General features: G+C 47.6%; 1 protein-coding gene across 2 annotated transcripts; it reads left to right on the forward strand.

Moving 5' to 3' along the window:
* Positions 1-25,037: 25,037 nt before the first annotated feature.
* Positions 25,038-95,057, forward strand: Cplx2 (complexin 2). 2 transcript variants are annotated; one of them, XM_036188090.1, is made up of 5 exons: positions 25,038-25,375; positions 34,206-34,285; positions 91,644-91,762; positions 91,878-92,053; positions 92,895-95,057. In XM_036188090.1, exons 3-5 carry the CDS (start codon positions 91,732-91,734, stop codon positions 93,090-93,092), a joined length of 405 nt encoding a protein of 134 aa, XP_036043983.1. In that variant the 5' UTR covers positions 25,038-25,375; positions 34,206-34,285; positions 91,644-91,731; the 3' UTR covers positions 93,093-95,057. The 2 variants fall into 2 exon arrangements, with proteins under 2 accessions (XP_036043983.1, XP_036043984.1); XM_036188091.1 differs by lacking the exons at positions 25,038-25,375; positions 34,206-34,285 and adding an exon at positions 84,525-84,774.
* Positions 95,058-144,179: the final 49,122 nt, after the last annotated feature.

Consider the following 144,179-nt stretch of genomic DNA (forward strand, 5'->3'; position numbering starts at 1 on the left):
AGAACTTTGTAAATCTGAAGATTTCTGTTCAAAGAAAAACTGCCCGGCTTGTGAGGAACAGCCTCAGGCAACAGCTCTCCTTGGCTTTCCTCCCCTGGCTTTGGGGACAGGGAACATGACCATCCCAGCCCCACAATTGGCACTGGACAGTATTCCTTGAGCCACAGAGACTTAGGGAGGCTTAGGGCTTCCCTGCCACATGACAAGTGTCTATACACAGCTTACCTGGGCCCCCTCCCCGCTGACCTTCCATAGCTTCTGCTCTGCCACCTTTCTGCACTGCCTGATTTGACCTTGGCTGTGAAGACTGATGACCAGCTTTTCCTTCTGTTTGGCTACTAGAAAGCTAAAGTGTGCAAGTTTATGGGGCCTGTGAGAAGCCACGCCCCACCGCAGGACATGCAAAGCCAGGTTCTACTGCAAGGTGCAACTTTTGGGGCAGCTCAGCTCAGCCAGGCAGATTCCTCATGGAAGCTACAGGCGGCATTTATTTCCTTCATTATTTATGCGCAACACGTTGGAACAGGGCCCTTGGTGATTAAAGCGCCTCGGGACAGAAATGCCTGCTGAAACGTTAGTGAAAATACAAAACAACAGCATCAACAGGGACAGCTCAAGACCAAATGCTGAGGAGTGCAGTTGAGGACATGACCTCATTACTTTGCACTTGGGAGATGACCCTTCACCAGGGGCTCTGCCATCTTCTGGATTCCAGCCACTCTAGGACCGGGCTGATTACTATTATCATTCTTAACTAAGAGCATCATCCCTGACTCGTATCCAGCTCTGACAGTTCTGGCTAGTGACCTGGACAGGTAATTAACCTCTCTGAACCACAGTGTAGTAGGCCATATACTGCTTGGGGAGTATGTGGAATAATGCACATGAAACTGAGAGCTGAAGGTCTGGCATGTTACAGACTTCTGTTCTTTACATGTTAAAAAGCCTTTCACATACAGTTGTGGGTGGTGGCTCAAGCAGAAGCAGGCTTCTAAAGAAGTCTTGTTAGTAGTGCAGCCTGGCTTCAGCTCTGACTTTGCTTGGAGAGAAATGTCTGTGACTCTTAAGCCTTGTCTTATACACTTCTTGATGAGTCAACAATAGTCCATCCCACCCTGCCGTGTAGCAATCCCCTCATTGTGTCCTGGAAGAAGCTCCTTAAAACTCAGAAAACTCTAAAGGAAGGCTTATACAGACTCCAGAAGCAAACAACTCACAAGTCTCAGAAATCCCTGAAGTCAACCAGATTTGCATGGCCCCTCCTTCTTCATGATTATGTAAGTAATGATGACTGTTGAGGAGACTCAACCAAGCCAACCTGTTTAGAGAAGCTTCTCTCACCTGTTGATCTGCCTAAAAGTCATTCAGAGAGCTCCAGGGCTCCAACTTTTAAGAGTCCTCACCCACACTGGGTTGGACTTTCAGTTGTCCTTTGAGTTGTCCCTACTCCTGTAAGTGACCACTCACCCAAACTCCTGAAAGTAACTACAATAAACTCATTAATCAACCACATTGAACTTAAATGCTATGATTATTTTGGACTGTGATCAGTCCCTATCTGGGGTCAGTAGATGTGTGTGAGTATATTCCCAGGAAGAGTACCATACAGTACCCCTGCCTCATATAGTTGTGTAGGGCTTACTTGAAATAGTACAAGCACGGGTTTCATCCATGTATCTGTCCCAAAACAAGGGCTCCATCAGATGGATTGAAGGTATCTCTCCTAATGTTCAGGACTTGCCAATGGCTCAGAGGTGGGCATGTAAGGAGCAGATGCTTTCATCAAGAACAGGACCAGCTGCCCTGGAAGGGCCCTCAGAGGGAGAGTAGGCCTGACCTACTCTTCTACATTCTGCCACATGAGGACATGGCATTCTTGCCCTCTCAGGAGCACATAATTGAGGCACCAGGATGAGAGCAGAGCTCAGCCTCACCAAACAACCCAACCTGCCAACTCTTTAAGCCTCAACTTACCAGATTGTGAAAGCATCAGAAACACAAACCATATCCTGTTCTTTACATGTCATTCAGTCCTGGATGTTATGTTACAGCAGTGCAGGAAGTCTGACAGCTCTGGAGCCTCTTATTAGCGGACTCCCAAGGTGTCTATTCAACACTGTTTGTAGCCTTCCCAACAGAACAGACTTGGGGAAAGGTCAGGCCACAGCTTTAGACTGAGCAGGTTCAAAGTCTCCTCTTAGCTGTGTGGCATCAGTTGGAATACTCAACCTCTCCAGGCTTCAATTTCTCATCTGTGATTCATTGGTAGTAACTAGCCTTGTCCCTCCAGATCAACGTGAGTAAGAATTGGGACATGCATTAAAGTGCCCAGCACCCTGCCCCAAACAGCATCGCCTCTGTTCCCATCCGTACACCTGTTACCACTTCCCTTGAGGCTTCTGGAACCAGTTAAGTTACTACCCAAGGACTTGAGTGACCTACCCAGTTGACATCCAGTTGATAGAGCAGCTCTGCCTCCTCAGGGCCATACAGCCTGCCAGGCTCAGCCCAATGCTGCAGTCCTGTTTTGTTCTCTGGTCCTCTCTTTCTCTACCCCACTCCCCTCCCAACCATGATGCCTCCCCTCTTTCCTCCCATGCCTGTCAAGGAAGCATCTCCAAGGCTACAAATAGCAACCCAAACATTACTAACATGTCAAAAAGGAACAAGAGACTGACTTCTTCCACAGACTCAGAGATCCTGGTCAAGGTGCCCTACGAGGACATGAGAGGACAATAGAATATGACAGTCCTACCTTGGGAAACCTCCAATAGAACAACCAGGCAGCCATAGGAAAGTGTAAACAATAGGGGGCGCACATGAGTAATCCTCACAGCTGCCCACCCTGCAATGCTCTGTGTGTGCCCCTGTTTATAAACACAGTCAAGGTTCAGAGAGGTCATATGTCTTTCCCAAAGTCCCACAGACACTAAAGAACGGTGCTGAAATGCAGACCCAAATCCACTCATATCAAAATGTGTATTTCAAGCTGGCAAGATGGCTCATCAGTAAAAATGCTTGCCACCAAGTCTGACAACCTGAGTTTGATCCCCAGAACCCGCATGGTAAAAGGAGAAAACTGACTCTTGCTAGTAACCCTCTGACCTCTACGTGTGCACTGTAGCACACGGACATGCAGGAGCATGCACACACGCACATACACATGCACACATATACACACGCACACATACAATAAATAAATAAATTTTTAGAATTACCTTGGGTTCTTTTAATTTGCTAAGCTTCATCTCCATTGGGAATGCCCAAAAGAAAAGAAAAGAATCAATATTCAGCACGGAACATGAAGAGCTCAAATCCAGAGCAACTCACTTTGAAGGAGTCCTATGAAGATAGCGGTGTCTGGACATAGTTCCCCAGCACCTGCATTTCTATGTCTGCACCTGAGAGCATGTGTCTGTCCATACCTGCATTTATGTCTGTCTACAATGGATCCCCTACCAGCTAGACTCCCGGAACAGAACACTCTGTGCTCTGTGTGGTTCATTTACCCTCCCGTCACCCCAGGAACCACCACACACAGAGAATATATTAAACTCTGTAGATGGTCAAGTCCATTATATAAAGGGGCAGAGTGATTGCATAGAACCTGTGTATACCCTCCTCTCATCCTTTAGGTCATCTCCAGAGGACATGGTGGCTGGCAATGTGTGCTATACAGATAGTGGCTTACTGCATTTCAGGAAGTAATGAAAAGGGGTGGTCTGTAGCTTTCCTGGACCAGTGAGAATTTTAAAATTATATTTGAGCCATAGTTGGTTGAATCCATGGCTGCAGAGCCCAAGAACACAAAGGGCTAACTACAATTGTAATTGAGTTCACAGAGTTGGGCCTCAAGTCAATCAGAGATGAGCAAAGGAGAAAATGTTACAAATGATGAGCTGTACATAAAGATTCTATTCGAACATAAAGCAACTTTTGGCTGTCTTTTGAGTCAGGGTTTCTTGGGTACCCCAGGCTGTCCTAGATTAGCTATAGAGACCAGACTGTCCTCAAACTCAAAGATTTGTCTGCCTCTGCCTCCTGAGTACTGGGATTAGAGAAGTGTGCCACCACACCTGGCTCTCTAACCTAAAACATTTAAGTGAGCTTGCATCAAACAATTTTAAAAGAAGCTTTAGTAAGAGGTCTGGAGCTAGAGATATGGTTTAGCAGTTAATAGGACTGGCTGTTCATCCAGAGGATAAGAGTTCAATTCCCAGCACCCACATGGTGGCTCGCAACCATCTGTAACTCCAGTTCCAGATAATCTGATGTCCTCTTCTGATTTCCAAGGGCACTGTGCAAGAAAAACACTCATACACATAAAATAAAAAATAAATACGACTTTCCGAAAGCAGATCTGTACCTATTACAGGAATGTATGGAACTTATTCTGTATGATCAATATACGATAATGATCATAAAACATGTTGAAAGACTTAATGCTGATGTAATTTTGTTCCCCTTCTGCTCTGAGCCACAGCAAGGAAAATCTTCTGCATTGTTCTCCAGGCTGCCCACGGTGGACAAGAAGAAGCAACCTGCCTACACTCCTTTTAGAATTTTAACTTTTTTTTAGGGGGGGGGAGATAATTTGCATGTCTGTGCACCATGTGTACAGTGCCCCTAAGGACAGAGGAGGATGTTATAGACATTTTTGAACGCCATGTGGATGCTGGAAATTGAACCCAGGTCTTGTGGAAGCAATCTTGAGCAATCTCTCCAGCCTCATCTTTTAGAATAATTATGGTTTCTACCTAACACTTTCAAGTTCATTCTCTCTCCCTCCCTCTCTCTCTCTCTCTCTCTCTCTCTCTCTCACACACACACACACACACACACACACACACACACACACACTTTTGTGTGCCTTCCCAAAGTATTGGACTTGCTTCGCACAGAACTTCCTTCCATTCCTGTGTTTCATTTGTAAGGAACTCACCATTGTAACCATTGTGTAGCAGGAATCTTAAAGAGTCATGTTAATAAAATCAAACCTGAGGCCAGTTATTGGGGTGAATGCTGGAAGATCAGAGAAGCAGAACAAGCCACAGCTACCTCACCTTGCTAGTTCCTCAGCTGGTCTTGTTTCCTCAGACTGCAAGCTTCTGAGTCCTCATCCACATGAATCTCAGCTGAACTGCTGCTCAAAGCCTAAAAGCTTAACCAGCCAAATGCTTCTAGTTTCTGGTCTTCACGCCTTATATATTTTTCTCTTTCTGCTATCATTCCCAGGGATTAAAGGCTCACTTTTTGGGATTAAAGGCATGTGTCACCATGCCTTGCTGTTTCCAATGTGGCCTTGAACTCACAGAGATCCAGAGGGATTTCTGTCTCTGAAATGCTAGGATTAAAGGTGTGAGTGCCACCATTTTCTAGCCTCTGTATCTAGTGGCTGTCTGTTCGATGACCCCAGATAAATTTATTAGGGTGCACAATATTTTGGGGAACACAATACCACCACATTTCCCCTTCTTTGTCTAAAATTTTAAAAAGCTTATAACTAATGCAAGAGAAACTTATAATAATAAGTTTATACATATATATATACATATATGTATATATAAGTATATACAATATATACAGTCAAGAATTACATTAACAATGTCTAGTCCATTAACATTTGACAAATTCAGATAAAAATTCCATTACATATACTAACAATGTCCAGTCCAGTAACATTTGATAAACTCAGACAAAAATTTTCATTACATATCCTATGTTAAACAAGTAGTTCCTTTTTAAAAGTATTTTTTCTTTTCATAATAGATTCAGTAATCTACTTTTTGTCATTTTTATATTTTCCCCTTTTTCTTTTTAGAATAGATTCAGTGACCTACACATTTATCCTATTATTTCTTTATCTTTTTTCTCAGAGTAGATTCATATCTACCTCATATCTATATTCTCTTTTTTCTTTTTTTTAAACAAAAACTCTGAATCTAATCTCCTTGTTCATCTTTTTTCCTGACCATTAACAATTAACTACTTATAATCAACCATGTAAACAATGACAATATCCAAAATTCATTAAACGACCAAAAACCTCCCATACCACCTCTTGGGAATGTGGGTGTCATTTTCTTAAAATTACTTCCATCTTTAGGGGATCCTGAAAAGAAAATTTTGGGGTTAATTGTCAAGTCTTGTATCATTTGTCCAGCCGCTACATAATGAGAAAGTGCAGGACTTGTTTCAAGTCCTTGTTCAAGTAGTCCATTGGGCTGGATCATCTCAGCTAGCCATCTCAAAATTGTCCTAAGCAGTTTGTAGTACATAGTCGATCTCTCTGTGGCGTTAATCAGCTAATGGCTTTACCATAGTCCATGTGGAATCATCATTGTGGGATCCCGTCACCTTTTTGAAGACTTCAAAGTTGCTGTTAAGCATAGTCATGATTCCCTGAAGACTTTATTTTTTATTTTTATTTTTATTTTTATTTTTATTTTTTTGCCTCCTCTATGGTTTGGAGCAAACACAATATGGTAAATGTCTGTCTCTCTGAACCATGAATGTTCTTCCCTAGGAAAGAAAATCTTCACAGCAATTTCTCCCCACCATTTGTCTTGCCAAACTTTTCCAAGCTGACCTTTGCCGATGCTTTTTTGTAACACAATGGTCTGGGCAATTCTTCTCTGAACAAGCAGAGGTAAATCATTCTTCCCAGGTAGCAGCATCACCAAAGTCACCAACATGATGAGAAGGAGCCAGCAACTCAGAGCAGCAGTCACTGCCTCTATGGTCCCACTGACACCGTTTGTAGCTAGTCCCCAGCCGGCCTTAGCTTCTTCTTAGCAAGCCTCCCAGGCTGGCCTCAAACTCGGGATCCTCCTGCCTCTGCCTTCTTCAGTAAATCCAACCAGTGTGCCGCCACAACTGGTTGAGAGTAGGTTGGGTCTGAGCTGGGGCCCGAAAGGCCACAGGCAAGAGGCTTTTTTGTGAATTCATACCACGAATGTTGAGTGGCAGATCTCATTACACATGGTTGTGAGCCACCATGTAGTTGCTGGGAATTGAACTCAGGACCTCTGGAAGAGCAGCCAGTGCTCTTAACCTCTGAGCCATCTCTCCAGCCTCATCTTTTAGAATAATTATGGTTTCTACCTAACACTTTCAAGTTCTCTCTCTCCCTCCCTCTCTCTCTCTCTCTCCACACACACACACACACACACACACACACACACACACACACACACACACATACACATACACTTTTGTGTGTCTTCCCAAAGTATTAGACTTGGTTTGCACAGAACTTCCTTCCATTCCTGTGTTTCATTTGTAAGGAACTCACCATTGTAACCATTGTAACAAGGTAACCATGTTTTTTAGTTTAGTCTGATGTGAACCAATGAAATACCATACAGAAGGAGCTGCTGTCCTTACAAAATCAAAACTGAAGTCTCCACAGAAATGAGTAGCTGCACCATGACAGTGCTACAGACTCCTGCTGGGCTGCAGCTGGCTAGTGACATCGTGAGGCTGAGAGTCACCTACGGCTGTGGAGTGCAGCTTGCCATCAGCATCAGGCAATATCGCTGCAGAAGACAAGACTCTGATGCAGAGAGGCAGGTTCATACAAGCCACATGTCCAGCTGTCCTGCGCTCACTGTGGACTCCTTAGCTCCCCCAGCAGCATCATATGGAGTGAAGAGCAGTCCAAACTCTGGCTCACTCCTCATCCCTCTTCTTATTCTCCCAAGAGAAGGGAATGCAACTGTAACTAAGAGAGCCTCCTACAACTCTGTGCAGAAGACTTTACCAGAGGGTAAGGCCAGCTCACTGGTACAGTCACGTCTCTCTTCTGCTTTTCTGCAATCTTAGGTCTATCTTCTACCCCATACTGATGATTTCAAATTGTCAAGAGATTATATTTTGAGGAGATGACAAAAGAGGGGGTATGTTAGAGAAGAGGTCAAGGAGGCAGACAAGCATCCGTTATGAAGACTCTGGATGTCTCCTGAGGCATTTGGATCTAATCCTACAATGTAGTTTAATGGGTATTGAATCTCTGCTAAAGAAATGATACCAACAAAACAGATATGGGGAATAGATGGGAGGAGACTGGAGGCAGGGAGGCTGTGAAGGAACCTACTATAGTAACCGGAGCAAGAGGTGCTGAATATTAAAATAATACGGGGAGCTGAAGTGGTCCCACACAACATGACTGCCCTACTTCACTTTCCATTGCTGTGACAAAACATGGACCAGGAGCGACTTGGGAATGATAGGGCTCGTCAGCTTCCGTGTCTCAATCTAAGTCCATCATCAGGGGCAGCCAACGCAGGAATTAGCAGGAAGCAGGGAGACCAGGAAGGGTGCTGCTTTCAGGCTTGTTCAGCTTGATTCCCAAGGGTGGGATCATCCACAATGGGCTGGGCCCTCTGCATCTATCATTCATCAAGAAAATGCTCACAGACATGCCCGCAGGACAATCTGATACTCTCTCAATTGACATTATGTCTTCACAGATGACTCTACTTTATGTCACATTGACAAAATAACTCTCCAGCACAATGACCCACCAATAGATTAGGCATGAGAAATGTGAAGGAAAAGGCCTCTGCTAATGCCCACAATTCTGTCTTGTTTAAATGGGCCACACCCAGTGAAATGAAGAAGAAGAAACTAGAAGCTTTGGGATGGAGGAGATGAAGGCTTCTGTACTGGCCACATACCTTTGAAGCACCTAGCAGGGACAGTCCATGGACACAAATATGCTTATGCCTACTGGGAAGGGGATATCTTATTAACAGGACTGATGTAGCTCCTTTAATTGGGTAAGAACTCTTTCTCTGAGATTTCTGATTACTCCTCTTCCATAATGAGCGTCTGAACAAGCAGAGTGGAGAAACCGTGGCCTTGAGGCCATCTCATCTGACTGGAAACACCTGGCTATGCTGGCATGCATTCTGTGAAGCTTGGGTGTATGCCTTAATTAACTCTCCTGTACCCCTGCTCCTTCATCTACAAGGTAGAAATGGATAGTAACGCATTCTTCATGAACCAAATGAGCATCCATGAGCTCACACATAGAAAGCACCAAGCTACTGCCTGGCACATAGTAGGTATTCCATACATGGTGTCAACAAAATCTATAAATGCTATCCATTGTTTTACTAATGCAACATCAAAGATATAAATATTGAAATTCTAATGACTTGAAGAGATTTGAGAAGCAGGTGTTTGCCCATCCCAATTTAACAAACCTTTGCTCTTATCTCCTGGCTCTGCTAAGTTCTGGGAATGGAGGAAGTGCCCTCCTGTTTACCCATGCTCTTCTATCCCCCTACAACACACACATCCAAGCAACAATCATAATCACTAAAGTGGAGTGGTGTCCCTCTCAACTGTGTCCAAGCTCTCAAGCACTCCGTGCCAAACACCAGAACATAACGAGAAGTCACACCAAACCTGGACTCCAGGGGCTCAGAGCCCAGTGTCCCAGGGACTCAGCAAATCCTGAATGAGCCTCTTCACAGGAACCAGTGTCCACCCCCGCCTCAGGCTCCCTGCCCATGCCCAAGGCTGCCAACCCATCTGTGTCCTTGAGAGCATGCTGGGCTCCTGACCCAGGCAGCAGCTGGTCCTCTACCTGCTGCCCCTGATCTGGCATTTGTCCAGTGCTGAGACAGCAAGGAGAGGGAGAGAGGATCTGAGAGCTGGGAAACAATGGGAAGGCATCCAGAATGCAGGGGGTGCAACGCCTTGATCCTGGAGTGAAGGGGGCCTAGATTTAACAAGCTTGGGCCTAAGCCAGTCAAGGCAGCCATTCTTTAATCTGAGCCTCAGTTTCCTTATCTGTAAAACAGGAACAGTAAGTGTCTACAATAGAAATATTCCATGAATTGATATGCTACTGGGACTCCTGGTTGAGATGAGAGGCACCAACAAAAGTCAACAAGGAAGGTGATTAATGTTTCAAAGTGTTACTGAAAAGTCAAACAGAAGTTCTAACTTTAGACACAGCTGAAAGTAGGTATGTGAATGTCCCCCAAATCCCCTCTCTCCCTTCTGTTTTAATGCCCTCCACATAGCGATGTTTTCAAACACAGTTTCCCTTCTTGGTGACAATCTGGCCACCAGAGGCTCTCGGTTCACTTTCCCCAGCCGAGAGTGCTTCTTCCCAGCAGTCTTAAGGCTGGTCCTCATCACCTCTGATTAGACCACTTGAGGCTCCTTGTTTACTGCCTCAATCAACACTGCACCTGGGGAGATGCCATTTTCCACTGGCCAACACTGGGTCACGAGTCTTTGCCTGGATCCCTGGATTCCAGACTGGCTCAGCTCTAACCAGGTAGCAGTGGAGAAGGAAGCATGGCAAGGATATCAGGATGCTGTGCAGATGAAGGGAGAGCGGCCCCTGGAAGGCCAAAATAGGAGATGTTAATGGACATGTGTAGCAGCCATTTCAGAAGATACTGTCATCTTCTCCATCAGCATCCACACACATTACACTGTGTGTTCCTGTGCCCTAATGCTCTTCTCCATACCACCTTCCTGTTCATAGAAGACTTCGGATGCTCAGGTGGAGGTTTCTAAGCACCTACGTTCTCCTGCTTGCCTGCCCCCTAAAACTGACCAGCCTTCATGTCATTGTTCTTGTGTTCCAAGGAGACCTATTAGAGCATGGTCTCTCTCATTACAGCATGGTCTCTGCTCTCTCCAGCATCAGGCCTGTATCAGTTACTTTTCTATTGCTCTGATAAAACATTATGACCAAAAGCAACTTAAGAAAGAGAGAGTCTGTTTTAGTTTATGGTTTGGACAGGATAAGCAGCAGTCATGGCAGCAAAGCAAGAAGCTGAGAGTTCGAGTCTTCAACCATGAGCACAAAGAGAGAATGAGCAGGAAGTGGCTTGCCAGGCTTTTCATCTCAAAGCCCATCCCCAGTGAAGTACTTCCTCCACCAAGGCTGCACCCACTCACTCTGCCTCTCCAAACAGCACCTCTAACTGGAAACCATGTATTCAAATGACAGACCCTCTAGGGGACATGCTCATTCTAACCAGCACCGGCCAGTGTTTATTTAGCTTGTCTCTCACTAGTGGGGCCTCCTGCCCACTGCTCTTTACAGACCCAGCTCTGTGTCTCTTTTAGACAGACTCAGGAAGCCTTGTTCTCTAAGTCTCACTGCACATGGTACCACATTTCTGGCCTCTGCTCTGGGATCTTCTCCATCAGTGGACTTTATCCTTGACCCCAGGAAAACTACCATCATGGAGGAAGTATATTAGTAAACTTGTGTTTGCTCAAACTGACTTCCGAAAAACAAAAGGAATTTTTTGGTTAATGGACATAAAGTGTCCCAAAGTCATCTAGGCCTCAGAGCACTGAACCAGAAGCTCCCACAGAGAACCCTGTCTTCTTTAGTGTTGACTCCCCTCAAGGTGTGTCCCTGAGATTCCTAAAATAATATCAAGTAGATCCAAGAAGTGCATGCTTTTATTTGTCCATCAGGAATTGACAAATCATGTCACCAGAATTCCTAGCATATTTCAGACAAAATTCATGCTTGTTAAACCCACTTAGGTCCCATCTTGATGGGTTTAAGAGAACCATGGTATGGTCAGTCCCAAGCAACTCACCTGTCAAATGAGAGAGAGATGATTTCGCAGGGGAAAAGTGGGATCTTGTCACCATTAAGGGAGAAATCCGAAGTCCCTGACATGCAGGCAAAAGATATCCATTATCAGTAATTTTTAAATGTGCCTGGAGGCAAGCCTGAAGTTTGTCTGTTCTCTCTGGGGTACTCTGTTCTCTCTCTCTCTCTTTTTCACTTAAACTCTATTTTGGAAACAGGGGGCAATTTATCAAGACTATACTTCTTGGATGAGGAATACAGTAGAGTTTTTCCGAACTGGTCTTGTCTTTTTTTTTTTTTTCCTGTGAGCCCGAAATTATTTCCAAACAAGAATTTTAAGTAACCATAGCAAATGATGCCCATCCTTTGGTCCCATAGCAAGAGTCCTGTATCCCAATACTTTTCTTATTCTTGCACAGAGATAGTGCCGAGGATAAAAACTTGGCCTGGAAAGAAATTTTGAGATTTGGTTGGTTAGATGTACATAAAGAAACACATATACCAACCCTTCCAAATGCATTAAAGGGATGGAGCCTCTAAAATTAATACCCAAACATGTCAGGATCCATCTCAATGGCTCTACTGCTCAGTACAGGCTGTGAGTTTTCAAGGACTGACCCAGAAGTGCTTGTAGCATTTGCCTGAAACATGGAACTATTTAGAACATTGGTCTTCAGAGCCAAAGGAACAGCAAACAAAGAACTGTACCCACAGCAGTGCACCCAAGGATCCTTTTTGTTAGAAAACCTGGGTTAGAAGCCAAGATCCTAGATCATGAGCCCACTCCCCAGGTAACCGAGAAATGAGACGCAGTACAAGGAGTGTGCTTAGCACATGAGATAAACATAAATGACTCCTTGGGTTCCTCGGCCCAGAGGTTAGACAGTAGTGATTTTAGAAGATGGCCCTAAAACTCAGACATTCCTTCCACATCAAGGTAACTGTGATTATCTCCTGTGGTGGACAGTTTTGGCAACATGACCTGAACTAAAGTCATCTGGAAGACAGAGCCTCTATTAAGGAATTACCTCCATCAGATTGTCCTATAAGCAAGTCTGTAGACGTTTTCTTGATTAATGGTTGATATGTTATGGATGATACGTTATAGATATCCCACAGTGGGCTGGATTATCCTGGACCGGTGGTCCTGGGTGGTATAAAAAAATGGTAGCTGACAGAGTAAGCCAACAGGCAGCCCTCCTCCATGGTCTCTTTCAGTTTCTGCCTTGACTTCCCTTCACAATAGACTGTAAACTGAAAGAAACCACCTCCTCCCCAGGTGACTTCTGGTCATGATGTTTATCACAGCAATAGAGAGCAAACTGGAACATCTCTCTCTGAGTACAAATGTAGTGATTAGTCAACCCACATGGCAAGAGTTAGTTTGAAATCATAAGGCTAGACTATAAGTGGTCTATAGTGTCTGTCTGTCTCTGAAGATGCTCACTCTTGGGATGCAGACAAGAGAAGGAAGTGGTGGAAAGCTTTACAAGGAGAAGCCCATGTGGATGGGATGAAGGTGCCTTCAGTTCTCAGTCCCAAATGAACTCCCACTACCAGTCAGCAGCAGTGTGCCGCCATGTGAGTGAGCAACCTTGCAGTGGGTGCTCCAGTCAGCCTCATCATGTGCAGCAGAGACCAGCTTTCCGACTGGCCCCACCCAGACCACAGGTTTGGGAGCTAAGGAGTGATTTTCTCCAGGCACAGACTTTTTGGAGAGGCTGATTAGGAAATTGACTGACACACATGCTCTTGGGTGGAGAAGGCATTGCAGCAATGGTCTCTCTGATCTTACCACACTAAGATTGATTCCATCCGGGAAACCGTTCGAGTCCAAAAAGTCTTCTGGCCAAACATACTGCAAAAGTCCAATGAAAATTAATAGAGTCAATAATGGTCATCCAACAATTTTATTGGGAAAATATTACGTCTTCAAAAGAATTCTCTTTTAAAAAGATTTGTTTCTATTTTATGTATATGAGTGATTTCTCTGCATGTGTGTAAGTGTACCATATATGTGTCTGGTGTCCATTAAGACAAGAAGAGAGCATCCAAGCCATTGGAACTGGAATTACAAGCAGTTGTGAGCCACCATGTGGGGGCTGGAATTGAACCCAAGTCCTCTGCAAGAGCAGCAAGTGCTCTTAGCCACTGAGCCATCTCCCCAGCATCCCACCACCACCAATAATTCTCATTTGTCATTAAAATCAGACACTATTTCATTTTTTAACCTCTGTCCTGTTTTTGCTAAATGTAAGACATTTAATTTTATCATATTTTAGACTCTTGATAATCCAAGTCAAATCTTCTAACTTGCCTTTATGTCAAATTTCTAATTCCTATTTGCAGTAATTCACATTGAGTGGAATTTTTTCTAGTCCCCAGTTATTTATAGAAAATTCTATTAAGCTTCTGCAGAAAAACTTTGTGTGTGTTTATGTGTATGTGTATGCATGTTATGTATGTGCATGCCTGTGTGCATATTTCCATATGTATGTGTGTATTTGTATGCATATATGTGTTTGTATATGTACATGTATACATGTATATATGAAAGTGTGTATACATATATAGGCTCTGTTTCTTAGGAATTCATATATATATATATATATATCCATCTATGTATGAAAAGATTTATTATAAGGAATTGGCTCACACCATTCTGGAGGCTGAGAAACCCCACAGTCTGCTACTGTCTGCAAGCTGGAACCCTAGGAAAACCAATAGTGTAGTTTGAAGGCCTGAGAGCATGAGAGCTGATGATAAACACCCAGTCTGCATCTAACTGAGAACCAGAAGGCTAGTAAGAGATGCCAGGCCCTGGCCAGACATAGTGAGTGTGCCCTTCTCACACTTCCCTGCTCTGCTCAGGCCCTTGGTGAACTGTGTGATGTTCACACATACTGGGAGGGCCATGTACATTATGGGCTCCACAATTTGAATGCTAAGTAAGCCCTTTCAGAGACTTCTTCACAGACACACGCAAATGTTCCATCTGTCTAGGCATCCCAAGGCCCAATATAATGGACATAAACAAAGAAGCCAGCTACCTCTCCTGGGTGCCTGGACCATATTGCTGCATCCTTTGGCTCCAGGACTCTGTCTGAAATTTCTCTTTTTCCTGAGCATCAGGAGAAGAGGATTACCCATGTCCCAGCCTCTCAGGGTCATCTTCACCCCCAGTTTCCCCAAACATTGTAAATTCACATCCCTTCTTTGCACCTACTTAGAAAGATCCTAGAAGATTCCAAAGTCTCATCATGTTCTTCCCTACCACACTTTCCTACCTGTCTCTGTCTCCTTGGTGTGGCATCATTGTTCATCCTGGTTCCCTGTGCTGACGTTGGCATGCCTCTGCACTCCATGTGGATGCTTGCATATGCATCTCTGAATGCATCTAAGTATGGATTCTTGGTTATGCATGAGTATTCCAGACAGACAGATGCTTGGGTGTGAATCTTCATTGCCTATGCATGCTCAGTTCCATATGCACCAGTCTTCTTCTTAGAGGCACCCAAACCCAATCACAGATACCAGATAACGATGCAGACACTTATTTATATTGGTCTCCAGGAGTATTTATGCCATACTCATGAAAACCTTTGGAATGGGTCTTGGGGAAGGAAATCTATGGATAATATTTCACACAGATAATGCAAAATCTAACCTTTTTTTCTCCTGCCAAGCTTTGGGAGCTTGTAATCCACTACACATCAGCTAGAATTCTTCATGTTGAAAATATTAGGAAATGCAATTTAAATTGATTTGAACAATAGGAGGAATGTGTCACCTGATGGAACAGAAAGGGAAGGTAGCTTCCGGGCAGGCTTGATCCAGACACTCAGATGGTGTGTGGGAGAATTCTGTCTCCTTCCTTTGTTAGTCTTTTCCTTCTGTAAAAATAAACTTGTTGGGGCTGGAGAGATGGTTCAGAGATTAAAGGCACCGACTGTTCTTCCAGAGACCTGAGTTCAATTCCCAGCACCTACATGGTGGCTCACAACCATCTGTAATGAGATCTGGTGCCCTCTTCTGTGTACATAATAAATAAATAAATCTTTAAAAAAAAATAAAAAATAATAATAAACTTGTCTCCAGGCCTCATCCCAAACCTGGCCCTTTTCTTAACCAGAAGACATTGTTCAGTGTCTCCAAAGGTTACACATTCACACCCATCAGCCCAAAGTGAGGTTCAGCGCTGAAGCTATTTGGTTCCCGTTGGGTGACTTGGACTCTAACTCATCTTCCTACAACCTTTGTGGTCCAGAGGATGTGGAAAACTGGTTAGTCTAAACTAATGAATTCCACCCTCTGGAGATTCAACTCATCTAGATGAGAAATGCAAGATACATTTAGAAAAAGGGAAATGGGCATTTAAAAGCTAAAGATTCACTCTAGCTCACAAGTTCCACCTACTTCCTGGATGGAGGACATGTTAAACGCTTAACCATCCCAAAGATGGTTTACTGATATGTGTCTGTCACCTTTGTCAAAATAGACTTTCTTTCTGGAGGAATTTTATATTCACAGCAGAACTAAGCTGGAGGAACCGGGTTTTCATTTACCTCCCTTCCCCCACAGCACATGTACAGCCACCTGCAGGAGTGACATGTTTGTTACATACGGTGGACTGTATTGACACATAATAATCATATAAGGCCCACGGTTTACTTTGGGTTCCCTCTTGGAGTCAGACAATCTAGGGTGGCATTGGGAATAGACAGTGTCATCTACCCACCACTCAAGTACTGTTCAGAAAGTTTCACAGCAACCACTGAGCTTTTGACTACCTCTATAATTTTGACTCCTCTAGAATGCCGTAGAGTTGGAGTGATATGCTTTGTAGCCTTTGTGGACAGTCTTCTTTCACTAATCACAAGTGTTTAAACTCTCCGTGTCTATTCAAGACTTGATAGTGCTTTTCTTTTGAACACTAAAAATGCTCCATTATCTGCTGCTCGACACTTGTTTATCTATTCACCAAGTGAAGGACGTCTCCAGCTGCTTCCAGTTTTTGCAAAACTAATGTTTACAGCCACAATAAACATCTGTGTCTAAGATTTTCATGGATATAAGTTTTCACACCACGTGTGTGTATGTCTGTGTGTCAGTGTGTGTGTGTGTGTGTGTGTGTGTGTGTGTATTTGTATTTGTATTTGTATCTCTATGTGTCTGAGTGTACATGTGAGGGTACAGGTTTACATGTGCGTCCATGAGTAAGAAGAGCAGAAGACAACTGTGGGGTATCAATCCTTGGGCATCAGTCACCTTGCTTTTTTGAGACAGTATCTTTTACTGTGATCTGAAGATCTCCTTGTGACTGGCTGCCCACCCACCACCCCCAGCCCCCCAGCCCCGTCTCATCTCTCCAGTGCTGAGGTCACAAACACACCCTGCTTTGCTTCCTTTTTTGATATGTGTTCTTGGGACTGAATTCTGGTCTTTCGTATTTGCACAGCAGTTACTCTACTGACTGAGTCACCTTCCCAGCACTGTGTGCCAGACTTTCACAGTTGATCAAGTTCTTTATCATACACTCCTTTTCAGAGTCCCGATGTTTTCTGAAAGGCAGATGCCAGTGACTCTAACACTGGGCAAAACGAGGACTTTGCATCAAGAGCATCTTTTGCTGCCAGTCACTGAGAAACACTTGAACTCTGAAATTCTGCTTCTTACTGGCACTGGCTCTGGCTTCTTTGGAGATCGGCTTCTAGAAAGTCCGACTCAAAGAAGCTTCCTAAGGGCAGAGCATAGCCTGCACCCATCTCATGCACAGATCTGCCCAGCAGACTGGCCTGCCTCTGAATGATCTTTGTCTTGGGGACTACCAAGTTCAAGCATCCCATGAGTTTAGCTACAGTGTGGCACACCCTTGGGTCCTGACAGTACCTTCATGACCCATTCGATCTACCCAAACTATCTCCAACTAGCTCCCACTCTCCTCCTTCCCTCTCTTCCCTCATTTCTTCATCCAGTGTTTGCTGAGCACTTGCCAGACCCAGTGCTCATGTGCTGTTGAAGCCCTCATCACCAGTTCTCTGTTCTTCCCCTTAGGCACCTCCTCATTCACCCCAGCCAACTGTCTCTCCACAGCCCCTCAGACTGGCTGGCTGCCCCAAGACTTTTGCAGGCTCTGTTCCCTGCCAGCATAACTCACCCTCTTAAGTTTCCATATAAATATCACCCCATACATGAGCTCTTCTCCGACCCTGTAGGAAAGTAAGTGCACACCCTCAGTTCAGCTAGACCACGTCAGTTTCTGTTTTTCTGTAACAGTTACCATAAGAAACGCCTCCCACAGTGACGTATTTACTGTTGCCCCTCCATCCCAGGGGACAGTGAACACCATGAATGTGGAGCTCATTGTCCTGTTTTGTTTAATGATCAGTTTTTAAGTATCTGGAATTATACATTGCACATAGTAGGTATGGAACACAGCAGTGGTAGTTCATGCTTGCAGTCCAAGTGCTCAGGAAGCTGGGGTGTAAAGACTACTATGAGTTCAGGGCAAGGCTGGATCTAACCTCCCATTAGTGAAACCCTTTCTTAAAAGAAAAACGCATAATACATATGTACATACTACTGAAATAATGAGTGTGGCCAGCCAGCCCCTTCTTTCTGTTTAGTTTGATTTGATTTGGTTTTGGATTTGATTTCAGATAAGGTTTCACTTTGTGTGTAGTTCTTGCTGGCCTGAACTTGCTATGTAGACCAGGCTGGCCTTGAACTCACAGAGATCCACATGCTTCTTCCTCCCAGGTGCTGGAATTAAAGATGTGTACTACCACACCCAGCATCAGCCATCTCTATTTTATATCTATATTATATAGTATTATAATATATATTATTTCTAGAGTTTTCCAGACATAATGACACTAGTTTAAGTGTCCTCAATGCCAGCAAATTGGGATGAGCTCCTAAGAACCTTTCTAATCTCAGGAGGTGCTCTGCTCTCTCCCTTCTAACAGTAGTAGAAGGAGTATCGCCTGTAGAGAGACTCTTTTTTATTCTCTCTTTAACGTCAAGCTTTTATCCCTCCAGCCTGGGCACACTTGTCTCAAAATCCACTCGTGTGCCTTTCGTGAGAGAGCGGACTCCTCAGGTAGCCTGGGAGTGCTCAGTGTCTATACTTCATACTGGCCACTGTAAATCTGGCTGACACTGAGATAGAAACAGCCCACTAACACGTCTCTGCACACAGCATCACTTAGTATTGCAGGGGCTCTGCAGAACACAGGCCCTTATCTCTATTTTACAGATAGGGAAACTGAGGCACAGAGAACTCTTCCTCTCAGGGAAAAGGTTCACAGATCTTATGTCTCTGCTCCCCAGATGGCAATAAGGAATGTTGTTCCCAGCTCTGAAGATGCCATCCTGGACAATGAGCCAGGGTGGCTGGCTACTGTTTTCACTGTGGGGTCAGCCTCCCAAGTCATTAGAAATACCCTGTTTGCAGGCAGCCAGAGCCAGAGAAGCTGCAGACCCTGCCAGCCAGGCCTCCTGTCCACCTTAAACTAAGCGGCTTTATAGGGAGATAAATGGGTGTGATTATTGGCTCAAAGTGAGGGTTAGAGATTATCTGTGGATTTTTCTCTCCCCTAGCAGCAGACACAATGGACAGGGGATTAGCTGTAATTTCAGAGCCCAGGGGAGGGGACCAAGCACCTGGATAACTTACATGCTTTTAAAGCTTGAGAGTTGGATGAGTTGCGGCTTGAAGTCAAGCTCTTTGTCTTTGATCAAGCCCCTTCCTCGTGGGCCCATTATTTTCCTCTATACAAGGAACCAGAGACATACTGTACCAGTCAGGGTCTTCTAAAGGAACAGAACTAGGAGGAGGAACATATCTTAAAGGGCTCTTTCCTACACTGGCTTACAGAATGTGGTCCAGGTAGGCCAGCAATGACTATCTCGTGGCAGAAAGGCCAAGAAACTGGTGGTTTCTCAGTCCTTGAAACTGGATGTTATTGGCAGTCCTGATGCAGTGCTGGAGTCCCGGGGAGTCCTAGAGAGCCACTGGCCTTCTATGTACATTGGGAACCTAAGGAGGCTGGGTTTAATACTGGCTGCAGCAACAGGATGGGTGAACTATCAGCTGGAGTGAGGACAAGCAGGTCAAAAGCATGACTTCTGTCTTCCATGCCTTTTATGTGGGCTGCCAACAGAAGGTGTGGCCCAGATTTAGGGTAGATCTTCTTGCTTCTAATAATCAAATTAAGAAAATCCCTCCCAAGAGTGCCCCGCAGCTTAGATTTTAATTGATTCCAGATGTGGTCAACATGACAACCAAGATTAGCCATCATACATGCTTAGATGTGTTCATTCTTTCCCATCAGAAGAGAATCACTGTTCAAAGTCCTGCTCTGAAGAATTTTACACACAACCATAAAGTGCCACATTAACCCTGAGCATCTCACCTCTCAGCAACTCTTCTACAACATCTTGAGACAGCAAAGAAGATTACCGCGAACAACAGTACCAGTGCCAGCGGCGACGTTACTGATCTCTTTGCATAAGTGAGTACTTCACAGGCATATTACATTCATCCTTCTCGATAAACAATTCTAAGAAATGCATTCTATTTTATTCTTGCCGTGCATAGGAGGAAACTTAGCTTCACACGGCTTACCTAACATCAAAAGTCAGTGAGGGGTAAAACTAGCCTAGAACACATCATGGCTCCCCAGAGGCGATATTTTACCTTTCACTGACTGTCAGCATTGCATGTGGCATGGTCTCTGAAGTGTATTCTGATGTGGATTTGAACTGGGAGCATAGGACTATCTTTATACAAGCCAAATGAGCAGTCACTATATTGGTACCTGAATCCATTTCTTCATCTGTGAACTAAGGCTGAGAGTTTTGTCTTCAAATGCCCATTTTAAGATCCGAATGAGATATAACGTACATGTTAAAGAATTACATGTCTTTTATTCCCCTCTCAAAAAATGCATATAAGCTGACTCACTAAAACAATGACAATGGAGATTGGAGAACATCAGTAAAGACCGGGAGAGATGGCTCAGTGGTTAAAAACACTTGCTGCTCTTCCAAAGGACCTGAATTCAGTTGCCAGGACCCACGTGGGGCAGTTCATGACTGAATTTAACTCCAGCTCCAGGAAATCTGATGGCCACTTCTGGCCTCCATGGGCACCCATCTCATGTGGCACACACCCAAGCACATATACATAAATAAAATATGAAATACTTTTTATAAAAAACATGTCAGATGTGGAATGGATAATGATGAAAATTCTGTAGCTAAGTGCTAGTATGTCATGTGCTGGAATTTCCGAGGTGTGGTATATTGTTCTGATGGTGAGTGCCTAACAGAAAGGTGTAGAGGGCACATCCTTCCTGGCCCAGGATGTAGCAGTTGCTTTCTACAATAACCCAAAACCCCTAATGTAGTACTGTGGAAAGTGGTACCTTAAGGGTAGTATCCCAGATGAATTCGTGCTGAGTAGGAAAGGGCCCATGGGATACATTTTTCATCCTATGAGGACACAGTGTTTGTCTCCTCCATGTGTCAGCTCACTGATCTTGGAGTTCCCAGCCTCCAGGATTCAGAAAATCAATTTCTACACCTTTATGAATTCCCTGGTCTCAGATACCATAGCAACATAAAGCAGACCGAAAGAAGAGGTTCAGGGTAACACAGCAGCCTCGGTTCTCGTGGAGCTGGGGTTCGGTGAGAGAATGAGAAATAAGGAATAAGTGGACAGACGTTTCAAAGAGCAGAAAGTGTCATCAAAACCAAAATGAGAGGTAATCATACTGTGTGTCGGGGTGAAAAGAAAGCACACTGGAGAATGTAGGCAGGTCTGCCTTCTCCAGGAGACATCTATTCCAGTCTGAACACCGAGAATGAGAGATGCACAAGGACTCAAAGACACTGAATGGCAGGTGTGCTGCAAAGTGAACAGGACTGACCCCAGCCAGGCCTGCAAGCCAGCCAATCCCAGAGCGCACAGCGCTTCCAGGAGGGGTGGGGCAGTAGGAGGCAGATCTTTTGCACCTGAGGCACGAGTGTCATTAGCACATCAACCATCCTTTTAAACCATAAACTCAAACGATGGCATATAATGTGATTGTCACACAACAGAGAACACCAGGACTAAAATCTGGGAGCCAAAAGATATAACACAGCAGAGAAGCCCAGGCCTGGCTGGGTACTGGGAGCCTGGTGCCAACACGCCTTTCTGTGAATGGCAAGGGAGATGAGCTGTGATTGGTTTTTTTTGTTTTGTTTTTGTTTTGTTTTTGTTTTTGTTTTTTTGTTTTTCATTCAGTAGCCATTTTGGAAAGCTGAATCCCAACCTTCCCAAGGCGCTTGGAGGGGGGAAGCAGTAGCTTGGTGCTCTCCAGAGCAGGTAAGACCTGTTCACTCCTCATGCTCCCATCCCTTGAGACTCCCTGTTCACAGTCCTTCATTCTCCGCTGCTTACTGGGCACCTGCACAGGTGTTATCAACCAATGAGATCCACAGGCATGGTACCCTCATGGAGCTTCTGACCCCCATCGCCTCCCAGTGACACATGCAGCATGTCACAGAAGACAACGCTGATGCCGTGGGATGATGGAGGACATGACAGCAGCTGTCAAAGGGGGATCTTTGCCCATCAATGGGTCCCCACTGCCTCAGAGATGAAATGGTGATAACTGAGTCCAAGCCTGTTCCAGCCTGATTTCCCCTCCTTGTAGCTTTATGAGCACACAACAGTTATCTCCGTGCACATGTAACAATCCCTTCATATCCAAATTTCATATCCAAAGGCCCTTGGATATTCTGTCTCCATCTGAAACACTCTCCCCTTTTGTCTGCTTGTAAACACCCCTATTTAGGCCTTAAAAGTCGACATTTAGCCTCTGTAACCATCCCTTCCACTGCCTGGCAATGCTCCCTACACACGTTTTCTCTGTAGGAGTGAAGACATCCTATGCTTTTTATGGCCTAATCATCATATTCAAATTCCTGCTCACCAGAAATTCAAATTTGGTGGCTCATAATGGTTAAGCTCTCAGGCTTTGAGTCAAATAAACTCAGGTTAAGTCCCACCCTGCTGGTCACCAGCTTCGTGATTTCAATTTCCTTTGTAAAAATGGGGAAGGGTAAGCAGGATTGACTAGCTAAGACACAGTATGCAAAATTCTTACCATAGTATGTCGTATCTGGATAGTGCTCAACAAGTTGTAGCTGGTATTCAAGTTTCATTTTCTCCTGATCTGGGTGTCTGTCTGCTTATGCTGCCTCACCTCTCTCCTGGGTGAAAACCGTTCTTGAGCTACAGTCTACTGCTTAGCCTGTGTCTCCCAGTGATGTGAATTCTTAGATGCAAAAAGTTGTTCCTTACCTCTAGATCCCAGCATGCATCATGGTACCAGGAATAGTATCACCATTTACAAACTATTTGACTTTGGCCAAGTTAGTCTGCTTCTGATGCCCTCGGTGGCTTGGGGTATAAGATGGACAGAATACAGTTGTCATGTACATCAATGAGAGTGTTGGTGTGAATTGCCCTGGGTGGTAAGAAGGAAAGTAGTTTTTCTGATTTTGTTGCCCAGGGTGGGAAGGGGCCACTGCTCAGGCCTGTGACTCCACCCACAGCCACTTACCGATGATTTCCCTGTTGTGACTGACCGTGTCTCTCAAGGCTGATGTATTAGAAACAGAATTCTCTTTTGGGAGGCATCAGTGCACAGTGGCTCTGTCCTCATAAATGGATAAATGACAATTGTAGCAGAGGTTGAAGGTAAATTTCTCTTCCCTCTCTCTCCTTCCTCTTCTCCCCTCCCTGTTCCTACCTCGCTCCTTCTCTCACGGGATAACATAACGAAAAGACTCTTGCCAACTCCTCTGCTTTGGATTCACTTGAACAATGAGCCAGTACATTTCTGTTCATGATAAATTGTCCAGTCTGTGGCATATCCCATTAAAGCATGACAAAATGGCCTAAGGCCCCTCCCAGATGCTTCTTCCCTTTTAAGGTGTCTATGTACCCTCTTTTCAAGCCCTCTCTGATGACTTCTGGCCCAGAGGTGATTTCACAGTCACCCACACAGCAAGAAAAAGGGGGCTGTGATGTGGAGACAAAGATAAATTCGGCTCAGAATGTGGACAATGCAGTAAGCTTGTGTGTCATCCAAAGAGCTGGAGGAAAGGAGGAGACCAAGCACGGGGGCATGTGCCTGCAATCCCAGCACTTAGGAGGTGGAGGCAGGAGAGGCCAGCTGTGCTACATGAGACCCTATCCCCAACAAAGAGCACATGGGAAGATGATGTAGGCTGTATGCAAATTCAATGCCATTTTATGTAAGAAATCTAAGCATCTTCAGGGTTTTGTATCAAGTTCCTGGGACCGCACATAACATGGGATGGCTACAAAATTATTTCAGAGAAGTAACTACTAAATAATTGAAAGTTGACCCTTGATACAGCAAAGGAAAATTGTGCAGAATGCTACAGAGTAAATGGGGAAAGCATTAAATCAGGATGCACAACCTTTGGATATTGTGATATGATGCTGTTGTCTACAAATGTGTTGGACACACTTGTGTTACATACATGGTCAGAGATAGTGTCTTTGAGGGAGTGGCATTAGAGCATTGGAACTAAAATCCAAATGACTAGAAGGATTCAGCCCTGTGAGTCAAGATGGTGAGTGTGGCAAGCAAAGAGAATAGCAGCTCATATTTTTTAAGCAGCTCAAGGTGGAAATTGAGGTCATTGTAAGGGGAGTTGGTGACTCAGAGAAGTATTGGCGATAAGGCTGCCAAGTGGGGCCTTGCAGGCAGCGATGGAAATATAGAAATCAAATGAGCAGTCACACGAAGAAGGGGAGTTCCTTTGAGCTTTGCTTCACATTTGTCCCCTGATCTAGCAGTTATAATTGAACAACTATTGTGTGTTAGGTGGTGGAGATCCCAAGAAGAATATGGATCCAACTTTTATAAGACTGGTCGCTTGGGGTGGAGATAAATAATTACAATATGGTGTGATGAAGCATCCAGCAGAGTGACTTACAGGCGGACCCTACAACACAAGAGACTTCACTGACAATGACTTCACCCTGTGGATTAAACCTAAGTAAGGAGGCAGTCAAAGGGAAAAGACACAGGTGCAAAGGCCCTGGGGTGAGTCTGCTAAGAAGGAGTAGTCCTCTGTCACGGTGACAACCAGGGAGGAGATTCTTCCGCCTTTTGCTGATGAATGACCTTAAATATCCTATTTTCTGAAAGATCTCCCTGAGGGACGGTTAATGACATACCCGAATGAGATGTCAGAGACAGAGCTGAGTGGAGTCTGCAGCTGAACAGGTAAGTGTAAGCATATGTTGTAGTTGCTGGGTCATAGAAAGGGAGAGAGGTAGAAAGAAATTTCCATGACGGGATATCCTAGCAACAACACCCCCCCACCTCGTCCCCAAACTTCAAGACAGAGCTGTGAGTCTGCGGAACTCTCCTGTCTCCCTCTTGCTTCCCAGCCGTTTTCTTCTGCCACTCGCTGTTGTCCCAGCAGCCAGCCCCCGCCTCCCTTCTCAGGAAGCTCGGGTCTCCCAGGGAGCCCGGCTGCCCTTGGGGGAGGCCTCTGAGCTGTGTGCCCTGCAGCTCCTCCAGCTTTCGGGACGACGCAAGAGGGGCTTTGCGCCCCCCGCGTGGCGCGAGCTAAGCTCGGCAGGAGGGAGCGTCTCGGCGGAGGAGTGAGGAGGACCGGAGGGAGAGGCGCGCCAGAGCCTCGGTCCGGGGCGCCCTGGTCGGCCCACCGCGGAGGAACTGCTGCCTCCAACAGGTTCGTAGACCGCGCTCGCTCCGTGTCGCCAGCCGAGCGGTCTGGGAGACCCTGGTGGAGGTCCGGCGCTGCCGGGAGCTCTGAACGCCAGCGCTCCGGCCTCTCCCCGCAGCGCTCCCCCCTGCTCCCTTCAGCATCGCCCCGGGGACAGCTCCTGGCCTCGTCTGGGCTCAGCGAGCGCTGGGGACCTAGCCGCCCCGGGGCTCCGCGCGCGCTTGCAGCCGGACTCGCCCCGCCGCCCTCGCCAGCCGCTGCATCCCGGCGGCGACCCACAAAGCGCGGCGCCGGGGCCTGGGCGCTCCCAGGGCCGAAGGCTGCCCTGTCGGGGACTCCCGCTCCTCCCCCGAGCGGCGGCGGGGACGCGCTGGACCCGGGCCTAGTTACCGCCGCGGCCCCGGCCTGGGTCGGCAGTCACCGAGGCCTGGCGGGAGCAATGGCGGGGAAAGAGGGTGGAAGGGACCGGCAAACGGGGGTCCCCGGCTCCAGCGGGGCGTGCTGGGCCTAGTCTGCACTGGGAGGACGGAGTGCGCCGCCCCCCATTCCTGCAAACGCCCACCCCACCTCCGGGCGGCGGACTTGGGAGAGAGCAACCCAGAAGGCGGCGGCTGCCCGCCGCAACCGCTGGCTCCGGCTGTGCCCGGAACATCCCTAGAAAGTGTGAGGCTGAGTTTCCGTCGGGGGGAAGGGGGCGAAGGAAGGGAAGGGGCTGAGGAACAACAGGGAAGCGGCAGGAAGGAGCCGGGCAGCTGCAGCCTCCCCTCCTTCTTGCCCGGGGCTCCACCCCCACCTAAAGAGAAATCCCAGCTTGGCAGGGAGGGAGGGAGGCAGAGGCGACCCCGGCAGCAGGTTGCAAACGCCGGTTTGCTCCGAGAGACTACAATTAGCGAGAAAAGAGGTTGAGGATGAGAAGCTGGGAGGTTCCCAGACTGGAAAGCCGACTCCTGGGCAGAAAACCAACCGTAGAAGAAAAATCTCCTCTTGGCGAGTTGAAGCAGGATCACGTGATCCTCTAGTTCTCTCAAAGACTCTCCCAGGCAGACAGGGCCTAGGGGGCACCGTTGCCCCCCAAAGTCACTCCGCAATTTAGAAGCAGAATTGAGCCTAAAACCCGGGCTCTTCAACCCCTGGAACCTTAAGGAGCCAGAGGAGGAAAAACAGGTGGCTTTTATTCTGAACTCAGCCTCAGCTCTGTCACCATGTAGCACACAAGTGTGCTTACAGGTAAAATAACCTCCGGAAAGCATCTGACTATTCAAGAAAGGTGACAGCATTAACAGTACACACTATGTTAAGATTTAATGTCATAGCTAAGCAATGAGTTTAGTGAGATGCCAGGCACATTAATACTGAAAAAATAAATAAATAAACCTTGTACTAGTACCCTTTCTGAAAACATGTTCTAAGGATACATTTTGGGAGGATGGAGAAGCGCCCCAAGGATGCCACAGGCCAGCAGAGGAAGTGAAAAGTAAAATTAAAATACGGTGTGATAATTACTCGGGCTAGTAAACAAGGCTGTGGGACTTCAGAAGCAGGACTGTTGGATTGTGGGAGAAAGGGGATCTCAGACAGATGGAGCTATGTATAAAGGCCTGGAGGTGTGAAATCACAGCCACCAGGGTAATGTCACCATGCCAGAAAGTTCTCAGGATGGGGACTATGAAATGAGAATAGAAAGACTGAGCCTGGTCCCCAAAGTGTCTTTCAAGCTGGGATATTTCAAAAAATATTTTTTAATAGACGGGAGGGGGACCTAGGGATGTGACTGTCTTTGCAAACCAACCTGGCACGCACAGAGCCCTGGGTTCAATACCCAGTACCACATAGACCTGGCATAGTGGCACACAACTGTGATCCCAGATGGAGACAGGATGATCAGAAGTTCAGGGTTGTCCTTGACTACAAAGTGAGTTCAAGGCCAGTCTGCACTGCAGGAGACCCTGGAAAGGGAGGGAGCAGGGTAAGAGGATAACACCGTCCAGCTTCAGTGTCTAGCCATTTTAATTTTCTCTATACCCATACCCACTCTCATCACACACACACACACACACACACACACACACACACACACACACACACAGACTTGTTTTGATAAAATCCCAAGACATCATACAAGACTTGGTATCATTTTGTGCAGAGATATTTCAACATCAATAACAACTTCTGTCACTCAGATGCTGCACTGCCTCAGAAATCATTAAATCTCGACCTTCCAGCCTCCGCCAGCTCTGGACATCCTGTCCCCAGCAGGATTTTTTGAGGAGTAAGCCATACTGTGGTGACACTCACATTCGAAGGGGCTAATTAAGGAGGAGTGGGGAGGTGACAAGTTTGACCGAGCCACAATTGTATGATGATGGTACCTTAATGGCTACCAAGCCACAGTCCAGAAAGAAAACCAAAAGACAAACTGAGTCCTGTAAAGAAACAGTGAGTTTCCTTTCCAAGTGACCTTCATCATGAATTCATATGGATGGAAGGCATGGTGATCAGTAAGCCACATTCTACAGAAATACGGGTTCCCTGGTGCTGAGAGCAGGGCCAGGATCTCTGAATGGATCATCCAGAGAGCATTTCAATTCATGAGTTCGTCTAGGTTTGTCCTTGGGGTTCCCTGGTACATACAACAGTACACTATTTCCTTCCCTGGCTCCTAAAAGTAGGGCAGAGAATGTTTTCCTGGTTTCCAAGATGAAGGTCATGTGTGGTGAGTGGTCTTTGAGACCTAACGAGCTGCCTTTTCATGGGCTTTAGAAGTGATTTTAAGGTTAGTGGCACCAGTCCTCTGGCCCTCATGGTCATCTTCAGTTTTTATTAGCAAAGGGCTCTGAATTTAGATACATAGACTTCATCTCTGTGGAGTTCTGCACAGTTTCTTTTAGTCCTGGCAGGGTTACCCATATGAACAGGAAGCCTCTTTCTCCATTTGCCCTGAATTCAGCCACACAGCCCTCTAGGCCACAGACTACAGCTCCTTTGATGTACTCAATGAGTAGTGTTCAGCCCAGGCCCTGGTGGAACTCAGCACTCTTGTGTCTCTTTAAAGCAGAAAAATCTCTCCATGACTGATGAGACGTAACAGCTGTGTTGAGTGGGTGTGCCCTGTTTGGGTTCTGGTGTTCTGACTTAAAAGTTAGCATTTTCCTTTTTCAGGGAAGCCCCTGACCTGTGACATACTGTGAAAGATAATAGCTCATAAGTTACCCAAAGTTAAAGAAAGACAAAGAAACAGGCAAGGAGCTCTTAGCATCCTTAGTGAGGAAGTCAGCAGGAAACAGCCAATGAACTTGCCTCACACCTGAGTGTAAGATTGCAGGCAGGCAAAGCTAGTGACCTGACCAATAGAGAATGCACTTGTGAAGTCAGCCCAAGCTAACAGATCCAGGTCACTACCTTCTCAGGACAGTGCTGGATCACCTGTATGGAGTCTCAGAGGGACTCTACTCTTCCTTCAAGACACTTGTCACTGACTGGCTCTTCCACATCAGGCACCACAGCTGCCTGTGTCACAGCACAAACAGATCCATCTGATACCTGCTTTCCTGGGGCTCACACCCTCAGAGTAGACACTATCATTAATAACACTTCAAAGGTAAATATGGAAACACCTAAACAGATAGATGTGGAAATGTTGACATGGAACTGAGGTCCAAAACACACAGTCAGGTCCTATTGTGGGGAAGAACACTCTGAAAGAGCAAATGGCTAAGTGTGAGCCTGGGCTGTTTGGGGACAGGTAGGAGGCCAATGTGTCTGGAATAGAGTGAATGTTCAGAGAACTGGCCATAGATGAGGGCAGGGCTAGATAGTGGAGAATCTTCAAAGCCACGGTGGAGTTTTATTCAAAATACATAAAAATAATTTTTAAAATGATTTTGCTTTTTAAATAAGCCTTTGGTGGCTGTGTGGAGAGTGGATGGCCCAGGATGCCAGCCTAGGAGCAGAGGAGGCAGGGGAATAACATTGCTCAGCATCCAGCCAAACAGACAAGGACAGTATCAGCCGATGTCGAGGACCAGCACAAGCAACATCACTGAGCATAGACTAAGAAGGATTCACTCAAAGGGAGCCTCTGGGAGCACCACTGCATGCAGGCAGGAGAGGAGCAGAGCTGATACACAGGCAGGCAGAGGCAACAGAGGCAGAGAGGGGTGCATGGCCTGGGATCTAGGCTGCCTAACTCAGATACCAGCCCGCCACTGAGACGCTTTGTGAATTCAGAGACATTATCTCTCCCTGTGGCCTCCACTTCCTCATTCTTAAAGTAGAGATGATGAACCCAAGTCCCCCTTCAAGGGGATGCTGTAAGGATTACACTGTGAGGCATTCAGAGAGTAAACATGAGGGCTGGAGGATGGCTCAGTCCAAAGGTGTGCAAGGGCCAGGACCTGAGTTCAGATCCTCAGCACTCAGCTAAAACACTAGGTGTGGTTATGTGTGCCAGTCATCCTAGTGCTGGGGGTAGAGACAGGCAGCTTCCCGGCCAGCTAGTCTAACCGAACCAGTGAGATCCCCGTCTCCAAAAAATAGGGCAGAAAAGCAACTGAGGCAGGAACCTGACATTGACCTCTGGGGCACACACACACACACACACACACACACACACACACACACACACACACACTACACATGCAAAATTAATAAAAAATAAAAAAGAAAGAGCAGTGTGGGTACTTCTAAATAAAAAGGGGGCAAAAAAGAGTGGGTGAACAAGGTGCTCTGAGGGACCCACAATCACAGTCTAGAGAGGACTGTAATACTCTATAATCAGTGAGGGCCATCAGAACCTTAAGACCCAGAGAGGGAAGGGAATTAACCTATGTCACATATCAGGTTACCAGCAGAACTCTGCCATCTGTCTCCCCCATGTCTGTAGGATGGCAACACCCGGTTATATTTTGTTCCTCAGTGACATCCTTAGAGCCTATGAGAGTGCCTAGTATACTCTCAGTCAATATTGATATAATACATTGCTGAGTCAGTGACCAAATGGGACAGGATACACCAGAAACCTCGAATCCTTAAGGAGATTAATGCATTTAAGGCAACGAGGAAACCACTCTCCTTAAAATGGATCAAACAGATAGAGAGAGGTTTGTCTTGAGGGGGTCTCAAGCTTCTCAAACTCCAGGTTCTATTGTGACAAAAAACACCATTGTGTGCACTTTCCTAGCTGCCCCCCTCAAGTCCCAACAAGCAACCCTTCATAGGGTTCAGAAGTTAATCTTGGTAATGTGCCTGCAAAATGAAGACTCTTGCCTAGATATTCAGTGTAGCAATTGCTGATGCAAAGAAAATGCATTTCTCCATTTTCAAGAGGCAGACCTTTGTGTTCCACAAAAACCAGCCATTAGAATTCCTGTGGCTAACTGGTTGGGAAGTTGTGACAGCCAGGCAAGCAAGTGGGGTCTTTCAGTTCAAGCAGCAGATGGCTGGAGGAGCCCAGCGCCAGCTCTCTGCTGAACGCCTACTCAGAGCAGGGTACAGGGCCAGGCACTTCTCCAGCATCAGAGAAGCCCATCCCAGCACTTTGTAGCTGGGCCATGAGCTAGTCCCATCCTTCTCTGTGCTTCAGTTTCACAATCCGTAAAGTGGAGAAGGACTGGTAGGATCCCTGGGGTCATTCTGGCTTTGGCAGGCCATGTACAACTGTGTCTTCAATGCTGTCAATAACCCTTCACAGTAAGTATTATCCTCCTGTTTACCAAATGCGCAGTGTCTCCCTGAGCCATCCTTCCAAGAACAGGACAAGGACCCGGCCTTCCCAGAGCTCAAGTTTAATGGAGAGAAAGAAAACAAACACATAAAATCATTTCCCAGGTTCTATAAATTCTAAGAGGTAAATTAAAATTAAAGAGGGGGTGTGTAACAGAGAGTGGGCCTGTTTAGTAAAGCATCCAGGGAAGAATCCAGGAAGAGGTAATGAAGCTCACATCTTAGAAAGAAGAAGGAGAAGGAGAAGAGGAGGAGGGGGAGAAGGAGAAGGAGGAGGAAGCTGGCCACGGGAAACCTACAGGCTGAAGAAACAGAAAGGGCAGATGCACTGGGTCAGGGGAAAACCCAGCAAGGTTGCAGTATGGAAATGGAGTGACCAGAGTGGGAATGGAAGACAGTGGGGCAGAGGTGGTAAGAGCTGTCGGAGGCTGGTTACCAAGGTAAGCATGGGGTGATTGCTAGGATGTCATCTGGGAATAGTCAAGGAACTGCTAGGGCTCAGGCAGGAGCTGGGGCTGGGACAAGAGCCTGCCACAGAGAGTTTCTTAAGGTCTGTCAAAGAATCTCCCCAGGGTGGGTCTTCTGAAGCCTCTCCAAGTCACTATGCCAGCCAACCTGGGAGGCTGAGTCCTTTCTCACTCAACTGGACACCTCCTCAAGCATACATCCTGCTTCCTGCTTCTCCTCTCCCCATACTCTGAATCTCTGTTCCATGCTCCTTGCTGCCCATAGCCTGGCAAGAAGATCCCAAGCTCCCATCTTCCCCCACTCAAAACCGACCCTCCCACTACTCCAGAGGCACAAATCTGGGGCCCATCAAAGGTTCTCCCATCCCTGGCTGCTCTGAGGCCACATGCAAGTGTCCTCTGCTGACCCCGCCCCAAGCCAAGCCACATGCTTCTAAGTTTCCATATGGACCACATTGTCTCCATGATTTTGCAGGTGATGTTCCTTCTATCCGGCAAGCCCTTCCCATTCCACTGCCCTCTTGGTCTCTAAGTTTCAGGCTCTGGTCCATCTTCTCAGGGAAGCCCCTGCTATTCCTGGAGGGAGGCACCCTTGACAAGCCTGCAGTAGGACTCACTGAATTTCAGTTGACTGCTTTCTTGGCTGTCCTCATCTCACTTGTAAAGTAGGATAGGGGATCTGGGCTTCAACTATGGGCCAGATCCCTCCTGAGCCTCCCTGCCATCCACTGTGGAAGGGACCTGTGACACTGGATTGGCCAGAGAGTGAGATAACGTAGGGTGCTGAAACTGAGGCCCTCCCTGTGCAGTTAGAATAGCTAACTTGTGGAAGGGTCTGCAGCCAACCTGAGAGTTGATGCATTTGACTCCCACAAGCCCTGAGATGGAAGTTATCCTGACCCGCTCTTTTCCTACTCTCCCATTCACTCAGCAGTTGACTAAGCACCTACTATGTGGCAACACTTACTATGTGCCAACACCTCAAGTAGCTGTTTGGGACTCAGCAGGAGATTGACACCAAGCAGTTAACCATACCACCCATTCTTCTTTGTTGACTTCTTAGAAGTCAGGTACTTGACCCTGCACCCAGGTGGCCCAGCCAAATACACACAAGTTACCATTTACACTGGAGATGTTGTTCCTGGACAGAATGCAGTCCCTCCATCCCTTTGTTCCCCAAAACACACACACACACACACACACACACACACACACACACACACACACACACACACCCCTCCCACTCCCCAACCCAGCCAATCAGAAAAGGTAACTTGGCCATGGTTTCAATCCAGTTGCTGATCTTCCCTGAGAGTAGGAATCACATCTGCCCCTTTTACTGCTGTACCACAGCATTCGAACATGGCCTGGCCTTCTCACTCAGCCACACAGTTAACTCATTCACTCAGTCACCAGACACCTACCAAAGTCATGCTCAGTCCTGGGCTCTGGGGAGCAGCCCGAAGGAGCCCCTATCCCAACAATGAGCTTAAAGGCTGGAACTGTGTGTGGTGAAAGTTAAGAATGATCACACGGCAGGGGCGGGGGAGGGAAGGGGGGGTCAGATGGATGCATCGTCCAAAGTGGACCTGAAGGCTGATGGTGACAAACGACCCAGAGTCCTCTCTGTGGGATGCCCTGTGTCACCACATAGCGGCTCTGTGAGCCAGGCAGCCCTTCATCCTTCTGCACCTCGGTGCCCACACTGGTAAATGACAGATACACCTGCTCCTGGGGCACTGGAAGGACTGTTATTGGAAAGAAGACAGGGAGAGTCCAAGAGGAAGTAACAAGTTGTACTGGGAGGAAGTAGATAAGCAGGCATTGAAGACCTCGCCACAGCCCACATCTGGTGCTCAGTCAAGAAGAGCGCCCCACCCACCCACCCACCCCAGGCCCTGAGATCAGCAGCTGGGGTGGACAGTGTAAGGAGTATGGGTTGGGGTCCCAGCTCCATGGATGCTTCTGTGTACACTTGACCATCAGGTCAAATGCCCTCCTGCCTCTTTTCTCCATTAAATTGACCTCTAATCCTCAGTGTGTAAAGACAGCTCCACCAGACCATGGGAGCAGGCTCAGTCAACAAACACTGGCGGGGCACTGACATTGGCAGACCTTGTGCAAGGTCTGGAAACAGACACACATTTGCCTCTTAAGGGTGAGATTGGCACCCCCAAGACTAAAGTGAGGGAAGAAACTAGAATTTGAGGGGCTTGTGTTCTATGTGTCTTCACAGCCAAGATCCAGTTTACATGAAAGGAGTGAGTGCTGTTAAAACCCCACATTACAGGAGAGGAGGCAGAGGGTCAAGGAGATGCAGTGGACAATCCCAAGGCCAGAACTGGAAACCCGACAAGAAACAAATGTGTCTATTGACACCACTCAGCTGTCCTGGTGACACCATCCTAGTGTTTTGTGAGCCAGTAAACAAGATAGGCGACTGCCAGCAGATTAAGTGGAAAAGAAGCCAGGAGTTGGACTTGATGCCAGACAGAGCCCCATCCCACCCAGCCCTTTGCTAGAACCCAGAGAAGCAGTGGTGGCCTTGGCTGGAGACAGTAGTGGCCGAGGACATGGGGTCTCATGTTCGCTTAGGAAGCCCAACCCCTGGCTACACTCTCTCAGCTCCAAATCCTCTCTTTCTCTAGGAAGTTAAGCACCTCTGACATGCTGTCTACCCTGCTTGGTGCCTGAGGCTCCTGCATCCCAGCTCAACCAGGAAGCACAGGTAAGGGCGCCACCCAAGGTCATAGCCATGGGTGGCATTTGGGGAGCCTCTTGCCTGGGACAAAGATGAAAGGGGTCACTCTTCCATTTCCAAGTTGGCGCGAGATGGGTCGGCTAGGGGACAGTGTGACGGTTTAGGCTGCATCTTTGAAGCATTATCTTATGCAGTGCTATCTCTCAGGTGAGCATTCTCATCCCCACTTCCAGATGAGAAAACTGAAGCTCAGAGGCTAGCCTCAGTGTACAGGACAGGCAGCGGGGCTAAGGCTGAATTCCCATCCACTCTCCTTGTCTGTCATCCAGGAACCTATGCACACAAGGGGACTTGGTTAGTGTTTAACAAATGAGAGAATTGATGAATCATCTGTGATGAGATGACCTGGCTTTCCTGTCACAACCAACTCCTTGTCCTTTCTACTGAATCACAGCACCCTTCCCCTTCTCCTAGCCTGTCCCCATATCTCAGTAGTGGTGTCCATTGCCCCCTTCTGCAAAGACAGAAGGATCATGGAAGGAACAATCAACTTCACCTCTCTTGCAGGTTAGCAGCCCAAGCCTGGTCATCCCCAGCATCCTTCCATCCACATCGTCTCTTCCCCACCAAAATGTGCATAGTTGTAAACTTGTTTCTTTAAATAAACAGTCTTGAGTTTCATAGCAAATAGTCTTTTAAGAGGAGGAACGTCTCCAGGCCACCTCATATTTAGCATACAGTGATCCACATATTTGCACAGAGAGAGAGTGTGTGGATACAGAGATCGCTTGAACGCTATAGATACCATGGCTCATCCAGATGGGAGCTATTTACGATGCTGAGTCATTCACAGACAACGCCACTGAGGGATCCCAGGCTGGGCTCTAGTCCCAGCACCACAGACCTCATGGCTCTCTGCCTAAGTCACAGGGGGTCGGGGGGAGGGGAAGGAGAAATCCCATCACAGAACACGGACAGAGGGGGCGTTTTGGTTAGGAGAAATGGGAATTTTCTCATTAGTATATCCTGTTTCAAGCTAGTGTTCTCCACCCAGGTCATCAGAGCCAGCACCTCACTGTATAGGAAAGAAAACTAAGACCCAAGAAAGTAAGGGTCCTGCCCAGTATTCCATATCAGAGACAGAAGTGACGCCACCTCCAGCTTTCTGGCCACAGTGTGGAGGTCTTTCTGCTCCCTGGCCATCTTCTGCAGCTCACTGAGGAGCCATCCCTGCCTGCCGCATGAAGACTTCTCAGTCCTGCCTTCCTTCCTTGGGTGCTCTCAGAAATGAATCCTGGTTACTCAGGCTGCCCCGTGTTTGGATCGGGGCTCACACACACTGTGTGCTCAGTGCCTGGAGCCTGTGCTTAGTCAAAACTAACTCAATAGCAATTCCTGGAGAACCCTAGTTCTCCGTTTGAAAGAGAGCCCATTATCTCCACCCTCCTTCTTGTCTCTAAGCCAGTTCTCTATCCATATAAAAATAGGCTTCCTCCCACTTGCCACCCACTTCTGCCCAATTCTATAATGAATCAATTTTATTAATAGGCTTTGGGATAGAAACTTAACAAAGGCTTTTTGTGAAAGTCACCATTTATCTCCCCATATAGTTCACTTCTCAAAGAATTCTAATAAACTAGTCAGGTGGGATTCGGCCCTTCCATAAAATACCCATTAATCCTCTCTTTCCCTCCATGTAGAACGTGTTTCTTTAAGCATTGGTGATTACAGTCTGGTTGGTTGTTCTAACAGACAGCAGAGAGAGACAGGAAGAGCATGGCTTTGGTGTCAGGGCTGAGTTACATTCTAGCTGGCCACTTAAATGGCTCTAGACTTATATTGATTACGCAGAGACCTGGACAACTTAATTGTCACAGGGAATTAAATGAGCTAATGTCTGTATATTACCGAGCACATCTGTAATAAGCGTTTAATGAAGACTTGTGAGTAAATAAACAGCTGACTGAATGAGGAAGGAATGACTCCAGATCCCTACCCAACAGACCCTAAAAGGGGAGGGGCCAGCTAGCTCTGCCATCTGAGGTGCACTACTCAATACTCCAGGAGGGGGTTTAACCATGACAGAGCACCTGCCAGCTATTTCAGGGAAGACTGACTATTTTGGCTCATGGTTATAGAGATTTCAGTCCCCTGTGGTGGTGGGAGCTGTGCCATCTGCAGCAGCAAGTGTGTGAGGTAACAGCTGTTCACATAGTGAAGACAGGGGTTAGATGGGGACTGAGGGCACACATAGGCACCTTCTGCCAGGCAGGCTCCACCTTCTAAAGGCTCTACAGCTGGGGACCACCATTCAAACCACTACAGCAAACCTTAGAAAGAAGGCCAGAGGCAGAGGGTTCCCTCTCCAGCCTTTCATGCATGGGAAATGTTTTGCTCAGGGAAATTTTGAGACTGGAATCTTGATTCAAAGGGAAAAATTCCTAGAGAATCAGGAGTGCGTCTTGTTCACTACTAGTTCTCTTTCCTGATGACAGTCTGGCTTAGCACAGACAAGCAGAGGTACAGTAAGTAACTGGCTGGTTTTGACCCACTTGCTTTGACATGAGCAGAGTTATCTAATTGACTTGACATAATTTGACTTGTGAAGTTTTGAACTTAGTAATGTACGTGGGTCCACTGAGACAAACCTTTTCAGAACTTGGGCTTAGCCTGAGCTGAGACTTGCCTTATACCACAAGGGTATCCCCAAAGATGATGTTCTGAGGACGTTTCAGGGCATCTCAGAGAGGACCAGAGCCATAATGAAGACTAAGAGAAATGGGTAGTAGTAGTGTTGGTATGGTCCAAGGGTACAATGAGGTAGAGTATCATTTAGAAATATTTAAAATTTATTGGAATTCTGTCCAGACCTGCCCATATTTTTAAGGCAATAGGCTCCTCTCTTTCTGGGCAAAGAGGAGCCTTTAGGAGCTCCTGCTTCACAGGGATCAACCTCTCAGTTAGGGGGTCCTGCTTCACAGGGATCAACCTCTCAGTTAGGGGGTCCTGCTTCACAGGGATCAACCTCTCAGTTAGGAGCTCCTGCTTCACAGGGATCAACCTCTCAGTTAGGGGGTCCTGCTTCACAGGGATCAACCTCTCAGTTAGGGGGTCCTGTTTCACAGGGATCAACCTCTCAGTTAGGAGCTCCTGCTTCACAGGGATCAACCTCTCAGTTAGGGGGTCCTGCTTCACAGGGATCAACCTCTCAGTTAGGAGCTCCTGCTTCACAGGGATCAACCTCTCAGTTAGGGGGTCCTGCTTCACAGGGATCAACCTCTCAGTTAGGGGGTCCTGCTTCACAGGGATCAACCTCTCAGTTAGGGGGCAAACAAACTCTGCAGTGAGAAGAGGCTGAGAGCCAGGCAATTACTGGGATACTTACAAATGGCCCTCGTTGGGAAGAGGATGTAGGGACTGAATGAGGTGTGACTCTAACTCCAGACTAAGCCAGACACTGCTAAAAAGAACAGTGTCTTAGTATCAAGGCAGGGATGGGCACCAACCTCTGACATCACTGTGGAAGGTAGCCAGCATCACTGGGGCACATTGACTGGCACTATCTCAGTCACTACCCAGAATGCAACCAGGTCCTGAGGAAGACAGGAACCTGAGGAACAAATGAGCTTTGGGTGAGCAGGGGATGCTCATAGCTGCACTCTGAGCATGCCTGTGTCTGTCTCTGATACCAGTGAAACCCCGTAAAAGGAAAGATCTCCTAGTTTTCCCTGCCTGCTTTGTGCCCTCTAAAACATTGGGTGCAGGTACATCAGTGGGTGATGGATGAACAATGAGGTCAGAGCAAGGTTTAAAAAGCCAGTGGAATATTTCAAGATGGCAGGATGGAAAATTTCAAAATATCAAGGTGGCCAAAGTCTAAAAGCAGAGAGAGAGGCCCAGCCAGGAACGACAGGGTAGGCCCACAACTCACCCCCAGGAGTCTACAGAGAAAGTCGGACTGAATAGAGCCAAGGAACAGTAACAGACTGTGGGTTTGAAGCCATGTCCCTATGGGCCACAGGCTTCTGGGAAAGGCTTCTGAAAAAGGGTCTCACAAGGCATTAATAGGATGACTTTGGTGGAAGGGAAGCCACACACACACACACACACACACACACACACACACACACACACACACGCACAAATAATGTTGGAATCTTGAATTGTGATCTTTTCCTGGGCTATCGATATGCTGTATGCACCTGTCTCCAGCATTACCCGACAGCGGCAGGGAGCCCAGCTCCTAGTCAGCCCCCCAGTCACAAAGGGAAACACAACACTCCACCATGTACTGTGGTGCTAAGCTGGGGCATTCCATAAAGGTGTTTAATGGGTTTCTATTTATGATATTTTCTCTTTTTTTCCTATTTTATTTTTATTTTAAATCTTTTTTTCATTTTACATACCAACCACATTTTCCCCTCTGTCCCCTCCTTCCACTTCCTCATCTCCCCCCACTCTCCCATCCCCCCACCCCCATCCACTCCTCAGAGAGGGTAAGGCTACTTACTATATTTTCAACTTACAGTAAGTTTATCAGGAGAAGACCCCATTGTAAATCAAGAAGGGTCTATACTGGATTCTTGCTTATAATGGATCTCATGTCCCCTTTTTAAAAGCATCGCTGTTAAAAATGAGATGATGACAGCTGGAGAGATGGCTCAGAGGTTAAGAGCACTGCTTGTTCTTCCAGAGGTCCTGAGTTCGATTCCCAGCAACCACATGGTGCTCACAACCATCTGTAATGAGATCTGGTGCCCTCTTCTGGTCTGCGGGTGTACACAGAACACTGTATATATAATAAATAAATAAATCTTTTTTTAAAAATGAGATGATGAGACACTTCCTCTTGGACACACAAACTGTAGAGCACTACAAGCAAAATGTACAGGAGTCCAAAAGATCAGGCTAGCCCTTGACTGAGGAAGCACTACCAGAGCAGGAACACTTTGGGGTCCCTTAGCTCAGAGCCCACACTAGCCCATATGCAGGGATGTCTCTCACTACCACACCTCCAACCTTTAGGGGTCATCTGGAGGGAGTAACACAGGCATCTGAGAAGGGAGAAGAATGCTAAGGAATGGACTGAGGGTTTCTTGATTGAGACAAAGGCCTAAAGACCAGGACAGCAGCTTGGCCAAAAGTCAGTAAGACCTGGGCCATGGCTAGAAGTTCGGTCTGGCACAGATCTCAGGCCTCTGGTATCTAGCAAGGCTGATCTTAAAAAGAATGATTGGGTGACTCCACCAGGAGGGAGCTGAGGGTCCAGATGAGGTAGCTTGGGCCAGCTTAGCATTCTGAAGAACCAGGGCTGTTCGTACCAGCCCTGGAAGGGTCATGTGTAGGTTCAGCTATGTTGATAATAGCACCCAATGTAAGGTCTGCTATTCTCCATAAAGGGGGTTCCCAGGTGTCATCTGTTACCCAGGACTCGGGGAGGGGGGGGGTCTGGAAGAGGAGCTGAGATGGCTCCTCCTATGGGATGCATCAGTCACAGCAAGCTGGAGATTCACAGTCCCAGTGGGCCTGGCTCTGTGTACACTGGGCCAAGAGAAAGCAAGCATGGGAGCTAGAACACACAACATGCAGGACTGTAGCTGAGAAAGATCTGAGACAAAAAGAAGGAAGGAGGCACTCCAGGAAGCCCAAACCAGTCAGTAGTGGTCTCTTCTGAAGAGCCAAGGGATCCCCAGCACTGTGATCCCCTCAGCCTGACTCTTGAGGACAGTCCCTGGAGCCCTCTTTCTCTCACTATGGCTGGACAAGGGTCACCATCTCAATCAGGCCAGTGCATAAGCTCCTGACCACCCCCCAGGTTTCTAGAATCTTCTAGATTAGAGCTCTAGGGAAGATAAAGAGGCTAAACCAGTGAGTCGCCCTTGGCCTCATGGCTGAGGTCTAAGATGCATAAGACTGAAGAAATCTAAATGGTGTGTCAAACCTTTTACATTGCAATAATGGCATTGTCATATACAAAGTTGACACTTGAGAACCAGAACCAGGGAATAAAACTACAAAAAGAAAGGGGGGGAGAGACTCATAATGTTTTAAGTACATTTGCAATTTTGTATTGAGTACAGGCCACAGGTACTACACACCTGCAAGAATCTACTGACTGGGGTGTTGTGAAGCCTGCTGTCTGCAGGGCAGTCAGAGGACAAAATGCCCCCCAGGGAGCTGTAGCAACGTGGCTATGTGTGTCTGTCTATATGACAGTCACTGCCAGCTCAGGGCAATTAATTGTCACCACACAGGTCCTAGCACCATTTGTTTTGTTTTTAGTCATTTTGTAATATTTATTTTAAAGTGGAATGTCAAATCCAGACTCCTACAGGAAACTCATTCTTAAATATCCCCAATTAACAAAAGATATTAATATTGTGCTGACTGAACAATAAATGCCAGTTGGGCAATTCTGAACTCACTTCCATTTTCCCATCTAATTCAGCTGAAGTGTCACAACCTGTGATCTTCCGCTCCCTTTGCCTTGCCACCCTTCTTTGGTGACCTCCTTCCACCCCCCTCTTCCTCCTGTCATAGTACTGAACCTCTCTGTTCAAACGCTTAGTGGTTCTTGTCTGCCATTCTTGGGCTGCAAGCCCTGAGGAGTCACCATGCTTCTCACACAGTACTGTGGCAGTGACAGGGGGCCTACCTGTGGAAGACAGCTAGATCATACTGTGGTAACCGAGAAAGGCCGAGGTATGTGTGGCTCGACACAGTAGTGGGCATTTCCCTTACATGACATCACCTGCAGAACATGGAGACTCTGAGGGACAGACTGGCTTCATCACTGTGCAGCAGGGGAAGGAAGGCGTGGAGGACCCGCCTGTTCTTAAACACCTCAGCCTGGAGATCATAGTCACTGATTCTCTTCTCAGCCATTGGCCATAAATAGTCTCAGTAATTGCCTCACTATTAGAGATGGAGAAATTATTGAAAGTATATATTCCCTAAGCCCGTGTCCCCTACAACAGGATCATGGCCTGCAGCCAGTGTCCACGAACACTGGAGTCCAGAGGTGACCTCAGACTCCCAGAGTCTCAGGCATCAGGACCCAAGGTCCTCACAGAGGAATGGGCTCTTCACAGTGTGTGTGTAAGCATCTCTTCCTTTGCACAATCAATTCCAGGTGCCCTGAGAGGTAGGGAGGGCAGGGAGAACTGTGGAGTTCATGACAGTGTGCATCGTAAGGCCCTCACTGATGTCAATTCTCTTCATTTTCTCCAGAGTCTGGAGGCAGTGAGTCTAGTGTCCCTCCAGTGACTCCAGTGACTCCCAGCTGCTGCCAGCCAGTTCTCATTCGCATATCTCCGATGACAAGAATTTCATAACTTCCCACCCTCCCTCCAATATCCTGCTCTGTGTTGAACCACTCCCACACTGTTCATAATGAAAAGATCTGGTGTCCCTAGGGAATAAGGTTTAAGGAAAGAGGTCTGCCTCATCCCCTGACCAATCACCACTTTGGCATCCAGAAGTTGTTCTCTTGAAATAAGTGTGGTGAGGATGGAGGTGGTGGGGTCAGGAGAAGGGCTGTGTGCCCATTTGTGCTTCACTAACAAAAGAAAAAGAAAGAAAGAAATCCATCCTGTGGGATACAGAGTGTAAATATGTAAATTAGGGTCATTTATCCTAGAAAAAATAGAAATCTCAGAACAGCAGTTCTCAAAAACCCCTTTGGAGTTTGAATGATCCTTTCACAGGGGTTACCTAAGACCATCAGAAAATACAGATATCTACATTACAATTCATAACAGTGGCAAAATTACAGTTATGAAGTAGCAACAAAAATAATTTTATGGTTGGAGGTCACCACAACATGAGGCTCTGTATTAAATGGTTGCAGCATTAGGAAGGTTGAGAACCACTGCTGTAGAAGGTGTGTCACAAGACAACAAAGAAAGGTCTACCTACATCAAATAATGGGCTCCCTAGTAAGGCAAATAAGAGCCTAAAATAAAAAAGGTTTCCTAAGTGGAGTCTAGTGGCTCACATCCTTAATCCAACACTCAGGAGGCAGAGGCAGACAAATCTCTGTGAGTTCAAGGCTATCTTGGCCTACATAGTAAGTTCCAGGCTAGCCAGGGCTACATAGTAAATCCCCATCTCAAAAAATATTTTATAAAGAATAATTTCCTTCCATTATTCCCCAGCATGTTGTTGGACCACCATGCCCAGGCTCTATGCTCAGCATGGGAACATAGAAATGGATCAGTTACTGGTCCTAATGTTGGAGAACTGGCAGGATAGGATAACAATATTAAACCACATGAGAAGTGCAGAGATAAATGAGGGTATGTGATGGGGCCATGGGAGCTTGGAGGGAGCATATGGCCCACCATGGAGAAGTATTCAGGAAAAAGTAGGCAAAAGCTGGGGTGACAAGCAGCCTGATGTAAAGAAAACCTACCTACTGTCCCCTGCTATTTAAGATGTGACAGGTGGATGGCCACAAAGCTGAGACCCTATCCCAAGCTAAGACAGAACCATAGACGGAGCTGCTATTTAATCCTTGGTTTTAGATTATTTCTTCAGAAAATTTTTCTTGACATATAACTGTGTTAGTTAGCTTTCTATTGCTGTGACAAAACATGGAAGAAAATCAGCTCAAGAAGAGGGAAAGCTGCAGAGACAGCTCAGAGGTTAAAAGCACAATTGCTGCTCTTGCAGATGAGCCAGGTTCAATTCCCAGCATCCACATGGGGGTCACAGCTGCCTGTGACTCTAGTTACAGGGATCCCATGACCTCTTACAACCTCTGTGGGTACTGCACATATGTGCAGACAAAATACCCATACACATGAAATAAGAATAATTCTTTTTCAAAAAATAGGAAAGATTTACTTTGAATCAAGGTTTCATTCCGTGGGTGGTTGGCTCTGTTGCTTTTAGACTATGGCACAGAAGAAACGCCACAGCAAAAGAGTGGCAGAGAAAAAGCTGCTCACCACAGGGCAGCCAGGAAGCTGGGAAAGGGTGGAATGGATAGGCTCTTCCAGGACACACCTAGGGAGAGGACATCATCCAGCTCTGAACTCATCAGTGAGTTACCCCACTGGTGTAAACAGTGTTCTCACTAGCCCATTACCTCTTAAGACCCCATTTACAAGCCCTGCTTTGTTGGGAACCAAACCTTCTAATGAAATTTTCCTAAGGGCCTGCCCTGAGAAGACCAGAGTCCTAGGGAAGACGCTATGACCAGAGATGGGGTAATCTGAGGGAGAATAATCTATGCACACCAGTTTCTTACATCTGTTTACTTTATTTCTCTAAGAAAAACTTCTATCTACACAGCTTTAATTCCATTCTGACATTCAGTTCCTCTCTGTCCCTTCTTTTTCTGTCCTCTCATAACCCTAGTAATAACTACACTCTTATGCTCTTGATCTCATCTTCATCCTCTGTTCCATCTTTCCTTCCTCTCCTCCTCTCATGACCTGATTCAAATGTACCTGCATCCTGCAAAAACTTTTTGTTGCTCCTTACTCCTTGTCTTGAGCCAATCTCTACCAAAACTCTGCCTTCTTCCTCTCTCATCTGGCCATGCAACTCTGACTGGACCAGGAATTCTGCCCCAGCCTTTACTTGCACCTGGATATGGGGGAAAAAAAAAAAAACTTTGTTCTGCCAGATCAGCAGTAAGTCTGAGAAGCTTATACTGCTTGCCATGTGGCATAGTAGTATATGAATGTACAAGAAATTCATAGCAAGAAACAGCTGAATATTAAAGGCTGAATAACACCAAATATTCCCTGATATATGGATTACCTCTAGAAAGATTCCTTAACCTTTCTAGGTACAGCTTTATTATTTACAGCTGAATCTCTATAATATATTCTTGTGGCTTGCAGCAAGCAAGCAAGCAACACAGGAAGCTATTTAACCGTGTTCCTGCATTCACAAAGGTTTTCATATTGTTCCACAAGAGACAGCACCTACATTACCCACCCCAAACCAGGAATGGAAGTTGACAGCACCACAGATGGCCCTATTTTCTCTTCTTCATGGTTCCCACCTCTCCACCAAAGGAACTACTACTACAACTTTTAACCTCATGAGAATACTTGGTTTGGTCTTGAACTTGATATAAGTGAAATCACATCAAGATTAAACTCTTAAGTCTCTGTCTACATTCCCTCACTGTTATAGCTAAGATTCTTTAGTGCTTTTGTACTTGGTTATAATTCTTTCTCATCGCTAGATTATGTTCCACTGCCCGCTTTTGTGTGCTGTCTCTTCAAGCCCCTGGAGGGATTTGGACAAGACACATATTTTGTTTTGGGTGGAGTGACTTCAGTCGTGCAAAGGGCCTCAGGTCTATGGCTAATCCATGTAGCATCACTTAGGTTCTTAGGAGGCTTCACTCACTTCCTCTGCCTCCTTGAGTCCTTGCTGTGCCTTAAGGTTTCCTAATTGTTATCAGCATCTCACAGATAGAAGAGATTTGCCCAATGTCCCACAGTTGGAGATAGAAATGAAGCCTATGAGTTGGGGCCCTGTATCCATTTTCATACCAATCTCAGATAAGAACAGGCAGTACCAGGAAGGATTAGAACAGAAAAGAAAGAAACAATTTCAAAAACATCCATCTCACCCCTATTTTGCTGGACAGCAGTTCTACCTGTTTTGTCTTCCTGGTTGGCCCTCTCACACCAAGAATCCTGGCAGAGATGAACAGTCCACCCTGAGGTCATGTTGAACACCCATCCATTTAGACCAAACTGGTCAAGCCCTGGTTATGCCACAATTATAGGGTGAACCTGGCCTGATTCCTTTAGCTCCCTGAGCTTCAGGTTCTTTATGTGTTTTGATAGTCTTCTTCTGAGCCCATGTTGAGAAGGGGGTAGGGGAGGGGACACAATACACAAACTAGCAAAGAAAGTGTCCAGCATGCCCTTCTTGGTTTACTTGGGACACATTCATTCATGGCCCTCCCCATGTTCTAGGACTGGTGCCCCCTTCCTGCCCAGTCCAGTGCTGAGGCTCCCTCACCTCTAAGTAGTGATGTTAGCATCCTTTTGCCCTTACAGAGACAGCCAGCCCCTTGTGGGTTTCCTTGCTGCCTGAGAGCAGGTGTCCCGGGGGTTGGGTCTGCATCCCTCCCTCAGGACCTCCCTGTCTCCAGTCTCCCAGCAGCTGCTATGCTCCAGCTCACAGCACACAATTAGCCCTAGTCAAAAGGGCCTTTTGCTTCTCAAGGGCTCTCATCTCACAGCTTAGATGCCTTTATTTTCAGAGCTTTGCTTGGTTAAATGCTTCATCAACACCACATCCAAGCACATCCCATCCCCACCCCATCTATCCACCTGTCCTCCCATTCACTAATCTGCCCAGCATTCTGTGAGTGTCTCCAGGTGCTGGGCTAGACACTGGGAGACCCACAGAGTCCCTGCCTTAGAGTCTCCCACAGTGGGAGAGACAGACAATAAACAAGCAGATGGACAGAATAAATGAGATTACTCTAGTCAGTCCTCAGGACCACAGAGGATAAAGAGAAGAGCTGTGATGGACAGGGACTGCTGGTCAGCCATCTGGTTCCAGAGCAGAGGGGAAATATTCACAGACCAGCAACCTGTGAAGCTGGGTCCTTTCCTGGGTTAGAATCCAAAGGCAGCTACTGAAGGGAAGGTTCACACCACAGACTCTGGGAAAGACCCGTGATGCAGAGGCACTAAGGTACCTGGCTGCTTCCAGTGGCCCACTTTCCCACCTTTGGTGGCTGCTCCATCCTTTTACCATAGTCTTGCATGTCATGCCCCAGTGGCAGGGATAGGAACTATAACAACTTTGTGTACCCGCCCATTCTATAGGATTATTCCTCCCAATTCTATGCAACTCTGGGCATACTGAGTCCTTTCCAGATGACCCACACACACACAAAATATGATGGGGCACTTTCCAAAGACCAAGGCCAGATTAATCCAAGAAGTCCAATGGACTCTGAGCTTCAACCTAGGCTGGTCTCTCCTCAGATATCCATCTTCCCTATCTACATTCCTCACTGACTTGGTCTCTCTCTGTTTCACTTGCTTTTTCTGCCTCTATCCTCTGTCACACTCACATCCTGACTTTAAGCCTTATCTGGCATTCATTTCCTTCAAATAAACTCTTTTTTAAAATATGCATTCAGCCCCAACTGGGTGCCAGGCATGGGGTTAGGAGCTTGGGTCTAATCACAGCTGAGGAAGTCATAGACTTCGCCAGAGGAAGGTGAGTCATACTCGGTGAAACAGGGAGACCAATGTGACCAGTGACACAAAGGAGGCATGGGAGGACTCGGGAGTCTCCAGAAAGGAACCTGGGGGAGGACACTTCCTAAGGAGGTGGACCTTGAGAAACAAAACACGGGCTGACTGGGAGGAGCAAGGTCCTCTATGGTGGGCCAGTTGCCCAGATGTCAGCTGGTTTGGCCAGAATGTAGCAAACTTGGAGCTTGAATGAAGTTACCTCTCATCCACTTTTACAATTCTCCCATTCCAACTCACTGCCTTATAAGTCCATCTCCTCTCCTCTTTTTACTCACAATGGTCCTATCACAGACCAGTGCCTCTGAGCTGTCTCCAGGTCCTTGCCATCCATCTTTTTCTCTCAAATCTAAGTCCTTCTGTAGCATCCTTTCTGCATCATCTCTGCAGTCACAGAGTAAGGACTGACTGCCCTGTCTGACAGGCCAGGGTCAGAGTCTGCTCTCTGGACTGTCTAAGCCTTCATTTCAGTCACCTGTAAACAGCCTCCTGGGGCTGTTGTGAAATCAAGTAAGACAAAGGATGTGGAAATGTGTCCTGCTGTTCCTGGAGGATCTTGGCTGTTAATGAGGGCTCTTTTGACTGCATGTGACAGAACCCAACTCCAAAGGTTTAAAGGGAAAGGCTGGCATTGCTGCGAGCAGGCAGGTCTGGATGGGGGAGTTCTGGAGAAGTTTAGGACTGCCTTCCTGTCTCCATCTGGTCTCTACTTGTGGTCCTCACTCTTTGGCAAGCTCTTCCTTCAAATGGCAAGATGACAGAGTACCTCTCTACCAGCCAGGCAACTCTAATGGAAATAGGCACCCTGCTTCCCATGGTGCCAGCTGTGTTCTGGGACTGAAAATCAACCAACATAGCCCTACCCCCTTCCCACAGCCAGGCTCAGGTCACATTTCATCACCTGGAACTGGTGACAATGTGATCTTCCCACCCAGGCCAAAAAAGACAATGAGGAAGAAGGACAAGAAGGGGAACTACTCCCAAAGGGGTATTGTCACAGTGGGTAGAAACAAGGAACCGTGGGGAGAGGAGGAGGCACCCTCCTTATCTCAGGGGTCTGCTTAGGCATCATCACATTAAAAACGGTGTTCAGTATCCTCCAGGATTCCAGAGAGCCTCTCCCTCTGCTCCTGCGGCACCTCACCCTCTCCTATACGCACTATGTCTATTACAGTAGTATTCACCTGCATGTTGTCATCACAAGATTTTAAGCATGGAGAAGACAAACCCAGTCTGTGTTGCCTGTCACTATAGTCTCAATATTGACAAATGCTAGACTCTTAGTAAACAGTGAGTGGATAGATGGACAGATGGAAGAGTGGTTAGATGGATGGATGGATAAAGAGGTAGATGAATGGATGGTAGTAAAAATGATGGACAGGTGAAGGCGTAAGTAGTGAGTGAATGCATGGGTAATGGTTGGCTGAGTGAAGGGTGGGCAGACGGATGAAAAGACAGAGAACTAAGACAGATGGAAGGAGTGGATAGTTGGGAGAAAACTGGTAATGTCGACTTGGAGCTGGCTAGCTTGAACAGCCAACAGCTGCCCCACAAGCAGGTTGTAGATGGACCTGAAGATCAGGGCGCAGTTCTGTGCTGTAGATGGAGATGAGGAGCCCTTGACAAGGACACTAGGATAGGAGCCATGAAATAAGTCAAGATCACAGGAGAGGGGCAAAGCGGTGCACCCAAGGTCTCTTGGTGTATAAGCAACTCTGGAGCCTGGGGCTGTGTGGTGTCAAGCAAGGTCCGCTGTCACCCCTCACTACAGGACACCCTGGCTGAGACTTGAGGTGGCAGTATAGAGTTAATAACTCCTCCCTCCACTCCCTCCCCTCCTCAAACCACTCAGCCAGAAGGGAGCAGCTGCCTGGGAGGACAGAGAGACAGATTATGTAAACTGTGATTGCCACCCACAGGAGGAGGGGAGAGAATAGGTATTGAAATGTGCTTTCAATAATGCATGTCCTCCTCCGCACAGGCTTGGGGCTCTGGAGAGGGAGAGGAGCCTTAAAGGGACCAAGCCTCCTGTCCAAGCAGCAGTACCCAGGCTGTCTGCTGTTGCACGGGTCCTCTGTCCACAGCCAGACTCCTTGGCTATCCACACCAGGTCCCACCCTCTGACCCCAAAGGATACTGTGATTCCCTTCTTGGCCCTCGCGGGTTTGGTTTTTTAAAGAGTGTGTTTCCCAAACATGCTGAATTGAAGTCATGATTAATTCATTTCCCCCATTTTTTATTAATCAAAGGCACTTAACTGCCAGTCAGAGCTTTGATCAGCAAGAGGTAAGCCACAAGGTGAAATTACTCTAACTCAGAGTGAAGAAATAAGATGATATTGGTAGTCAGCTTGCCTGGCTGCCAGATACCCTCCTCCATCACTTTCCTACATAGGGAGAACTCTGGAAATAGTCAAGCCATAGCTTGGGGAAGAGGGACACTCCACAGCACTCTCCTTACCCAGACTATACAACTGAGACCCAGACTGGGCTTGCCTCCATGGCAGGATCAGGGGGATTTGAAGGCAAACCCTCCAGGTTTGACTGACCTAGAACTTGGCAATGAGACCAGCCACCCAGGAGACCCTGACAGCAGAGTGGAGAACAGGACGTGGCTTCAGGGCCAGCACTTGCACTGTGTCCTCACTACACACCAGATTCAGCAGAGTCCCCTGGAGGCAAGTTCACTCACTCCTGCACACAGAGGAAACTGAGCATTTAAGGGTTTACATAAGCCACTCAGCTGGGAAGTGAGGGGCTGGGATTCCCTCAAGCTCACCCAACTGCCTGTGAAATTCTCTCCTCCTGGGACAGCATCTGGTTCCCAAGCCAGGATCATTCATCCCAAAGACTAGAGAGGTGATTGTCTGGTGCTCACGCTCACCTCAGCACACTGTTTGGGACCAATGCCCCCTTCTTCCACCCTCCCCTCACCAAGCTGGCATAGCCAGAATGTGCCGTCTTGTTTGCTTCTGTCTTTGGTAGTCTCCTGGGCTGTGGAACAAGAGACTGTTGCTTGTCTCTGTTGTCAGTTAGCTGGGCTGTTTCCTCTGGCCTGATGATTCCAAGGCAAGGGTTGAAGGTGAGCCCCGCTGCTCTCTCAGCTATGGCTAGCTGCCTGTCTTGTTGATGTTGTGTTGGGGATGGCTTGAAAATGTCCACACTCCCCTGGAAAACCTGTATACTTCTGAAGGCTGCCTAACAAAGCTAGAATGAAATCTCAGCTCCTAAAAACTAAGGGAGGTGACCCTGTCCCCTTTCCTTCTGTTTCTTGGACACGGTAGAAGTTGAATGATTGACTGGTCTCTCCCTGGAAGTTTCTCTAAGTGAAAAAATTTAACACACATAAAAACATACATTCACACACACACACACACACACACACACACACACACACACACACACCACCCTTGGTAACTTAGTGACTGGGCTAGAGCAATGAGCAGTTTCTCAGATAGAAGTTCAATGTGCAGCCATCCCATGTATTTGTAGGGCTATGTCCCATTGCCCAAACTCACTCTATTTGGTACTGGATGACAGCGTACCTATAGGAAGGAAGTAAAGTGAATGTGGCCCTAGCTGCTGTGGTGACCAAAATGGTTGCTAAGTGACCCAAAAGTGGGCATCCTGTGTAGCATGGACACTCTGAACAAAAGACTGATTCACATCTATGGAGGGAAGACATGGGATAGTTTGAGATTTCACCCCATTACTCAGAAGGGCATACAATGTAAAACTTGTGAATTTTCTGGAATCTTCTGTTTAATGTTTTGAATGATGGGTGATGAAAGAAATTGAACTTCTAAAAGTGAAGGCTGAATAAAGGGAGCACTGCACCAGAGGGAGCACTGCTCCAGAGGGAGCACTGCACAAGAGGGAGCACTGCACAAGAGGGAGCACTGCACAAGAGGGAGCACTGCACAAGAGGGAGCACTGCACAAGAGGGAGCACTGCTCCAGAGGGAGCACTGCACCAGAGGCCTTGGAAGTACCTCCCTGCTCCAGAGGGAACACTGCACCAGAGGCTTTGGAAGTACCTCCCTGCTCCAGAGGGAACACTGCACAAGAGGCCTTGGAAGTACCTCCCTGCTCCAGAGGGAACACTGCACAAGAGGCCTTGGAAGTACCTCCCTGCTCCAGAGTGGACAGGACACCAGTGTGGACAGGGCTCCAGTGTGGACAGGGCTCCAGTGTGGACAGGACACCAGTGTGGACAGGGCTCCAGTGTGGACAGGGCTCCAGTGTGGACAGGGCTCCAGTGTGGACAGGGCTCCGAGGAGAAGGGAGGGGCCTGGCCCTGTCCTCATTGAACAACCAACCTTGAGAGAGAAACTGTATGGAGCCAGGTGAGAGCCACGGGCTTCAGTGTAGCTATGTGCAGAAGAATTAAGCTACTGGTCAATGTCCTTCTAGTGGAGCCCCAGACTGGCCTTGGTACCCTGGGAGAACAGTTCCCCAAGAAGAAATGGGGGTGCCCTTGCTGCACACACACACACACACACACACACACACACACACACACACACACACACACGATGACAGCGTGGACTGCAAGACAAGCAACTCACTCAGTGCCCCCACAGAAGCCTGGGCTGCCCAGGGTGGCCCAGAATTACAGTAGTTGACATCCACACCATGGTATTCTACCAGGTTCCCTCAAGACATATGTGAAGTCCAAAGGCTGAATGAACAGAGGACGCATCTGACCTTTTACACACTGGAATATCAACCAGCCAGAACTAGCCATATATCTGTGTCTTTGCTCCAGTGTGTGCCAGCCAGCTCTGGCAGGCATAGAGTTAGAGAGACCCTGGCTCTGACCTGTAGGAGTTCACAGTAAGGAGAGGCCATTTTTGGCTGTGACAGTTTGGCATGGACAGAGTCACCTTCCAAAACCTGCATTGTACTGCGTACTTCTCCCAGCCCACGGATGCTTTCATCTGCCTGCCAACTTAACTGACTTCTGCAAAAGTCAGGAATTGAAAATACCTTTAAAATCCTCCGTTTACTTCTGAGTCAATTTTGTTTTCACTGATAAAAATACCTAATTGTTATTACATTTATTGAACGATCTCACAAAGGCAGCCTCTGGGAGCTTCATAGTTTATCCTCTTTCAAGTCTGGCCCTGCATTCTGAGGAAGTGTGGTCTTCAGTGGCGGGTGGAGGAGGGTCTGGAAGCCTCTGGATTAAGAGGAACTATACAATTACAGTCCAGACAAAGACTCGGAGCATGCAAGCTCATTGTAGAGAGTGAGTGTGCAGAGCCGTACTTGTTGATCTCGTGGGTAGCACATCTAGTGACCGGGAGCAGGGTTTTAGCTCCATATAATACCTAGGGACTGTAGCTGTTGTAAAAGGCACAGATTGCCACAGGAGGTAGTGGACTCCTTGTCCCTAGAAGTGTGGAAGGTCTCCAGCTTTTTCTAGAGAGTAGCTCTCTGAACCATTGGTCATAGTTCTAGCTTAGTTACTGTTCTTGCTATGTGGCTTTGGATGAAATGTCACCCCCCTTTGAGCCTTAGTGACCTAGATAACCCCTATGGCCCCTTCCTCTTCAGAATGATTTGCCATCTCTTGGTATCACGCCTGCCTCTGCACATTTTAAAGCTCCCAGTGTCTGGTGTCTGCACAACCAGCCCAGCAAGCCTACAAATGTGAAGCGCTTGTCTCAGCCTTCTGTCTAGAGATGCTGGGATTCATCACTCCAGAGAGCACCTCCCCTGTGATAGGCAGAGAGTGAAGTCTGGGACAGGAGACTAGCCACCAGGCCAGCACTTCCCACCTCAACAAACATGCTGCCCTGGACCTGTCCCTCCGCACCCTGCCCAGGTCCCATGACAGTCTAGTCTGCAAAAGTCAGACATAGGTCAACTCTAGAGGTAGAGGCAAGATCTACCCTAGAGCTGGAAAGTGTTGGCCCTTCTATAAGCTGCCCAAGGCTCTTCTCATCGAGACCTTACTGTGACAGCCCTGCACAGGAGGCCTTGCCTTCTCCAACTTGTGGGGAGGAAACTGAGGCTTGGGTATGCTGGCAACTGTTTGTGACCAGTTTACAAGCAAGTGGTGGTGAGAGCGCTGGAGCCGCATCCCCCCAGGATAGGTGGGAGCTTGCTTGCCTTTGAGAAGTGGGGCCCACCCCTCCTAGGAGACACTGCTGAGATGGAGAGCTGGTAGGCCAGAGTCAGACCCGAGCTCCAAGTCTCTCTGTACTCCAAAGGATGGGGTGGGAATTAGGAGAGCTCTGCCTGCCCTCTGAGCCTCCATTTCCCTATCATTTCACGGGTCTTGGTCTTCCCAACTCTGTTCCTAGGAACTCATCCTAGGAATAGCCTTCTCACCCCAGATCCCCATCTGGCCACACTCATAGTGTCTTACACCACTAGTTTTCCCTGAGATAACCCTATAATATAGACAGTATGGAGCCTGGTGTACAGAGGAAGAAACAAGAGAGTGCCTCTCATTCCCAAGACCACAGGAGGCAAAAGTCAGGGCAGAGGACCAAATCCATAATGTCATATAGTGCTTACCCAGAACAGTCCCAGAAATAAGCCCAGACCCTCACCACCATGACAGTGTCTACCCAGGGCTCTCACAAAGATAGGGTCAGACCCTTACCACTGTGACATTGTCTTCTCAGGGTTCTTCAAGAGATTTAGTCTGTGGCCACAAGATTGACACTAATGTGAGGAAAAAGTGGTTGCTAGCTCCAGGCCCACCAGCTGCCAACTCCTGTTCCCCAGGGCCTCACCAAAGCCGTTTCTGTTCCATCAAAATGTCAGTGCTCTTTGCCTTTAATGGGATCTGGTCACTGCCTAGTGGGGTCTCTCTCTCTCTCTCTCTCTCTCTCTCTCTCTCTCTCTCTCTCTCTCTCTCTCTCTCTCTCTCTCTCACACACACACACACACACACACACACACACACACACACACCCTTGCCTGATGTCTCTCTGAGCTCTCTGAGATTCTGAAGATGAAAGGAGGCGATGCCTAGTTATTCAGTAGAAAGGCAAAGTGAGCTGGAAGGGCAAACAATGGCCATGCACACAAAAGGGCTAGGGAGGTCAATAGGCAGGAGAGCAAGTGCTGTAGCAGCCCAGGGCACGTGACTCTGCAGCTGAGTAAGGCCCATCTGAACAGAAGACACGGTAGGCTGTCTCCTGCTTCCACTCTCACAGACATGATGAGGGCAGACAGAACTTGCTGCACTTTCTTGCTAACACTGATACTCACAGACATGAAGCATAGCCAGTCAGGTACAAACCGCCATGGTGTGCTGTCTCCCTGGACGTGTATGAGGATATGTGTGAGGCAGCCTTCCTCCAGGAAGACAGGTTCTACGTGGAGTAGCTCAACCCTCACCCCTACCCCCAGCCACTCTTCCTCTCTTCTGCCCCAGGCTCCAGGGCAGCAACAGAGACTCTGGTGGTCTCTCAAGGGGCCCCTTGCATAGAGCTCTACCAGCGGGCATAGGACCAGGCAAATCCAGTCTTTGGAGCCTCATTCCCCAGAGCTTTCCTGAAAACAGCAGGAAGTTATTTTTAAAAAGCACATCCCTCAACAGTAACCTGGGAGACAAGCTTATCCCCATCTTCACCCCTGTGGGCCACCCGGCTCAGAGCTCAGCAGCTGTATCTCCCCCACCTGCCCAGAGGTTATGGGAGAGGCTGGAGCAATCACCTGCCAGAGGAGAGAATGTGGGTCTGCTTCAATGACCTCATCTCCACTAGTGGGAGGGGCCTTGGATTCCCAAGGGGAGTGCTCTGTGCATGTATGCCCAGTGTCCATATTTGTGGCCTCGATGGGACTATGTTGAGTTCAGCCTTCCAACTCCCAGCTGAGAATACAAGGTTTATGTGTTTCTGCAGCAGCCCAAGTGTCTCTACATCCTATGCAAATGTGGTATTTAGGCACGTATATGCATCTACGTGTCTGAAAGTCAGTATGTGGTGATCTGCTTCTGCATTTATGTATTATATACCCCTGCATGTGTTTGCTTCTGTGTGCATATGTGTAGGTGTGTGTATACGTGAGTATTTATGTGTGTCTGTCAGTCTCCAAGAATCCCAGGAAATAAACATATTGAATTCTAGAAGTAGGAGGAACATTGGCTTTCTCTGCAGCTCAATTCCTTCCCTCCCACTGCTCACTCACTCACTGCTCCAGTCAGAGACTTACTCCAAGGGTAGTTAGCTACAAAGAGAACTAGAACCCAGATGTTCCTCTTGGCTCCCAAAGCTTAGTCATGTGGTAGCCCATCCAAGTTCCATTTCCAGGGCCAACAGCTGCTCCCTCCATGGATGACACCAACCGGACCACCCACCCACTGAGCTCCAAGGGGGTGGAAGAGAAACAGGTACATCCGATGTATGTGTTATGGACTCTGAATAGAATCCTGGCTAGCTCAACAAGCCTCACTGTGAGGAAAGAGAATTAACTCAACCCGCTAGCCATCCAGCTCTGAAACCATGGAGATCCTGGGAGGTGGGACATGGCCTTGGCCTTCAAGAACTCACAGTGTAACAGGGGGATGTGTAGGTAAACTGAATACTATGGCATGACGCTAAAAGGGCCTAGTGATGATGTGGGCATGGAGGCCCAAAAAAGCACAGAAGGAGAAGCAACTGCCCAGAGGGCTAAGCAGAGCTCATCAGAGGATGACATTTGGGTCAGAATTTAACAAATATACAAGTTTGACACAAAAAGAGAAAGGACATTGCAAGCTGAGGGCACAGTTTATGCACCAGCCCCTCCCCACTGCTCTGCTCGGTCTGCTCTCCACGTCTCTTGTGCAAACTCTAGTTATACCCACCATGTGGAATTCATTCACTCATTCCCACCATCTGGAATTCATTCACTCATTCCCACCATCTGAAGTTCATTCACTCATTCCCACCATCTGGAATTCATTCACTCATTCCCACCATCTGGAATTCATTCACTCATTCCCACCATCTGAAGTTCATTCACTCATTCCCACCATCTGGAATTCATTCACTCATTCCCACCATCTGGAATTCATTCACTCATTCCCACCATCTGAAGTTCATTCACTCATTCCCACCATCTGGAATTCATTCACTCATTCCCACCATCTGGAATTCATTCACTCATTCCCACCATCTGAAGTTCATTCACTCATTCCCACCATCTGGAATTCATTCACTCATTCCCACCATCTGGAATTCATTCACTCATTCCTACCATCTGAAGTTCATTCACTCATTCCCACCATCTGGAATTCATTCACTCATTCAGCAAAAACCACCAGATTCTGTGTCCGAAGGCAGGGGCCACTGTAAGCTCCCATTTCTTCCATGCCTGGCTTAGGGCCTGAACAGTGAGGAGTAGAGAAGGCCTGGCCAGAGGCAGGAGCTCTCTGAGCACTGTAGTATGTCAGATGTGGGTTCTTGCAACAATACAGGAAATTAAGTGCTGAAAGCCCTGTTTCTGAAAGGAAACTAGGGGATGAGACAGAACTAACTGAGCCCATCTGTAGCCCGACCTGCCAGGACAGGTCCATGTGGTACCAAACCTAGGTTCCCTCTTGAAAGTCTCAGCTTTGCTAACACTGAAGGGCCTCTTCTTTTGCCTGTACTCATCTTGATGGACTCCTGAACTTCTGGAAAAGACAGTGGAGCTGGCAGATGCAAGGCAGGAGGGAGGCTGTCAGCCACCAGGCTTAACAAGACCTACCTCCCCTACAGAGGGACCAATGTGAGCCCAACAGGCTTGAGGCCAGAGTTAGGGTGATGAGGGGGTACATGGAAAACTAAGGGGATCTCAGGCTTCTGTCCGGCCAGGAAAGTTCCTCTGCCCAGAACCCTTCATGGCCCAAAGTAAAAGGGAGAAACACGCACTGAGAAGACCTGAGCAGGCCACAGGCAGGAAGTGATTGGCACCTGCTCTTCAACTTTAGCCCAGAAAACCTGCTTCCTCCACACTGGCATCAGCTATGGAGTTTGGGAGCCCTTTGGAACCTCGTGTATTGCTGAGTCTCCAGTGTGTGGCCTCTGACGAGGAACTGCCACCCTCACTTTGCAGAGGAAAACGACTGGCTGTCATGACGGAGAGACTGAAGAAGTCCATCCCTAGCCTCCAAGAACCTGTGCTCAATGATCACACCTGGTATGGGGGGGCACAACTTTAATCTCAGCGCTGAGGAGGCAGAGCCAGGTGGATCTCTGTAGTTCAAGGCCAGCCTGGGCTACAGAGCGAGTTCCAGGACAGCCAGGGCTATGCAAAGAGAGACCCTGTCTCAAAAAGAAAGAGGGAGGGAAGGATAAGAATAGGAATAGGAGGAGGGAGGAGGAGGAGAAGGGGAAGAGAAAGAGGAAGAAGAAGAAGAAGAAGAAGAAGAAGAAGAAGAAGAAGAAGAAGAAGAAGAAGAAGAAGAAGAAGAAGAAGAAGAAAGTGAGCCTCCAGGACAACACATCTGGATTAAAAGATGAGCAAGAGGGGAACACAAGGAACTCCCTTCCCAACATGGAGAATCTGAAAGGCTTCATACATGTCCAAACTGAGCCCTGAAGATGGTCTAGACATAAATGAGAAAGAACAGTCTGCAACAGATCAAAGGCTCGGGCAATTCCAGATACCAATCTGTGCGTCTTGTAAGAGCCCTATTTTGCTGTATACGTTAGTCAGTTGTGGTCTGGAAGTTTGGCAACAAGGATGGGGAGTGAACTTCAGAGACTGGACAGAGAGTAGCTGGTCCTAGCTCCAAAGTCAGCAAGTTCCCAGACTGGAGGGGGCTCTCCACCTACAATAGCCAGGCCCCTTGGAAATCAGGGCTGCTGCTGCCTGTCCATACTATCTCACATCTCCTTTCCTACTGAGCAGGGAGCCCATCTGACTTAGAAGTGAAGCTTCTATGGGTGCATGGCTTCAGCCCACGATGGAGAAATGGCAGTCCTTCCTCCCCGGAACACCCTCTCTGGCTGCATTCTGTAAGATTCCATTTAAAAGTGAACCGTAAGACATCCCTAGGCCACCATCATCTTGGCATGGAACTGAAACTTAGAGGAACCCCTGGATTTGGAGCCAAGGGGTGCAGCCTTTGACATTAGCACTGCCGTTTGTAGAGCTTGGCAAGTCACTGTGTCTCTCTGAATCTGTGTCCACAAATACAAAATGGGTGTTGTCAGCAAGTCCATGAGCCTCTCTGAGATGTGAATGCCGGTGTGATGACCACCATCATGAATAGCAACAAACATTCACTCTACCAGCGTCCCTGTGCCAAGCTCTGTGCCACTTCTGTGCCACCCGTTTCCTGTTTCCCTTGTCTTCAGGTTGCATGGAGGCCAGTCAAATGACTGACATGTCCCACCTAGGTTTCTGCAAGTGCTCTGTGACATTCACACTATGACTCATTTCTCAGGATGTGTCTCCATTGTTAAGTGATGCATCGATATAATATGGCTAGTGCCTGAGTAGATCAAGCATGGGGGACAGAGTTGCCAAGGGGGTCACCTAGCCCAGCCTGGGAGGTGCAGAAAAGTCTTACAGACGTGTCCTCCCAATGGAACAAACCAAGCCAGGCTCTAGGGAAGGTATCTGAGAGAAAGATGACAGTGCAGGCCAAGGCCAGGAGGCAGGAGCAGGGGCCAGTCTGGGACACCAGAGTGAAAAGGGAAGTGGAATCCATGGCAGTGTAGGACCAGAGTTAACTGCATTCCTTTCATTTATTTTAAACAGATTGCAAGCAATTTGTTGCATCTTTTGAAAAGTAAAAACTGAAAAATCACAACACATAAATTTAGATCATATTACAGTCATTGGAGCTGGTAGAACCCAAAACAAGAATCCAGGGGAAATGTTGGGAAACAAAATGTTGGGAAATAGTTCACTCAACACATAAGCCAGAAATAGTGGGTAAAACAGCTTTTTTTTTTCCCTAAAAGTAATTTATAGCATCAGAAATCCGAATCGTGATTCACCGGTAAATTCCATCAAACATTTAAGGAACAAATAATATGAATTCTATTCAAATCTTCTAGAAAACAGTGGAGAACCTTCCCAGCTCATTTTAGGAGGTCAGCATGATTGTGGTCTTCAAGCCAGACAAGGCACTGTAAGAAAGCTACAGCCCATGCCACGTAGGAACACAGATGCAGAAACTTTACAAAACACCAGCACATCTAGCACAACCATCCACACCATCTCCACAGCTGCTCACATCTGAGTTATCCCTATTGCTGAAACCTAAGGTCTTGTTAGCACCAAACATTTAACTCAGTTAGAAAAGCTTCACTTGCAAGTGAAAGTCAAGTGTTGTATCCTGTGGAAGCTCAGGTGTGCCCTGAACCCACTGTTAGTGTTCAGGGAGCCAGCTCTCTCCATCCTTACTCTTCCTCTTCCAGATTGTGCCAGTGTCTCGAGCAAACTCTGCCCCAGAGGTGGCAAGATGGTGCCCTTAACACCAGGTGTTTGTCCACCTGACTGCAAGGCATCCTGGGAGAGAGACTGGGTGGATTATCTGTGGAGTTTGTCCACACATCCACCTCCAACCACCTTCCCTGCACAGAGGCATTAGCTGAGAGTAGGAAGGAGACAGGAGTCATTGTCCCCACAGCATTGGCCTTTACGTGTAACACAGGGTCTCCTTCCCTGAGCAAGGCCAGGGAAGTACCACTGTCACAGCCGGTTTACACATGAGGAACACAAGGTCCAAAGTGAAAGCGTTCACACAGGCAGCAGGACCAAAGCTTGGGTTCAGATATGTCTACAAGATTCTATATCCCGAATGTTCTCTAATCTTAGGAAGCCTCTGCAGAGAAAACTTCACCCCTGGCGCACCCCCTCCCACTCTCCCACTCACCCCCCACCCCACTTGGGTCTCCTAAAGGAGAGAGGGAGAGCTAAGGTTCCCTGGGCTTCCTCACTACTTTTATGCTCCCTCAAGGCAATGCCACCAGGCTGAGCCTAGAGAGGCGAGGGCCCTGCTCAAGGTCATGTGTCTAGGAGGCCTGCAGCTTTCCTGCGAGCCTGGCAAGGCTGCTGGAGAGACCTCCCACCACCCACGGCTCAAGGGAGTTCATTGGAAACCCAAGCCTTGCTCACTTCCCACTTGGCCCCACCCTCCTTTTCCCCACCTGAAGCCAGGGCCATCTGTTCTCTCTTGTGAGGATACAGGGAAGATGAAACTAAATTTAAATACTGATAATACTTAACATTTGTCTGCAAAGGGTTCTGCACACTAATTGCTGATTAATCCTCTGGCCCCAGAGAGCCATCTCTGTCATTATGTCCCATTCTGTAGACAGGCTGGTGACTTTCAGACTGAAAGAAGCTGAACCCAACATCAGAAGAGGAGATTAGGGCTTAGCAAATGCATTTAGTCAGGCCATTGTTGCCCACTGCTAACAAAGTTGGGAGCTGGGTCCAAATGAGGCCTTGGCTCTGCAGCAGTGACTTGGCCATAGGCGCTCTCAACCCCTCCCCCAACCCTTGGCTCTCTTACCTGGAAAAGGAAGATAGTCCAAGCAGTGGTGGCACACGCCTTTAATCCTATCACTTGGAGGTGGGTCTTTGTGTGTTCGAGGCCAGCCTGAGCCTGGTCTACAGAGGGAGAGCCAGGACAGGCACCAAAACGACACAAAGAAACCCTGTTTCAAAAAACAAAAACAAAAACAAAAGGAAGATAATGTTCCTAAACCAGTGTTTAAATTTTATTTATTCACTTCTGAGACAGGGTTTCACTATGTTGCCTGAGCTGACCTTGAACTCTAGACCACCCTGCCTCAACCTCCCAAGTGCCTGGATTGTGTGTGTGTGTGTGTGTGTGTGTGTGTGTGTGTGTGTGTGTGTAGATAGATAGATAGATAGATAGATAGATAGATAGATAGATAGATAGATAGATAGACAGAGAGTCATACAAACTTCCTAAGTGCTCACCATGGGCTAGCCATTGGGCCAGCGCCTGAGATGCCGAACTGATCAGGCAAGGTCCTTCCCCAGTGCTATTTACAGTCTACTTGGAGAAGTGAATAAAAACAAGAAAATAAGTAAAAAAGCAAGATTACAACTCAGCATCATGGGGTTGTTAAGACAACAATCTTGTATATGTATTGTTAAAACATTATATACCTCAAAAATCCTTCCAGATGGTGGAGTCCTATTTTTCTTGCCACATTTATCAAGAAATCCCAGATGTTTTCCCTAAGAACACATGCTAAGAAATGGGAACAGTGGACACAATCAGTGTCCTGTGAGTCCACAAACAGTGGACCTGTGAGTTTTGTTGGGATAGTCAGGGAGCACCCTAGGGAGTCAATCCCCGGTGCTAAGGGCTGCTCGGAGCCAGCACATGTGTCCTTACATTCCTTAGCAAGGGTAGCCATCTCTAGCACTTTTATTTCCATATCTTTCCTCTTTTGTCACTTACCTGGACTGGAATTGGTCACTGTACCCACATGGGTTTCCAGCTGTGTTCTTTGAAGTCCCAAGATTCCACAGCAGGTCTCACTGGCCACCTCAGAGAACGAGAGCAGATTCAGGGGTCCCTAAGGCCACCACAGCCTCAGCCAGCATCAACCACCAGTTTGGTTTCCATACCAACTCACCTGAGCCATGGGTTCCCTTAAGGGCTTCAACTTGGAGTCAGAGGACCAAGAATTTAAACCCTGGCTCCAATTCCTAAAGGCACATAGGCCCAACCGAGCAAGCTGAGCCCACTACCTATGAAAATTGGATTGCTTCCTGGCAGCAGGAAAAACAAGGCACATGAGCAAGAAACTCAGTGCATTCCTAGCTTGGTGGGAGCACTTGGTAAACATTTCTAAATCTTCACCTTTTCCTTGGGTATTTAACAAGGCAAAATAAAACAAGGGTGAAATATCCAACTTGTCCACCAGGTGGACCCTGCTTGAAAAAGCCTTAAGTCTGTGAAGCCAATTCATACCTGAGTTTATAGAGCCTACAATAGCTTCAAAGATTCTGTATATCCCATTCATCTTAAATAGAAAATGTCTCTCTAGTCTGAAAACTGGATGGCTAACACTCCATGAAGGTGAAGTACCAGGGTAGAGGCAGAGTAAGGAAAGCCCACTTAAGCCACATTTTTCCATGCCAACACATGCAGTTATTCTGAGATCCACAGCAGGTTTATGAAGGCCTCACATGTTCTGTACAGGTTGGTGCCAGAGAAAGGGGGAGCATGGTTAGAATATAGTAAGATTGCCTTGTAAGAACGCCAAGGCACCATCCCTGCTTACACATACATAGAAAAGCAAGCATTCCTGCACACAGCTTGACAAGGTTTCTTTCTACAGAACACTTGACCCAGAGAGTCTCCTCAAGCACAATGGTGCCACCTCCCAGACACACACAGTCTGACTGTCCCAGTCTTACAGGACATCAGCACCTAGGAAAGTGGGTAACTCACTAGCCTCCAGCACAGCAGATGCTGATGGTGATATCCAAAGCAAGGACTCTCTGGGGGCCATGGCAGGACTGTTTGAAGGTGCACTCAGGGGGGCATGCCAGGACTATTTGAAGGTGCACTCAGGGGACTGGCTTTCTATGCTCCACTCATGAAGCAAAAACCTTGAGGTGAAGGAAAGCCCAAGACAATGGTTGCCCAAGGATCCAGTCTCCTTGTGCTCCCTTGGGTGGCTTGTCAGCCTGCACCATCCCAGCTCCCACACAGGTGCACAATGCCCCAAGTGTGCAGGCTCAGACATGGGTACAGACACTGCGGCATGTGATCTGAACTCTCAACTGCACAGAAGACACTCTGTGGTCTCGCGGCAGGCCCACACCTGGCCTACACCCATTCTCATAGGAAGGGGACAGCACTTAGCTGGGGACAAGGGCCCACCAAGGAAGCAGCACACCTAGGAGGGGACACAGGAGAGTCCACTCCAGGAAGCTGCTGATGCAGTTTCCAGAGGTGTCTGCAACTCTGAGCTGCTACGCACTGCAAATACCCAGCACCCACACTCTTGTTGCTACGAGAGCTCTGTCTCTGACCCATAGAGTCTAGAAACCCTCAGGCCTCCTCCACATGGCAGGCTTAGGAGGATCAACCCTCCTCCCCCCAGCAGCAAGTATACAAAGCATCTTACTATATACACGGTCTCAGGATCCCTCCGATACATGGGGGTCACAGGGCTCCAGGCATGGGCCTAGGACAGGAGGTGTCTTCTGTGTCTTAGACCAAACTGTCATGGCAGTTAAAAGCACAGACTGATGAGACCCCAAGCTCCCCTCCTGCCTGGCTGGGAGACACCTCAGACGTACCCCCTTTCTCTTGGAACCCCTCATTGCACCTCCTCCCCAGGTTCCATGCTGTTATAGCTTGGATATGGAGTCTTCTCCAAAATGCAAATTTGTGTGGTCACTAGGGTATTTCCCCAGCAGGATCTGGTGGAGCCCTTGGGGGAGGGTAGCCTACCCTAAGGGGGTCCAATCTTGCAAAGTTACATGTTCCTGGAGGTTGCCCCTCTGGAGTGACACCTCTCCCCTTTCCTTTCCCCTGGTGCCTTACTGTGGCTTATTCTCTTCAGAGCATCTGTGTCTGTCCAAACTGATACTGCCCTTTGTTTGCTTATGTGTTATCTGTCATTGGTGCTGGTCCCAGGGCTGGCACTCTGCCGGGCACAGAGTAAGAGAGGAGGGTTTGCAGGATAGCTGGGTGAACGCTGTGCCTGTGCTGACATTGCTGTCAGCTAACAGCAGCTGAGCCCACTCTCAGCCTCTACCTCCTTCAGCCCAGTCTCCTTCCAGGGCTTCAAAGGGCACCCGCTACTTCCAGCCCCCCCCCACCTCCACTCCCACCCCAACCCCGCTCCACCTCCAGCAGCCTAAGTAAAAGGAGTGGCCATCTAGTCACCTACCCTTGCCAACTCTGTCCTTCCTGGAATCAGTGGAGGCCAGATCGTAGGGAGTGACCAGGCCCTGGCCACACAGCTCCCACAGACTTTCCCTCATTTTAAGGCTTGTTTTAAAACTGTTCACTTCTGGGTAGACACACAACCCTCACCCCAACACCTGACCACATCCTCTCCAGAGAAGGCAAGGACCAGGCATTAGCCGTTTTGTATGCAGTCTGCAGCCCCACAGGACAAGGATGGCGCACCAGCCCTGTACTCATTATGCTTCTGGGATAAACATGATCAGCTCTGCAGTGGAAATGATACAAGAGGGCTGGGTGTAAAGCCGGGAGGAAGGGCCTCAAGTGAGCTGCTTCCCGCCAGAGGTTTGAGTTCCTTGTCTGCAAAATGAAATGAAAACAGGAGAATTAATGTTCTCAAGGCAAGTTTTTGTTCCAGTGAAGAAGGGAGTTTTTCTTAAGAGATGGTGCATTTATTAAACTCCCATTGTATACTCTTGTCTCATTATAGTCTCACAACAAACCACACTCCCAGACACAGAGAACAGGGACCTGCCCAAGTCTTCACAGCTAGTGGTGTCAGAGCTGAGACTCGGCTCAGGCCTGCTTCACTCCTTTACACCAGCTGCTGGGCGAACCATCACTGCTCAGGCCTCCCTCGGTGCCCACTTCCCAGGCCTGCAGGGTGGCCCTTCTTCACTAGCTACGTGTGTGGATTTGTCTCCGCATCTGGTATCTGGAGGCCCTCATAGCAGCAGGCCTGGGAACTCAGAGGCCTCCACAGGTTAGCAGAAGCAACTAGAGTCCAGCTGGACAGCCGTGGGTATCAAGCAACCTCTTCTTCCTCACACATAACATAACCCGGCTGCTTCTTAGACTTGAGGATACTTCTAAGACCTTAGGATGTAAGGAAAAGTGAGGGACTGCAGTGGGCTCCCGGTGATGTGAGGTCTCAGGTAACTCGAGGCCACTGCAGAAAGTCTTAACAGGGAGGTGACAGCGCAGTGTGATATGCTCGGTATTTCAGGATCTTTTGGCAACAGAATGCAGGTTGAGTTGAGGAGCTGTGTGGGGGAGTATGAGCGGTATTCATGCCTGGAAAATACTTGCAAACGGTCCCCCCTCTAAGCCCTCTGTTGTCTAAGGCAATGTGAGAAATGGGCCCCCATCCCAGATTGCACCCAAAACTCCAGGGCTGTCAGCATCCCCCAGGGAATGAACCAGGCCCTCTTCTGAGCTGCACCAACTCCTTTACCATAAAGCACGTTTGCTATAGCCATCATGCTCAGAGCAGCCACCAGAGCAGAAGGGCTTAGAGGGGGGCACTGGAACCCAGGTGTGCAAGACTGCTCTGTGCTAGCAGGACAGACATACACAGGAACAAAGCCTTCCATGTGGAGGACCACATGGAACCCCAGAATGCTTCTGATGGGCTTCCACAGACAGGAAGCCCTATGCAGCCCATAGCTCCACCACCGAGGAAGGGCTGTGAGCCCACAAACAACAAGGACCCCATTTCTTAGAAGTAATACTTTAATGCTTCCCCCAGACCCCACTAGTGGACCCCAGAAGGGAAGGCCTCAGATGTGCTGCCTGGACCCCAGCTTCTATCGCTGCTTAAGGAGACACGACCTCCTGGCCACTGACTCCACTGGTCCATATACATAGCTTATACACAGCAAGCGGTTGCCGTTCATTCAGTAGTGCTTGCTCTGTGCTAGGCCCTGAGCCTGGTCCTGGGGCCAGCTGAGCATTCAGACAGTCCTGTCCTCAAACAACCCTGAGGCTGGCAGTGGTAAAGGTGATGGGAAAAACAGATGGCCCCAGGAGACAGGGATGTTACCTCATCCAGGTTCCAGGAAGATTCCCTAAGGTGGGACAGGGGACCTAAGGTCAGGGAAGAAGAAGGATGAAAGAAGACAGGGTAAGGAAGGAGGGATCCATGATGGGACACAATAAGGGACCTGGATGGCGACTGGTAGGGCCAGTGTGACAAAACAGGGTTGAGAGGTGCCCTGAACCAAGTGGTGTTGGCTGAGCTGTGTGGACACACACGTGCAAACCAAGTGACAGGAAGGGACAGAAGGCAAAGCAGGAACAGCATGGAGGCCAGAGTTCAGGTGTCAGCAGGAGCAGCAAGTAGACCACCGTGACTGAAGCTCACGATGACTGAAGGAGTGGCCGGGTGTGGGTGAAGGTAAGCCACCACAGGGCAGTGTGAGCAGTGTGCTTCAGGGGGCAGCGGAATGTGTAGGGTCTGAGCCTCCTCTCCTTGTGGAGATGCGCTTGTAACAACATGAATGCAAGCAAACACATCCAAACAAAGACAACCAGTTTTAGACAGCGGAGGTGCTACAGAAACAGAGCATTGTGATAGGAAGTGACGCCATGCTTTCAAATGCAGCACACAGTGGAGGAAGCACATTGATAAAAGATCATTGAAGCCAGAAGGCAGAAACCAAGGTGCCAGTCAAGTGAGGGCGTAAGGGAGAAGTGCTTCGTGCAGAGGAATAGCAAAGGCCGTGCGCGGTCCTGGGGCACGGACAAGCCTGGCGATTCAAAGACCAGGGGCCCAAGTGGAGCACATGAGAGCAGAGAGTAGGAGACTCGATCGTGTGGGGACTCGGGACACGGGGCTTCACATAGGCATGGCGATTTTATGATGACGGAGGCCTTCAACAGAGTCTACTGCTAAGAGAAGACTGTCAGTGCCTGTGACAAGTACACCCACATTTCAGCAGCTATAAGCAGAAGTTCGGTATTTGCTTATTGGGTGCTGCTGACTGCCCACTGCCATCAACTATCTCCTGTGTTTGGACTCAAATTGTGCCCTCCATGCGGTGAACAGCAAGCTAGCCACCCTCCAGCCACAAGAGAAAAGTGTGCTCATCAGGCAGGATGGTGAGTTTCACGACAGGACCTCCAGGTGTGTCTTTCTAGGACTGTCTCCCAAAGGCTCAGAATCTCCTTTAGACCAAGAAATATTGGTCCCTTGTTTCATGCATACAAATGGTGGTGAAGCGGCACCCTGTAGAACCGGCAGGGCATCCCTCTGGAGAAGCATGGGTCAGATGTCCTTCCTGACCCTGGGGTGCTGCTCAGTGGCCTGAAGGAGCCTCGAGGGAAGAGATGGTGGAGGTACTGGGTATACTAACATGGGTTCTGCCTGAGTCCTTACAGGAAAAGAGCTAGGGAGCTGTTTCCACCCAGGGGAATTCTTGGCGTGGTTACTTCCCAGTGTGGCACCTTGACGGGCTCTGTCACCTTTGGAACTCTCATTTGGCAATAACCAATGCAGTGGGCTCTCTCCGTCATCAGCGCCCCCCCCCCCCCCCCCCAGGCTCTCTGTGGAACCATCTCTGCAGGGGTGATCACATGACTGAAAGTACAGGAAGCATGTGGTTTCTCATTTCATCTTTCTCCAGGCCATCTGTTTCCTACTGAATGGACTGGGGTGGGCAGTGCACCGAATGGGCCACATGCAAACGTGCAGCCCAGCACAGGGTCCTGCCACTCATCAGGGCACAGCAGTGGTGTGATGTGGCAGGTGCCTGCTGGCAGTGCTCATTAAAACACTGAAGTTCACGAATGGATTGTTTTTCCAAATTAGAGTATATCCAAAAGGTTCATCAGACTTGGTGTGACCTAACCAGCCAAATTCAGGGCCCTAGGGTAAGAAGAGCGCAGAGGCCTCCCTCCTCATTTACCTGCCTCCTTTCTCTCTGCCACTGCTAGAGGAATCAGCAGCAGGGCCAGGCATGCTGGTATTTGCATTGTGCAGGTTAGGACATGGGAGGTGAGTGGGCCTGGCAGGAGGTGAGTGGGCAGCAGGCAGGTAGGGATGCCGCAGGAGGCCCCAAGAGCATCCGGAACTGTGTTGCTTTGGTTTGTTTCAGATTTGTCTTTCTTTTTCCTTTTTTATTTCATTCATCTTTTTTTCCTCCCCTGAATTTTTTTGGATATCAGAGGATTGGCCAGAGCAGCTGTTGGATAGGTAGATGAGAGTCACTCCCAGAAGGGCCTTAGCCATCAAAGCCAGGAGTTTCAGCTCTAATCAGCATACCAGCATTTCCTAAGAGCGCTGCCCCTGCTCTCCACCCTCTGCATCAGAAAAACTATGAGCAAGCAAGCTCTGGAAATATCACATTGTGTACCCTCTCTGAAAATCACAGCCCACAGTGGCATATCCATGGCCCTGGGAGGTCCCGCAACCCCAGCCATCTGCATTCCCTTGACCACAGCCCTTAGCTGCACACACACCCCCGTCCCCACCTAATGCCCTGCACAGGCCACTTTGGAAAATGCCATCTAGAAAGAGGGAGTTGGGGACTGACTTTTTCAAACAGGGTCAGAGCTGAGCTGGCAGAGGCGGCTTGAGAGGCAGACAGAAATGAGACAGGGATGTAAGAAAGCAGGGGAGCTGGGCAGAGGCTGGAGGACACTCCTAGGAGGCTCCAAGGAAGCACATGGAGCATGAAGAATGTAGAAGGCAGGGTGGGTGAGAAACGGGTGTGCAACGGATGATGCCACACACATCTGGGAATCTGACGTTCCTAGGAGCTGGCTGAGTCCACTTCTGAGCACCTTCCTGTGGGGAGCCTGTGGCAGGTGGCTGCCCCACTCTTCTCTCTCTCTCCCTGGAAAGAGAAGCTTCCTCCATGGGCTTGAGTGGCAGTACCTCACTGAAATACACCAGGGCCACTCATCACTTCTTATCAACATCTATCCGTGCCCACTTCTCAGAGCTGGAGGACAAGAGGAGCCATCAGGCAGGAAAATAAGGGGCCTGTGAATTTGCACAAGGGAGCAGTGCTGTCCAGGGTGAGTGCATGGGCCCTGGGCTGTGAACAGTCCCAATAGAGACAGCTTGTAGGGAGAGGGTTAATGTGGCTTCAGGATGCATAGGGGCTTGACTGGAAGGAAGCACCGGGCTCGGGGGAGGCTCCACTACAGCTAATCAGTCCTTCCGGGCCCTGCTTACCTGCCCGTGGAACAGGTGTCTACTGCTCCACTACAGCCCCTCTGTAGGGCCACAGAGGAGCGGCTTGGACACCCCAGTCTTGGGGCCACACAAGTGAATACACCTTGATACCAAGATGCTTCTTCATGCCCCCCAGAGCTCGGGAGGTGGTTGCCACCGGAACCAAAGCTGGTTGTCCTCAGCTCCCAGGAGTCAATTTCCAGATGTAAGCGTCTGGCATCTGCACTGTAGTCCTGGCTACATCTCAGGATCTGTGGGCAGCATAAGAAGAGGCAGATGTATTTTGACAAGGCTGCCACAGCTTCAGCAGCATCCTGAGTCAAAATAAGCTCTTGTCTGGGCAGCCCCTGGGACGGGCTATTTCTGCACCGTGTTCTTTCCACGGGGCTGAGCGTTGACTCCAGCTAAAATCAGAAGCTGCTGTGACTAGAAACCGCAATCCCCCGATGCCGGCCACTTCCACTGTCAGGAGCCAGGCCCTTCCTTGTGGGCTTATATTTCCTAGGAGGCAGGCTGGCTGATCCAGGAGCACACTGGACCTGTCACTGCCAGGGAGTTGCAAAGTTGTAAAGAGTAGAGATGGGACTTCACATGTGCATAAATTTTCACTGGGAGACAAAGTTGGCTCTACAGAAACCTTGCGGAAGTAGCTGCTACCGATCCATTTTAGAACATGAGCAAGCTGAGGCACAGAAAGGAGAGCTGACCCCGGAGGGTTGTGAGGGAAAGGACTTGTACCCATGGCTGCCAGTTCTCTGGGCAGTTTCTCAACTTACTCAGGATCCAGTGTTTCCATCTTGGTGCCAGGCAACTGGCCATCATGTACACACACACACACACACACACACACACACACACACACACACACAGTGCCTGATTGTAATCCTTTCGAAATGAGAACCATACCTGCAATTTCCCAATTGCTAGGACTTGGGGAAACTGAGGGTCAGAGCAGCAAGTCTACCCTTCTCTTTGGGCTACAGGATAATCCACCAAGGAAGCCTGTCTGACTTTTTAGCTCTTTTGGTGTACATCCTTCATTTGTATTGAGGACCCAACATGCCCTTAGCACCGCTCTCTCATTTACCCCCACATTTCACTGAGCATAGGGCGAGCCTCAGACTCAAGGCCCATCCTGAGACCCAGTGCCTCAACAGCCTGAAGCTCACTGCTCCCACAACATCTTTCTCATTGCTTTTATAGAGATTGTTCATCCTGTGCACGGAAGAAACACAGGCTTCCTGGTGTAAAGTGGCCCTCTGAGGGTTCTTGGTAAATAAATGCGATGAAGGGTTTTTTTCTGTAAGTGAGTGCATTAGAGAGGAATGTTAAGTCAACAGCACAGGTGCCGTGTAGACATGGCAAAACTCATGGAGGTGCTACTCCAGGGAGTAATGCCAGAGGCACAGTGCTCCTTGGGCCAGGCCCTGGTACCTGGCACCATTCCCTGGGGTTGTCATGACGGCCACATGAGTGAAGACAGGTGGGAAATCTCCAGCATCCTTAGCTGCAGTCTGCACTCACACACAGTGCCTGAGACGTGGTGTAGACAATCTCTGGTGTTATTCCAGTCCTGGCGTCAGTTCTGCAAAGTGTACTCAGAGAGGTAAAGCGCCTCACCCCAGGGCACACAGCTAAGATGTGCTGGGACCCCAACAGGAACACTTTAAGGCTGTTTCCTTTCTCTAGCCTTCCTGAGCTCTTGTCCACCCCCCACCTTTTGACCTAAGGCTCTCCCTGCTTCTCACAGGTCCTCATTCCTTTGATTGGCCTCTTTCTAAGAGAGGACAGCCAGGCCTCCACCAAGCAAGTCAATCTCACATGTCCACCATAGACTCACCAGAAAACAAGGACTCTTGATCCCATGAAAGAGTCCAGCTCAAGCTGACAAGACAAAAGCAGGCAGAGAGCCCTCTGAGCCTCAGCTCTCCACGGAGTGCAGCAGGTCACAGAAGTGCATAGGGCAGCTGCTGTGGGACTGAATGAGGGGATGGTGGGAAGCCCCGCAGCTGAGCCTGCCACACAGTGTGGACATTACTGGTTATTGGTTTGTGCTGCTGCAATTATCAGTACCACCAAGGGAAGAGCCAGCAATATTTGGCCACTCTCTACAGTATCCATCCCACACATACAGAGGCAAAGAAGAGAGAGGTTACGGCTAAGGAGCCACAGTATATTTATGTATACACATAACTAGATGTTATTTATTTATTTACTGTGTGTGTGTGTGTGTGTGTGTGTGTGTGTGTGTGTGTGTGTGGTGTGATGGGAGGGCACCTGTGTGTAGAGCTGAGAGGATAACTTGCTGGAACTGGTTCTGCCTTCCACTTCACATGTGCTCTGGGGATTGTACTCGGGCTGCCAGGTTTTTGTGGCAAGTACCTTTACCTGTTGTACCAACTTCAACTGAGCGGGAAGGAATTCTGCAGAGTCAAAATAATTCAGCACTTTCCAACAGATGTATGATTCATTGCTGGGGGTGAACCACAGGCCAGGTCCTGGACCAGCGCCTCAAGGCTGCCACAAAGGCCAGACCAAGGTCATCGCTGCCGCATTGCACTCCCACGTAGTATAAGAGCTAAACCTGGACCAGATAAGGTATTGAGGTTCAGTCAAGCTAAGAAAACCATCAGGCTGTAATAACACCTTCCAGGAGACAGTTTAGTCTGAAGGTGTGGCCAGCAAAGGCTTCTTCCCTAAGGAGGCAAGGATAGGAGAGGAGAGAGGGGCTGGATGGGAGCTGAAGAGTAGGCAGCACATAGCCAAACTACAGTTTCATCCCCAGTGCCAAGCAGGGCAAGTAAGCCAGCCTGCTGCCATAGTGCCAAGCAGGGGTGAGTAAGCCAGCCTGCTGCCATAGTATTAAATAGGAGGTCACTCTTAGTACTGAACGGGAGCTTAGCAGGCCTGCTACCATTAGATAGAGTTGCAGAAGTACAGTCCAGATCAGAATGCCTGGGATCTAATCCCAGCCCTCCCGTGTATCCTTAGCTAATGTGACTCATGTCTCTTAGCCCTGTTCCCTTTTCTGCATAGCAGACGCATTAGCTGCCTCACTGGCTTACGTGAAATAACAAACAACGGCACACTAAGCACAGTGTCACCAATCCTGTTTCAGATGCAGTTGGCAAAGGAGCGAAAACGGCTTCTCAGGAGTGACACTGGTTCAAGCATTGGGTACATGTAAGGTGTGAACTAGACTTCAGAACAGGCTTGGTACAGCTCTTGCCCTTGTCCCTGGTCCCTAGACTCGCTCCTGCTTACCTCTGCTTACCTCTAGCCTGACCCCTGGTGAGCAAACATTTCCCCCACACCATGACTCTGCAGTTCTACACTTTACTCACTCCTGACTCAGCAATTCCAAGAATATTTTCAAATATTCCTGAGCAAGTCCCAGGATTGTGTCTCACTGGCCCCTCAGGCGCATGCCCAATCCCAAATCAAACTGAAATCAAATGCCTGGGTTCCACAGCAATATCTAGAACTTAAGGGGAGAGGGATTCAATCCTGTCTAGACAGCATGGCAGGGGGCAGGCCAGCTTCCCAAAGGAGTGTTGAGGCGTTCAAAGGAAGAAACTCCCAGGGCCAAGGAGCCAGCCCGTGCCCACCACAGCAATCTGCCTTAGCCCATTTTTTTCTGTTGCTATAACTAAGTACCTTCAAGTGGGTGGCTTGTAAATAGCAGAGGTTTTGTTGTGGTGGTGAGCCACCCTAGGGTATGGTATAGATCTGCTCTTCTGGTAGTGACAGCCTTGTGCCGCTTCTGCTTGAACCTGAAAGTGGAAGGGCAAGTGAGCCCATGAGAAAGACACAAACATTCTGGAACAATGTTCTCTGGCAGTGACTAATCAGGCCTGACAGAGAGGACTCACATTCAGGAAGAAGGCATTCACCCAGTGTGAGGGCTCCACCCACGTCTTGAGCACCTCCCAAACAGGGCTGCAATGAGAGATTTAATTTCCTTTTCAGGAACGTTGGCAAAACACTCCCAAAGCATAGCTCAGCCACGGAGACTAGGCCGTATAGGCAGTCTCCTGAGACATCTTGTACACAAGCGTGGAGTGAACCCATCTCCATTCAGAAGGACAAAAGGCCCAGATGCAAACCCTTCTGGCACCTTCCGGCAGTTTGACCTTGGCCTGTTTCCTGCATTCTCTTTACCCTTTTCTTCATCTGAGAAACAGGCCTGGCAGTGGAATTTATCTCACAAGGTTTTTGCACGGCTCAATGACATAATGTATATGAGACTTGTTTTCAGTGATCCCTCCATGGGCCTCACACTTGGCCAAGCACTGAGTGTGACAGTCTTCACTCATCTTAGACATTAGCTATCAGACCCCTGCATTTTAACCTGGGAAACTGAGGTTCAGAGAGGTACAGTGATGTGCCAAAGGTCAGTCAGCCGGTAGATGCCTGGGCTAGCCCCAGCTCTAAGCCTGGCACTGCTGCCCGAGCTCCTGCCTCCTGCCATGCTTTACACAGAACTGAGCAGGGAAATCTGACAGCCCAAGTCCAAAGACAGAGCAGGTTTCCAAGGAGAAGAGGGAGAGGTGTTGGGAACATGCAGTTATTTACAGGATGCTGTGTGGGCTGCTGCATGCAGGAGAGAGATGTCCTGAGGTGAGCAGTGACAGGGAGATGCTGGGTCCTCAGCTTCCTTACTTATACAAGGAAATGACAAAGAAAGGACATGGTGAGTGTAACACCTGCTCTGCCCAGACTCCAGTGAGGTGAGAGAAGGGCAGTTGGGTGGTAGTCTTCATCAGTGAGGCCAGGATATGACCCCAACCACTGTGGGCCTTGGCTTCCCCAGAAGTAACAGAGGACTCTATATAGAATCCTTAGAGCCTTTGGGTCTCCAAAAACAGCCATTTGCTAAAGAAACTGACCAGATCAAAGAAATTAGTGAATTTGAAGCTGAGGACACCCCAATCCTGCCATGGATTCATGGTGGACTTGTTTGTACAAAGAACAACCTCTCAATAGGAATTGTGATTTTTTTCAGCTGAGGGACACCCCAGCCATACTCTCTTCTTTGCTCCTCATCCCTGCTGACACTTTTTTGATAAAACCCAACTGGAACCCACAGACAAGGGAGCCTGTTGACTGGGCCATGTGGGCCAGGCTCCTTGGCACAAAGCAGGGTAAGAAAGAGAAGAACCAGGAGAACACATGGGAAGTGCCCTGTGAGGTCATTGCTTGGCCTGGAAAAACTGACATCCTGACTCCCTCCCCTGACTGCTATGCTCCTGAAAGCCACATACTAAGACCATGGCTTCATGAGCTGCTGGAGCTACCATGAGTACACACACACACACACACACACACACACACACACACACAGCTTCCTTCTTCCCACTTATTTATTGCCTTGCACACCTGACCATGATGGTGGGAATGAAACAAACAGAACAAGCTGAGGAGAGCTGGCAGAAAGGCCACTGGAAAACAAGCGGCACCTTTGGGAAAAGTTTTTTAAACCAGATGCCTTGGAACCAGGAGATCCACTCGGGGCAGAGAGGCCGAAAAATTACACAGTCCAAAAATACTCCAAAAGTCACCTTGAAAAAGACTATGCAGCCAGGAATAAGAGACCTTTCAAATACACCAAACACAAAAGAGGTCAAAGTCCTGGGAAGGTGCTGGAAAGACAGCTCTCTGGGATAGAGCTGGGAGCTGAAGTGGTCCAGAAGCCCCGTCCCACTGGGGAGGACCTTGGGGAAATTCCTGCCCCAAAACTGTCTTTTGTAAGCAGGGTCCCCCCCAAAACACTGTTAACATGTGGGGGAACTCTAGCTGCAATTGACAAATTAAACTCAGACACTTCTTCAGGAGCAGTGGTACCCACTCAACAAAGCTGACGCACTCGGGTTGAGGGGAGGTGGGTGGACTGCAGGAGAAACTCTGTGACCGTTTTCATTGATGCGGCCCTGGGTACGGAGCTGGGACCCAGACACAGCTCTAACCTGAGATTCACATTACAAGCTCCTTCTTGACCTTGAGTTCTGTGAGTGTAGGGCCATGCCATGGCGGGCCACATAGTAAGTAGCTTGGAGGCCAGCAGTGCCTGGCTCCTCCTTTAAATGCAAAAGTACTACATAGCAGCCCTTTCTGAAAGAGTGAATGCACACCAGAAGGTCTCCAGTGGGCAGAAACTGCCACAATGCTGCAGCACAGTAGAAAAGTAGTGTTTAGTGGCCGTCACCCCTGACCACATGAGCAGAGGAGGCAGAAAGGAGTCTGGTCCTCACAGCATCAACAGGGATTCACCTTTTGCCCTTCTCAAAGCTCTGGGCTTCTCTGTGCTGGTATTGCCTTCAAATGGGCTCTCCTGGAAGGTGGAAGACACACCCAGAGCCTCAGCCCTACAAACCCCACAGCTAACACCCAAAGCTACTTCTTACTGGCTTAATGTCACCTGCCATGCAGGGACAGTCCCCAAGGCCAGGTAGGCACCTAGTGCTCTAATTAAGCTGGCTCTGAGTTGGATGTCCACCCACAGAAGTAGGACATGAAATCAGCTCCACCCAAATCATAATGACTGAGGTACTCCAAATAGGCTCCAGAAGGACAGGTCAAAACAGTGTTGTCCCCACAGAAAATGACTTCTAAAACATTCCAAGGACAGACCACCCTTGTGGGCTCAAGCATGGAAGAAATCCAAAGAGGTTATACGCATGACCTCCAGCTAGGTGAGTAGAGGATTACAATAACAGAACTATCTATTCGCTCAGGGCCTGGGTCTACAAGTCCCATCCCTGAGATAGAAATGTCAAGTGCCACAGGCCACCTCAAGCCATTGCAAATGGCATGATACCACACATGCGCTCCATGCATTCTGGAAACAGTCACTGACCATCAATCAAAAGAGAGGCTTGGGTTTGACCCTGAAGACTTACAGATGAAGAAGACACATTCTGTGTCCTCCAGCTTCTTGTATCCAATGGGAGCAAACAAGACGAAAGAAACATCATAGGGAGTGGTGTTTGGGAGCAGAGCCACAGTGCACAGGCTGGGGAGGGGGAAGAAGGCTAGCCAGGGCTCATGGATCCGGACTCCCTGCTGCAGGCAATTGTGAGTCAGAGGAGGAGCCCGAACATGGGAGTGACAGGATCCAGAGGAAGCTTTACTGTCCTAATGGAGCCAGATGAGGCACAGTGGAAAGTCACAGAGCTGATCAAAGGGGCGACAACTGTGGAGGGAGCCGCGGAGTGCAGACTGGAAAACCGAGACAGGGGAGCCCTGATCAAAGTCAAGGGGCAGCAGGCTGTCCTGCGGCTGGGCTGAGGCAGGAATGAGCAGCACTGGAGAGCTTCGTTCAGCTCCTATCAGAAGAGGTGAGTACTGCACACACAAAAGATGTTACTTATATAACCACGACCCCACCCACCCCGAGAGATTCAGTCTGAAAATGGGAGAATAAATCACCAACAAAGAGTTCTGGGAGAGTCCTGGTGGCATCACAGAGGAAGGCTGAGGGTCATTGCTGGGTGTCTGGGGATGGTCCCTATTCATTTACTAAGCAAATTCTTCCTGGACCTCTGCTCTGGTGTGAAGACTCTGGACCCAATGACAAGAAACAGCCAGCTACCCCTTGTCTTACTCTGCCCTAGCCCTGTCAGGAATCTCCCTAACTCTGTGCCAAATCCCACAACTAAAGAGGCAGAAGTTGTGTATGTTTTCTCAGGAGTTCCCCATACCAAGAAAAGACTCCGGTGTCTAGCTCATGCTCAGAGAGTCACCCCCTGGTATCCACAGGGGACTAGTTCCAAGATGCCATAAAGACATGGAGGCCCACAGATATGGATTAACTATAAGCCAGGTATGGGGGTACACAGGGATAACCCCAGCACTCCAGATGTGCAGCCAAGACTAAAAGGAATTCAAGGTCATCTTTGGCTACATAGTGAGTTCCAGGCCATCCTGGGTTATATGAGACCCTGTCTTTAAAACAAACAAACAAAAACCAGAAAACATCTCTAGATTATTTACAATGCCTAACATGGTGTAAATGCTGTGTAAAATCCACTGTCCTGTATCACTTGAGGTGTAATGTAAAAGAAAACTCCGTACATCTCCAATACAGAGGCAATAATAGTTTTCCAAAGATTTTTGGATTGTAGCTCAGTTGAGCCCAAGTAGATATGGAGAGCCACTGTGTTTCATCTGTATCACACAGCCTAAGCCAAGAAAAATCAACACACACAGTCATCCTGGCTGCAAAGCACACATCCAGGTTATATAAATAGTGCTGTTTTAGACAAGAGACTTGAGCATCCGAGAATGTTGGTATCCACGGGGGTCCTAGGACTGACTCACCCATGGATACTGAGGGGCCGCCACACAGATGGTTCTTCCAAGGCTGTCGGCACATGATGGGGGAGTGGGTGCTGGGTGGGAAAAGGAACATGGCCACCGTGTGCCTTCAGGAAAGGGATGCAGTCAGATGTATGTTCTATAGATCTGAAAGCAGTTAGGAAGAAAATCAGCCGCCAAGGACAGAGGCAGGAGGTTGAGGCTGAGTGGAAGTGAGCAGAAGCCTGCTAGAGAAGGGTGGTTCTCACGGAAGTCCTCAGGGAAGCGTTCTGGAGCCTTGACCTACAGCTCCCATCCCTTGACCAACTTCAGACCTGAAACATCCAGCCCTGTTAAGGAACAATCAATGACAAGGTCACCAGGATGTCCCATCAGAATCACCCAAACTCTAGGACCAGTTGTCCTGCAGCTACACATCCATCCTGGCCTTCCTGAAAACTACCCAGCTCTTCCCTGGCGCTATGGCCAACTGTGAACACATACCAACTTCAAATGCTGATGCTGATATTTCTTAGCTCTGTTACCCTGGACAAGGAGTTTAGCCTCTCTGCACCCGAATATCACAAACTGAAAATTAAGTGGAGGCAATAATGTGCAGCATACGGACCAAGTCAGTTAGGGACTGTGAATCTACCCCTCTGAGAGGCCTGGTAACAATCCCCTCTGCTGTCATCCTCTAAGCTTTTTTCTGGCTGTCTTTGTAAGACCTTTTGCTTGCCAAATAAAAGGGATTTTTTGTTCTCTTTTCTTTTCTTACCAGAAAGAAACAGCTAGAGGTTGAGAAAAAACAGAAACAGCCATTTCTAAATGTGTGTGTGAAGAATTCCTTCTGTTCTTGAGCCTGACTGGCCTTCCTTCAGGTGGCTCCCAGTGGAAAGTGCCACATCTCAGTCTCCTGTGTTTGGAGAGGAAGCCAGTGAAGGGGAAGAAGGAGGAAAGGGTGGCACGACTTAGCTGAGCATTCCCTCCTTTTCTTTCTCATCTCAACTTAAACTCGGGGGGATTTGAAGGCAGAATTCTTGGCCAAGAAGGTCATAAAAGTAGGCTGTGTCTAATAGTCACACTGTCCTGGGCTCCAGAACAGAGCCCCATGTGTGGCCAGAGAGCTGGAGAGGGGCTGATGCTCCAGGGGGTGAGCTGTCCTTTTTAAAAGCAGAGCTCCATCCAAGCCTTACGACTGCCCTGGGAGGTAGAGACGGCTCTCCCATTGTACTGATGAGGAAACTGAGTCTCAGTACTCATCACACAGACTGGAAGGCCAGAGGGCAATTGAGACTCCACCCTCCCCTCTCCATGGCAGAACCATGGCCATCTCCTCTGGGGAGCATCTGAGACGATTCAGATGCCCTAAAGCCTTTTAAATCAGGAGCATGTAACCTGTGTCTCTTCACTGCTTGGAGCTTTCTGCTCCATCTGGCTGGCAAGCTGTGTGTTTTCTTCTCCCTCCAGCTCCCTCTCCACTAGGACAGCACTTCGCATGTTGTAATAGTGTGGACTGTTTGTGAGTATCTCTCCCCCACTCACGTCAAAGAGTCTGGGAGCCAAAAGGACCTTGAAAGTGTGAATAAGAGCATGTGTGTATCTCATGGTGTGAAGCAGAGGAGGAGAGCAGTTAGAAAGCACTTGGTATGCCATAGGCACTCCATCCATGCTTGACAAATAAACACACACATGAAAAAGAGCTACCACAAAGGGTAGTTGTATGGCTATAGACCTGGCATCTATAATGTCCCTAAAATAGCACCTAGTGTGAAGGACATTGTTAAGAAAGGTGTGGCTGGGTACTCACTTACAGCTACAAAGGAATTAGAAAGTTCATGAACTTGCTGTGTGACTTTAAGAAAGGTTCTTCCCTTTTCTGACTCCATTTTCCCAAGCGTACAAGTACAGAAAATTATTGGTTTTATCATTGACTGTTTCCCCTTTTGATGTGGTTCTCCAGATTGAATTTAGGGCCATGTGTATGCCAGGCAAGCATTCCACCACTGAGCATTATTAACTTTTGATGCATGTTTAACTGCTTTCTGTCATCTCTGTCTCCTAAACACATGTACTCCTCCTCACCATCAGTCTCAAAAAACAGCATTCTGGGGCCCTTCAGCACATTCTTTCATTTCCTGACCAGAGGCCCAGGAGCCTATTATCATCTGTCCACGATCTTCAATACCTCTTGCTTTAATAAAACAGCAATAACGTCCTCGCCAATTCATTTTATCAGTAAGCAAGATATGCCTGTGGGCCAGCACATGCTGGTCCTAACTGGACACAGACATCATTTTCTGCTCACCCACCCTGAGCACATGGGGAGATTATCAGATCTCACAAAGGCAAGTGTCATGTGACAACAGTCCTTGAAGGGGAGGGGGAGCTTTCCACAGCAAAGGGAGCAAGTAGCCTGGGAAGTAAAAGTCCTTCCCAGACAGAGAACTTCCCAACTCCAAGCTCTCGAGACACGGATTTGCAGAACTGAAAGTTGTGCTGCCAAGCGAGTGGAACCTCTGCTAATCCTAAAACAGTCTGTGACTCCGTGATTCATTTTTGCATAGGATTGGGCCCTGAATCACAGCATTCTCAGGTTCTACAGGCTCAAGACTAGAGCTTTCCAGCTAGCACATGGGTCAGAAACTCCTGGGGACTCCAAGGCCCAGGTAGCAGAATTTAATACTGCACCCACCATACAAGAGCAAGAGCTTGGAAATTAGGAACTGATAGAACATGCTCAGGAGGCCATCAGAGGACAGGAACATCTGACCATGTCCAGAAGGGTTGGACGGGCTAGGGGTAGAAATTAGGGGGTGGAAGTCCCACAGGGAGCTTGAAAAAGAACGTGAGACAAGAGAAGGGAAAATCAGCACCCAAACACCCTCCTTTCGGTGGCTGGTGGAGTACTGCAGACTGGTACACAGACATGAAAATGCAAGGCTTCAGAAAAGCTCCAGATGAGAGGACGCTACTATGTAGGGATGCCCCAGGGTACACTGTGTGGGCTGGAACAAGGCTGCTTTGACATGATAATGGGTGCCTGGATGGGGAGATGGGCATGGATAAGGGCATGCAGGACCCACGAGGAACTGGTAGGCGGATGCAGGGGGTGGGCTGAACTGGAGACAAGGCTCTCGGGACAAGAAAGGATCCGAAGAGAATTTCCAGACACACCCATATGTCACCAGTGAGTCAGGGTGCAGATGTGGAATCAGAAATTTCTGAAAAACTGAAGTGAAAAATGTGGGGTTCCAGGATTTTTGCTCCTTTCCAAGTGGGCAGGAGCTGCATGTTGGCTTGCTTGTGGCCTTTATGGCATGGAGGAAGTGAAAAGCAGAGCTCATCACCTCCAGTAACATGTTTGCACAATGGTCAGCACAAGTTTCCGGCTGCACTTGTACACATCTACACACTCTGCTGACCACACAGTGACAGTACCCTGTGTGCCCACCCCTTGTGGGCATCCACAGCTGCTGATAGCGACACAAGACCGCCATCCTAATACCTAGGTCAGCTCTCATTGATAGCAACATTAGTAACCAGAAATAATGGCACACTATTAGAACCTTGAATCTGGCAGTCTATGGAAACTGGGTACACAGACTACACAATTGTGTGGATACCCTTGCCTTACACCAGAACCCTCCATACTACCATTGACATATTACGCTGTAAAAATGAAGTTAGCTGGGTTGGGGATTTAGATCAGTGGTAGAGTGCTTGCCTAGCAAGCACAAGGCCCTGAGTTCGATCCTCAGCTAAAAAAAAAAGAAAAAAAGAAAAAGGAAAAAAAAAGAAAGAAGAAAAGAAAAAAAAGGAGTTAGCTATGAACCATCATATTGGTTCTTAACAGGACAGGAGGGACTCACCACAAATAATGACAGTCACATAGAAGCAGACCCACACATGTCATACAATGCAACAATATTGGCACCTGCATCCTCCATGGCTGCTGTATGGTCCCACACTGGCCACATGCACAGGTACACCATTGAACAATGATGAGTTTGCCTTTACACTGTGTCATTCCATGTTGACAGAGGTAGACTGGGAGACTCACATCATGACCTAGCCATTGTTGGTGACAAGAAGGCAGGTACTTGCCAGAGGAGCAAAGTGACTTAGATCCTTTCTCTGTGCTCCAACCCCCACAGTTCTCTTTCTTCTTCTGGCCCCAGGCCACTCTTTCAAACCAAGGCCAGTGCTGCACCCCCCAGGCTCAAGCTAGAACCACAGAATGTGGGGCAGCTCAGGGCTTTGGCACCCAACCCATAGGAGCTGAGGTTCAGAGCAGATCTGTCATGGAGTGCTCCCTGGGGTGAGGTGACTGCAGGGGAGAGATGAGCTGACCTTTGGACAGACACCCTCTGGAAGCCGTTCTCACTGATGGGCACATCAGCAGTCTATGACAGCTGTCGTTCCTCACACACTGTTCCTCGGTCCGTCCTTGTGAAAGTCCTAGCATTGGCATTCCTAATTGGCTTCCTAGTGAACATCCAAGGCGTCTCTGCACCATTTCGTGAATCTTCCCAAACCTGGCTCCCTCTCCCTGCTCTCAGCGCTCTGTGAGGACCAGAGGCTGCCTGCTTGTACCTTCCAAGCTCGTGCTCACTCACAGTAAGCTGGATTTAGAGAGGCAGGCAGGGGAAGGAAATACTGCAGTCTGCATGACATGAGAGCCCTGATCTGACTGTAAATATATGATGTGTGTGTGTGTGTGTGTGTGTGTGTGTGTGTGTGTGTGTGTGTTAGAAACTAAACAACAGAAATGACTATAAATGCTAGGGCTATATAGCTATATACACACACACACACATATATATATATATGTGTGTGTGTGTGTGTGTATATGTATGTATGTATGTATGTTTATGTGCTGCAAAAGTTCCACTTGCATAGGCTGTGGAATGTTGCAATGTGTCAGGAGAAAAGCAGCCCATGGGGAATAAGGCCCACGCAGCCCAGTACTGTATCCACTGGAACCCTGGCTTTCCTGAAGACTCACTTTCTGCCTTGGGGCATCAGTGTCTGCATCTTGAAAATAAGGGTTTGTAGAAATTAAATGAGAAAGTGTGGTATATTAAAAGCCCCAAAGTCAGCACCCCAGACCCTTTGGGTGCTTAGATCATTGCTGAGGGTAGTGGCATTATTGTCATTAGGAGACGTTTGCAACAGTCGGCCACTTTTCTTAGTAATAACTGAGAATTTGGGAACCATGTCAGGGCTGCTCACAATGAACAGGAAGAAAGGACTCCTTTCTCTACCTCTTTTTGTCCCTGAGAGAGACCCATGGTTCTGCTGTGTGTTACCCCTAATGGATCAACAGGACAAAGCCACCAAAACTTGACCGAGCTGAACTTCTGTTCATCAGAAGATTTCTATGACTAGGCTCAGCTCCTGTCAAATAATGAGGATTTTTTTTTTAATAGATTCACAAAAGGCTTGGATTCAACTGTAACTCCCGCCTGGATGGTCCTCTAATCCAGCTGTGCTAATGGCCTTGAGCCAGGAAGCACAGGCATGGATGGACAGCATTAACTGAGAACTGGGTCTTCCTCTGAGAGCTTCATTCTACCTTTCTTTACCTTCCCCATTGCCCTGAGGTCATCCCCAGCAATGGCAAAAATAATCATTTTTATTATTAATTAATTAATTAATTTTTTAATGGTAGTTCTGGTCTTCCCTTGCAATCATTATTTATCCACTCAGTAAGCATACCCTTAGCATCCACTTTGTCAACTGTTAAACTGAGTCAATTTCAATTAAGAAAGACTCATCTGTCCTTCCAGAACTAGTGCCCCATCAGTTCTGTCCTGACAGTAAGCCATCCTCAAATCCTTAAACCTCTCCATCTCCAGACTAGTCTCTTCTCAAGAGCAATATCTTGGAGCTCCCCAAAGACAATCTTAAGTGCAGTGCCCAGGACCAAAATCCATCTTAAGTGCAGTGCCCAGGACCCAAGTCCATCTTAAGTGCAGTGCCCAGGACCCAAGTCCATCTTAAGTGCAGTGCCCAGGACCCAAGTCCATCTTAAGTGCAGTGCCCAGGACCCAAGTCCATCTTAAGTGCAGTGCCCAGGACCCAAGTCCATCTTAAGTGCAGTGCCCAGGACCCAAGTCCATCTTAAGTGCAGTGCCCAGGACCCAAGTCCATCTTAAGTGCAGTGCCCAGGACCCAAGTCCATCTTAAGTGCAGTGCCCAGGACTGAGCTCGGTCTTTTTCTGAAGCCTAAGTTGGGTTTTAATCCTAGTTTGACCAATGTCCATGTCAAAGCTGTAGGCAGATTGCCACTGGCACAAGCCCCATTCACAGGGCTTGTTGCTGAAGATCGTTGTAGGGAGGGAGAAGGGGGCAGGGGAGACTGCCACTCTCAGAATGACAGAATGTCAGATCTCTTGACTTAGAACTCCCTTCAGGCATTAGTGGCAAGTCTAAGTCACTCCAATCAAACAGGAGTGCACACGTGCACACACACACACACACACATACACACACACACACACACACACACACACACACACACACACTTAAATGACCTTAGGAAATGAGAGGGAAATAATGAGCATGCTATGCTGATGCCCCAACAGTGCTAAAGAGGGGGTCTGCCTTTATACAGTCGCCAGTCTGAAAGGGAAAAACAGAGGTGAACTCCACAAAGGCGACTCTTCAGAAAAGCAGGGTGTGTACACCAATGTCTTCTGACTTATGAGGCTCCCCATTTTGCAGTGTCTGCTGCAACCCCCCCTTCCTCTCCTGGATCCTGTCCTCCCACAGCTCTCCCTCCTGGGAGAGAAGCCATCCCTTTCAGAAGCAGAAGCCACCTCCACTTAGACCCCTGATGGATGCATAGACTCCTGTACAGCTTTCAAAGGCCAGGTTCAAGGCCCTCCTCCATGGAGCCATTTTCCTGTACCTTGGGCTGGATTAAAGGAAGAAGTTGAGAGCCAATAGATGGCAGGCAGAATGGAAAGACTCAGGAGAGAATAAGAGATCAAAAATGAGTGGGGGGGGGGGGGGGGGGGGAGAGATGAGGCTGAGGATGGAGCTGATGCTGCCCCCATCATTGGGGCCCCTTCTATTCCCTGGGCTTAGGAGGGAAAGGAAGGCCTTCTAGAAGACACTACCAGAGGTCTGTCTCCTTCTGAGGATAGCAGATCTACAGAGGACTTGGGAGCAGCTGACCTCAGGTTCCCCCTGCAATTTTGCAGCAGCATGTTGCTTCTGGGTCCAGAGCAGAGAGTCCCTCACCCCTAGGAAGGCCTTCCTTATCCTGTGCACGACAGTTTTGGAGTGAGTGTGTAGCTGGACACTGTGGTCACAAACTGCAGAAATGATCTGACAATGGACTGCCCAGTCCAGAAGCTGCTCACAGGCAGCACACAAGGAAGCAGGGGGTGGTGGCTGAAACTGGGGTTCCTTTAGGAAAGTGGGCACCCCAAGGGGACTCTGCCTATCCTAGTGTGCCTAGAAGAGTGGAAGAGCGTTTCCCGGAGGAGACAAGGTTTCTGCCTTAGAAACCTGTTTCCAACCCTGCTGCCAGCATCACCCTCCACAGCTGCAAGCGTGTGGTTCTTCGACTGTGGACACAGGGGCTGGGAAAGAGGCCTGGCTGAAGGCAGATCAGGAGGGCTATCTGCGACAAGAATCACAGTAGACAGGGAAGGTGACAGACAAGAATCACAGTAGACAGGGAAGGTGACGGAGAAAGGGAAAAGCAGGGAGAATAAAGGAGGGAAAGGAGAAAAGGAAGAAGGGAGGAGGGAGGAGGCAGCAAGAAGAAAGGGAGGAGGGAAAGGGGGAGAGGGAAGGGGAGGAAAAGAGGGAGAGGGGGAGGGAGGACGTGAGGGAGGAGAGGGGGAGGGAGAGAGGGAGGGAGAGAGAGAGAGAGAGAGAGAGAGAGAGAGAGAGAGAGAGAGAGAGAGAGAGAGAGAGAGAGATTTTGAATTTCCCTTCTGGAAGAGGAGCTGTAAGGCGTCAGGGCCTGGCTGAGGGGTGTGATTGGAGGGCGCCTTCGGCATCCGCCCGCTGCAGCCGCGGCCCCAGCTCGCCTGGCGGAGTTACACCAGGCGGCAGCAGGAGCTGGCTGAGCACACGGCACCGCCTGCTGGAGTCGGCCGGCCGGAGCCCTGCAGTGGCTTAGACGGTTGCTGGGACCACCAGGTCGGTGCTGGCCTCGGGCCGGGGAGGCGGAACCGGGCTGGGGGCAGTCGGGGACCGTTCTGGCCTCAGAACTGTGGGGAAGCGGGACAGTGCGGATTTGGGGGGCTCGCTAAGCCCGCGGGGCGCCGGCGTGCTGGGAACTGCGCCCCTACCCACTGGCATGGTGCTGAAGGGACAGCTCCCCGCGGAAGCCAAGCTGAGGGCTGGTGTGGAGGACACAGAGCAGGCAGATGTGGGAGGGCAGATGTGGACACCTAGAGCAGAGACAGTGCGGCTCCGGGAGCCCGGACCGCCCTGAGTGCGGAGACTCCACAGCGAACCTGAAGAACAACTTCAAGCCCACACGACCAGGTGGGGGACGTGGTCCTCAGCTACTTCGGGGTGTGGCTACCCCCAAGCCCTCCGGGGCCCTGTGCTCCCTCCCTCAGCAGAGAGCCGCCCTCAGGGGTAGTGTTCGGTTCCCCAAGGGAGAGTGTGAGGGTGGCAGAGGCCAGTCGGAGAGGGAAGGGCCCACGTCGATGGGGGGAGGGGAACTATTTGTCCTCTTACCGCAGGAGTGCGGCTGGGGCAGCTCGAGCCCGCGGAGTCACAGGATGCTCCCCACTCTCAGACTGCCCCTTCTACAGCAAAGTTTAAGATCGGTCTGGGGCTCAGGGGTTAGAGGTGTGGGCTCGGGGAAGGGGACACGCAGTGGCCACCTGAAAGCCCCAGGGCAGAGCTGTCGCGAGGGCTGGTCTCCATGAAGGCCGGGGGAGCAGTGCCTGGGAAGCCTGCCCTCTCTTCCGTAGGGGGAAGCCCCCGCCACTTTCGTGACCCAGACGAGGCATCCTTTACTCTCACCCATCCTTGGCCGCCCCTTCTCCTCCCCCCAGGACGTCTTGCCTCAAGGGGCGTGGGATGGGGAAGTAAGGGAAATGTCCTCTGTCTTGGCCACCACCATTAGTGTGGGGTCCCTTGCAAAAAGGAACTGAGTGTTGAATTGAGTTGTGATTGTAGCCCGTACTCGAATCAGAAAAATCAGAAAAACAGCCATAAAGACAAATACTGCAGGTGCTCGAGTGTGCTTGTCAGAAGGAGGGGGCCGGGTTCCTGGGACTCGACGGAGCTGGAGCAGGTGCCTTGGCTGCCTTTGGGCTGGGACTGACTGTAGGAGTGTTGGCCGGGAGGGCGGTCTGGAGGGAAGGTGAGGGCCTGCCCTGGGTCTTCCGTGACTGACAGCATAGAAGCCTTTGCATCAGCCTACCTCCCCCTCTCCTTCCCCAGTCCAACACCCCAGCAGCAGCCTCCACCCCCACCAGCACCCTTCCCGCGCGGAGACAGACGGCAGCTTTCCGCAGCCGCTGAGGAGCGCCTCCTGGCGGTGAGGCCATAATCCTCAACTACACACAATCCGCAGGACCTCTTCCTCCCAGCAGGACCTCTTCCTCCCAGGCCCACCCATATGTGGTAGCTACAGGCACATGGACAGACAGACAGACAGACAGACACACACACACACACACACACACACACACACACACACACACACACACACACAACCCAGTGTCTGGGAAGCTCAGAATCAAACATGCAAGCTCACCCTTTGAGCACACGCACACATTAAATTCCATCGAGCAAACATGCTGAGGATGTCCTGTGGGGATACTCCTGATAGGTGGAATGGATAAGACACAGGCAACAGAAAAGCTTCTGTGATAACAAAGGAAAGATACCCAGGAAGCTAGAACCTGAGTTAGAGGCAGAAAACTGTCCTAGAAAGTGTCATAGACCTTTAAAAGGCAAAACTCTGTCTCCTCTTGTCAAGGAGAACTGGGAAATTGCATGGAGGGAGAGAGTTGAGAAAGGATCTCAGAAAGTTAAAGCTGCCACTGTTGAGGATGGTTCTGGTGACAATAAGGATGCTTACTACATGCCAGACACTGACTTAGACACTTGATTTGCATAATCTCGGTGCTCACAGCAGGCCTCGCACACAGCATCAACTGTCTACATTCTACACATGAGAAAACATTAAGTCAAGTATGCAAGATCATTTCCTAAGTGGTAGTGCCAAGATCTGAACCAGTGAGGTTAAGGGGTTCTAAGGCTGTAGGAATAGTACGCCCAGATCGCCCTGCCTTGGGTGGAGGTGGGCATACTGTGTCAGGGGTCTGGTTAAGACACAGCCATGTACAAGAACAAGAGGCAGAGGAGGATGGTGGGTGCTCCACCACAGGGTTTGAAGGTTAGAGCACAGACTGTGCTAGGTTTAACAAGGCCATGGGAAGCCAGTGCAAGATGATGGGTACCTGAGGGTCGTGTGGAGGACAGTTAAGAGTAGAGGACAGACAGAGCCATGAGCCAAGACACTGAAGCAGTAGGAGAGAGAAGGTGGGGTGAACAGTGTCCAGAATCTTCCTGTGCCTATCGCATTCACCACATCAACTGAAGGCTATGACAGCCCGTGTGTGAGGATACCCTGGTCCTCTTCCATGGTGCCTGGTAGACAGCAGATACTCACAGAGTACAGGATGACTAAGTGAGTGTGTACTGATGAGAAATACTGACTGGAGTTCTGGGTTGAAGCAATTTAAAGAAGACATGCTGGAGGACAAGATGGGAGCCTGGCAGAATGACATTGATCTTCCAGAGATTGAATGAGAAATGGCATGTGTGATGCTATACAGCAGAGGGTTAAAAATCTGCAGGCTTCAGAGAGAAAGACGTGCGTATATGTGGCTAACTAAGGATCTTAAATCAGTAGGCACAGATGGGAGGTTTCCATGGGAGGGGCAGAGGAAAGGAAAAGGGCGAGTTTGCTGGAGAAGAAAGAGAACCAGCCAAACAGAACAAGGACCTGTTTGGAAAAAATGAAAACCACAAGAGTGCTGTGTCATGGAATCCAGATCTGAGAGGCTGGAATTGGGGGGAGGGGAGTAATGATCAACATCAAATGCTACAAAAAGCCAGAGGGGGCAGAGGGCCATGAGCACTCCTGATCAAGCATAGATCTCCTAGGCACGCTGATTGGGGTGGCTTCTGGGCTGTGTGCTAAGACAGAGATCTCGGGAGCAGCAGACCTTCACCAGGAGATGAGGGGGAAGCAGCGGCTGGCGGTACAGAGTGCAGACTCTCTGGCACACTAGAGGGCAGAGAGTCAAAGAAGTGCATTACTCAAGGAGAGCCTTAGAAAAGGGAAGCCCAAGAGACTAGGAAAAGGCACCAAAGATTTAGGAAGGTGTGGTGACTCGTGGATAAAAGAAGAGATACAAAGAGAAAAATCTAGATTGGCTTCATCTAGGAGGAGGGAGTTCCCTGGAGCCAGGAGAGGGAATGTTGCAGGTGTGTGCAATCACCACCATTAATCACTTTAATAATAGCTTTCATCTACTGAGCACCTGTCACGTGACAAACACATCCCACAGATGATTTCTAACCTTCCAACTAGCCATGAAGCCCTCCTTTTATAGAGAAGACTCAGTTTCAAAGAGCTGTCTCACTGGAAGAAAAGGCCCCTCCAACAGTATGCCTGACCTGTAGGGGAGGTCTCCTGTAAGAGGCAGGGGAAAGGAGCAGGTTGGGCCTCTGAAGTCACTTAGGATTATCTTACCATATGAGCAAAGAGACTGCCTAACAGCTGAGAGGGCCACACTAAAATCAGACAACAGGACTTTGGAGTACACCTAAGAAGCCCAGCTAAATAATGCCTCAGAATTACTTAGGACCCACCCAGAACAACAGAGATATAAGCACTGAGAAGATTCAGTCCTTGAACAGATGTACTTTGAAGACGGGGGCCATGAGGGGTAGCAGTGATGACCATTGCTGAATGAATGCATGAATGCAAAAGTATCCAAATAAGGAGGTAATTGTTGATGGATAGCGTATTGTATTTGAGTAGTATCCACAGAACACCCAAGAGAACACAAATGCATCTCTTGACCTTTTTTTTTTTTTTTTTTTTTTTTTTTTGCACATTTTCCCAAATGCATACACCCATACACAGACACCTCAGAATGTAATCTGCTTGCGGGCACAGCTTTGTCTCTCTAATTCACTGTTACGTCTTTGGTGTCTAAGAGACTAACACATAATAGGTTCTTAATTAATACTTGCTACATGAATAAATACAGGACTCTAAAAACCAGATAAGAGGTCTAGGTGTCATTTATGTCAGTGATCAATAAAGCCTCTAGTCTGAATGAACCCCACCATAAGGAAGTTTACAGAAGAAACAGAAGCAGGGGTTAAGGCCAGAGTCTGAGAAGCAAGCAGAACATGAGCCAGTGAGGAAAGGGGAGTGATGAGGAAATAGAAGTGGGAGACAGAAAGGAGGGAGGAGAGAGGAAAGAAATGAGTTGCGGGACCAAGAAGAGAAGGAGTTGAGGGTAAGGTGCATAGGCCAGCAGTTAAACCGCAAGGAATTGCTTCTAGGGAATGGCGTGGGAGAGCATCTGGTCCCAACAGAGACTTGCCCGAGTCATGCAGCAAGTCAGGGACAGAGCCACGCTACAGCCCAGGTGTCCTGCCTTCCAATTTGAATCATCTCAAATTAGAGTCCTCCGTCTTCCACTACCACCTGGTAATTCTTTGAGCTCTATGTAAACACTGTGTAGAAACTCAAGAGTTCCTGAAATCACTCAGTTTGCTCACTGTTCATTTTATGTTCTTAGAAATTACGTCTTCTCCCGAGGTCTAAAATCAATGGGAAGCAACTCAACAGAGCTGGGCAACCTTCAGACTCATTTCTGGGTCCGGGTGGGTTCTCTGGCCCTTACTGGAAAGCCTGTATTCCTTTTAGACTTACTGTAGTCCCATAGATACATAGTCGGCAATAGCTGCCATTTGTATAATAAGCGCTGGCTCCGTCTCCAGGTACTTGACCCGATTTTTTTCTCCTTTAAATATCAGTGCAAAGATCATCTTAACACTGCCCCATCTGGAACCAGCTGGCGTGTTTCCAGAAACTCAGCCCTGTCTAGAACCTTTAACCAGTTATTGTCTGATGCCAAAACCCTTGGGAACTTTTTCATCTAGTACATTATGATTTTTCTCCACCAAAAACAACCCATTAAGTGGTCTAATCCTATAGATACATTCTTGGATCCCTTATTATGAAAAACTCACAGTCTGCTAACTCATTTTGAAAGAAACGAGGAGAATCCGTCAATAAATAGCCTGTGACCTTGAATTCAACTCAGTTACAAGAACCAGCCTGGTAAAATTCTCTGCCATCATTTCCCCAAACTTTTTTTTTTTAATCCTAGAAAGTAATAGAGACTTGAAGTCTAGAGGAGGTTAAAGGCCCTGGGGGTTAGGGGGGGCCTAACCCAGGTAACCTCCACCCACATCGCATTTAGGACAGTTCATGGGTGCAGACACACAGAACAGAGGAATTGGCAGCTGCCTTGTCTGTGAAAGAATCAGTATAACTCAGGGACTGGAAAGATAACTCAGGGGTTAAGAGCACTTGCTGTTCTTGCAAGTTCAATTCCCAGTACCCACATGATGGCTCACAGCCGTCTCTAACTCCAGTGCCAGCAGCTTTGACACCTTCTTCTGAAAGGCACATACGTGGGATGCAGACAAAAACCCATACAGATGAGTTAAAATAAACATTAAAAAAATATTTTTAAAGAAGCATTACAAGTCAACAATTAAAACAGGAGACCTCTAAGTTGGAGCACTGGGGTCAATTCTCAGAGGTGTGGGGGCTCCGGAAGGAGGATCCCCATGCTCTAATCTACGGACCCCTCTACCGCCAATGGGTTAGCCCACTTTCTCCTATTCTGCATATTGCATTGCAATTACGACTTTATTTGGAGAAAATCTTCTGAGCAAAATAAAAGCGATAATAAAAACTGGAAGTCAGTAATCTAGGGATAAGGACAGAAGAACTAAGGTCAGCAGAGAGCTCACAAGGACCTCACACTGCAAAGGCCAGAAGCACACAGTGATATCATCCCCAATGCTCTCATGTACAAGTCAAAATAAAAATCAACGTTGACTATAAAACACAAAACTTATACATATGCTGCAATAACAAATAACTTGCTTCTCTATTTATCTAATTTCCAGAGTCTGGGTAGGTTCCCACTCATGCTGGCTATACCTTTTTTTTTTTTCCATGCACCTCTAATTTTCTGGGGCCACTTAGCATATGTTCATTTGCTTGGTGAGTTGAACCAATGGCCCAGCCTGTCTCCTCTCTGCTCTCTGCAGTAGCCCAGGCCCTGCCACTTCCGGTTCAGGAAAGGAAACTGAAAGTGTAAGGAAAGGGCGTCACTCATTGAAGGTCACATGACAAATGACAAATGAGGATGTCGTTAAAACACAGCTCTTCCAAGCCCAAATTCCAGTCTCATTCCAACACTCCTGACTTCAGTCAAATTAGGAAAAACATGTTCAAATGAAGGCTTTAAAGTAGGAACTAAGACTGGAGTGAGAGCTCAGAGGTTAAGAGTGCATAGTGCTTTGGCAGAGGACCCGGGTTCTATTCCCCGCACCCACTTGGTGGCTCACAACCATCTGTAACTCCAGTTCCAGGAGATATGATGCCCTCTTCTGGCCTCCACAGGCGCTGCACTTACACAGTGCACAGATCCTCATGCAGGAAAATATTCATCTACACAAAATAAATGAATCTTCTTTTAAAATAATATAAAATAGAAACAGAAGCTGTCTAATTGCACATCCATGCCTGGCCCATGATACATGCTCAGTAAATACATCCCTTCTGTCTCCTGTTTCTTCCTAACAGGGCATTGAGTCTTGCCCTCAACTGGTGATGCCCTGGGAGAATAAGAGTAAGGCCACCGTGTCAGTCTCTACTGCCCTGCCTGGGAAGGGAGTTTTACCATCTGACCCCGACTCCCCATCCTCTTTTGCAGGTGGACTCATTTCCCAGAGGCAGATCAGCCAGGAGCGCTGAATGCAAATTCAGTCACAGGCTAGGGAGCACTAACCAAAGCCTGCAGGATGGACTTTGTCATGAAGCAAGCCCTTGGAGGTGAGTCCCATCACTTTCCCCATGTACCCCTGACCACGAGAAAGGGAACCTCGACCACCCGCCTCCTCTCCCCAACTGACCACACCCTCCTCCCCTGACCACTCCACATCCGTAGGGGCCACCAAGGACATGGGGAAGATGCTGGGAGGGGAGGAGGAGAAGGACCCTGACGCCCAGAAGAAGGAGGAAGAGCGACAGGAGGCCCTGAGGCAACAGGAGGAAGAACGCAAGGCCAAGCATGCCCGCATGGAAGCCGAGCGCGAGAAGGTCCGGCAGCAGATCCGAGACAAGGTCAGCACCCCCGAAAGCCCCACCGCTCACTCCCTGAATCCCAGCTCTCCTCTTAGACCCAGTTCTCTCTGAGCCTCACTCTCATCAGGAAAATGAGTGTCTTTGGAACATGTCCTCAAGGATTGTACAGTAACTATATAAGCACACAGGAAACGCAACAAAGTAACAGGCCCAACATCACTGCCAGAGCCCCTGAGACTAAATATAAGTGGAATTCAGAATGTGTAGCTATTAGAGGAAAAGTCCATGGTACCCTGACCACCAGGTATGGAGTGCTACCTACCCTATGCCATTCATTTAGTGCATGTCTAATAGCACTATGCTGCAAAGTAACACCACAAGTAGCCTTCTGTCAGCCAGCTGTATTGCAAAAATGTGCCTCAGAACATAGGAAGACATTCAGTATTCAGAACTCAGAACTTAGGGAATTTCAAAAGGACAAAGGGGTATTATCAGTAAGTGTTAATTTTAAAAGAAACTAAGATATGGCCCTTTTTATGTTTTGTTTTGGTTTTTGGAGGCAAGGTTTCTCTGTGTAATAGTCCTGGCTGTCCTGGAACCTGCTTTGTCAACCAGGCTGGCCTTGAACTCACAGACAGCCACCTGTCTCTGCCCCCTGAGTGCTGGGATTACGCCACCACTACCATCGCCCAGCTCGAGGCATGGTCTTTTATGTTAGTCCTCTACTAAGGATTGGGCTCAGTGCCCCAGGGAAGGCAGCTTTTCTGGAGAGTTTAAAAGTGTGATAAGGCACATCCCCCAGGTCTGAGTGAGTGAAAAAGCCAGCCCTCTCTTCTTCCCCTGACTCAACTTCATGACTTCCTGTCCCTCTCTTCCCTAGTATGGGCTGAAGAAGAAAGAAGAGAAGGAGGCAGAGGAGAAGGCAGCCCTGGAGCAGCCCTGTGAGGGAAGCCTGACCCGACCCAAGAAGGCCATCCCTGCAGGATGTGGGGATGAGGAGGAGGAGGAAGAGGAGAGCATCCTGGACACGGTGCTCAAATATCTGCCCGGGCCGCTGCAGGACATGTTTAAGAAGTAACCCACCCTCCCGCCCCATCCACGTTATGACTTTTTTTTGTTGGTGGTGGTCTTTCTTTTCTTCTCTCTTTATTCAGTTAAGTATCAGTTCCAAAGGGGAAGACCTCAGTTGGCCTCTGCCCCCTTCCCCAGCCAGGGGCACCTCTCCCCACTGCACTCCTTAACACTTCATCCCAGGGTTTCTAGTCTTGTTTCACTCCCAAATAGCTTGAAAAAGGAAGACAGCTTTACTCCAGCAGGGGGCATTGAACCCAGAGCCAAAGGCAGTGGGTGCCCCTCCAGAAGCCTAAGGTCTATGTTAGTGTGGTGACCTCCCCCCATACATTCCTTCATGCTCCCCACTGCCAGGAGGACCACTGTCCCCAGCCAGCCAAAGTAATGACACATTCCAGCCCTGCCCAGCATGCTGACCATTGGCCTCTGAATTCCCAGTGGGAGTCCAGGTCAGGGCAGAGGCACTGAGTAGCCTGGCTCTGAGAAAGGCTGTTCACAGTGAGCCTGCCCTGAGAGAGCCTGGCCCTGAGAGGCTCTAACTGGATCTGGCCAGGTTAGAGTCTGGGCAAGAGGCTTGGGCTGTCCCCTTCCCTCTTCCTGGTGACACCTACCCAGGATCACACCTCTCCCCAACCCTACCTTGTAAAGCACGGCCCCTGCCAAGCTGCTCCCTCCAAATGGATCCTCTTTGGACTTTAGCACATCTGTGGAGGAGCCTAGGGCAGGACAACCCCTTATTCTCCCTCATCTGACTTAGGCCCTGGGACCCCACTGCCAGGCTAGGCCCTAGTTTGCCCAGCCAAGGGGCTGCCCAGGCCCCCAGAAAATACTTGGAGCCATCGGGCAGTGATGGCCTGTGCCATGGGAACTGTCATTGGTACAGCCAAACTGCCCCCATTCCTATCCACTCTTCTTCCCTTCCATGTCCTGTTCATGTGCTTCCAAATCCCCGTTGTCCCCAGGAGGACCCTTCTTGGTCAAAGCCCAAGCAGCTGGGGAAAAGCCAATTCCCACCTGACAAAAGACTGTCCATTCATCCCACTGGCCAAGAATCAGCTCTCCTTTGGGATGTATAGGGCTGCCATCTGTCCTCACACCCGGCATTGTTGAGGCTGCCTGCTCTGTGACTTGTGTAAAATTGGAAGAGGGACAGAGGGGAGGCACAGAAGAGGGATAAACGTGTGAGTCCACATACACACATCAGATAACATATGGCAGACCCCATCATGCATCTATGTATGGTTAGAGTGTGATGTCTTAGGACCGCATGTGTGTGTGTTAGTCATCACACCTCTGTGCTAGAGGTTGTTTATATGATGTACCTTGTGTCTATGTGTTTGTGGGATGTGGTGTGCCTGAGTTTCAATTATATTCTCAGTGTGTGCCAGCCATCTCATGTGTTTAAAGATTGCATGTGTTAGCTTGTATATGCATGTATTTTCAAAACGGCATGTGTGTCAAGAGTGCCAGTTACCTGTGAGATGCAGAAATGAGTGTTTGAGAGAACTGTCAGATGGGCCGAGACTGGTGTTCATGTGTGGGGGTCTGAAACAGGCAGTTGAATGCATAAGTATGTGCTTGGACAGCAAGAACCAGAGTAAGATGCCCCCTCCCAACTCTGAGACCATTAGTCACAGGTGGCCACATCTGACAGGAGATCTTACCCTTGGCCTAGAGTCCTCCCACCCTTGGGGGTTTCCTACCTGAGGTCCTCAGGATTCTACTGGGACAGACCCAGGCAGTGCCCCAGGAAGCCATGCTGGGCCCCCACCAGGGCCTATCCCAAAAGCAGGGGCCCAGGAGGGGCGACTTGCCCACTCGCAAAGCCTCTGTCCCGCTGGCCCCATTGTGTTCTGCAGGTTTTCCATTTTAGTGGACTTACGCTTTTATTTCCGAGAAGACATGTGTCTTCCTGTTCGTTTCCAATAGTTAAAGCCATATCAGTTAGACCGCAATACTTTAAAGAGGAGACTAAACAATTCATATGTTTAGGGAACCAGAAAAGTCCCCTGGTCTGTCCCTTCTCTAAGGAGCAGGGCTTTGGCAGCTCCAGCTCCTGGGACTTACCCTTCTCCCACACCCCCTTGTGCCCCTGTGTCATCCCACAGGGGGCCAGTGTTTGTGTCTGTGTCTGTGGTGGGGAGCCATCTTGCACCCCTCTTGTCTGCTTGTTTCTGTCTTCTATCCTGGGCAGGATGGTCATTCTCAAGAGCCTTGGGGTCCTGGGCCAGAGACAGGCAGGGACCAGTCCAGGGGCCCTAGGCCTCCCTAAACCCTGAGTAAGACTCCCTCCTGAACACAGGGATGGATACCAATGTTAAGAAAGGCCTTCCCCTTGACAGGGACCCTTAGACCTTGGCAGGGTACAGAGCACCAGATGGGTAGTAGAGACCAAGACCCAGGGACCTGCACAATAACAAGAGAACCCACATGGGCCTGAAGGAATTAGCCCTTCAACTGATGTCCTTAGTGGTTTCCATGGCCCCTCTGGGTACCCAGAGTGGGCTCAGGGCTTTTTGTCTCCACTCACAGCCCTTCAGGCTGGACTAGCTTAGTCTAGGTCTCAGTCTCCTCTTTTCCATGCCCAGGCAGCAGATTTTGAGGTTCTTTTGGAGGTGTGGGTAAGAGAGAGAATTTCTACTTGGTATATATCTGGTTCCACCCACACAAAGCCCAGGGGGATATAATGATTGACATTTCTGACACAGACCTCACTGTGGGGAGAAAACAATGGGTAATCCTTAAAGGATGCTATATACAACATTTATGGGAGGACAAAACTTGGACACCTGAGCAGGGGAAAGGATGTTAGTTCACCTGATGTGCCTAGAGCAGGAGATGTGTGTGTGTGGTCCACAGAATGAGCAGATGAGTATATCACGCAGAAATGTAATATGCAAGTGACACACTGAAAAGAGGCTCCAGAATTCACACACACACACACACACACACACACACACACACACACGCACGCATGCACGCACGCACACACAAATGCACACGCACACGCACACACACACACGCACGCACATGCACACACACACACACACACACACACACACACACACACACACACACAGCATGGTAGGTGGCTGCACCACTGATGTGGGGCCTGTGCACTCTTGGGGAAAGCCCCCAGGTTCCTGCACCCAGGACTCACCATCAGAGAGAAGAAGGAAAGGGATTCTCTGGGTCTCTATGGAGATGACACGGGGGTTCCAGAGTGCATCTCCTCCATTTCAGCTCCAAAGCTCCAGAAAGTGAGTCCTTGTCAATGAAGCTTCATGAATGCCTCCTTCAGTAGAACTGAGAGGTCTGCAGGCCATCCCAGGCATGTGAAAAAGAGAAAATGAGAGAGCAGAGAAGAGGCAGAAGTGGTGCGGCCCAGAGCCCCTTACACATGGGGCAGCTGGTGGGCAAGCCAGCCATCCTAAAGACCTGTGGTTGGAGTAAGGATGGCATGGGCGCCAGCCCTGGGCTGGCACCCAGCTAGCAAAGTTGCCCACCCGTAGCATCCTGTTCCATCTGCTAAGGTTTAGCCATCCCTTGACTGTATTGGGAGGCCTGGGGATCAGACTGGCTCCCATGGGGAATGCCTCCCAGCAAATATCCCCTGCTCTCGTCCCCAGTCCTGTTGCCCCACCCTCTTCACCAGGGAGAGAACAGAGGTGCTCCTCCTGGCCCCAGGATGGGGGTGGGGAGCCCCACTGAGACCCAGCTGAGATGACCATCCTGCTGATGTGGGGAACCCCTTTCCCACAGTTGTGCTCTGTCCTTGTTGCTCTGCTTCCTTTAAATGTGTCAGTATCTGGGGGAGGGGAGGGCCACCCCCTGCACTCCCTTGAACCTGACCAAAAGCCATGGCTGTGCTCCCCACTTTGTATGATGCAAATGCTAACATGTACAAAACCAACCATGACAACAAAGAAAAAGACCTTGTACAGCAGCTTCTGTCTGTCTGCCTCCTTCTGTCCATTAGCACCTCCAATGACAGGAGACAACCAACACAGACAGCTCAAGGTAGCCCAACACGCTCTTTGTCTCACCCCCAGCTTCCAGCCAGGACACTGTAGAAATGGCCTCAGAAATCAATGGAAGCTAAAGTTAGGGCAGGCCCAAGTTCCAGGATCACTCTGCCTCTGAAGGCCAACTCTACAATCCCAGAGGAAGGCTTATACAGGCTGACCCCCGCATCCCATCCCAGGCTGCCCTTCTCTACCAGTTCTTTGGGGTGTGCCATCCTGAAAACACTATGAACACAATAAATGGGCAAATGACTATCAGTAGTTCATTCCACAACATGGATGGGGCCTTCCTTCTGGGCCTGGGAGGCTTGCAGGAGGCTTGAGGACACACCGAGAGGACAGCACTCAGCATTCCTCTCGGACACACACACAGCTTGTTGAGGGCTCAGTATAAGACCCCTTTCGCTTCCATGCCCCCACTTCAGACCAGTCCAAAGTGAGGCACATTTCTCTCTGGCTTCTCAGCACTTCCCATTGTCATACGTGGGAAGTAATGTCTGTCCCCACATACTGGTCTACCTCTTCCTTTCTCTCCATCCTTCTCCCTGACACCCCAGCCCCAGCTAGAGGGTCTATTTAAAATGCAAACATCAACATGTCACTCCCTGCCCAGTACTTCCGCCTGCCTATAGAATGGTATCTATCTGGCAGACAGCATCCAGATGATCAAAATGGTCCTGTGTAATATGACTCCAATGATTCCAACCTGCTAAGTCAGAGCCACAGGAACCTCAGTGTTCCATGAGCACTCAGTCCCCCCATTCAATGCTATATCACATTGGCATAAATTACCCCTTGCCCCTCCTGTAACCTCGGCATAATCCTCAAGCTCCTCAAGATCTAGCTCATGTCACTCCCCTCTGCACAGCCCACTGATGCAGCTTCCTGTCTCTTGAGCAGAGCAGGATCTGTTACCATGCACACAGAGCACAAAGCATCACGGCTTTGTGTTGCAATAAAAGCCCCAAGCATACAGACGGGCACTTCCACCCAGCAGAGTGATCTTGAGCAAGACACTTAACCCCTGTGAGCATCTTCTCACAAGAGAAATGGAATGATAATAATTATCCTAACCTCCACTGTTGTGGGAGTAAGTAGAGTTTTTCACAAATGCCCTTATCATTGAGTACTAAGCATTCATCAACCAGCATTGTAAAGTCTATTTTTAAGATACATGAATTCACAAATCTTCCCAATGACTGCAGTCTCCATAAGGACAACACACTTGTTACCTCCCAGTGTCTGTGGGTCAGGAGTCTGGGCACAGGGTTAGCTGGATTCTCTGCCTTCAGGTCTTCAAGAGGATGCTATCAAAGTGCAAGCTAGGGCTGGGGTCCTCATCAGAAAGCTCAGCTGAGCAAGGATCACCCCCAAGCTCACACAGTTGCTGGAAGGGTGCGATTGATGGATGTTGGCTGGAGAATATCCCTTATTCCTTGTCATGTGGGCCCCTCCATGGAGGCAACTCACAACATGAAGCTTGTTTCACCCCAGTGTGAAAACCAAGATAACTCTAGATGAGTCTGCTAGCAAAATGGAAGCCACAATTTTCTATCACCTAATTGCAGAAGGATGTGCCGCGTGCTAACGGCTAGAAGCGATTACAAGTTCTTCCTACACTGACAGGGAGAGAACAGCACCAAAGTGAGGGTAGCAGGACTGAGCCCAAAGCTCCCTCCCTCAGGAAGGGTCAGAGCACCAGACCTTGGCAGGCAGAGTCTTGGGAGGTGAAGATGTCTCACAGAGGTGCAGTGGCCATTGGTGAGTTCCTTGTGGAGTTCTGCAAGACAAAGTTCAGGCCCAGACCATGGGAAAGAAAGAGAATGAGGACTTCAGAATTCCCTGGGAGTCCACCATGAGGTGGACTCCGCCAGTCACACAAGACACTGCCCCCCTCAAACCTGGCTTTGTGACAGCTTAGTCATGAACAGACAGTCAATTCTTCTCTCCTCTCCTCTCTTTTCCTTACAGAGCACCTGTGTCCTGGTGGGTAAACACTACCACCCTCTTGGTTTTAATCGTGAAGGGTTTTTTTCCCCTAAGTGTCTTAATCACCTTAGTTAAGTCAAACATCTGCTATGTGCTTGGCACTGTACTAGGCACCAAGAATACCAGCCATACAACCTGATCTAGCTGACCGACTACTTGCAAAGGGAAAGATAGACCATTGCTCACCTTAGTGTATCTAGTCACTCACGTGTGTTTTGGCCATTGGTGAAGGCTCCCTTGAGGAGGCAACAACTAAAATGAGTCTAAAATGAGGAGGAGACAATTAGTGGGGAAGAAGAGCACTCTGGGTACCAAGAACAAAGGCAAAGGAAGAGGTGGAGACAATAGTAGTTCCATACAGGAGGCAAGAAAGGGGGAGATGTCTGCCAGAGCCGGCTGAGCTGTTGGTGAAAGCTGAGTCTGGGCATAGCAAATGCAGTGCCAAGCAATAAAATTTGGGCTCTAACTGCAGGCCACCAGGAGCCGCTGAAGGGCACTAAGTTGAGAAACCACAGGAAGCACAAATGGCATTTTGTATGGTCTAGTACCCCAGATGGAAAGGGCATTGACCACTGACTTCACCACAGAACCAAAAGATCTTGAAGTCAAGAAGCCTAGAGAGGGCAGGAGATTAAAGTCAAACCCACTCTCCTGTGCATTCAGGAATCCCTCTGTGCCACCCTTGGATGGGGGTACTCTTGTGTTTGTACTCCTCACAGTGTCCTAGAGCTCACTCTAGTTTGAAATCTCCCTTTTCTCTAAACTAAAAACTGCCAGGAGGCACAGCGTTAATGAAACCTCCTTCGATATCTCACTAATTGACTGCACAGCCCAGCTTCTAGACCATTCACTTATCACTTGTAATTAATTGGGGTTTCTTGCCTGATCTGAGAGATGATTTGATACTGCCTGAAGACAATCTTTTCTCAGTTAGGCTCCTCCAGCTGGAGACGTCCCTCACACCAGGCCTCTGCATGCATGCTGACCCGGGCATAAATTCAGACTCCAGTCCTTCCTCTTTGTGGGAGCTCAGGCAGGGCATCCCCAGCTCCAAGCATAGAGCTGACAAAAGTTTTAGACTCAAAAGGTTGCATGAGAGCTGGCATCACCATATCAGTCTTCAGACCCAAAGCAATATATCCATCTATCCATCCATCCATCCATCCATCCATCCATCCATCCATCCATCCATCCACACATTCTATCTAGAGGCAGGCCCAGGGCTCTTCATCTCTTGGTTACATCAGTTCCCTGTGTGTTCACTGTGAGACAAACTTGGAATGGCCCTGTCTGTACAATGGTCATGTTACTATAATAAGCTAGGGAGGAAAAAGGAGCCCCCTCCCCTACTCAGAAAACACTTGCTCTATGCTGTCCATAAGAACTGATTGCTTTAAATACATGATCTATCTCAAAAGCAATCTGTAAGTTCAGCATTATCCCCACCTTATACAACAGAATGAGAAGCTTCCTTTTCCTGGGGACACAAAACAAGCCAAGAAGATAATGGGGAATAACTTTCTCTTTCAAGAATTCCTCTTGTATCTTAAAATGATAACAATATGTTACAGTTATTTATCTGCAGGCACATAACAAATGCCCCCCCCCCCAACTTAGTGGCTTCAAGCAGTAAACATTCATGTTTCTTTGGGGCCATGAATCTGGAGTGGGTGCCCTGGTGATTCACATGGAGATCTATCATTAAATAGCCATCAAGACAGCAGCCTGAATTACTGTGAGTGGTGCTGCATGTCTTTAATCCCAACACTCAGGAGGCAGAGGCAAAAGGAGCTCTGGGTTTGAGTCCAGCCTGGGCTACATATTGAGTTCAAGACCAGCCAGGAATACATAGACCTTGTCTCAAAACACACACACACACACACACACACACACACACACACACACACAACAACAACAACAACAACAACAACAACAACAAAGATGGCAGCCTGGGCTACAATCTTATCTGAAGACTCAACTGTCCAGATGTGTCCAGATGACACTCCTCTGAAACAGCTAAATCACAGCTATGACAGTTCTGGCTGTTGGCAGGTCTCCTTGCCAGGGAAGCCTCTTTGCAGAAACTTTTGAATGTCCTCCCATCATGGCCTCCCCAGGAAAGAATCATCCAAGAGAAGCAGGTGGAAGCTGCAGTCTTTAGGACTTAGCTTCAGAACCTCACACCTCACACCACCGCTTCTGTTGTATTCTGTCGGTCCCCAACACCAGCTCTGACTCAATGTGGGAGACTCGGCACAGTATGAATCGCAGAAAGGAAGATGGCTAGAGACTGGGACATGTTGGGGACCACCTACTTCACAATATGTACCTTGACCTGCCTTACAGATCTTTCTTCAAGGCTTAGTCAGTAAACATTCCTTCATCGATCCATTCATACAGTAGAAGTTTCCTCATTCCCTTCTCTGTTCAGCAAACAGAGGCCTTCCCGTGCTCATGATCTAAGTTAGGCCTACCTTTAGACTTGCATCTGCCAAAGTCATGGGATCTTGGAGTCTGTGTGTGCAAAACAAGACACAGCCAAGCACCAGGAGAAAACATTTGGATTTTTTCCCAGGAAGCCTTGTTTGTAACTTGGGAGTCATTCAACACTGGATATTGCATTTCACCTCTTAGGACTTGCATGGCAAAAGGATAAGGCCTGTGACAACTAATTAGCCACAAAATGTATTAAAATGCATCTCCCAGGCATCAGATTCTCAGTACATGATACCTAAGACTATTAATTCTATAGATCTTCTTCAGGCATGGTGGCTCATGCTTATAATCCCAGCATTCAGGAACCTGGAGCAGGAAAATTGTAAGTTCAAGGCCAGCTAAGGCTACATAGTGAGTTCCCAAGCCAGCATGGGCTACATAGTAAAACCCCAAACAATAAACAAGCATAAAGACTATTAATATTGCAAGTATAAATAAATTGAGATTATAACCACCCCCACCCCAAGCCTTGGAAGAGAACACTGGGTTCTTGGACCCAACACTGGCCTTCAGCTCATGCCTGCTACCTCCTCCCATAGACTAGCTGAGCCCGGACTTGGCTCAGACAGCCCCAGGCTCCCTGGCTGCCAGCCCTAATCAGCAGCTCCAGCCAAGACCTCAAATTGATTTGCCATCGTTTAGCTGGGAAACAAGAGCTCTTCTTGACTCGCAGCCAAAATCCATTCTGTGATAGCAAAGTAATCACCTCCATAGTGAGTGTCCAGAGGAAGTGATAGAGATCTGGAACAAAAAGTCTCCATCCAACCACCCAGAAGCTGAGACCAACTGCAGCTCCATCTCCAGCCCCCTCCTTCCTTCTGCGTAGGTGTGGGCAGCCTGCTGTGTGTGTGTCCTCCTGTGGGAGTGTATGCCCACCTGCACTTCACATGGCCAGATACGGTGGCTCTTGGACTTAATAGTACAGTGGAATAAACCTGGGGAAAATCTCCTAAAAAATATAATAATGCCTAGCTTCAGACCTGCCCCTTCTGGTTCAGTTGGTGTGGTGTGCGGCCTGGGCGCTGGGAGTGTTTAAGAGCCCCGCAGATGGTTGTACTAGCAGCGGGGCTGCAGAATTACTATTCCTACGCACACAGTACTTGCTACCCCTGGCTGCACGCACCTTTGCATTGTTTATTCAGTCACTCCAACATGACCATAGAGAACAAGGTCATTGAATAACATGGAATTGATATTCTAGTCAACAAGCCTAACAGGGAACAGTAAAATGCAGAGCATGTCAAATAGTAGTACATGTCTGAGATGTCCCACAAGGCCGGAGCCCTTTTCACAGGACATACGAATTGCTCATGGACCTGACCTATGTACTGCTGACCAATGTATGAGCCGTGCCCACCCCAAATTCAGACTGAGCCATCAGCTCAGCCATACCATGATCACCCCCTCACCAATTCAGATGCACCCCCAGCCCTGACTATACTAAGCCTTGACATCAAGCACAGGGGAGGGCTGAAGTCCCATGGTAGACCAGAGCCCTGGTTCATGTTTGTTCCTGACTGTTCATATGCTCAGCCTGCAAATTCTCCAGGAACCCAATGCTTACTTCCTCACAACAGTCCTGCTGGACTTTTTCAAACATTATTTTATTTCATGTATATGAGTATTTTGCCTGTATGAATGTCTATACACCCCATGTGTGCAGTGCCCACAAAGGCCAAAAAATGCCATCAAGTTTCCTGGAACTGGAGTCACAGACAGTTGTTAGCCATGATGTGGGTGCTGGGAACTGAGCCCAAGTCCTCTGCCAGAGCAGCAGGTGCTCTTAACCACTGAACCATCTCTCCAGCCCCTCTCTCTCTAACTTCTTATGGAACATAAGCCCTCTCGGGAGCCTATGCAGCCCTGCTTCAAATTCTAAACATCACTCTTCCCCACAACTTTCTCTACAGAAAACACACTATGTTTTCTAAGGACAGTTACTACTAACGTCGGCAAGCATGAGAAAGCAGATGGGCCAGACAGATGGGGAAAGCCTCCACATGAAAAGGTTGTAGGAGCTGGAAGGTCCCTTACAGAGCATCACTCCAACCCTTCCTTCTACAGAAAGGCCTAGAGACATCAATAAGTTTCAATATCACACAGCAAAGGGCAGCAGATCCAGGAACACTGTCCATGCTCCCGAGGACAGAGTGGGGACTGTCACTCATCTGGTGCATAGCAACCAGCGTTTCCTTTAGGAATCCACCTTCCTCTGTGTCTGCTAATGATTTGGATTAAACACACCCTAATCAGCCTGGTTTGGGTGGGGTGAAGTAGGGTGGGGGCTTGGGAGCAGATGAGGGAGCAAGACACAGTGAGGTTTGCAAGCAGGTGAGGCTGCTGTGATGTGGGAACTTCAGGTGGCCTGAAGATGAAGCCGGTCTGAGACAAAGACACCTGTGAGCCAGAAAGAAGTAGAGTTACAGGAACATCACCTGCACCACAGCCAAGCCACGCCTGGAAAAATGCCTATTCACAGCTTCTCCCACCCCCCCCCCCATGCATCAATCAATTCTTGTTGAACAAGATCTGCCTTTGTCTCCAGGGAATACATTCCAAGACCCCAGGGGAATTGGAAACCTTAGATAATGACAGCTCTGTATAGAATGTCTTTCCTATACATAGACACCTATGATAAAGTTCTACATATAAATTAAGCACAGTAGGGGATTAACAACACTAATTAATAATAAAATGGAATGATTATAATACTATATTGTATTACAATTGCCAGCATTAATATTCCTGTGCTTTGGGGCCATTGCTAAGTAAACTAAGGCTTACTTGAACACAAGCCCTGTGATACTGCCATGGTAAGTCTGATGAGAAGCCTACCAGGCACCAGATAGGTGGATGGATGATAACCACAGTTTGGGCACAGAACAAAGAGATGTTGACACCTGAAGGGCAGTGCCAGACAGACCTGGAAGAGTGTATAACTTAGAACTGCCACATTGTTTCTTTCTGTTCAGTGTTCTCAGACTTTAGTTAACATGAGTAACTGAGACCCCAGAATGTGAAATGGCAGACAATTGGGAGGGAATTCTCTACCTCAAGCCAGACTGTGTTGTCTTCCCATCAATGTCAAGCTTATCACCTCAATGGGAAGTCCCTTCTGGCTCTCCCTATGCCAAACACTCCTTCCTACATTAAACTTTCAGCTTTCTAGGGCTGGAAAGGCAGCTCAGCAGATAAGAGCACTTGTTGCTCTTGAGGAGGACTGGGGTTCGATTCCCAGCACCTACTTAGTGGGTCACAACCAACTATAACATCTATAACTCCAGTTCCAGGGGATCCATGGTCCCAGGTACACACATAGTGCACCTACATACATGCAGGGAAAACATTCATACACATAAAATAAAATAAACAAATCCAAAAACAAAACAAAAAAAACCAAAAATCTGCTTTCTCATCTCCACTGTCCTGATTGCCCTAATGTTTGGAATTTCAGGGAACGTCATCCTCTCCCACATGGTCACTAGCTTCTGTACTGACACTGTGGTGGGTAAAACATTGTCTCCTTCCTCAAAGAGAGATACATCTTAATCCTGAGGCTATGTGAATTTGGTGTTGCCATACACACCAAGAAGAAATTAAGGCTGCAGATAAAATGAAAGTCACTAAGGGTCCGACCCTAAAATAGGGAGCTTACCCTGGAGTGTCCAACTGGGTTCGGTGTATACACCAGTGATGTTGAAAGTAGAAGAGAGAGGAAGAGGAGGGAGGAGAGACAGTGTGAGTATTCAGACCAACACCTCTGAGGTTAAAAGACAGAAAAGGGGGCTGGAGAGATGGCTCAGAGGTTAAGAGTGCTGTTTGCTCTTCCAAAGGTCCTGAGTTCAATTCCCAGCAACCACATGGTGGCTCACAGCCATCTGTAATGAGATCTGGTGCCCTCTTCTGGCCTGTGGGGATAATAAATAAATAAATATTTAAGAGAGAGAGAGAGAGAGAGAGAGAGAGAGAGAGAGAGAGAGAGAAGGCCAAGGGCCAAGGAAAGTGAGTTCTAGGAGCTGGAAAACACCAGCAAGAAGGTCCTTCCATCAGTGTCCAGAAGGGAGAGACAGCCTGTCCACACTTGGATTTCCACCTGGTGAGATTGAACCTGCCTGATTGCTAACCAGAACTGGTAGAAAATGGATTTATGTCATTTTAACCACTAAGTTTGCAGCCACTTGTTACAAAACCAACATTGCATCAAAAAGCCCTCCCTGATGTGGGCCTTGGAGAGATTGATTGACAGGCATCCTGTTCCTTCCTGTAGTCGTGGCTAAGCAACAGGCACGTGCCTGGCTCCAAGCTGGGTGTTGGAACCTTATGATGAAACCACACCCAACCTGGGCCCTCCATGCTCTCATAGCCGGAGGACAGAGCTAAATCTATAATTCTGGAGGTATAAAGGATGATACCAGAGCCCTTGACATGGGCATGAAGGGAACACATTCAGGGGATGTTTCATAGAGGAGTTTGAAGATTCACTCACTCTCCGGTGAAGCTGAGATTTAAAACCAAAGGCAGGAGCTGGTGCTGTACCTCAGTGCTGGAGCACATCTCTAGCATGCAGAGGCCCTGGCTTCAGTACCTAGTACTGAAAAGGGATGAAGGAGAGGAAGAGGAAGGCATCCCAGGCAGACAGTACTGCATAGGCAATGGATCTGAAGTGCGTGGGAATCTGACACATTGTAGGCATCGCACCTTGTAGGCACTGGAGTGTGCAAAAGGTTGAAGGTGGGTACAAAAGCAGCAGTGGCAAGCCACAGTCCTGGGTGCCAGCGAAAAGGAGCTCCTGCCAAAGATGCCAAGCAGCACTAGAAAATTTAGGCAGGAGAGAGGGGGACAGGCAGTGTGACCAGGGCTGAAGTTATGGAAAGGACAAGAAGAAAGGGAAGGTGTGTGAACTAGAGCCTGGCTTCCTAAGCGCCCATCTCATAAATGAATGTCAAGGTTGAGAAAGTCTGGCAACACACAAAACCAAAGGGTAATTCGGAATCAAACATGCAATGAAATTGGGGGTGGGGTGGCTTGCACAGTGTTCACCCATGATGCATTGTATTGTGTTGCATGTCTTCACGGCAGCCTTCATTCTGAACACACATAACTGTGAACAACATGGCTCCAAGAAACACCAACAAACATGGCCTGAAGTATCAGCTCTGACCCTAGGCTACTGTATGTTATGGACTACAGTGCTTTTACTCTCTAAAGAAAGTTTTCTACTCACATAGAAACATGTTGAACTATGGAAACAAAGTTTTTAGCATTTTCCATCACCATCCCTCAGCATAGAAGTATCATATTGATCTATATTTGGATTGGGTTGTATTAGAATGTTTGGTTTTTAAATGCTGCTATTTGAGCTGCTGACTTGAGGTTCAAAAAAAGATCATTAAATGAGTTTTGGCTTGGGATTAGGACAGAATTTCCAACAACTTCTGAAATGGTCCTAAACAAACTTGTGTCATTTTGTACTATGTATTTATGATTTATTATCAGTACATGTTTGATTTGTATCCCCATTTTATATATCTATATACTATATATAGAGAAACATGCAAAGTTTCTCTAGTGTAAATGGGTCGTAAATGGAAAGGTTTAGAGAGCCTCTAATTAGAGCATAGTAATGGGGAAGAGAACGAAAGACAATGGATGGCCGAGAAGAAAGCTCAAGGGCTGAGTGGGGCTTGCCTGGGGTGGGTCAAGAAAGGAACAGAATGGGGTTGGCTTACATGAGCCAGCAGAGCCCCTCATGGAGATGAGGTATCACAGAGGATGAGCAGGTTGGAAGGGATATCCAGATGCCTGAAAGCAGCCAGTCTCCACCCTGGGAGACATCCAGGAGACAAGAGCTTCTGGTTAGAAACAGGAAGTTCAGTGCACTGATGACCCATGGAACAGGTAGTGAGGGAGAAGAGAAGAGGTCTGGGAACCAGGTCTTTTTATAGGGAAATAACATGGTCCTCTAATAGGGAGCAAGAAGATGCCCCAAGACTGCACCCTCATTTGGAGGGTTCCCAAAGATAGACAAGACAGGGATACAAGGAATACCACAACCCTCAGCCCAGCTACCATGGAAACCAAGGACACACACCTCCAGCCACCAGATGTGGTAAAGCTTGGAAACACCATAGGAAACAGTTTGAGGCTACTTCAGCTCCCTAGCTGCCTCCAAAGATGACCATGAGGACTCCTGCTCACAAGGAATGGCTCCCACCTAGTGACACCAAGAGGTCCTGAAGAACCTCTTCAGCCTCGCCCCATTAAATGACAGTAAGGTCTTTCCCAGTCCAGGCACAGCCAACCTTCAACCCCTGTACACCCCACATTTTCTTCCCTCAACCACCAAGGTCACCATGTTAGGGAAGATTTACCAGCAGGCTGCCAAGCCCCTGGGAACAGGATGGTGAAGCTGTCTCACTGCTCTGCTCTCCTGAGGCCTTGCTTCTGGGCCCCATGCCCCATATGCCTACTCCAGCTCTCCTGAACCCCTCACTGTCCTCACTGAGGCAACTGGAACTTGGGGAATCCCCACCTGGTCCCCAAATGAGAAAGAAGGCCCAAGCCTGGGAGGGCAGCTTGGGAAAGAGCCTCTGTCTGGCCTCATCTTCAAGTATCACCAGAACACATCAAAGGCTGTGGACACAAGCAGCGCGCACACGCGCGCGCGCACACACACACACACACACACACACACACACATGCCACTTTTGGGGGACACACGGGGCTTTCACTGAGTCTGTGACCTTTCAGTATTAAAAGGGCCCTAGCTTGGAAAAATTCCTTCTTGGACCTCAAGCAAATTTAGAAGTCTTGCCTTCTCTACTTCCCAGTGTGCTGGTGCTGGTCGGCATTCCCAGCTTCCAACAAAAATGGGGACCATACTCTTCTGTCCCTCTGTGATGGATAATTCATTCTCTCTCTCTCTCTCTCTCTCTCTCTCTCTCTCTCTCTCTCTCTCTCTCTCTCTCTCTCCCTCCCTCCCTCCCTCCCTCCCTCCCTCCCCCTCTCTCCCCTCTCTCCCCCTCCCCCTCCCCCTCTTTCCCCCTCTGCTTCTCTCCTCTCTCCTCTCCTCTGCTCTCTCCTCTTCTCTTCTCCTTCTTCTTCTTCTTCTTCTTCTTCTTCTTCTTCTTCTTCTTCTTCTTCTTCTTCTTTCTTCTTCTTCCTTCTTCTTCTCTCTCTCTCTCTCTCTCTCTCTCTCCCTCCCTCCCTCCCTCCCTCCCTCCACTTAGGAAATATTTCTGTCTGTGTTGACTTTTCAAGAGGTTTAACTGAGGAGGGCAGGTCTACCCTGAGTGTGAGCAGCACCATCCTGTGAGCTGAGGTCCTGGGCTGAAGGAAAAGGAGACAGCAAGTGGAACTGCAACTTTCCTCTCTTTCTGGTTCATGACCTTAGACATGTGAGGACTGGCGGATGACCCTCCAACTGCGAGCCACAAGGTACCCTCCCGCCCTTCACTTGTTTCTGCCAGCTCTTCTGTTGCAGCAGTGAGGGACTTGTCGGACATACCCCTCGTGCAGAAAGGATCAAAGGAGAGCCTATCTGAAGGGCACCGACATAGCGCTTCATGCACAGAACGTTCAAAATAAATTATACACCAGGTTTCCAGTCGCACTCCCCGGCAAGGTGAGGTGTCCAATCAGGATGCAGCAGTTGCCCTGGAAACACAGGATTCTCTGCACAAAGGGGCAGTGGATGCCATGGGGACTGGGCTCACCTCTCTGCCTTCCCTTAGGCTAGTCTTGTCCCTTCGGGGGCTGAAACTAATTCATAAAATCCTCTTCCTGCGGGTTACTGCTAATCCCTGAGGACCTCATTGGAGGGAGTCCGTGACTTGGGCCGGTGAATCAGGGGAGCTTGACTCTTCTGTTCACATCCTCACTCCAAATTGCAGTCCTGATAGTGTGGGAGAAGATGGGAATGTGCTCCCCCACAAGCAAGGCGCTTGCCACAGCCAAACCTGCACAACTCCACTCTCCCACTGTCAAGGCTATTACATCCCATGTGAGCTGGTCCCTCGGGCCAGGGGTCCTCTTGTATCTCCTCTACAAGGATTTTCCTAACCACTGAGTTCAGTTGCCTGTGCCTCCCTGATCCCAGGGTCAAAGCAAACTGTTGATCACAATCCAGGCTATGGGATCCTCTGGACTTTTATGAGGAACAGCCACGGACTTACTAGCTAGTTACTTTCCCTCCTAGGTCCAGGACTCCAACATTGCAGGGGGGGGTACCTCTCCTGTACACCTAGCCCATGTAGTTTTGACTCCCTCTGACTCCAGGATGATCATGTGAGCCAAGTCCAACCCAAAGAGGACCGTATTTCCTTAGCCCTGGTGACCTGTTCAGGTGTGGTCGTGTGATCCTGATGTGGCATGAAAACTCTCCCTGAGACTTTAGAGGAAACTGCAGGGGGAAAGAGGTACTTCCTTCCTGCTGGCTGAGGTGGCCAAGTGCATGTCTGGCGATGCTGGTGGTCGTGGTGAGAACCTTTGGGGAGTGACACACACACAGAACGCAGAGCTGAGCAACTGTGCAAGGGGCCTGTCTGGGTCTTGGGCATCACAAAACTTGCCTGCATCAGAGGACACTGCCCTCATGATTTACAGCTTCTCAGAAACACCAAACCACAAAACAGGAGTGACTCCTGAGAGCAACGGCACTCGCTTAGAGCAATGACCTTTGGACTCACCAGCAGGCAGAGTGGGGTATAGAACAGCCCTGCACTCCAAAGCTTGACGCTGAGCAGACCACACCTGAGTGGGATTCCCCTCCTTTAAAACAGGGTGAAGGGCTGGGAGATGGCTCAGCAGCTTAAGGCACTTGCTGCCAAGCCTGACAACCTGAGTTCAATCCCCAGCACTCACAGCACAAAGGGAGAGAACTAACTCCTACAAGTTAGCCGCTGTGCCCCACACATGTTCCATGGTGTACACGCACATGCAAACACGCATGCACACAAATAAATAAAGCAACAAAATAGGATCACTACCCTCGCAGGATGGGGAGACCCTGCACTTTGCTTGTTGGACTGTGATGTTCCCTCTTCTTCACACTGTGAGCTTCAAACCCACATTGGTATACCTCCAAGCAATCTTCCTCTCCCCTCTGTCCCCTGTCCCCACAGTGATAAAAATTTCTTCTCCACCTATAGCAGAGTGATAGCCCAAAAAATACATCATATGCTGAAAATATCAAAGGTTTGGGGCCAGCAAGATAGCTCAGCAAATAAAGGCACTTGCCACCACACCTGATGACCTGAGTTTGATCCTAAATCCCACAGGCTGTTCTCTAACTTCCACACACAGAGACACACACTAAACAAACAAATGAATTCTTTATATATATATATATATATATATATATATATATATATATATATATATATATATATAAGATTTTAAAGGAAATACCAAAGGTCAAGAGTGTGTTAATGCACTCTGTTTCCAATGTGAGTGAAAATGTAAAAAATAGCCGGGCAGTGGTGCACACACACCTTTAATCCCAGCACCCGGGAGGCAGAGCCAGGCGGATCTCTGTGAGTTCGAGGCCAGCCTGGGCTACAGAGCAAGATCCAGGAAAGGTGCAAAGCTACACAGAGAAACCCTGTCTCAAAAAAAAAAAAAGAAAAAGAAAAGAAAAGAAAATGTAAAAAATAAAAATAAAAAAATGTATTAATGTACTTAGCCTAGCAGGTATCAGAACTCAGCATCATTTTAGTTGCAGAGTGCAAGGCTTTACCATGACCATCCAGAGACTGGCTGGAGCTGCAGGTCACTGCTGCTGCCTAGCGTCATAAGGGAGCTTGATACTACATAGCATCAGCCTGGGAAGATCACCCAGGTGTCATTCCTACTCAACAGGTGATGCCCTTATGCTTTCAAAAAGTTCAAAAAGCAAAAGAGTGTTCACTGTATGTTAGGCTTGGTGGTGCTGAGTTGACTCTGCACGATAACTCTGAAAGGTAAAGGCCAGCTTATTGCTGCTCTTGTAAACAAAGCATAGGAATTTCCCCCCACTGTCAACCTCTGCCCTTGCAATTGTCCATCTTGCTTCATTTTTCTCTCTTACCTTGTATCAGTTGCTTTCCTTACTGCTGTGACCAAATATTTGACCTAAAGTAACTTAAGGAAAGGATAGTCCCTTTTGGCTGATGATTTAAGGGTGAGGTCCATCATGGCAGGGAGTCATGTGACAAAATGGGAAGCAGCTGATGACACTGCATTGGCTTTCAGGAAGCAGCTAGAGATGAATCCTGGCACTCTGCTGGCTTGCCCTTTTTCCTTTTAAAAACTGACTATTCATTTTATATATAAACAAACAAACAAGTCCTTCCGTTAGCTTCTTGTGTGTCTTCCAGTAACTTTTATGCAGATGCAAACAAGTATGACTGGCTTCCTTTCATCTCTCTTCCATTTATAATAGGTTTTGTCTTTGCTTTGATCATTTAATGATGTGTCTGGCAGTTGTTTCTAGAGCTGCAGATGGAAGCTGGCCCTTCACAGGGATCACATTCTCCCTATGGGAGTCCTGATGCCACAGTACTTTCTCTTTCACATGCTACTGGGCGCTGGTGATATTAGAATTCAGCTCATCAGGCTCTGCCAGGGTCCACAGGCACACAGAAGCATCTTCACAGAGGGGGTGGGAACAACAGAAGGATGTATTTTGGGGCTTCTCTTGGGTTCAGAATGTACATGGACACTTCAGTGTTTTTAAAGATTGTTTACTGAATGGATCAGGATGCCAAAATGTTGAAAATACAAAGACTTCATGTGGTAGTTTGAATTTAATTGGCCCCCATAATCTCATAAGGAGTGCCATCTTTAGGAGGTGTGGCTTTGTTGGATGGGTATGTCCTTGTTGGAGGAAGTATGTCACTGTGGGATTGGGCTTTGAGGTTTCCTATGCTCAGGATACCATTCAGTGAGTCAGTTGACTTCCTGTTGCCTGCAAGATGTAGGACTCTCAGCCTTTCTTCTGTCACCATGTCTGCCTGCATGCTGCCATGAGCCCTGCCGGGATGATAATGGACCGAACCTCTGAAACTGTAAGTGAGCCCCATAAATAAAATGTTTTCCTTATGAGTTGCTGTGGTCATGGTGTCTTTTCACAGCAATAAAACCCTAACTAAGACACTTCATAATCTTTTACAAAGATTTATTTTTACTCCTGTGTATGTGTGGGTAAGTATGTGTACAAGCGCAGTAACTACTGAGGCCAGAAGATGCTGTGGATCTCTTGGAGCTAGAGTGGTTTGGGAGCTTCGAAGTACAGGTGCTGGGAGCTGAACTCGGGTCCTCGGTAAGAGCATCAAGCACTGTTAACTGCTGAACCATTTCTCCAGCCTTGAATTCACAGTCTTGTAGGTGAGGGGTATGATGGGTAATCTTGACTGTCAACCTGCCGGGAGTTAGAGTTACCTAGAAAGTGTGACTCAGGATGTGTTTGAGGGAGTTTCCAGGGACTTTCAGATGAGGAAGGAGGCTCACCCTGAATATGGGTGGCACCATCCCATGGGTTGGGACGTGAAACTGAATAAAACAAGGAGGAAGGGCACTGGAGAGATGGCTGCAGAACAAAGTGGGTAGTGGCAGGTGTAGGGTCAGATTTTATCCTATACTATTTTGTATTGTTTTGATTGTTGGGTCCTAAGAGTGTTGTTATTTACTTACAATAAACAAATCAAATGTTTAAGTAGTTGAAGAGGGAAGCCACTGTATCCTGCTGTGGTCTCACAAAGATGTAGATACTGAATCACTGGAATTTGCAATTATGGAGAAGGCAGAAAATGGAGATTTTATGTGAAATAGCTGAACTTGTTTCATGCTCTTAGAACACATACAGCATGAGGCTGGAGAGATGGCTTAGCAGTTAAGAGCACTGGTTGCTCTTCCAGAGGACCCTGGTTCAATTCTCAGAAACTACATAGCAGCTTATAACTGTCTGAAACTCCTGTTCCAGGGTATCTGATACCTTCCCACCAATGCACATAAAATAAAATTTTTTAAAAAGATTTAAAAAAACATATACACAGCATAAAACCACACCACATAAGGTTTCCCAGCAGTATGGCAGTCATGGTGTCTTACATCCACCATCATCCTCTTCCCCAGCCCTTGGCCAACCTACTTCCCTGTCTCTGTAAGTGATTCTTCTAACCCTTCATATACTGGATTTATTTCATCAAGCATATTGTCCTCAAGTTTTGCCCCTTTGGTAGATTTTATGTCAAATTGTATTTAAGACTGAATAATATTTTACTGTAGATAGAGATCCACGCATCTGTCAGTGAGCAACTGAAAAAATCCCACGTTTTAACTACTGTTGAATAAAGCTACTGTGTACCATTGTACAAGCTCTTCATGTCCCTGTTTAAATTTGGGGGAGCACATACCCCAAAAAGTAGAATTGCTTCATCATATGGTAATTCTATTGTTAATATTTTTAAGGAAGCTCTATCCTGTTTTCCCAATTAGATGTTGGTGACAATTGAATTACACCAGCACTAAATAAGCAGCAAGTATTTTCAAAGTAACACTGCTGAAGATGGGGGCTAGGCTACAGGCATGATGTGTTAGAGTTTTTCAGGTTTTTCTTAGTGTTATATAAAGTAATGCTTTGCAATTAGTCTCATAGTAGATATGATCAAATAAGACCACAGTGCAATATAAATAAATGTTTTTAAATCCTGAAGTCCAGACAGGCTTACAGGCAGATAGCTGCTGGCCTAGACTGGGCCCAGATCTCTCTGTTAATAATTTTTCTGTTGTCATAATGAAATGCCTGAGGCTAGGTATTTTGTAAAGAGAGTTTATTTAGCCCCAAGTTTGGAGGTGGAAAGTCCAAAATTGGGCAGCTTCATCAGTTCAGCCTCCAATGAGGGCCTTCCTGGCTGAGTCAACATCATAGTAGTGGGAACACATGGATAACAGTCACATTGTTAACACAAGAAGCCAGAGTGAGAGAAGGAGCCAGTAATGCTCTTACTGCCACACCTCCTAAAGATTCCAATCCCTCCCAGCATTGTCCTCCCTGAGGTCCTTGTCATTGTGAACCTGGGAGGGGTGCCCTGTCTCTCACTCAGTGTGGCCCAGACCTCAGCCTCCCTGTCCTCTCACTACAAATTAACACACCATGAAAAAAACCAAAGCGACATGGTCACCAGAGCCAATCCTGAGGCTGGCAAAAGTAGATGCTAATAATTGTGCACCAATTGGATACAAGACCAGGAGAGGGAATGAATGATTTAAACTAACAAACACACACACACACACACACACACACACACACACACACACAAAAAAAAAAAAAAAAAAAAAAAAAAAAAAACTTAGGGTCTGTGCTGGCCTCCCGGTTCACCTGGTCTCCATCTCAGAACCAAGACAGGATCGGCTGCCAAGAGTTTTTCAAGAAACTGGGCATTCAGAATGTATAGACTTAAAAGGAGGGTGTTGTAGATGAAATTCTAAATAGTCTTATTAAATAAGAAACACAGAGCCAAATGCAGAGTTAAAAGCCCAGAGATCAGAGCAGTAGCCAAGAGCTAAGACCACCTTATCTTACCACTCACTGCCATCCTTCCCCTGAGGGAGAGACCTTCTTCCTGTGTCCTGTCTTTTTACTGACTTTCTGTTCTGCCTTCTCATTGGTTCTAAACCCAACTACATGACTTCCTCATCACTGCCTGTCTATACAGACCTCCAGGTCTCTATAGTTGGTACTGGGATTAAAAGTTCAGGTCACCTTGCTTTAGATGTGTCCTTGACCACAGAGACTCTGCCTGCCATGTGATCAGATTAAGGGTGTGTGCCACCACCCCCTGACTCCTGACTATGGCTGCTGTGACTTCTAATCTCAAGGCAACTTTATTAACATACAAATAAAATCACATTGCAGCACCATAGGGTGTCTTAGGGTTTCTAGGCTGGAAAGAGATACCATGACCACAACTCCTATAAGGAAAACATTTAATTGTGGTGGCTCCTTTACAGCTTCAGGGGTTCAGTCCATTATCATCATGATGGGGAGGATGGTGGTGTGCAAGCAGATATGATGCTGGTTACTTCTTGATCAGAAGGTAACAGGAATTGGACTGTGACACTAGGCAGTATCTTGAGTGAGCATAGGAAGCCTCGAAGTCCGCCCCCACAGTGACACACTTCCTCCAACAAGGCCACACCTTCTAATAGTGCCACTCCCTATGAGCTCATGGGGCCAGTTACATTCAAACTCCCACAGGGGGCCTTCCAGAAATCCATGTCTGTAGTTGGAGACCTTCTCTCCAGCCCCTGCCAAACCCTGTTAGTCCAACAACTCACTTATAAAATAAGTTATTTAAACTGCTTGGCCATTAGCTCAGGCCTATCATTGTCTAGCTCTTACTCTTATATTTAACCCATTTCTATTAATCTATACTTTGCCATGTGACTTGTACCTTACATCTTTCTTGTCATGGCGGAGGCTGGCGGTGTCTCCCTGCCCCAGCCTTCACTTCCCAGCATTCTCCTCCTCCTTGTCCCACCTACCCTATCCTTCCTGCCTGGCTACTGGCCAATCAGCACTTTATTTATTTTAACCAATCAGAGCAACACATTTGACATTCAGAACATCCCACAGCACAGGATGCCAAAACAGGAAGGACTTGTCCTCAGATCAAAACCCTCCAGTCTGCCCCAGGAAGGCAGAAGAAAAACCCAGTCTTCGGGGGTTCCTGACCTTTTGTGCAGAGAAACCTGTGTTTCCAGGGCAACCACCACCTCCTAATCAGACTCCCTGATTGTCCAAGAAGCATAGCTTAAAATATTCTAGTGTTTAATACCCGAACAAACCCTGTGCCGGGCTTTTGGCCAGGTGCTTTTTACACATGCTCTCACTTAATTCTCCCAGCCAGAATCCACTGCACTTCAGGTAAACACTAACGAGAGCCAGCGTTCAGTGACAGCAGAAGAGTAAGCCCCAAGGTCACACAAAACCTATACAAATCTGTCCACCACCCCCCAATGCACCTTTCTTCCACTTACCTAGAAGCTGGGGCCCTGTGAATGTATCCCAGAAATGTGCCAGGACACTGTGCAGTGTGTCTCCTGACAGCTGCACAAACCTGTTACACATGTGGACATATGAGCTGCAGTCTTGAACTTGGCACAGGCCAAAGTCAGGCTATTAGATCAGGGTTGTGGAGAGACCCACCTCAACAGAAGCAGACTGTCAATGAAGGGCAGCAGTGGAGACTGTGCTGAGGTGCAGGGGCCGGGTGGAGGGCTTTATAGAGCCAAAAATGGAACTTTTGGGGTGGAAAATTCCATCTACATATCTATTTTTTGCATTCTCAAGGTTGTGAATTCTAATAGAGGTTCTTATTGACATGTTGACTTCCAACCCCTAACTGCCTGCAGATGATATCAGCCAACTTTCCTGTCCAGAGTTTCTCTGCTTGCCTGAGGCTCTTAGGTCATTAGACTTTCATAGGCAGACCAGCTGATGCTCTTCTGCCCTCTGGAAGGGTGACAGAGGTATCCCACTGATGAAGGACACGGCTGTCTTTGATTCAATTTTCTCTCCTTGGTTTTTTATTGTTTGTTTATTTGTTTGTTTGTTTGTTTGTTTGTGGAAATGTCTTTTGAGCTCCCTATCAAGAGGGGCTAGGTTCATCCTGAGGTCTAGGGAAGGCCTCTGACCCAGGTCCAGCTCAGTGAGTGTCTTCCCACGTGATGAGTGTGGCACTGTTAACCAGTTTGGTCAGTTGGCTGTTCCTGCTTCAGTCTTGTGTTTACCTTGTTTTACTAGTGTTACTCTGCTCATGGGATGTAGCCCCAGTTTACAAAGGGAGACCCCTGAAGTGAGGTCAACCAGAAAACCCAAAGACAAGAGATAGAGGTAGGATGGGGGTGTAGGAGGATCTTCATGGCAGCCTGACTTCTTAGATCTATCCATTCCTGAAGCTATTTTCCTGAGCACATGAACAAATGATGTCCTCCCATTGCTTGAATTATTTCAATTTAAAGTTTTAGAACTATTTCTATTAATCCTTTGAGAATTTCATATAATGTATTTTGTCATAGTCACCCTACCATGCTTCCCCCAGCTCCTTCCCGACCCACTGCCACCTCCCTACACTCCTGACTTCATGACCTCCAATTTGTGCTTCCCATATACTCCTGAATGGGCACTGGAGTATGGTCATCCTACCAGGAACCACACTCTTGAAGTATTATCACTACTGCCTATTTGATAGGTAACAGCTCCTCCTCCACACTTAGCCAAAAGGACTCCTTTTACCCAGTTGTAGAGATGAACAAATTCATAGGTGGTACACTGAATAGTGAGGCACACCAAATATGTTCTCCTGTGGGATTAAACCTGTTTCCCCAGGATGGGAAGTGCCACCACCAGACAGCCCCAGCTGACAGCACTTTCAGAGCCTTCAGCAGGAAGAGGCCCACCTTACCTAAGGTCACACGCTGCTCCCGGGGCTGCTCACATCTAGTAACTAACTGATCAGAACCAGGGTCCAAAGACTGGGACCTTTCACCCTAACTGGGAACAGTTCTAAAGGGTTAGGACATTTTCAGAACTCCCATGTGTCAGCTGAGGCTACTGAATGTCCCAGCTTGACTTCCCTCAGCCCTGTCTTGCTTCTGTTCCTTCCCCTCCACAAGTGCTGATCTAAGACTAACTCTTAATTAATGTCCTACGTGCTGAGCTGTCAGAATCCTTTCCAGGAACCCAGCTTGCAACAGGTGTAAGTCAGCAAGGCAGATCTGGGGATGAGTATGGGGCTGAGCCACATGCTGCTGGCTGGCACTGAGGAGACCATCACGGATAGGCCCTGGCACAGGTGATGAGGAGACAGACTTGTGAGGGGAACTCATTAGCTGGTGTGCTACACTTGAAAATGTGAGCTAAGGAGTGACTATAAGGACCATTCAATGGCTGGCTATTGTTAAACACGGCTGGCTTAGAAAATGATTTAAAAAAAAAAAAAAAAAAAGCTGATCATGACTAACCGGCAAGGACAGGTCAAAGAGAAAAACAGAAAGCCCTTGCCAGCCCTGAGTGGCTCACCTCAGAAGCACAGGGCATCACTGGCAGTGTCTGGAAGGAAGATTTGGCAAATATTTCCTCTCCAGATCCCTCTAACCTTAGGAGCCTACAGAAATGGGCTCCTTCCCTGCTATAAGCTAACACTCACCTGTCATATCTCCTGCTTCAAATCTTCATCTCTCCTCCTGGCCACCAAGCCAATGCTGTGGTTCAAATATTGGATGCTTTCTTCAAAACACAGGTTGAAATTGAATTTCCACTATGGCAGTATTGGGAGGTGGGGCCAGAAGAGAGATGTTTAGTTCTAGTAGGCACTACCCTCTGGATGGAAAGCTACTGTCTCTCAGGAGAGATATCACAGTCATGGAATTGAATGTTTCCTCTAGAACACACTGATACAACACAAACATGAGCTCTCCTTTCACTTCCCCTCTGTTTTCCCCATGAGACAGTCATCTCATGGAAGATGTATTACATTTGTTTACGCTGTGGAATGTTTGTTTAATGATGCAAAGGTGTGTTGCATTCTTTTATGTTGCATTTGTTTAATTCTGTGAAGCTGTGTTACTTTGCCTGCCTAAAACATCTGATTGGTCTAATAAAGAACTGAATGGCCAATAGCTAGGCAGGAGAGAGAAACAGGTGGGGCTGGCAGGCAGAGAGAATAAATAGAAGGAGAAATCTAGGCTACAGAAGAAAAGGAAGATGCCAGGGGCCAGCTACCCAGCCAGCCACCGAGTAAGAAGTAAGGGAAGATATATGGAATAAAGAAAGGTAAAAAGCCCAGAGACAAAATGTAGAAGAGAAAAGAAAAGGTTAATTTAAGTTTGAAAAGTTGGCTAGAAACAAGCTAAGCTAAGACTGGGTATTTGTAAGTAAGAATAAGTCTCCGTGTGTTTATTTGGGAGCTGGGTGGCAGGCCGCCAAAAAGTTATAAATAAATAAATAAATAAATCCAACTATACAAAATCATGAGGCAAAATAAACCTCACTTCTTTGTAAGTTCCCAGTCTCAGGTATTTCAACATAGTAGAAACAGAAAATAGACTAAACCAATGACCAGGAATAAATCACAATAAGCTATGGGCATACTGACTTGACAGAAAGAGGGAGCTACATCTCCAAAGAGCTGCAGGATGTAGTCGATACATGCCAGGAGGAACATGGGGCTGGGTTTTGAGGGTATGGCCCAGGAGATGCCAGAAACAAACTTTACAAGACCAGAACCCCTCTCTCTACACATACACACCAGCAGCCAGCATTGCATGTGGGATCCAAACAGCATCCATTCCCCAAGGCTTTCAATAATGTACACTTAGAAGGTCAGTGGAGGCCCTTCTCATCAGGCCAGAGCTGGCAGCAGGCAATGCTGTTGTGAAACTGTCTCACAGCAGCAGGGCAGCAGAAAGACCTGAAAGCACAGAAGACGTCTGTCTTGGCACATAAAAAAGAATTCTATATCAAATGCAGTCATCCCTCCATTTGCCAGGGTGGGAGGGCCTGAACCCCCACAGGTGCTGATCTGAGCATGGCCGGGACTCAGATACACAATGGCATGGGCATGTGAGTGTAACCTGTGCACCTCTCCCTGGGTATTGTAAATTGTTTCTAGATAACTTATAACCCCTGGCATCATGAAATGGTTTGCAACAGTTATACTCTATTATTTAGGGGATAATGACAAGAGAAGTCTGTACATGTTCAGCACAAACAAAACCATTTTCTATTTTCAACCCAAGATTGGTAAAATCCATGAATGTAGAAGCCACAGATATGGAGAGCCAACATTATGTGCTAATTTGGAGACCATTGGGTGAAACCATGAGCCCAGGGCACCCCTGAGAGCTGGGCCAAGGCTACAACTTCATTTTTCACTCCCTTAGCAGATCCACAATAGGGCTTTGAGTTGCCCATTCCCTAGTTACCTGAGTCACTGTGGAGAAGGATGGGGGAATGGCTTGGATGGAATCCCCAGCAACCAGATTTGAGCTCAGTGTGAGGAATGGCATCCTCTTACCACCAAGCTGTTCAGTGGCAGCGTTACTGAGTGTCTCAGGATGGAAGAAGGGAGGGATTTGAGAAGTACAAAGAAGCCCCTCACCAGTCCCAGATCCAAGAATCCTAGAGCCATAAGGATCTCGCTGTCCCTCCATTAGCCTTAGCTTCTCCAACTCTAAGATGGCAGCAAGAAGATGCACCTGTGACTTTTGCTCCTGGAAGAAGGCATTGCACACAGCAACCTGAGCAGACGCAGGCATTATTATTCAGAAGCCATGGTGCTAATTAGCCTCTCTGCAGATGCAACAGAAATTCACAGTGCGGCAACGGGCCTGCTGAAGGGGGCAAGACTGGAACATCTCATCTTGACAAATGGCTTTGGTTTACCCATTACTGTCAAACACTCCACAATGTGTGGCTAATTGCCTAAAAATAACAGCACATATGTTCCCTCTGAGGAGTGTTCCTTGTTAACACTAGCCATGGGTGCTGGGGGATGGGCTAATGAGAGTTTGCACCCTCTGAGACAAACATGAGGACCCTCTTCTTGCATCCCACAACCCTGTAAGAGCTTTCCAAAGCTCTGGTACCCATCTTCCTGCTCCCCACATCCACCCTGCCATCCAGCCCCATCAGTGCCACACACAAACCCCTCCTTCCTTTTGTCTTCCTGCCCTTGAACCCCAGCCACTGTCCTGGGTCATGCCTTCACATGCGGTGCCAGGGCTGTGTCACAGTCAAGCCCCCTTGCAGCCCTTCAGACCCTCTCTCCTACAGAAGATCTTTATAACAGATCTACCATGTCAGTTCCCAGCTCAGAAGCCCCACAGCTCCCTGTCCTTAAGGCTATACCAATCACACTTCCCATGGCACGTTGGAAGAACCAGTGTCCCACAGCAGCTTAGTGCACCAGATGCTCCATCTTGGGTGCTGGTGGTAAACCCACACATCTGTCTATGCACCTCCATGGTGTCCTCAGCCAGGTGCCCCGCTCTTGATGACATTTATCCTGATGACCAGCTCTCGCCAGGACCATGACCACAGCTATCTACTCCGTGTCCCCTCCTGCTGTCTCATACGGGATTTTTATTTAATTTTTTTCTTTTTACATACCATCTGCAGTTCCTCCTCCCTCCCTTTCTCCTGGCCCTCCCACCTCCCTCCCATTCCACCCCATCCTCTCCTCAGAGGGGGTAAGGACTCCGTTGGGTAGTCAACAAAGTCTGGCATACCAAGTTGAGGCAGGGCCTAGCCCCTCCCTGCTGCATCAAGGCTGAGCAAGATATCCCACCACAGGGGATGGGCTCCAAAGAGCCAGTTCATGCACCTGGTATTAGTCCTGGTCCCGCCACCAGGAGCCGCACAAACAGATCAAGCCTCAAAACTGTCATCCACATTCAAAGGGTCTAGTTCGGTCCCATACAGGTTCCCCAGCTGTCAGTCCAGAGTCCATGAGCTCCCACTAGCTCAGGTTAGCTGTCTCTGTGGTTTTTCCCATCATGATCTTGACCCCGCTTCCTCCTACAATTTCTTCTCCCCCTTCTCTGCTCTCCAGGAGCTCAGCCCAGTGCCCAGTGCTTGGCTGTGGATCATCGCATCTGCTTCCATCAGTTACTGGATGCAGGATCTATGATGACAATTACGGTAGTCACTAATCTGATTACAGAAATTTTCAGGCAAATGAACAGAACTAGAAAAAAATCATCCTGAGTGAGGTAACCCAGACCCAGAAAGACAAACATAGTATATACTCACTCATGTGTAGATATTAGACACAAAGCAAAGGATAACCAGGTTACAATCCACAACCCCAGAGAAGCTGGTAAAAAAGAGGACCCTAAGAGGGACACACATGGATCACCCCAGGAAGGAGAAATAGTTAAGATCTCCTGGGTAAACTGGGGGTGAGAGGTAGAGGGGAGGGGATTGGGGGTGGGAACATTAGGGATCAAGATGGTCAAGTTGGGGGAGAAAAGGAGTGGGAGAGCAATGAAAGAGATACCTTGATAGAGGGAGCCATTATGGGCAAGGGAGAAACCTGGTGCTAGGGAAACTCCCAGGATTCCTCAAGGACAGCCCCAGCTAAGATTCCTAGCAACAGTGGAGAGTTGTCATAAGCAACTTTTAACAGTGACATGTAAACAGAGGCAGGTTTTTCTCTGTCCCGACCACCCCGTCCCAAATAAACACATAAAAGCTTATATTAATTACAAAATGCTCAGCCAATAATAGCTCAGGCTTATTACTAACTAGTTCTTACTTTTAAATTTACCCATTTCTACTAATCTATGTATTGCCACAGGGCCTGTGGATTTACCGGTCCTCTGGCATCTTGCTTCTTAGGCAGCTGGCTCGCATCTCTCTCGGTTCTGCCCTTCTTCATCCCAGCCCTCAGTTTGATTGCCCTGACTAACTTTATCCTGCCTTGCTATAGGCCAAACAGACTTATTATTAACCAATGAGAGTGATACAGAAAGCACACAGGGTACAGAAGGATCATCCCACAACAGTGACATGTACACAGGAGCTTCTCCTTGTGATCTCTCAGCTGCTCAGGTCAAAAGCCCTGGAGTCCTCCTTGAACTCTTCCTTTCCTCGCCCATTAACACATGGGCTCATCTCTGTCTCCAACACATCCAGACTCTTCAGCTTTTCCTCAGAGCGTCCATCATTTCATATCTCCAAATAAGAAGACAGGTTTCTGTCTTTGCTCGATGATCTGTTTGTGACAGAGCTCCCACAGGATAGCTGTGAAGCTGCTCACTCCTCTTCTGCTCTCTGCCCCACACCTTCCAGTGGCTTCCTTCCATCTCAGAGCAAAGCCAAGGTCTCAGAATTAGGAAGAAAATAAAAAGCAGGATGCCCAGTTAAATTTGAACTTTGAAGATATCATGTTAAGAGTGTTGCATGATATTTTGTTTGTGATCTGACAAATAAAACTTGCCTGGAGATCAGAAAGCAGAGCTAGCCACTAGTTAACCATAGAAGCTGGGTAGTGGTAGCAATAAGCCTTTAATCCCAGCACTTGGGAGGTGGAGACAGGAACTCAGCTTTTTTGGTAGGAGGATCTGGAGAGGTCACTGGTGACTGCTCCTCTGTTTCTCTGATCTTTCAAGTTACCACCCTGATATCTGACTCCTGGTTTTTATTGATAAGATTAATGAGATTTACACTTCAAAAAGAAATAAATTAAACACAAAAAGGCAAATATTATATAATATCACATTTATATGAAGAATCTGAAAATGTCACACACACAAAAAGCAGGTAAAATCTTAGAATTTATCAAGGGCAAGCCTGGTGTAGCGGCGCATACTTTTAATCCCAGTACTTAGGAGGCAGAGGCCAGTGAATCTCAAGTCCAGTCTGGTCTACACAGAGAAACCCTGTCTTGAAAAAACAAAACAAAAAAAAAATTTTTTTTAAGCTGAGGATCAAACTCAGGGCCTTTCGCTTGCTAGGCAAGTACTCTACCACTGAGCTAAATCCCCAACTCATTAAAAAAAAAAACAATTTTTTTAACCAGGGCTAGGGTGGGTAGGAGAACTGAGGAGGTGTTGGCCAATAATGGTAGCTATAGTTACTAACAATATGTTGTATACCTCAAAATTGCCAAGTCTATTTGTAAATGCTCCCCACAAAAGGACAATGGTGGGTGGTACACATGCAGAGACCACTAGAATCTCTGGGGAGTAAGTGGGGCTAGCTGGAGAGCCACTACTCTTTGGTTACAGTAAACAAAGAAAGAAAGGCATCTTTAGAAGGCAGGATAAAAAGAGACCAGAGGCCATCCCAGGGGCTCAGACTTCAGCAGGGAGTACTCTGCTCCCAAATGGGAGTGAGGGTAACTGCAAATGCTTGGAACCTCCTCTCAAGACAACTGTTATTGTTAACAAGGACAGAGACCATTCTAGGGCTTTTCTAAGTACAAAGTTACAAACTCTTCCCTGTTCCTACCACAAGCCAGTTCCAAAGGCCTATGAGTCACATGGTCAGCTTTCTCATAGTGAAAGTCCCACACCAATTTTCTGTATTAGTGCCTTGTTCTTGTGACAGAATACTTGGTGGAGGCAAGTTAGAGAAGGAAGGGTTGGCTCAGGCTCACAGTGTGAGGACGCACGGTCCATCATGGCTACAGGAACATGAAGTAGCTGGTCACATCATATACATGGTGAGGAAACAGAAAGAGATGAATGCCAGCTAGAGATCACCTTCTCCTTACTGAGTCTCAGGCCCCAGCCAAGGGTGGTGCTGCCCACATTTCAGGAGGTCATCCCACTTGAATTACCCCAATCTATACAACTCTGTTCCCACACAGACATGCCCAGAGTTCTAAGGGAGTCTAGATCTCATAACCATCACAGACACAAGGAATTTCCACTAACAATGAATTGAGCAAGCGTGTCTACTCTTCAGTACAGTTCAAGCAATAAGACAAGAGAAAGAAAGTGAATGGACACAAGTACAAAGAGCAGTAATACCATCCTATTTGCAGGTGATGTGATCCTGCATAGAAGAGACCCTACTTACACCACCAGAAAACTCTCAGAATTCAAAAGCTTTCAGCAAAATATCAGAACATGAAGTCAACACGCAAACATCAATCCTAATAGTATGTAGTGTGCCTACACACCAACAACAAACATGCTGGGAAAGAATTTAGCCAAACAACCCACTCACAATAGCTTCAAAAATACCTAGGAAAAAAAATAACCAAAGAGCCAGGTATGGGGGCGCATGCCTTTAATCCCGGCACTCAAGCAGATTTCTGTGGGTTCAAAACCAGCCTGTTTTACATAGTGAATTCCAGAATAGCCAGAACTAAACAGTGAAACCCTGTCTCAAACAAACAAAAAGAAGTAAAAGAAATCAACAATGAAAATGTTTAAATACTGAGTAAAGTAAATGTGACACCAGACTATGGAAAGAACGTCCACACTCACAGACGGCCAGAATTAATGTAGGCAAAACGGCTATGTTGCCCAAAGTGATCTAGAGAATAAATGCAATCCCCATCGAAATTCCAAAGCCATTCTTCACAGAAGTAGAAAATACAATCTAAAATCCTTATGGTAGCACAAAACAGCCCAGATAGCCAATAAATAAATAGGAACAATGCCATAAGGATCACCATGCCTGGTATCAGGTTATACCACAAATCTATAGGAACAGCAGAGCAACAGAATAGAGTAGTACACCCAGAATTAAATACACACAGCTACCATTATCTGAGTTTTTCTTACAAAGACATGAAGACCATATTTTGAAGAAAAGACAGCCTCTTTAGTAAATGATTTTCGAAAGCTGGACATCCAGTGTAGAAGAATGAAGCTAGGTCTCTATTTATCACTATTACAGAAACCAATCCAACATGGAACAAAGACATTAGTCTAAGCCCTGAAACCCTGAGAACTATTAGAGGGAATGTAAGGGGACACCTCAAGAGGTAAGCATAGGCAAGGACTTCCTAAAGAGGGTTGCAGCAGCTCAGGATGTAATGCCATGAGCTGAAAAACTGGATTACATGAAATTAAAGGGCTTGGCACAGCAATGAAACAGTTAATTGAATTAAGAGACAGCCTAGGAGCAGATGCCCCAGGGGGCAAAGATGCTTGCTTCAGAAGCCTGGCAACCTGAGTTTGAGACCTGGAATCCATAGAAAGGTGGTAGAAGAAACCAGCTCCACAAAGCTGTTTTCCTGCATGCTGGCCCACACACCCACACATGGATCATGCACACATACAATAAAAGAGAAAAGGAGGTGCCTACAAAATGGGAGGAAAAAATCCTTATAGCTATATGTCCAACAGATTATTAATATCTGGAATATATAATAGACTTTTAAAAACCCACATACCAAAAAAGTAACTCAATCAATAGATGAGCCAATGAAGTGAACAGACAGTTCTCCAAACATGAAGTACAAATGACGATGGAGCATATGGAAAAATCTTCAGCATCCTTAGTCATCAGAGAAATGCAAATTAATACTTTGGAATACTCAAGAGTCAGACTAGCCATCATGAAAAACGCAAAGGACAATTAACGCTGGCGAGGCTGCAGAGAAAAAGGGACCCCTATGCACTGCTGGTACAAATTTGGGACTCGGTATGGACGTTCCTCAAAGAACTGAAATAGAAATTACTATGAGGTCCTTCTATACCATTGTTAGGAGCACACGGCAAACAAAGCTGCCCGCCTGGAGTGGCTAGGAAACATACAGATGAGAGGCTCGCCAGGATCCAATGTACCCTTCAAAGGTGTGCCCCCTTGTTGACCTCCAACTAGGCCCTGCCTCCCATAGATTCCACCACCACCTCCCAACAGCATTATGAGCCAGGGACCAAGTGTTCAACACATGACACTTAGGCGGGAAACTGTGATGTTCACTTGTCTTGGTTGACACCTCTCCAAAGTATCTAAGGCAATAGGTGCATCAGCCACATTTCCTGAAGAAAAATAAAGGTGGGTAGCAGTGCAGGTGTTCATCAGGACCAGAAGACAACACATTTGAAATAGTATTTCGAGGAAATCCAAAGCTCTACTTATTCCATATCCTAGCAATTCTCTTCCCCCATGCTAACTTCTTCACAGGAACATGGTGTCACATGCTCCTTCTTAACCTCAGGGTCTAGTCTAGCTGTCATGTGGTTGGTTCTAGTGAGTAAAGAAACAGTATTGGAAGCCAACAGAAATCAATTTCTAAGTTTTCCTGTAGAAGGCTAGTTTGAGTCAATTGTCTCTGTGGGTAAAGAGAGTTGATGTATAGGGCCATCGAGATGCAGGTAAAGACACTTGGCTGCATAAGTTTGGCAACCTGAGTTAATCTCTGAAACCCATGTAAAGGTGGAAAGAGAGAACCCACTCCACAAAGCTGTCCGATCCCTGCCATCCCTTCGCTATGCTGTGCCTGGCCCCACACACGTCATGCAAATAGACAATAACCATAATCTTTTAAACCAAGAGTTGTTTAGCTCTACTGGGTAAAGAATAACAAAGGAAAAGAAGAAAAGCACATGCTCTGCAAAGGATGTCACCCTGTAGTCCCCAACTGTCCCAAGAGGCAGCTGTTACTACTGTATTACACATTCCCATCCCAGAAAAGCAAGCAGAAGCCCAAGAGGACCAGAGTGACCTTCTGAAGGACAATGTGAGAAAGCAGAGGAGTGGAGGGTAGACCCTGTCCCAAACCATCCAGGCCCAAAGGCCATCACATAACACTGCTTCTCCAACCTGCCTATTCCAAGGAGGCCTAGGGGGGAGTTTTATTTTCTGGATTCATTTCTGTAATGCTATTCTACATGCCCCTAGAGGAACCAACCAGTCAGCAATGTGAGTTCCTGTCCCATGTTGGAGAGGTTCCTAGTCCATTAAGAAGCTGGCTCTATATTCTAAAATACAGAGTAAGGAGAGATGCTGAATTTCCACCAAAGGTTCTGAGGAACAAACCAGTCAACACTAGTTAGCACAAGAGGACAGTTAGCTCAGTCTCTGCCTGAGCTCCAGTTGCTCTGAACCTCTCTTCTGTCCAGTCATCTGTCCAGGCCTGCTGATCCTCCTTCCATATTCACAGTTTCCTCTTCTAGGCCTCTTACAACTATTTCTTTGCCCATACCGGTTCTACAGGCAGCCCCCCATAGACACCTACTCTGAAGCATTGCATTTGTCTCAAAAAAAAAAAAGTGTTATATGAATGTCATTCTGTACTAATGAGTCTACCGCACTTGGTCCCAGCTGGAGGAGCTAATGTCTGCTGATTAATTAGTACAGAGCTCTCTGGGAGGCAAGAAGGGGAACGGGAGGGGTGCAGACAGAAAGGAAAAGATGAGCATTTGTAGACTAGAATAGGTCCCTCTGCCCACCAGCAATGCACACCCCCACCCCACCCATCCTCAAGGCTGCAGCTGGTTATGGAGAAGACACCAGAAAAACCACCCCTCTCCAGTCACTGCCCACAGTCCAGAAGAAGTGAGACACTTGGCTGTTGTCCCAAAGTGCAAAGGGATGGGCCAGAGGAGAGCATAGAACAGACATTGATAGATCTGGGTCCCAGCTCTTCCCAATTCTGCCCAAGGCACATCTCTGGCCTCTCCAAGCCTCATTTTCCCTGCCTAGGTACAGTAGCACACACCTGTAATCCCAGCCCTCTGGACTTCCAGGCCAGTCTGAGCTACACAGTGAGACCTTGTCTAAAGCAATAAATAAATTCAAATCTTTTTTTAAAGGAACAAAATTCTACCCAAGCACAAAAAGTTGGAAGCTTTCTGGAATGACAATATGGCTTACAATCCCAGACATTCCACTGCTGAGTTATGTGGCATCATTTGTAAAGCAACACACAATGGGGTTGCAGAGGATCCTGAACATAGTAGATCAGCTACATCTTAGGACTTAGCCAAGCCTCCAGTATGATCAGTATGTGGGAACTAGTGTTACAGTATCCAGAAATGGTCAACTGATTAAGCAAAGTGTATGACTCAACCTACCTGGTCCCTAAAAGGATACAGAGCAAACAGTGTAGTCCAGGGAATGACCCTATGGAAATGTCTTCTATGCAGTCCCTGTTCAAGGCTAGCCAAGACTCACAGTGGGGGCTTTCTTGGTCTCAGGTCACACAGAAAACGCCTGCCTCGAAACACAGACTCTCCCTCAGTGCTGCACCACCTGCAAAGATTTTAAATTTGATTTGCGGTAGCAGTGAGCCTGCAGGCATCTCACCCTGGCTCTGTGCGATTGTGAAGCTCCTGGGCTTCGCTCATCACTCTTTAAGACTTGTCATGATCCTCTTCCCACTGACTTGCAGAAAGTGAGCAGGGTGGGGGCAGTGGACAATGAGGCTCCTTTGCAGTGCAAGAAGGGCTCTCTGGTCAGGTGACATTGGAGGCTGAGATGTCAACAAGGAGGTGTATCACGATGCTCAAGGGAAAGTATTCTAGACAAGAAAACAGGGTGTCCAAGGCCCTATCTTGTCTGTTTAGACTGCTATAACAAAAAAACATCAATTTTGGGCTACTGTAACAGAATGCTTCAGTGCTTAGTTAGTTTCTATTACTGTGAAGAGACATCATAACCCTGGCAACTAGTATAAAGGAAAACAGTTCATTGTGGTGACTCCCTTACAGTTCAGAGGTTTAGTCCGTTATCCTAATAGTGGGACATGGTGGCATACAGGCAGACATGGTGCTGAAGCTGAGAGTCCTACATCTGGACATGTAGACAACAGGAAGTGAACTGAATGTCCAAATGAGTGAAGCTTGAGCAAAGCTTCATAAGGACACACTTCCTCCAACAAGGCCACACCCACTCCAACAAAGCCACACTTCCTAATAGTGCCACTTCTTTTGAGGGCCATTTTCTTTCAAACCACCACATACATCTTAGGGAACTTATAAAGAAAAGACTAATTCTTTCCGTTCTAGAGCCCAGGCTTTCCCACAACATCATCCCATCATATAGGAAGGTATAAGGACAAAATAGTGTGGGAGGGTGGGGGGATGAGAGGGAGGAAGGATGGAGAGAGGAAACTAAATTTATCCTTTTATCAGGATCCCACACCTGAGGCAAAAGCATTAAACTATTGAGGATGGCAGAGCCCTTCTAACTAGCCCCCTTAGATGTCCCATCTCCCAGGACTACTACACTGGGTTCAGGGGAATGACTCTCAGCACACAAATGGGAAGATTTATACAAGCTCAGCACTTAAGAACAGAAATGTATTGTTGGCATTAGTTATATTAATGAGGACCCCCCCCTTATAACCTTTGCCTACCAAAAGCACCACCCCCTAACACTATCATCTTGGAGACTAGTAGTGTTCAGCACATAACTTTAGAGGGTGGGAATGTTGTAAATCTCAGGATGTAGCAGATCCTGAGGCTAGAGTAATCCCAGGTTGTTCAAGAAATAATAAAAGGGGCTCAGAGGTTAAAAACAATGGCTGCTCTTCCAGAGGACCCAGGTTGATTCTCAGCACCACACAGTGGTTCACAACTGTCTGTGACTCCAGTTCCATGAGATTCAATGCCTTCTTCTGTCTTCCTGAATAGGCAACACACACAAATGGTGCACAGACATACATGGAGGCAAAATAGCCATGTACAGTAAACAAAAATAAATATATCTCTTTAAAACTTTTTAAAAGAAATAGCAAAGAGGCCAATGGACTGGGGTAAGGGGATTGAGATAGGGAAGGGGTGTGGCTGGGAAAACAGATGATGCAGAGTTTATATTGTTCAGTTGGGAACATTTGGTTTATTATTTGCTTGTTTATATTATTTGCATTTCCTAATCCAACAACTTCCTGTCTCTGACTAGAGAAAACCCATACTCACTTGTGTGGTATTCAAAGCCGTTTTGAATGACCCTAAGCAGATAGTTGGAAACACCTGCTAGGCACTAGACTCCCTGAGAACTTCTGGGGAAACAAAAGCATGCAAAAGTCCCCCATCTTTGCCCATCTATATCTCACCAAGACAAACATGAACCAGGTAAGTGTGGAAAGTAAGTGTAGAGGCTGGAGAGATGGCTCAGAGCTTAAGAGCACTAACTGCTCTTCCAGAAGACCTGGGTTTGATTCCTAGCATCCACATGGCAGTTCACAAGACTGTAACTCCAGTTCCAGAGGATCCACCCATGTCATCTGGCCTCCTTGGGCATCAGGTATGCATGTGGTGCACAAACATACATGCAGACAAAACACTCATACACATAAAATAAAAATCAATACATCTAAAAGAAAGTGTGGTTACCCTCCACATCTGCAGGTTCCCTATTCCAAAAAGAATCTGTGTCTGTATGGAGCATGTAGAGCTCCTTTTGTGCTTGGTGTTGTCCTCTGAAGCCTGTAGTACAAGTTCTTACGTGGCATTTATTCTTGGTTAGACAATGTAAGTCATCTAGAGATGATTTCAAGAAATCAAGCCTCGCAGGACTGCAGCTGAGGAGTAGAACCATTGCCTGAAGCCTTGGATTTGATCCCCAGCACCACAAAAATAACATAAAATAAAATATGGAAGGGCCATCGGTGTCCTCCCTTGGTATTAGGAGGGAACCCTATGTGGATACCAAGGGCCAACCATTGTTATCACATAGTAACTGCTGGGATCACAACAGTGGTTAATAGTAGTCCCGACTGCTCTGGAATAGAGGTGAGTCATGAAAACCCTGAAGAGTGGGTATGGGAGCTGAGTCCCAAGAAAGATCCGGAAAAGAGGTGGACAATGACCCACCTTGGCAGACAGCACAGGAGACAAGCAAGAGAGAGAGGGGAGCTCAGCAACTTTTACCAACCAAGCCACATCAGTAGTCAGGACTCAACACTTGGGCCTCTGCAAGGCTTGGCTGCCCAGACAGCAGCTCCTGACGTTTCACTGGACTGTTCTACCCCAGCCTGCTCCCAGGTGGGCATCTAAGCAGAGTCAGCAAGGGCGCTTAGCAAACAGGCAGCGCCTGCTTGGCTGCACACTAAGTAAACAGGACTCTGCCCTGCACCTGCAGCCCACAGCTGCACAGGGATAAATATTTGCCTACAGATCTGTCTTGCCTAATGAGTGTTTGAGTACCTGCCAGGCAGGCTTGGCTCAAGGGAGCTGGCAGGAAGGGGTCATTCCTGGGGGACCTAGTGCCTCACTAGTTCCCCAGCTCAGGATCCAGACCTTGGAGAACCACAGCAGGGGCCATGGACAGGGTGCCCTCAAAGGCTTTCCAAGTATTTAAGTGGGGTTCAGGAAGCCTCATGCCAGCCAGCCCATGTACAAAGAATGACTCTGAGAAAGTCAGAGAAGTAACCAGCAGTGCCCTCCACCCTTCCTCGCCCATTCTCCTCCTCCTCCTCCTCCTCCTCCTCCTCCTCCTCCTCCTCCTCCTCCTCCTCCCAAGAGCAACAAGTACAGCTAGGAATAAATTAATTCTGTATCAGTTGGTTTACTGATAACTGGCACATCCCCCTTGAGCCTCTTGAATTTTTTCACTTCATGTATTATTAATATTAGTTTTCAAATGAATATGTAAGGTAAAATATGCTCATACAATTAAAAAACAAGTTGATTTTTTTAAAGATTTATTTTAATTTTTTACTGAGGGGGAGGGGTATGTGCATGAGTGAGTACAGGAGCCTGCAGAGTCCAGAAGAGGGCATCAGAACACCTGGAACTGAATTTATAGGGGGTGGAACCTGGGTTGTCTGCAAGAGCAGCCCTTCCTCTTAACTAGTGGGCCCTCTCTTCAGCCTGGAAGAAGATTAATTAGTTGAAAATTAAAGTCCCCTGGCTCCCTGGTCCTACTTCCCAACTTCATCTTAGCTTTGGAAAGATTGAATTTCTGTCTCAACATTAATAGCATCATATACCCTTAACACCTTCCCACCCTCATATATCCTGGGTGACCTCATTCTTTTTAGCAGCTGGAACTGATTTCATGGTTTGGATGTCCTGGGATTGACTGTTCCCTTTCAGTGGGTAATTGTGACCAGTATTTTTGCTATTACAAATACTTCCCTACCCATTTACATCTACTTACATCTTTGCAGATTCATCAAAGTTGATTTGTAGAATAAGTTCTAAGCAAGAGGCTACATGTCTTCTGCACTTGAACAGTCACTAAGCTATGCTCTGAAAAGGTTGGGCCACGTTACTCTCCTGCTTCCAGCAGTTGTGAACATTTCCCCATTCCTAGATAACCTTTATGACACTCATTAGTGACATCTGTTTCTCTTGTAGTCTCCGTGACATTAAACATCTGTTAGTGCATTGTCTGTCCATCCTGCTTCTGCTTATCCATCACACTCTGCACGTTTTTGTTTTGTTTTTTTAGAAATATTTCCTTCCATTTCAACAATGCTTCAGTAGCAACCCAGTTTTTGGTGGATGTTGTATTCAGTACTCCCCCAGTGAGTCTCAAAGAGTATCTGGACTCTGACAGAGTTAAAAGTGATGCAGAGCTCCTTTGTGGGGCATTCCTGGGGGAGCCACAAGCTGTTTCATCAGACACAACACGTAACAAGAACCAGGGACTCCTGTCCCTTGGTGAGAAAATGGCAGCAGTACGTGTAGGTCAGACTCAGGTGTCAGAAAAGTCGATCAAAACTCACAACAACAAAACAAAACAAAAGCAAAAGCAAAAAGGAAATGCACCAGTTCAGGCTTTGGCCATGGCTGAACCCAGGTACTCAAACACCAGTCACCAGGCCTCTCTGTCTGCAGCATTTTCAGCTCAGCTTCCCGCCCTTGCCACCTTCATTTCTAATCTAGATGTGCCCCAGGAGCTGGAGACCCATGTTGATTCAATAGCCCAGGATGTCGTAGCAAAGGTGCTGGACTAGGTGGATTTGATCTGGTCTGGGTCACATGTCCATCACAAATCTAATCATGGAGAGCAAATTAGGCAGCGCTGGAACCGAGAGATGAAGACAAGTCTTGCATGAAGCATGTATACCTGAAGGGAGTGGGAAATTCAATACCCCTTACTGAAAGAAAGGACCCCGGCTACAAATGTCAGAGTCATTCTAGCCTTGCCTCCACTCTGTGGCCCCAGACAAACCACCTCTTCTGGGACCTAAAGTTCCCCATCTGTAAAGTCCAACTTAAAGTCAGTTGCTGATTCTGGAACCCTCTGAAAACAGAAGGATGTTTTATATTTCAATAAGTAATAGAAGGAGTCCAATACAGAATAAATAAAAAAGCTGTTTTATTAGAAATTTTATCTTATTTGCTTATCCTTGTATTAACCAGGAAGGATCAGAGTGTGCTGCAATACAGGCATTGACATTTTAGTGTCTTAACAAAGATTGGCTTTTGCTCCTCACCAGTCAGTGCAGCTCAGAGGACTAGTCTTGGCAGCTCTCCCCATCTCCCCAGCCAGTCACCCTGAGTCCCACCTCCCACCACTTTTTACTCTCCCATAGTAAAGACTTATCCTCTACGGAAGGGGAAGAAAGAACACTCACTGTTGCCCACACCCCAGTCGGACCCCAGCATCTATCACATGCTTCAGTTCACATGCCAGGGACTCTGGGAAATGTAACCCCCATGAAGAAAATTGACCCTGGTTTTAGTACCATTGTTGTAAAGTCTGTAACATTGACTTCCTATAGGTTTTGTCAAGTCAGCATCCTGCTATGACACATCCCTGTGATAATCTGCTGCTACGAAGAAAGGGCTTATTTTAGCTCTCAGGTTTCTTTGTTTTTGTTTTTCGAGACAGGGTTTCTCTGTGTAGTTTTGGTGCCTGTCCTGGATCTTGCTCTATAGACCAGGCTGGCCTTGAACTCACAGAGATCTGCCGGCTCTACCTGCCAAGTGCTGAGATTAAAGGCGTGTGCCACCACTGTGCTGCTCAGCTCACAGTTTTAAAGGCTTCAGGCCAACTCACTCAGCCTCATTGCTTTGAGCTCATGGTGGGGACACACAGGAAGGGAGGCTGGTTCCTCCCTAGGATCCATTCATCAGAGAGAGGAAGAAGAGGGGTCAGAATCCCAATACCTCTTCTTCTTAGCAGGACCCATGTTCAAAGGATCTACCACTTCCTGGTAGTACCAAAGACCAGAAACCAAATCTTCAGTATGTGGGCACTGAGAGGATATTTAAGATCCAAACCATAATATGGGTCAATCACACAGTACAAGGAGAATGTGCTGATGGATTAAAAGAATAAGAAATAAGCTGTGGGTGACAGATGTGTTGTATTACATTACACTGCAACTCAGAGCCAATGTTTGTAGGCTACAAAATTTTCAAGTATTTTTAACATGCAAATATTTTTTAAACTTCCAGTTTGCACCAGGCGGTGGTGGGGCACACCTTTAATCCCAGCACTTGGGAGGCAGGGCCAGGCAGATCTCTGTGAGTTCGAGGCCAGCCTGGGCTACAGAGCAAGTTCCAGGATAGGCTCCAAAGCTACACAGAGAAACCCTATCTCGAAAAAAAACAAAAAACAAAAAACAAACCACCACCTTCCAGTTTGCCAAAGAATAGGAATTAAGAATGCTAAAAGTCAAGCCAGGTGGTGGCACACCTGTAATTCCAGCACTTGGGAGGCAGAGGCAGGTGGATCTCTGTGAGTTCGAGGCCAGCCTGATCCACCAAGTGAGTTCCAGGACAGCCTCCAAAGCTACAGAGAAACCCTGTCTCGAAAAAAACAAAAACAAAAGAATGCTAAGAAGTCACCAGATGGTGGTGCACACCTTAAGTCCCAGCACTTGGGAGGCAGAGGCAGGTGGATCTCTGTGCTTGAGGCCAGCCTGGTCTACAGAGAGAGTTCAAGGCCAGCCAGGGCTACACAGAGAAACCCTGTCTCCAAACAACAAAACGAAGGAGTACTAAGAGCATTCAAAAGCTAGATGTGCTTGCAATTACAAGATTCTCTTTAATGGTGCACATGTAACAGGAAAAACTTTAGTGAGAAGAAACTGTTGGCCGTTGCCAAATGTTCAACATCAGCACACTCCATGTTCAAAGGTTCTTGAACTATACTCACTGTTCTCACTGCTGCTGGAACAAACTATTCGACGTAGTTGGCATGATGCTTAGGAGCTTGTTTGGAGGCTCTACAGGGCAGCACAGCCACTCTTGACAACCAGTCCTCCTCTATTCAGGGAAGGTCTCCCCTTTGAGCACCGGGCTTCGGGAGACACCCACCTAGTCAGCCACATCAGCTGACTCGACCCTGGCAATCAATGGGGTGAAAGATGTCGCAACCAGCGCACCCTCACACCCATTAGGTGATGTTTAATCCTGACTATTAACTTAGTTACACTGAGAGCCTTCTATGACATTAATACCTCCCACTTCTGGGTATGTCCATTGTGGGGGTCAGAGACAATTAAATAGTGATGATCCATACCTAATCAACAATTGGGTGCATTGATAGATTTGAGATTGTGAAGTGGAACTATGGAAAGTTAGGTCGGGCCTGCTGGAAGAAGTGGGTCACTGGAAGCACAGATTTGGAAGGCACACTTCGGGTTCTCTCTCTCCCTCTCTCCCTCCCTCCCTCCCTCCCTCTCTCCCTCTCTTCCTCTCTCCCTCCCTCCCTCCCTCCCTCTCTCCCTCTCTTCCTCCCTCCCTCCCCCTCTCCTTCCGAGAGCCTCATGGTCAACACTATCCTTCATCACACGCTCCTTCAAAAGGTACTGAAAACTCTGAAATCATGTGTCAGAATAAATATTTCCCCTTTAAATTATTTCAAGGGCATGACCCTAGTGACCAAGGGACCCACCCAGTGGGGAATGCTAGCACCGTCCAGAGGACATAGTGTTTAACACAGGGTCCTTTGGGGGACATTCCTAAACTATCCACTGCAATTTCTTACAGTGTTTGTCCACAATCATGAAAGTTAACCTCTGATTCGATCCTTATTTCACTGATCCAGTCCAACCTGTAACTAACTTATATGATGTTCCCTTGAGGAAAAAGGAACCTTTGCCTGCAGAAAAGCCAAGTAGTATCAGTTGATAGGCTGGCATGGGGCCATACAGTCAGTGTTAGGTGTCCATCACTTTATAGGGTTGCAACCTTTCCTTGGTCTAGTATGTCCAACAAGTTCTTGCTCTGCTTTTCCTGATATAATCTTGATGTACCCGTAGGCTGTCACAGTTTCAATTTACCCCAATAGACTTATAGGGTGGCTCCCTTTTTGTTCCCAGGAATAAGCCATTTATCATCTGTGCTGTGTGGGGCTAGTCCACCCAGGGCTACAGCCATCCTTCTCCCTAAAGACAGAGTCAAAGCTGCTTGTAAAATGGAGCCTCCTAGGACAGCGGTATGCAGCCTGGAAAACTACTGTTTTATTCAATGTGGAATCACTTAAAGTAGAGCCTAGCCCAATGTCAGCACTTCCTCTTTATGGACCATGGAGAGCCTTTGTCTTCACTTACCTGTTATATCACTTTTCCCATTGGCTGGACCTTCCTCCTGGATACCATGTGCCTGCCTCCCTTCATCTGGTCTCTGGTTAAATGACTATCAGAGAAGCCTCTCTGACCATGTGACACAAAAAATAGCTTGTCACACCCCCAGGACACCCTGTCCCCTTACTCCATCCTTCTTCTAGCATGTCAATCCTTTGCATACTCTTCATCATCTAGTTACTGCCTTTGTGCCTTCACAAAAATAAAAGTTAATAATGGTGTGGACATGGTTTAAGTCACTGCAGTGTCTTCAGTACCTTGAACAATGGCTGGCTCATATGCCATTGAATCCTACTTTATAGATGAGGAAATAAGCTAGCCATGACCCCTATGAAGACCTTGTATGACTCTAAGAAGCTTTCTCTCTTCCAGTGTAGGATCCAGTGTAGGGGCTTTAGAACCAGAAAGGACTCTGCTTAAATCAGTAGTGTCTTGCCAAGTTGGAATTACTGAACCTTCAAGAATCTGCTGAGAGTTCAGGTCACTCTTCGAAATGTAGTGAAGTGCAAGCCTAATGTGTTAAGCTTCAGTGGGCTTTAAAGTGCTACGGGCTCTTTGGTGTCTTCCCTGGGCTCCCAGGATGCTGCCTTTGGGTGAGTCTCTTTCTCATCCCTCTGGACCTCACCTATGTTCTGAAGTAGGGCTGATCAGTTCAACCCAGCATTGACCACAGGATCCTTCCTCAAAGACCAACATGAACCTTCAGTGTTCAAGTATCCTCCATTCCCATTTCCCCTTCCCTACCAGAGCACTCTGTGGCCATGTGGGAAACAGATATGGAGACCTGGGTCCCAGGCTTGTTGGATTCTCAGGTTCTTACTGCCTGAGTCTGAAAGACTCTACACGGAAAGTGGGATCATTGCTCATGACAGGAATGAGTCAAATGATGGAGGAAGCCCTTCTCTCCTAAGAAGACATTCCCTCCATGAACCACAAAAGTGCTTTACCGCTTCAATTTCAGCATTTCAGAGAGACAGAGACAGAGAGAGAGAGAAAGGGAGGAAGGGAAGGAGGGAGGGAGAGAGGGAAGGAGGAAGGAAGGAGGGAAGGAAGGAAGGAAGGAAGGAGGGAAGGAGGGAAGGAAGGAAGGAAGGAAGGAGGGAGGGAGGGAGGGAAGGAGGAAGGAAGGAAGGAGGGAAGGAAGGAAGGAAGGAGGGAAGGAAGGAAGGAAGGAAGGAAGGAAGGAGGGAAGGAGGGAAGGAGGGAAGGAAGGAGGGAAGGAAGGAGGGAAGGAGGGAAGGAGGGAAGGAAGGAAGGAAGGAAGGAAGGAAGGAGGGAAGGAGGGAAGGAGGGAAGGAGGGAAGGAAGGAAGGAAGCATTCTGCAGATGTAAACCAAAGGAGGTCAAAGATAATGAAGGCTCAACCCCCCACACCCAATCCTATTACAATGTCTCCTCCTGTGTAAGGCTTCTTCTTCCTTCCACTGGACTGCACCTCCCAAGGAGAGCCAGTTTTGTCTCTTGCTGCCTTGCCCCAAGGGAGCTCTGTTGCCCAGAACACCTTCACCTGCAGTAAAGAACTGCATTGTTTGGCCCACATAGTTTCTGTTTTAATTATATACTGACATTTTTTAAAAAATTGAGAGAATCCACAAAGTAAACCGAGGCTTTAGCTCTCTTAGAAATTTTGATCTATACCCAAAGTTCAAGTTCCCATGTGTTGGAACAGCCAGAATTACAAATGAATCCTGTTCCTTTCTATGGCAATTTACCTGTGACCACCAACACCATCCCTAGCTCTCACAATCCCCACACGTCCTGTTCTTATTTTGCTCCTCTGCCCATGTTAGTCTGGAATCAATAGGCCAGGGAGAGAGACCCCTATTTACATTACCAAATACTGCATGGAGCCCTTCCACAAGCATCATAGTCTTCAGCCCATGAGGGACCTCTGTGATTGAGGTGTTACCATTCCCACATTATAGGTGTGAACAAGGAAGGCTCCAGAAGAATGAAGGTGAAGAGGAGGATTGGGAGTGGGGGAGGGGAAGGCCCTCATCCAAGACTACAAAGCTAATAAAAGGCAAATCTAAGACTGAGCCATAAATTCCTGTTAATGAGAGACAGGGTTAAATGTCTAACAAATGGTTTCCCCTTATTTAAGTGGCATTCGCTATAACTATGTTCTGATATAAAGACTGGGCCAATGGGTCTGCTTTTGAATCTATGCTCTGCTGTGTGCTGATAATTAAACTTTACCTCATCTGAGTCTCCATCTCTACAATGAAGCCTGAAGTTCTTTCTTCACTGGATTATTTACTAATCCTTTGTTAAATTATGTGGAAAATGCTACCCTGACCCAGGAATGAGGGCCTGGATTAACAGAGTGTTAATCCCAGAGATCTGAGGAGAAAGAACGCTGTCCCAAATCATTATGGCCAAATTAATTAAAGCAAGCTTTTTTATTTGTGTACATGGCTGCCTCTCCCTGAGGTAGGGTTGAAGAGGTCAGCATTGGATATGAGGAAAACAAGGCTTTTATAGCTCAGGGATAAGGTTTTCCAAATGGGGGATTTGGTGGACAGAATAGGTGGGGTTAACAGAAGCAGAATATAAAAAGATGAACATAACAGGGTAGCTATAAGAACCTTTGGAAACAAAAGTAGTTTTCGAGATGGCCATTACAACTTTTTAAAACAAAGACATGGCTGCCGTGTCCTGGACCGGGCAGGACAGACCATGTGTAGCTAAGGTTACAGGTGGAGCATGGCCCAATCCTTGAGGAACAGGTTTCATCATAAACAGGAATGGTCTTAGTTTGTCTTTACTATAAGATGGGCTGGCTTTCCAGCCTGAGATGGAGGCAGGCTGGTTCATCAGTCCTTAGAAACAGGAATTGACAGATGTTTTTGTTCACTTATGCCCATTAAAAACACCAAAGAAGCTACTAAAATACATGAAACAACAGTTTCTACAACGCTGAACATCAGGAAACAGAGGGCAGTGGTCTCTGAGAGATGTGAAATAAACAAGATGAAATATATGGCTATCCTAACAATATTGAGAGAGCTTCCAGGTCACAGCCCAGAAAGAGAAGACTGAAGTTTATCTCAGCAGACGCCAGAAGTCAAGGAGTTAGACCTAGACAGCTAGAATTCCCATGTTAGAACACAGACAACAGAAGGTTTCCCAGAACAGCAAGCAGGCCAGATCAACTGGTGCAGGCAGGCAGAACACTGAGGCTGTAGAGAGACTCATCTGAAAGAGCTGTAGGAATTACCATCTAACATTTACATGGGGCTAGAAACAGGACTTGGTGCCACCAGCCAGACAGTAGACACTAAAACTTCATGGTGCATCAGATGGAGCACCCCTGAGGGTCTTTCTTGAGTTATGTGGAATCGTTCTCCAGAGACAAAACACTGTCCCCAACAAATCACAGAAGCAGGACCCAGTGAGATCAAACTGTTTTCAAATAACTTGACTTCATTCCAGAGCAGGGATTAACAGGAACACAGACATATCCAACAGTACTACCATCTGGTTTCCAATCAAAGACTATCAAGAAATACAAAGAGTAAGAATAAACCACGATGAGGAGAATAATCCATGAATTGGAACTGAGAGCTGACACAGATGCCAGAATTAGTAAATGAGGACATTGAAACAGTTAAGATAACTATAATCCATAAATTCAAAAACTTCAGCAGCTATCCAAGCTAAAAATGAAAACAGTCAAAACGAACTTCTAAAGCTAAAACTACACAGAGACTTTATAAAAAGGCCATGTACACCACTGATTTGTAGACAAGGGCCAGGCGGTCTGTTATGTACACAATCCAAGTCATAAAGACTAGAAAATGACACAGTACCATCAATTTTATCAAAACTAGCAAATGTCTTAAAGGCAGCCAAAGAAAAACGGCACGAGACAGCAAGCTACAGAGATAATAATGGCGGTCAAACGCCTGCCAGTGTGGAAATGTAACATGGTGAGGGTGTTTTAAAGTTGAAATGAAGACATACAAGAGCTGAAGAAAGTAATGACTGTGAAACCCACGAAGTGCATAGGAATGGGAACAGAGGGCTGGCAAGATGGCTCAGTGGTCAAGAGCACTGGCTGCTCTTACAGAAGCCCTGGGTTCAGTTCCCAGCACCCACGTGGTGGCTCACAATCATCCATAGCTCCAGTCTCAGGAGATCTGGAACCCTCTTCTGGCCTCTGAGGGCACCAGGCACTCATGTGGTACAGACATACATGCAGGCAAAACAACCGTACACATAAAATAAATATTTTTGAATGTTAACAGAAGCCCTTCAGGTAAGAGAAAATCATACCTACATAGAAGTCCAGCACTATACAAAGGAGCAGAAAGCACCAGAAAATGGAACCATGTCAGAGAATATGTAAGATTTTCCTCCTTATCCTTTGGAACTCTTTTTTTAAATACCAGAATATTTATATGAAATAGTGCCAGGCATAGTCATGTCTATCTGTAACATGGCACATGGGAAGCTGTGAGAGGAAAGGTGTGAGACCCAGTTACACAGTGCAGCCCCATCTGAAAAAACAGTATGTGCAGTGGTTCTGAAGCAAGCAGTGCCCGGGAAGAATCCATGGCACCAGCTTCTGAGCAGTCTATCCATCGGGTGTTTCCATACCTTTTCCTCTAACCATTACAGGTCTTAACCTTAAGGTCTTCCATCCACTTGGAGTTGCTTTTTGTGCAGATGGTGGTCTTAGCTGCATCCTTCTACATGTAGATACTCAATCTCCATATAATCTCCTGCTGGAGAGGCTGTCTTTTCTCAAATGGCTGCTGCTGTTGTTGTCGTAATCTTTGTCAAAATTCAGGTGGCTGTAGCTACATGGCTTATATCTAGGGCTTCTGATCCATTGATCTATGTGTCTGGCTTTGTATCTATTCATGAATGCAGTATAGTCTAACTTGACATCAGGAGTGGAGGGGCCTCCAGTATTATTCTTTTTGTTCAGCATTGCTACCTGGGATGTTTCATGCTTCCATATGAATTCTAGGGGTTTTTTTCTATTTCTATATTGAAGGACATTGTAATTTTGATGACCATTGTACTGGATGTGTAGATTACTTTGGGTAAGTTAGCCATTTTCACAATATTAATTCTCCCAAACTAAGAGCATGAGAGGCTTTTCCATTATCTAGTGTCTTCTTCAATATCTTGAGTGTTTTAAAAGGTTCAATGTAAAGGTCTTTCACTTCCTTCACAGATTTATTCCAAAGTATTTTTGAAGCAATTTGCAACTCTAGGGTACACCATCACTTGTAAAGGAAGTTCCCTTCCATGACCAGCTAACAGTGATCTGAGGACACAGGCCTAAGTTCTTAGGGGCAGTTTGATAGGCACATTGTATCCTTCTAATAAACAATAGGAGTTGTTTCCCCACTGGGTCTCTGGCTTCCCCAGACACAGGTCCCCCTGACTTACAGTACTAGAAAAGAGTTCATATTCTCTGGAGCAGACTTTCAATTCAATCATCAGGCTGTTGGTTATACCCAAAACCGGCTATGTCACTGCTGTGCATGTGGTCACATCTTGTTTGGCATTTTCATAGTGTTCTATTGGGGCCAAAGCCAAACAGGAGTGCAGGAAATTCTCCACCAACACCCTATGAAGTACCTTCATCATTATGAAATCCAGCGGCAAGGAGAGAGCCTCAGTTAAGTCCCACTCTGATTTATGTGACTTGTAACCAATGTATGTACAATGTCTGCAGGGATAAGGTTTCATTACCTAGTTCTAGCCTGTAACCAATAGCATTGACAATGGCCTTATTGTTATGGAGGTTTGGGGGCCTCCCTAGCCAACAACTCATAGGGAGGTGGCCCATCTCTGGCACTGGGATTTTTTTTATTTGACAGACTTAAGGCTTCTGAGAGTGTCCCCCACCACTCACCGCCAACATGTGAGATAACCTTTTTTAAAACTGAAATGGGTTTTTCAACTGTCTTTTTTAAAAAGATGTTTGTATAAATCTGTAAGACACTCAAAGGTTACTGTTATGTAATAAAGCCTTTTATTTTTACAGAGAGTGGGCAGAATCTCTGAAGGCTACGATCTTGCATTCTAAGCAAGTACCAGTTGGTCTTCACCTAAGGGGACACCAAAAAGCAAACACTAGAGAAGCCCAACAGTATGGAAAAACTCTCACCACTTTTGTTAATTCTTCCACCAAAAGAGCAATGGTGGGTATGGGGCGTGTTGGGAGACTTGACTCCGTCTGATATATAATCTGACATTCTCTTTGGGTGTAGCCATTGCTGTGCACCTCTTTGCTCTAATGGTGTTGGCAAGGCCAGCTTGTGTTGTTTGATTTGGCTCAGGGCCAAGGGCTGCACTCTGGCTTTGCATGCCTACTGCTGGAGCTGGCCCTTTGTTCCGGCAGCCTTCCATCAGCCATACCTGGGTGAACAGTCTCTACCCCATATCCTTTACCTCACATACTGTGACAGAAATAATTGCCTATCCCTAGGACTGCCTTAATCTTTCCTTATAAACTGTTGCTCAGGGTTTAAAGTCTTCTGGAAGTCACTAGCACAGCACTTGGCTTTCTGTTGGATTTTTTTCTCGAGCTAATCCAGCTCCATCAGACCTCCCACACTTGCCTTTGAGCACTTAGACAGGCAGACCTCTCTGTTTTGTTTCCCTTGTGTCCCTTCTTCA

The sequence above is a fragment of the Onychomys torridus genome, chromosome 5, assembly GCF_903995425.1.
Source record: "Onychomys torridus chromosome 5, mOncTor1.1, whole genome shotgun sequence".
In the NCBI taxonomy this organism is placed as follows: domain Eukaryota; kingdom Metazoa; phylum Chordata; class Mammalia; order Rodentia; family Cricetidae; genus Onychomys; species Onychomys torridus.

Coding starts and splice junctions, on each gene's coding strand:
- Cplx2 (XM_036188090.1), top strand. CDS start 91,732: ATGGACTTTGTCATGAAGCAAGCCCTTGGAG. Junction 91,763..91,877: donor CATGAAGCAAGCCCTTGGAG/GTGAGTCCCATC, acceptor CCACATCCGTAG/GGGCCACCAAGGACATGGGG. Junction 92,054..92,894: donor GGCAGCAGATCCGAGACAAG/GTCAGCACCCCC, acceptor TCTCTTCCCTAG/TATGGGCTGAAGAAGAAAGA.